Here is a 143,751-nt window from a genome sequence, read left to right as displayed (position 1 = left end):
TTCAGTAATTTGCTGTGACCATTGTATGTACGAATAAAGAGATTATGATTTCTACTAAAACAGTTCACTTGTGCAAAATAATTTTGATGTGCACTTTTTCCACATTGGCAAAAACAAGGGTACTAAAAGTTATGATGGATTATTTTTTTATTGCCTTCTAAAAGCTACATGTAATTGGTTGGATTACTGGTTGTGTAACCTCACACAAATAATGATATACCTCTTAAATACTTTCAAAAGTACGCAGAAATGTATACTTAGAAATTAAAATATTTTCTACACAAATATGCTAATTTGATAACAGAAAACATTAAATAAATGTAAATAGTTCATTTGTTTTCCTAATGTTAGATGTAACACCGAAAGACTATAAAACTACCAAACGCATCCGCGCGGGGAGCACAAATCTACTGCATTGTTATATACGTCATAGTTTGGTGACGTATTTTAAAGTTAACGGTCACCTCATACAGTGAGTATTCTACATGTGAGATATTAAGTTTGTTTGTTTGTTTGTTTGTTGGGGTTTAACGTCCGAGCAGCAATATTTCAGCTATATTCAAGACAATGACCATGAAATGGATGATAAAATGAACATGAAATGATAAAAAAAGGATAGATCACAAGGATAATAGGGTCGACAAATTTTGATTGCCACTAGAAAAAGGGGGGATGGGTAAGGTCGGGCAATTTAGCCTCCTGTGGCGGAGCGCAAAGGTTCCTACTCCTATCGAATACCACAGCAGGGTTCTTTAACGTGCGAGGAACGTGGCATCTTTCCCAACACGGTGCACCACTATGGTTTGCGGTCAGGTTTTTCGTATTATAGCCTGACAACCCCAGCATGTAACATGCCAGGGGTACCCCATTCCACCACCTGGGGCACACATCCCAGTTGCTCTGTGGGCAGAGCGCCTAGCCCCCGGCTAGGTTTCTGAGCACTATTTAGTCGCCTTTTACGACAAGCTTAGCGCTGCTGCAGGGCTATTCTTTTGACACCCGGACCTGCACGGGGCGTGAGATATTAAGAGAAATATTCGACAGAAACTTTGCCACACGTTGTAGCCAGAATATCCTTGACCGTTCTATTGTACGCCAGTACATTCATTCATACACCAGGTCTAGAAACGTTCACAATCCCCAACACTTTTCTGACACTTAGTGTTTAACTCGCAGGCAAAAACCTCAAAACACACAATATCCAATCTTAATCGTTGATAAAATATTTTGTCTTTATCTGCAAGACGTATTAAATCCAATGTTTGTTGTAGGAGGTGGGTGTAGAAAGTAATAGCAGTAACAAGACTTATAAGTTACTACAATGTACCACACCTTCTAGAGAAGAGATAGTTGCCAACCATAAATCCGTTCTATCTCCTTTTGGTATCTCTACAAAAGACGATGATTGTGATCTTCCGTTTATGTATTGTATTCCAAAATTCCTCAAGAATTAATGCATACAACGCTTCATACAATGTAGCTGGATCTGCAAATCGTTATGTTGTATCCATTTGCACCACAGGAACCAATTTATTCATCTTACGCGTGTCCTGGTTTTCCTCTTTCGTCTACTCCGATCATGACATTTTATGAGCAACTCGGTGTTTTTAGAAAAGCAGTGGATGTTTATCCTATACCGATACACTTGGTCCATGTTCCCGGTTTTTAGTCAAATCCAGGTTGTTCATTTACTATTGTTTTTATGTGGCGTGTAATTTTTCTTTGTCATGTCGTGTCATTATTTCCTTGATTTCTCTTAAAATTATAGATATGAAAAGAAAACGGACGGAACTCTATGCGCACCAATTCCTGTTCTGAGTGCTGTTTGATTATTTTGTTTTCGTTGCAATAGAACGTGTAGATTTGCGTTTTTGTCTGTATAATTTTGTTTTTAGTTTCTAGTACATGTACATTCAAACTGAGTGATTTTTCATAACAATTTTCCGGAGTATCCTATCGAAATTGTCCAACACAGGAACGCAAAACACACACACACACAAAAGGGATATTTTATGTATGCATCACCCGCTTGATGAGTTACATGTATAATAGTAAGGTAGCAGAGGTTTAGAAAGGCTTCAAATAACGAAGTATAATGCACCGAAATATAATACAGCTATACCTGGTATCATTTTTTAGGAAAAGCATTTTACTTTCAAATTAGAATTGTCGTAAAAACGTACTGTGGTCACAATTTCTAAAATGTTGTGTTTTGTGAGGGCATCCTGTTTTCCTTAAAAAAATACAGGCTGTTAAAAAGTCAATTATGAAAACATGAACAAATTTTGTCAATGATCTACGTGTCTTTATATGAAGCTGTAATTTTGAATTAAATATTGTCATGCAGAAAATATTGACGTAGTTTTGCAGACTGTATTTTTTTTTGCTAATTTTAAGCCAACTTTCATCAACTGTATGAAACTCGTTCATGTTTATCGACCACAGTGGGTTTAAATGTATAGATTTTGTAACCAGGTACATTCTGAATAAATTCTCAATTTTGTGTAATGATAAGAACTATTTTTAATTAGTAAAGTTAATGCAAGACTCAGTTTTTTATACAGATACAAAAAAAAAATGTTTGTCAGAAAAATCGAGACAAAAACGTTATCTATAGCTTAAATACAGTGTCATTTCGACTACTCCTGTTCATCATGGTTTTCTGGTTTAAACAAAACTTTGAAATATAAACTTCAAGTAGCACAAAATAAGACAATTCGTTTTATAAAAAAACTTAGACTTTCGATCAAGAATAAAATTTCCAGTGTTTCAAGATTATCAGTTTGAAAAATTGAAGTTTTTAAAAAAGTTTAAAACAATCAATGATATTTATAAACTGATTTTTACTTTATGAATGATTTTTTATAGTTTAATTCGCCTACCCTTGTTGAATTTATAATATACGCTCGTCATAGTAAGTTTTTGTTATTTTTGTATTATTTGAAATATACCCTTCACTATCGAAATCTCAAGATGTATCTGGAGAGGGGGATGAAGCTCACCAATGTCCATCGCATCATCGGATTCAGCCAATCTCCATGGCTCAAGAAATACATCGATCTGAATACCAATCTTCGCGCCCGGGCCAAGACCAACTCCGATAAGGACTTCTTCAAGCTCATGAATAATTCGGTCTTCGGCAAGACCATGGAGATTATCCGGAAGCGCGGCGACGTCAGGCTGGTCACCACCGAGAAGCAGACCCTGAAGCTAGTGGCCAAGCCCAACTTCGATCGTCGCGTCGTCTTCACAGAGAATCTAGCAGCCGTTCATATGAAGAAGACCAAGCTGAAGTTCGATAAGCCCGTCTACCTGGGAGCGTGCATATTGGACATCTCGAAGCTCCTTATGTACGACTTCCACTACGGATTCGTGAAGGAGATGTACGGTGATCGTGCCCGACTACTTTTCACCGACACCGATAGCGTGGCCTATGAGATCCAGACCGCCGACTTCTACAAGGATATCGCACCGCACGCGCAGGAAAAATTCGATACGTCCAACTACCCGGCGGAGCATCCCTCCGACATCCCCACCGGCGTGAATAAGAAGGTCATCGGGATGTTCAAGGACGAATGCGGCGGTAAGATCATGACCGAATTCGTGGGGCTCCGGGCGAAGCTATACGCCTTCAAGATGGATGACGGTCAGACCACCAAGAAGGCGAAGGGAGTCACCAAGAGCGTCATCAAGCGTAGCATCGCCTTCGGGGATTACAAGCGATGCCTTGAGACTCAGCAGGAGATCCACCGACCGATGAGCATCCTTCGCAGCCATCTCCATCAGATCTACGCCGAGGAGATCAAGATCGCTCTCTCAGCCAAGGACGATAAGCGCCACATCCTCCCCGACGACATCAGCACCCACGCCCACGGACACTATCGAATCACTCACGGGTGAGGACGCCCATCCCATACTAAGCAGACTCTGACAGATGCGGATGCCCATATCTAGATAAATGAGCAGCATACGAGAGCACGGTATCCTTCTCACCCACAAGCCCCTCTCCAACGTAGAGCTGGAAGAAGCTGCCACGGCCCTAGGCATCCCTCGATTCAGAGGAATATTCATGCGCGATGCCCTACCACCCAACCCCCATCAAACCGAGTGCGGCATCCTGAATCACGACGATCGTCATGGTCAGGGCACGCACTGGACATGCTCGCATAAGCGCGGAGGATTCAAAGTCTATTTCGACCCTTACGGCCTGCCTCCACCGGACGAGATGGTCGACTATCTGCGGTCGGAAATTCGATATAATACCGATGAGCTCCAGCAGCGCGGCGACGTGGTCTGCGGACACTTTTGCCTGCACGTCCTGAAGCTCTTATCGGAAGGTCGGACGCTTGAGGAGATCGTCTTCGGACTATAGATAAATGGATAAGTTTGGATCTCACTCGAGAAAGCGCATGCCCGTCTGGCGGATGCTTCAGGGTCTCAATATGAACGATAATCGGATCACTAGCCTCGGTTTGCCCCGAGACAGCTGGGACGCCGTGACGAAGCGATGGGTCAGTCAACAATTGAAAGACAGCATGAAAGACATTGATGAGCTAGATTCGGAGATTAAGCAGATGCAAAAGGAGAATGACGCATCGATCAAAGACCTGACCAAAAAGCTGATGGCCGAAGTCGATAAGTCAGACAGCGGCAAGGTGAATTCGGATCTAGACATGCAAAAGTATCACCTGCTAAATCTCCCACTCCCCCAGACTGATAACGAGCCCATCACAAAAGCACTTTACGACAACTTGAAAGAGGATCTAGACGCATTAAGGCTCTTCGTCGAACTGAAGCATGCGTAAATCAAGACTTTCTGGTCTCCTTTGATCGAGACCGGAAAGCCTGCTGGGGATCATTGCAAGTCGGACTCCTTGATCCAGGAATTGAATTCTTTGGGGTAGCCTCTCCACTTGACGTAGATTTCCTTCGTCCCTCCTCGCGTCCGCCGGCGCAAGACTTTCTCGATGCGATAGATATCCTGGTCGGTGTGCTGGAGCTCGGGCTCATAAAAGGATCCCTTGATTTCCTCACCCTCATAGTCTTTGAGACGATAGGTGGGCGGCTGCGTCGCTAGGGTCTGGGCGATGGTGAAGACTTCGTCCAGCGCGGAGTATATCCCTTCTCGAAGATGCCCTTCTTCCTGGTGATCCGGACCTTATCGCCGACGTTGAATCGCTTAGGCTGCATGGGTGGGAGGTCTCCGTAGAGATTCCAGAAGACCTTGGACTCGTGCTCTTTCTGGCTGGCGGTGGTTGGTGTCATCTTGATGGATCGATGCTTGGTGGTAATATACTGGCGGACAAGATCGTCCAGGGCGGGAAGGTAGGCCCGCGTGGAATTGGCCGAGAAGTATTTGAACATCTTTTCCTTCATGGTACGATTCCAGCGCTCCACCACGCTTTATTTCTCGTCATTCTCTGTGGAGTAGAGATCGACGTCGTGCTTCCGGAGCAGATCCTTCACCTCACGATTGTAAAATTCCGTGCCCTTATCGGTCCATAGCTTCTCAGACGTGCGATCCTTGAAGACGGTCCGGAAGGCATCTCGCACCGTGGCGCCTCTCTTATCCTTGAGCGGCACCAACCAGCCGTACTTGGAAAAGACGTCGATGATACTCAAGAGGTATTTGAAGCCTCGGTTATCGCGGGAGAAGGCGCTCATATCCACGAGATCGGCAGCCCAGGTCTCATCCACCCCACCTACCACCACGCGACGCTTCTGAAATTTGCGTCGGACTGGCTTATGCAGCTCTTCGGCTAGTTCGTCCGACCATTTTTTTTCACGCCCAGCCCAAATCGTGCTTTGGTGCCGATGATTGGTCTTACGATGCCACGCTCGAGGCGCTCGCGTGCGGTGGGATTGGGGATCGCATCAAGGGAGGCTAGCATCGTCTTATCGCAGATCGAATTGCGTGCGGTCGTATCCTTATGCTTGGCATAGCATAGATAGGCAGCCTGATCCACTCGATTGATGGGCATTGACCAAGGTTTGGGAGTACCATCTGCATTCAAGCTCTTTTTGAGGTTGGTCCCGGGGCCGGTGAAATTATGCCCAGGAAGATGCATCTCGACGGGCGTCCGATTGATCATCTTATTCATGAGTCCGGCGCCGGAAGCAGCCACGAACTGCGACTTTCTGGTTCCACAGACGGCACAGGTCCCAATCCTCCCCCGCCGCCCATTGATGGTTATTACCTCACCCACGTCTTTCGTCTCCGTCTTTCTCTTGCACATCAAGCAATACATTCCCATTTTATATAGATAAATGGAAGTTGAAGACCTTACCTACGATGAGCCCACCGCGAGTCGTCGGCATAACCACTTTCTCCTCCCGCAGCGATCCATCCGAGGTCTGATCATCGGAAAGTCGGACTGCGGCAAGACGACGCTGCTGAATAACCTCCTCCTGCGCGATGGATGGCTCGACTACGATCGTCTCTACGTCTTCGGAAAATTGCTCCACAAGCCCATCTACCAGCTACTGCGGCAGGCGCTAGGAAAGGGGTTTATATCCGCGACCTTCTCTCCATCAAGGATCGCTGCCCCCACTCTTTGGTCGACGTGGTGCAGATGATAAAGCCGCCGACCAAGCCTAGCGGTATCAAACCTTTCTTCTTCGAGCAGGCCAGCGACGTGCCCGATCCTCGAGAGCTCGATCCCACCAGCAAGAATCTCATGGTCTTTGACGACTTGATGCTAAGCAAGCAGAGCAAGTGCGAAGACTACTACGTGCGCGGTCGCCATAATAACGTGGACTGCTTCTTCCTCTACCTACTGCGGCAATCGATCCGGGAGAATGCCAACTTCATCTGTCTCTTTGAGCAGGATGCCAAAAATCGCGATCATATCCGCCGGGACCATTGCGGCGATCTCACCCGGCTCAATTCGATGCCCTATGCGATCACTGCTGGGCCAAGCCTCACGGATTTATGACCATCGATCTCACAAGCCCCAAGACGGCTGAGAAATATCGATGCAATCTAGACGATTTCTATCGAGCCTAAGAAAAAGAATGGATCACTTGCAGGAATTTTTCCTGGAGAGTCAACGGGACTTGAATCGGGAGAATGCCCCCAAGCCCCAACGACCACCCCCTGAATGCAAGCACCGGTGGGAGCGCGTGCTTAATAATGACGATATCCCGGGGTATTGCTGCAGAAGATATGGAGCTGAAAGGTACGCTCGCCGCATCGATGATCAGGATTTCGAAGGAAGGACCTATAATTCTCACTCCCACCGCAAACCTAAGCAGCCGCCCGGGCCCCCGTGCACGTATCCCTCCATATCGGGCAGTGATAAGTGCAAGAGGCATTCGAAGCTTTTCCCCGAGGTATGCTATCGGTGCGGCGCTAAAGATTGCCCGCGGTAAGGTCTTGCACCGTATCCACGAGATTATATACGTACGCAAATTTGCCACCCTCTGGTCGGGCGTAAAAGTGAGGATTGTGGGAGAGTTCGATCTCCGCAAAGCCCAGAGGAGGATCGGCCACGAAACTTTCTGCTCCTCCAAATACATGGAAAGTGCGTAGGATCCGCCATCACTTCGGGAATCCACGGTTTTTGCATCCCGCTGAGGCAGGAGGCATAAAGCATGGGAGAATGATTGATCCAACGCTATGGGGCGTTCGATCAAACGCTATGGGGCGATGGTGAAGCTATAAATAAATGACGTTTATCAAGATCACCGATCCCAAGCAGCGTGAGGCGCTTGCTAGGGACTTGCAGGAGACCAAGCGTAGCATCCAGGCTAGCGATATGCAGCGTCGCCTAGAAAAGATCGGACTCAGCCGCGACCTCTCAAAGATATTCAAGCCCGTGGTCGAGACGCAAAGGGAGACTGCCTCCCAGATCACCAAAAAGATCGAAGATATCCCACTTGCTCTGCCCGCCCCGATGCCTGCCCTTCCCCCTCCTTTCCCTGCTGCCGGGGACGACGACGACCCACTGCCCATCGAGCAAGCATTGAGTACCAGCCTCGGTCCGCAAGCGACGCACTATCTCCAGCTCAGTATGACCACAGGCCGACCATACTTTCGGATTGTGAGTAGAAGACGGCTTCATCATGATCGAGAGTCTGCCCGTCACCTTCGACGGAGACGATATCTTCGTCGATGGCGAGCGCTATAAGGGCACCCCCGGCCTGTGGGAGCTTATGGTCCTGAAGCACCCTGAAGATTTCGACGTGGAAGACCTGAATACCTATGGTGATATCCTTCGAGCGTCGGGTGCCATGTATCAAGGAAACTCCGTCCTATCGAGGACCCCAAAGGCCATTAGAAGTCGCAAATGGAAGGAGATCGTATCCTACCTTTATAAGCAAGATAAGTATGGCAGCGGGGTGCCGACCGTCTCCCTCCCCAAATGCTTCGACCAATTGCTGGATCGTCTCGATCTTTGCGCTGCCACCTACCAGGCTGGAAATAATGGGGTGCGCAACGAAATCGTGGCCATCCTCGACGCCATGAGGAAGTCCGGTCATATCAGCAGGGATGAGTACGAGAAGCTGCATCGGAAGCTCCTCTAAATAAATTTACGATGTCTTAAGTAGTGAATCACGATTATGTCCGGAGATATGCCGTCGGCGGACGAGGCCTTTTCGATACCATCGCCAATCTTGCCGGACGGGTGCTTACCTCCTCCACCGCCAAGACGTTGGGTAGCAAGGCATTGAGTGCCGCTTCCAATGCAGCCCTGAAAGGTGTGGAGAAAGGTGCGGTCAAGGCCGTTGACCACGTCGTCCATCGAGTGACTCGCAAGAAAAATGCTCCCCAAGCACCATCCTCCAAGGTCAAGAGGACCTCACAGCAGCAGGTCCGTCTCAATAATCTCATCTCGGGTGGGGGCAGCGTCCAGCGCTATAGATAAATATATGATGGCCGATATGCTCACTATCACCGAAGGATTGACTTTCGACGAAAGTCTCCAGGAATATCAGGTTTACGAATACGAACCTCAAGCCGGGGCGCAGCTGAATAATGCCGGTGCAGAGATACGCATCAATATCGAGACTCAAGATCTCTTCCTCCACCCGCCGAAAGCTATCTCTTGATCGAAAGCCGACTTCAGAAGAACGATGGCACCGCAATGCCGACGGTGATCTGGTATCGCTCGTCCATAACGGCGCCATGTATCTATTCCGTAGCATCAGCTACCGACTTTCCGGGCAGCAGATCGAGCACCTCAACGATCCCGGCGTTGCCACCACCATGCTGGGTATGCTGAAGTACCCCGACGACTTCTCCAAATCCCAAGGCCTCAACCAGCTATGGTTCAAAGATTCCACCACCAATGCCGAGGCAGAAAACGTCGGATTCGCAGTACGCCACGGATATATCATCACCAAGCCAGCCAATAAGGGATCCTTCTCCTTCTCCATCCCGCTCAAGCACGTCTTTGGCTTTGCCGAGGACTACGATAAGATCGTCTATGGATTCAAGCACTAACTTCCCCTGGTGCGCGATTCGGATGCAAATGCCATCCTCCGAGCTGCCGCCGTCAACGACGTGGCCAAGGTAATCCTGAGCAAGGTCTCCTGGTTCGTCCCCCACGTCATCCCCTCCGACGAAAAGAAGCTGCGGCACTATAAGACCATCCAGAGCAAGACCAAGATCGATTGCGGATTTCGCATGAGGCAGTGAGACTCCATCGCCGTGCCCCAAACCTCGCAATTCCACTGGCGTCTGGCCGCTAAAAGCGGACGTGAGAAACCGCGATGGATCATCGTCGCCTTCCAGACCGATAGGGGTAATAACCAGCTGAATAATGCCGCCGTCTTCGACCACTGTCGATTGCGAAATATCCACGGGACCCTCAATGCGGAGCGATATCCCGCCGTGGATTTCAATGCCGGCTTCACCCAGTGCAGGGTCGCCAGGGTCTATAAGGAGGCCGCCGAATTCCGCAAGAAGTTCTACAGCGTGGAAAGTCTGCCGAGCAATGGTGGTATCAATCCCTCCGACTTCATCGATCTCTATCCCCTATTTGTCATCGACGTCAGCCATCAGTCCAAGCGGTTGAAAGAGTCGACGGTGGATATCCAGATCCGAGCCGATTTCGAGCGCAACGTCCCTGCCGATACCCAAGCCTTCGCCCTGGTCATCTCCGATCGAATCCTCCAAATTCGAATCCGACGGTCAGAAGATGAGCGTCGTCTTCTGGGGAGGGATAGATAAATGGACGCTTCACTTTTGTGGAAAATCGCCACCAATACCGAACCCAAGCATGGGTTTTCCTTCATCGTCTCTGGGAACGATAGCCAGATCTTTACCCGCTTCAATCCACCCCTCCAATTGCGCGAGGAGAAATCTTACGAGATGGCCCTAGTGAATCTGGAGACCTACTACTCCATCCCCAATATTCATGCAGGTAATAATTCCTTCCGCTACTCTCCCGATGACGGGGCTAACTGGTTTTTCAACGATGAGATCCAGCGGCAACTGCGGCTGCATAGGCACAAGGCTAAGGTCCTTCTCGATGCCAATCGTGCGACGCTGAGAGCAACCCTCACCCTCGCCAGAAATTATCGAGTGGATTTCGACGTGCCCAATAGCATCAGTACGGTGCTTGGATTCGAGCGCCGGACGTATACCTACGACCGAAGCACCAATGGCTACGCGGAGGGTGAGAATATCGTCAATATCATCAGCATCAATAGCATCCTGGTGAATAGCGATATCATCCACGGAAGCTACGTCAACGGCACGCAGAAGTCCACCATCTATAGCTTCTTTCCCTCTGTCGATCCGGGTATGAAGATCATCCAGACCCCCAAGAATCTCGTCTACTTACCCGTGACCCTGAAGACCATCGACCGCATGCAGACGTATCTGACCGATCAAGACGGCCGCCCCATCGATCTGCGAGGAGAGAATCTCACCATCCGCTTCCATCTGCGCGAGGTATAAATAAATGGATTATCAAGAGTATGGTCTCAACTTGACGAAAGGTCAGGCGGAGAAGATCCAGCGTGCGGCAAAGAAGGGTTGCCCCGTGAGCGTCCGATTGCTGCATGCAAACCTATCCGGTGAGCATAAGATGCTCCTCACTCACCGCCAGATCCAGCGCATCACCAAGCTCTTGCAGAGTGGGAAGGGTGGTATGGTCTTGGAGATGAGTTCGAAGCAAGTGAGGCATAATATGTAGAAAGAAGGTGGATTCCTCCCCATGCTAGCAGGTCTTGCCTCTGCTGCGCTACCCATGCTGGCCAAAACCGTGCTTCCTGCTTAGGGCGTGGGTGCATTGAGCGGTTTGGGTAGTGCAGCCATCCAGAAGGCTGTGGGATCCGGATTATATCTCAAGAAGGGTGGGAAAGTATGCTGCGTGAAATCGCGTGGTCGTGGTCTGTATTTGAGTCCAGGCACTTTGCCCAATACATACGGTGATGGGCTATACTTGAAGAGCGGACGTCAGATCTACGATGGAAGTGGACTGATCCTTGGTCCCAATAGCCCCTTCAAAAGCATCCCCATTTTGGGCATGCTCCTCTAGATATAGATAAATGGACGATGTAGACTTGGGGAAGCAATCCTACCGAGAAGCTAGAATCGAGTCGATCGAGAAAGAGCTTGAATCCGAAAAGCATAAGTATGCTCGACTGTCGAGGAACTATAAACGAGTGGAAAAAGTCTTTTGCTCTGGATACCTGTGCAGTACTCAACGTAGTTTGCACCACTGGCACACTCAGCACCGGCGCAACGCGGATAGGCGCCGTGGCATGCATTCCGTTGAGCTCACTAGCCGTCGTGAATTCCATCACGATGGTGGGGTTGACGGTGCTAGCCAAGCGCATCCGCCAAAAGCGTAAAAAGCATGAAGATACCGTGCGCATCGTCAGATCCTACCAATCCAAGATCGAAAATGCAGTGAGCAAAGGCCTGGAGGATGATGATATCGATAAATCTGAATTTGCAGGGGTTGTGAAATGTCTTAGCTTCTACTACGACGAAAAGCAGCAGCTGCGAAAACCTTCCACGGCCACCACTTTTAGTGAAGACCTTACTGCGCATGCGCCATAGGGAGGATTCTTCCAACGCGCTCCTCGCTCGGCTACGCCTCGCTCCCCACGCTTATTCCAGAATCCTCCAGATCAAAGTTCCAAGTGACCAAAAAAAAAAAAATTTCCCAATCCAGTAATTTGGATTGGGAAAATTCGAACCCCATACCCATAGCCCTCGATTATTTTTTTATTACTTCCTCACCAGATCATAGGAGAGGTACTGCTGCTGAGATTTTTTGCTCACCTTGAATCCAGTGCTCCGAACGAAAGCTCCTTGCAAGACCTTTCTCTTTGTTGAGCGTGGGGCAGGCCCATATCCTGGTGGTCTCTCCGTCTCGATCCTTCAGGGTGAGGATTCTACTTTTGCCGAATTTTCCATCCACTTCTATCACCTCCAAGATCTTATAGATCACACCGGTGGGTAAGTCCTTCCATTTGAGTGCTTCCTGATTTTGATCCTGCAGCTTCTCCTGGAAGGCGTCTTCGCTGATGAAGTCATCCCCATCTGTGTGAATGTTAACGAATCCATTGTGTACGAAAGTCATAATTCTCGTATTTACCCTATGCTCAATAGGAATGCCGTCCGTTTACATCCGGCCGTCGGGGTTGGGGGTCCTATGCAGGATTTCTCCTTGAAAAGTGGGGGAAACGGCCTTTTGAAACTACTCACATATCATAATTTATACATATGTTTACCTTTGCTGACAAAACTTTTTGCGAGTTCTTACACTGGTTGCACAGGAATGAAGTGCAAAATGCAGCTAGAAAATGCACATTTGACCTAAACCGAGGTAATACGTCATTTTGTTACCTGATGAAATTATTGATCAATCTACTTGCATATAAAAATCATGTAAGCCCTTTTTATCATGTGAACGCGAGACGAAATTTGTAGTTTTTGCAGCATGACCCATATCGTATACAGTGTTACATTATCAAAACTAGGCCTTAGTCTTGTATTTTAATTAGATATTTCCCTTGATCAACAAACCACCCGAAAATCCTTTAATTTTGAAATTTGTATTGAAATGATAATACATGACGTATTTTTTCATAGTCACGTTAATTACAGATCGGTTCACAAATCTTTATCTGTGTTCAGTCATCCTTCAGACGATAACAAATTTTCAGTATTTGTTTAGTGATTACCCCAAAAAGGATATATTCGGTTTATCGATATTTGCTATTTTAGTTTGGAAACCTTAATAGACAGACGAACAAAAAGTGATCCACAAACCACTCATGATACTATTTCTATTGCGCTGGATTTTTTTGACATCTTCTACCGGTGCACCCGGTCCATTTTTAGCTCACCGAGCTCCTCTGACACTACTTGACCAATTGAAACCAAACTTTGTATGAATGTTCCTTGGTGTATCCTGCATAGGGTTGATGTGGGGATTTTTGATCCGTCGAAAAACATGACCACCGTTACTAAAAATAGAACATAGTGGTCAGGTAGTAGTTTTTTTTCGCATGTATCTCCAAAACCATAAAGTTTAACAAATTTGGTCGTGGGATTAAATTGTTCAGCATGATGAGATCTATCAATGATCAAATTTTGTTTTAATCCGTTAAGCCATGTTGGAGTTATTGCCCTTTTTCAAGGTTTTTTTTTTTTTGCTATTTTTAATGTTACTTCTTTCAAACATCTTATCCTCTGACACTACTAGACCAAATGGAACGAAACTTTGTACAAATGTTCCTTGCATAGAACTGATGTGAGGATTTTGATCCGTTAAAAACATAGCCACCGTTACTAAAAATAGAAACTTGTGGTCAGACAGTAGTTTATCGTATATTTCTGAATCAAAAGACCAGAACTCGAATCTATATGCAGCTTTTATTGATGCATAAAAGTCATTTGATTTTATGTAACATTACTCTCTACTTCATAAGATATATGCATCTGGCGTGACAGAAAAGGACTGGTTGATTATTTAAAATTGGTATCAGATGTCTCAAGACCATTTATGAAAGAATGGGGGGTTAGACAGGGTGGTATCCCGTCTCCTCCCCTGTACAAGATGTTCATAAATTCTCATAAAAACTGGTATGAAGAAAAAGACTTCAAATTGACTCTATTCATGTGTGCAGATGACGTTGTACACTATCTTATAGTTATGAACTTTGGCAATGTACGTCGTCAAAACAAAGTTGAGAAGGACTTGGCAAACATACAGTTAATTATAATAGAAAATTACTCCAATTGTTGGCTTATTTATGTAAAAAAAATATTCTAGAAAAGTATGGCTTTAACTCAGTAAATGCCTTACTGGATAATTTGCCCCGTAAGAATGTTTAGAAATCTCTAGTAAAGAGAATAAATGATGTATTTTGGCTTAAAAAACTGGACGAGATGGCAATTGGAAAGTCTTCAATGAAATTTCTGAGTGTTAAATCAATGGCAGTTAGATCAACACATAAAGTATGGCGTTAAAGATACGCATGCTCAAGGAAAAAGGATACGCATTTTACTCGGAGCCTAAAATTTTTTTTAGTGAGAATGACATTTTTCATGAACTATTTTTTACTCAACAACCTCCAGGGATGTAAGTTTACTCAACAACCTCCAGGGATGTAAGTTTACTCAACAACCTCAAGGGATGTAAGTTTAGAATCGCTAGGTAAGCTGCGGAAAAAAATCATCAGTTATGAGTTAGAATTTAAATTTGAATTTAAAGATCCGAATTGTATGAAGTGAACACATCTCATTAGTAAAAAAAAACCTAAATACGTCATTCCATGGTGGCCATATTTTATGTTTGTAAACAATCAACGTTGTCAAAACTTAGCTGAAAAATGAATCCCAATGGTTCAAATACAGAAAACATAGATCCAATTCGTTTTCGAATGGAAAATAAATCATCTCCTCCTGAAAGACCTGATTGTAAAAAACAAAACACTATGTCGTCTCCCTCCCACTACATCATCCATGATAGTACTGACGACCTCCAATTATACCAACCCACATATACACCTCCTAGTATGAGCCATCCACATATGCAGCCGTCAACATTTATGCTACACCCAGCAGACTTAGCTGCTATTTCACAACAAATTAAAATGCAATCAAAGACGAACTTACCCAATATACTAAATTATTGGTCAAGGAGGAAATTCATGAATGCCTAAACGAAACGATTCAGCCCCTTCAAAACCAATTAGACACTCTTCGAACAGAAAATGCTCAACTCAAAGCGGACATTGACTCGTTAGAGCAATATGGAAGGGGCGAACTTACACGCGTGAACGGTGTTACAGAGTCAGTAGACGAAAATACTACCGAGATAGTCAAAACAATTGTCAAGTCAATCGTTCGAAATCTAAAGGAGGGAGAAATAATCAGATCTCACCGAACAAGAAAACACAAAACCAAAGACGAATAATTATTCGATTAAAAGACAAAACTACCAAACAGAAAATACTTAAGGCCAGTAAAGACCTGAAAGATGGTGAGCACTACACCCATATCCTCATAAATGGAGATCTGACCAAGACGCGTAATAGCATAGCGTACAGAGCTCGCTAGCTCAAGACAAAAAGTTTCTATCTCAGACATGGACAATAGACGGGAAAATTTTCATTAAGTTTCGAAGTGGGAAAATTGTCACAATAACAACTAAAATATGAGTTTCACAGTGTCGGAATGCTGTGAATGAAAATTATGTTTGATACTGGGACCAGTTTTCTAAGGGTAGGAGTAGTATTTTTAAATTTTTTGGAAAATTCTTTCTTGAAAATTAGTTTTGGTGGTTTATTAACGTAGAAAATTAAATTTAGTCACGCAATAACTTGTAGAGTCGAATTTATGCAAATTTTCACGGGAGTCTAAATTCCCATGTTTTTGGAATTTAAAAAATATATTCTGACTACAAAAATCGCCACAAGTCATCAACATCCCAGGTGTATCAATTGTGATAATATTGAACGTAAATAACAAAGCTATTTTTTACTATAGAATAAACAGGATTGACTACCCAAGTATATTTCGTTCAGCATTTTTCTAATTGGCGTTGTGACGTCTATTTTGCCTTTTACGGACTGATTTGAAGTTTACACCGGATCGAAAAGTTCCGGGGTCACACGTCATCATGAAATTTTTGTCCACATCACGTAAAGAAGAAACCACTGCACGTAAGGAAAAGAAAATGCACATAAAGTATTTAGAGATCGACATAACGTAAAGATGAAACGACCTCACGTCATAAGAAAACCACTGCACGTAAAGATGAATCCACATAACGTAAATATATGTTGACATAACGTAATCATTAAACGAAAGAAGGTAAAGACAAAATTACAGAACGTGAAGACGAAATGACAGAACGTAAAGACGAAATGGTAGAACATAAAGACAAAACGACTTAGTGTAAAGATATTCCTACACAACGTAAATACAAAATGACCACATGCAATTATAAAACCACAGCAAGTAATATAAAATTAACAACAGGTAAACAAATGTGTATCTCATCAGACAGTTTAGGCGTTCCATAGTAGTACATGTACATGATGTGTCTTATTTCCTAAGCATGCTTGTTGTATGTTTAAATTTATAAATTGTCAGTATTGATAAGGAGACGAATTAATAAAAGCTTAGTGCTTGTTACCGAATCCTGTTTGTCAAACTTTGATTGATCTATTTTGTACATATGTTTGCTATTAACAAATAAAATATGTTTAAACTAAAACATACTAACGTATGGCCAGCTGTAGATATGACCCTATTAAAAAGGCTAATATCAAATCAAGACTCCTGTTTGGAGTGTGTATACTGCAATCAAACAGTTGTAAATATACCCAGTAGAAAGTCCTATTTGCTTGTTATGTGAGCAGAACGATAAAGATATTGAACATTTTTTTCTACTCTGTAGTAAGATCTCTTTGCGATCTATTACTCAAGATAGTGACAGTGTTCTGGAAAGATTGATATTTAATGAAAATAAAAGATGGTTCAACTTTTGATGGATGTAACACATCCTTCGCTTCCGATTCTATTAGTCTGACATTGGTAAAATATCGAAGCTGTTTCTAGAGCACTTGTATTCGCCTTACATAAAGAGAGCTGCACTCTTTTGAAGTTGACATTTTTAGACACTACAGAACACAAATGTCAGTCAATGAGCAGGAAAGTCATAAACAAAATAAGTTAAAGTAACAGTCAAATAGTTTACAATATTACTATAAGCCCCTAAAATTTCATATACGAATATACGTTCATACAGTTTTGTTTTGATAAATGCCATCAGAGTTGTGCACACAGCCTTCTACATTTTGTTGGTGTTACATGTATTACGGTTACAACCAGTAGGATACTTTAACTATAATGCAACAGAACAACTGCATCCTACCTATTTTCTTATCACAACTATTTTTACTATGATTTATGTTTTAGATTTTAGTTACAAGCAAAGACCATATCTCAATGCAGTAAGTGCGCAATTTTTTTTTATCTCTTTTAGTATTGTTGAATTATCTGGTTCTAATTCTATAGATTTCGTCTCACGATTCTTCTTGATATTTTTTAGATTTTTAAATCAAGAGTTTGGTTTTATAATTTTTACTAAATGCAAATATTCATTTCATGTATATCATATTAATTTTACCACATATACGAAAAATACGAAAAGCTGTTCTAAACTGTCATACCCATGGACTGTTCTGTGTGACGCAATTTAGAACAGGATATTAGCCATTAATAATGGAAACTGTGCTACTAATGTAAATTAGTAAATCCGATTATGAAGAAAAAGTCTTGATTTCAAGATTTACATTGAATTTCCAATTATATAGAGCTCGGTGTGATCATCATCCCACAATCACTCGATCATTGTACATATTCATTTTCCAATCATTGTTAACATGTATATATATATATATTTTTTTACATTCTGTCATAGACCTGTAATTGAATTAAATTATTCATTTATAAAATTAAAGGTCTATGTTTATTTTCTAAGTGTAAAAACGATAACCGATAACTTTCACACGTTTGCTCATTCTCACGAAGTTTAAGATTGACAAAGTACTCTTTGAGTGAAAGCTACTTTCTAATAACATAAGGGTCACAAATCATTCTATAAAATGTTAAAATTGACAATTTAGCATTAAATGGGGGACTGATACCTTAATATTTGTCAAAATTCTTCAAAATGCCATTTTTAGCAACGAATATGAGAGCGAGCCCGTCCAATTTACCTTTATGGTCTTATATGTAGAAAATGTAGAAATTATAAACATTAGTTTCATATTATTGACTGTGACACCTGTATTTAAGTAAAAAAAAAAAAAAAAATCTGCAAAATATTTGAGTGCGAGCAGTTTTATTTTTCATAATGATCTGAAACTATTGACTAAAATGCTAATTTTTTTCAATATAATTATCATGTGGGTGACTGCAACACATATATTTCAGTCAAAATTCTTTATAAATGTCATATTCTTGCAAAATGTATGAGTGCGCACACTTTTAATTTACATGAAGGTCTCGAATTATTTACTAAAATGCTAATTTTTCAATATAATTATCATGTGGGTGACTGCGACACATACATTTCAGTTAAAATTCTCCAAAAATGTCATATTTTTGCAAATATATGAGTGCGCACACTTTAAATTTCTATGAGGGTATAAATTTAATGACTAAAATGCTAAAGTTTTCAATATAACTATTAATACCTGCGACATATATTTCAGTCAAAAATGTCATTCTGTCAAAATGTATGAGTGTGAACACTGTTAAGTTTCATAAAGGCCTAAAATTTCTGTATAAGATGTTTAAAATTGTCAATTTAGAAACTCTGTACCATACTGGTATCTGCAACAACAACAACAAAAAAACAGTCCGAATTCCTGAAAGTCAGGGGCGTATAACAGGTACGGCAGGCAATAAGTTTTGTTGGTACTGCATGTCATACATAAAAGTCAGTTAAAAAATTGAAAACAAAATCAAGATAAAACATAGTAATGCTTCCTTCCCGTTGTACGAATCGGAATTCGGGTGCTACGACTTTTTTTCGGAATAGCGTACATGTTCTGTATGTAATTCAGATAGAGAACTATTCTCAGGCAAGTGATTGTCAGAATCTGTCAGGAACTCTTCTAATCTACATGTCTTTTCTACCTAGAACAGTTCCTGACAGAAGAGTGTCAGGACCCATGACAGAGCTTCTCCAGAGCCCTGACAGACCATGACAAGGTGTGTCGCGGGTCAGAACAGTTTCTGACAGTTTAGAACTGTTCTATGACAGCGAATACTGACAAGTCGAAGAGAGGTTAGAAGTGATCGCAACTGTATATATAATTGATAGACGCCATTATAACGCTGTGAATGCTAACCCTTGTAGTGGAGTGCTGCTATGATCCTCTGTAATATATGGTGGTGGGTGGGATTCATAGATTGTCATTCTGTATCATTATTCGGACTTATCTATTATTTGGACAGAACCGATTTATACTGGATCCACACCCTTTACAATCACATTTATTTTACTTGCACTTACATAAAGTTGCTTAAGTACAGTTGCCACACAAATTTTGATGTGTGCTCCAGATAGTGGAGGAAATACTAAAGAAAAGAAGAATGAACGAAAATGAGTTCATATTCCCACTTCATTTTAAGTTTTATTATGTTATGTCTTGTAATTTGTCCTATGTAATTGTAATTGTATATATATGTGTGTCTTATGACTGTGATATATATATGATATTTTATCTAAAAATATCTATCTATCTATCTATCTATCTATCTATTCAAGGGACATTTATAAGACTCGGACCAAATCTGAGTACGATACGTTTTAATTTCGGATTATAATAGTCAATATGCATAGTCTTTCAAACTTTCGACATCTAGTGCTAAGACTAGTAGATTTGAGAAATGATTTCAAAGTAAATAGAGATTGTTACAAAATCTTAGTCAATAAAACATTTAGACATATAAAGAGTGGATTGGATCGGCTAAAGCTGGTTGGTTTAGCTAAAGAAGAAGTTATGAGTGCATGTTCCAAAACATATGAAAAGGAGTAAATATGCTTAACAAATGGAAATGGTTGTTTCTTATCTATGATAAGGCACACTGAAAGATTGCCATTGCATTAATTGTATACATCCGATAATACATTTTGGCCTTGACCCACAATATTTCCCTTATATTCACAAAACAATGAATTCATAAATAGCGTATCAAGTCTTATGGGGACCTTCAATTAATTCGAAATATCTGACTCCAACGTTCGATTGGATTAAGAAGAAAACTGATATTATTCTTATGATTCTGTGTTTATCCGTTTCTCTGGCGCCTCCTTTTTGCTATCAAAGGAGATTCATGTAACAGGGATTCCATATATATTAATATTAGGACTAAAGTGATACCATGTACTGCAAATTTTTATTTGTGATTATAACTGTGTAACCATATTACCGCAATTCCGAATCTTATCTCATCATAAATTCTATAAACAAAGGAACAAGGTAACTTGGCAATTCCAGAATACTCTGCCGCTTATGCATACATGCACCAAATGGAACTTGTATTTAAACTAATCCAGAAATGACACTTTCAAAACTGCTATTTAAATAGGGAAAAGGAAGTAAGTTATACTAAAATAATATATTTTTTCTTAAAAATCATTATTGACCTTTGAGCTTTGAGCTTGAAATAAGCTTTCCATCGATATATATATAATTTAGCCGTATTATATTCCAGTGCATTAAATTCTTCATAAATCAATATCCTGCTAACCTTATATAAGTCATCATTTACAGACTGCAGAAAACATAATGGTTTTTTTTTATGTCTTCCAATGAATTTGACTCTTGACTGTTGATACAGATAAAGTTTTATAATTTTTTTTAGATATTTTAAAAATTCTACTAACGGATTGGGATGGCTTTGAGTTTGATATGAGGACAACGTAACATACATGTAGGATTAAAGAAGACTGTTTCTTTAAAAAAAGTTTTGTAGGGAAGAATAAATAAAGATTGATATGCAAGAAACTTTAAGTGGGTGATATATGTATAGTTAGGGTAAATAGATACGTGTAGAAAAAAGAAAAAAAAATGCTGTGAGTTAGCTCAAAAAAGATAATACGTCCGCTTTAAATGGAGTTAAAACAATAACCCATCAGTTGAATTATCTTCCTTTGGATTTCTCCTATAATAAGTTAATTCATGCACATTTCAAGATTACACTGAAAATTTCACAAATTTAGCAGGAGTTGCGCAGACATGTGGACAGACGGAACAAACGAACAGACAGATAGAAAGAGGGTGATTTCTAAACACCCCAAAACGTATTTCGAGAGGGATATATAGAGAGGCCTGGAAAGGATAATATAGTACTGTGGATAGCTAGGAAAATAACATCTTGTAATATTTAAATGTAAAAGTAAATAGAAGAGTCAAATAAAATGTACGTGTAAAAACAATGTCATATAGACTTACCAACGAACTTTTCACAAATCAAGCATAGTTCGGAACTCAATCTGAAATTTTCCACTTGATATAATAACTTTTGCTATTTTGCTATTTTAACACTTAGGCGTGTCAGTATCTGTCCATTTAACGAGTTTTGAAACCTGATACAAAATCAATTTTTAACATCATCAAAAAGCAATCTTCCTTGAATATAAAATTTGAAAAAAGAAATGCATGAATATGTAGTTCTATGGGGTAGTTGTATACAGGATTTGTAATACATTGTGCAAGAATGGATACACTTGCAAATAGTTTTTGAAGTTGTCAAAAAGAATATCAGGCCAATATTGAAACCGTATTTGTTTCAACTCTGACTACCTACATGTATCCACTGAAAATGATTCCTACCCAAAAGTTTTTATTGTCCTTTCCTCTTTTAATTATTTTTTTTCTTGTACTTTATTTCTCCTCATGTACGTTTGAAGAAAAAAAACTTGGAGCCTACCTACCCAACCAATTCTGTGATGTAGGGTCAGGAAAGGGGAAACAAATAATTATATGTTTAGGCCTCGCGTGATTCTACAAGAAAATGGACCAGTTGCATTTAAAATGGTATAAACTGTAAGAAACACTAAATAGTCTTGTTTGTTCAGTCTCAATTTGATAGAAAATAAAACTTCTGGTCTCTTTCAACACGTCTGTTTTATCCATGAAATAATTTTCAGTAATGAACTGATTCTAAATGCTAAAACTGTAAGGCATTCTGGGATAGCTACATTGTATTGTTCATGTTACTGATTGGCCAGGGCGTACATTTATATAACGACGGCGCAACATGGAATACGAGGGCGGAAGTTGAACTTCCGAATTTGTCCATTCTATTAGAGAGAAATGCATGTTTTGTTTGATTATAAAGAAAAAAACAACAGCAAAATTTTCATTTAACAAGCATTTCGAACCAGCATTTTTCGTGCAACATATGAATCAAGAATTTAACATTTTTTGATTGATGCAGAATAGTAATGAATCTAATGGTATTAATTTTCATTTTCATAAATTTCAAGACAAAACTGTGTATAAATCAATTCAAGCGGTCAGGTATTTAAGTAAAATTCTATTCCTTCACTCTTGTGAGGCTGACTTTATAGCTGATCTGATCTGAAAGAAAGAACATCGGTTAGCTAGATCCTTTAAACTCAGTTTTCGCTATGTAGTTGACGTATTATCTTTAAACAATCCCGATTTTGGGGATTTGATACATCGCATCTACCCCATAGAACTTGAGATCAAGGATACTACAGCCATTGTGAAGTCAGCCTCATATCTTGATCTACACTTAAAATCGAAGGTAATGGGAAACTATTGACCAAACTTTACGACAAACGTGACGACTTTTCATTCAGAAATGTCGACTTTCCTTTCATCTGTGGTAACATCCCTTCAGCACCTGCGTATTGGATTTTCATATCACAACTCGTACGTTATGCCAAAGCTTACAAAAACTACGCAGACTTTTTGTATCGCGCAAGAATTCTAACAAGTAGGCTTCTGGAACAGGGTTATATTGCTACAAGATTGAAGTCATCACTACAAAAGCTTTACGGTCGTCATCATGAACTCGTGGATCGTTACGGTGTATCAATCTGAGCCGTGAAACCATTGGCCAAACTGAACCATATCTGGTATTTTAGGGTCACTTAGACAATATATCTAAATAAATAACCGAATATAAAGTCAAATACACTTTAAAAGAATTAATATACAGATTATGTATCAGATTTACTATCCAATTCTATTCTTTCCATTTTGTAGAAGAGATACTAGGCTTTTAATTTAACCAAATAACAAGAAAAGGGGGTAATTTTCAGCGATTGGCTTATATAAAAACCTCAATTTTGCCAAAAATTCATAATTCAATTTTCATACAAAACTGATATTATATGGACTGTTCATATGTGAATCAATAAATGTTCAGAAGAATTCACCGTGTGTTTTTTTTTAATGTTTTAATGATAGTAAGGTAAGGCATTGAAATATTTTTTTTTGTTAATTATTCATTATGGTTAAAATCATGTTAATATTCAATAAGGTTACCAAGTATTAAATTATGATGACTAAAATTCATGAAAGAACATTGCCAGGCACAGCTTGAGTCAACTACTATTGCAAATTAATGTCACACAAATATTTATACTTCTGCACGAAGGGTCAAAGTTATATTCTAGATCTAGTTCAATGCTGGATACAGTCATATGCTGAACAAAGCAATAAAACGAAAACAGAAAGCTTAAAGTCTTATAAGGAATAAAAGAAAATGTATATTTTGTTTAACTCTAAAAGGTTAAGGAGTTATAAAAACTGGCAGTGTTATTGGTTAGCCGTACTCTCTCGTAACAGAGATCATTTCAAATTTCAATTTTAATATTATATCAAAAGGAATCTTGGTTTGTCGTAAAAGGTATCATTTCAAACGTTTTCCCACCTTACAAAATATATTCCTCAATGTACCCATTTGAAACATTTAATCAATACTTCAAAAGAGCAGAGTTACTGGGGCTGGCATCTTTGTTCTAGATGTTGAGGTCTCACTAACCACTTCTAACGTTTCCATTACTTTACATGTTAAAAAAGTAATTTTCAAAGTTTCACTGTGAATTCCCAGGACAAAGGACATCTTAAAATTGCATACCGTTGCGAAGCTTGGAAAATAAGGCTTCCAAAATCATTATGCTAATGGTACGATGATTATAGAAATTCTTCACAAAATTTACTTCTGCTGACAGCATGGAGGCAAATTACTCACACGTGGAAACAATATTCATACACTTTTGTAGTTAATTACATATATGATTTTAAAGTACACATTCTCAGCTTTATTTTGACTACTTTTAATTATAATACACATAAATAATGCACTAACAATGCCTAAGTTCTAAGTTCTAAGTTCAGTGTGTTTTTGGTACTACATAGGGGGTGGCCATTTGACACGAAAGTGGTTAGTGAGACCTGAACCCTTTCTTGGAGTTATTTCCCTTTAACATCAGTATCACTTTGAAGCTTGCATATTAGGAGTCATTCAAACGCTCTAGTGACTTAAATCCTTTCAATTTGGATTACCTCCCTCACCCCAGGTCTACTACCTTAAACGAACGCTCCTATCGTGCGTTTGAACGCACTTTAACGAACGCTCCCAGCGTGCGTTTAATCACATGATAAACGAACGCTCCTAGCGTGCGTTTAAACGCACGATAGACGAACGACGAAAAATAATAATATTGACGTATAATTAAGACAGAATAAATAGAAAGTAAAATTAATGAAATTATACAAAATAAAAATTGCAAAAAATAGAAATAGCAGTTAAATCAAGGAAATAATCAAAGTACAAAAATAAACGAACGCAAAACGATGTGTAAACGCACGATAAACGATGCACGAACGCTAAAATGGGAAACGTGAATGCCTCAAGGAGTGTATGAGCAACGCGGCGGGTATTTCTAGAAAAGCAAAGGACGCTTTCCCTACCGATGCACCTGGTCCATGCTCCCAGTTTTTAGTGGAGTCCGAGTTGCTCATTTGTTTTTGTTACTTTGTATGTATGATTTTAGTTACTTTATGTTCTTTGTTGTGTATGTCTGTTCTCCATGTCTGGTCTTTGTCCCTGGATTACATTCTTTTAATTACCGCTGTAACCTTGGTTTCCTTGATTACGCTTTGATTTTTGCTAGCACCATGGTTCCCTTGATTATTCTTTCAACATAAATTTTAAAATTTTGTGTACAGCGGATTGATATTTGTGTTGTTTTTTGACGTTCCAAGAGCGAAACTACAGAATTAATTTCACAGTGTGATCATGAATTATCGAAATGTTTAACACATGGAACTTTCGGTAATTCACTGCTATCTATATAATAAACCAGATTATTTCCAATGTACATGTAAATAATTTTAATGCGTTCAGCAAAAATACAAAATGCTTGAATAAGGTATGTAAGTCTCGTCGTGTGACCCCGTGATTTTACGAGAATGGGTCCTAGTCTACCATTCAAAAGCATGGAAATCTGTCATTTAGAGAGCGTTGAGTTCAGTTTTAAGGACAAAACATTTTTTGAGTAATAAATACCGATAAAAAATGACAAATATCTATTTCTACTTGATAAAGGTATTAAGAAAAAACATAGAATAGAAGATTTTGTATTGTTATACAGCGTTTCGAGTACCCGGAAGTAAACAATAAAATGCAGATCGGTCATCGGTTTTCAATACGTTCTACGACGGAAATTCCGGTTTAGATAATGAAACTAGAACGAGACTAACATACCCTATTTGTATGAATTAAAATAAAATCCATGCCACACCAAAAATATTAATGGTATTCATACATTTTTATTTTCTTTACAGTACCATATACGGGTAGGCTTTTTTTGTGGTATACAACGAATGAAAACGGCAAACAGGTTTACATTAGAATATTCAACATTCCAGTCTGATTCTAAAACCATGGTTGCTAAGTTGTAAACATCTTGTCTACATGTATATCTTTTGGCCGAGTGTACTTTATTACATTATTTTCAGATGAAAACTTCATATATTATATAATATCAATTAGGCTTCAGGAACAGGGTTATGTTGCTACATCACTACAGAAGTTTTATGGTCTCATTATGAACTCGTAGATCGTTACGGTGTATCCATCTGTACCATGAAAACTGATTTATTCAACGTGTAATAGTTTACCTTTCCGCTTTCGTCTACCTGGACTTGAGTTTTAATGAGCAACTCGGCGAATGATTCTAGAAAAGCTGAGGACGCTTACCCTAACGGTGCAACTGGTCCATGCTCCTAGTTTTTAGTGGAGTCCGAGTTGCTCATTTACTTTGGTTACTTTGTATGTATTGTTTTGGTTATTTGATGTTCATTGTTGTGTGTGTCTGTTTACATGTCTGGTCTTTTTTCTCTGGATTACTTTCTTTTGATTTCCGCTAGAATCGTGGTTCCCTTGATTACTTTCTGGCCTTTATTTCATGCATGTCGATTAACTATTAAATTAGTGCGTAAAGGGTATTGCCGGCCCCAACTGGGGTTACTTAGATGTGTCAATTACCTGCGGAAGAATATGCTGAACACTGAAGTTGGTAAACTGTGTACCCAAATTAATATTTTATAACTAACTTATTTGTGGGTGCGACTTTTTTTTCTGGTGGGTTGTCATTTAATTTTTCATTTTTTTAGTAAGAGCAGTTTTGCTTACGTAATTGAAAAAATAACAACATTTGTTGTTCACATTATGTATTATGCTCTTTCAAGTTCCGGGTGCAAGACATGTACATGACATCCGTCGTCGATCTATATAGAAAAATACAATACACGGATTTCATACGTTTACGTTTGATAGTAATTGTGTATGTTTTGTCTATCGTCTGAATGATGTGAATGCAAGATAAAATGAAATAAACTAAGCATTCCGCATATTTGTATTTAATGAATTACTCCTAGTTATACACATGTTGTAACATCAACCATCACTGTCTTTTCAATCATACGTTCATTTATTTAAATGGACCAGACAGGTATTACCGTGCCGAGTTCCTACTCAGCAGTTATGCTTTCTATTTTTAGTTATACAGTAATCCCAAAATTATCACGGGGAAATAATTCAATACCCAAATACAGGTATTTTTATCTCGTGATCATCGTCACATGTTTGTGACATTACACATAAAAACGAGGAAGTATTTCAAGTATTTTAATAAACTTATCATAACTTTCAAGGTAAGAAAAGTACTTAAACACAGAGTACACATATATCCTAAGACTATAATATAGGTAACAAACAACAAAGCTATGATACAGGGACACATTTTTATTTCCTTATGCCTGTAAACAAAAAAACTACACGTAGTACATCATGTACATGTAACAGTGAGACATTTTCTTTCGTAATGCACTCTTTAATATATTTAATAGCGATTGGTAACATAACATTCATTTACAGACAATTTTAATTGTAAATCTAATCGAGATTTCGGAAGATCACGTTGAAATATTATTATTTATTTAAAATGTGAAATAACGCTCGGTTATTGAAAAGTCCTTTCACTGCTATATGTACGTGTGCTGGTGGTTAGTATTGTATTGATGGACAATTTTATGTTCAATAGTATTTTTGTTATCTATTTATAATACTAGTAAGTCTACATGTAATCATATTGCTGTAGAAATTCTTTGGTTTTATTTAAGAAATGGAAAATAAACAAGAAGCAAAGCAACAAATCTATCCGGAAGTTTCATACGGACCGGGACATCAACCATCCTCAGGGTTGAACTATGGGTCAACAATGCCACAACCAGTCCCACACCCGATGTACCAACATCAACAACCACCAAATTACTACCAGCAGACGACAACTGCTGTTGTCATGCAACAACCACAAACACAGACAAATTCACTAATGGTTACAGGCTTTGAAGGGCACAGAGACTGGCAGACGGGTGTTTGTGATTGTTTTAATGAGCCTGGAATATGTAAGTCATTATATGCAATAATATTATTTCTGAATTATTTCAATGTAGGGATACATTGTACGTTTTAGACAATCTACTTTTATGCTTTTATGCTTTTTATGTTTAAATTAATATGTAGCAGTAATTGTGTGCACTATACACACAATCGTGAATTACATGTATAAACAGAAGGCTCAATAGTAAACAAAAATATGCTAGTATGTATGTGTTACTAGGTGGTAATTGAAAAACATGTTTTAATTAATTTGAAACTGTTTTTGCATCATGCCAAAAGTTAAAGTAAGATTAGGGATTATTTTTTATGACATCTGAGTTAAGTTATTTGTATGTTTCAGGTCTGTTGACATGTCTGTGTTATCCTGCCTCTATATGCTATCTTGGATCGAGAATGGGTGAACACTTTTGTACTGGAGGATGTGTTCCGGCTAGTGATATAGCTTTGAGATATAAATTGCGGACTGTGGGAGGAATTCGAGTAAGTTGCATTGGTTAACATTGGACATGCAGTTTTGAAAAATAAAGATAATGAACATATTCTACAACGCCAAGGTCACATTCTTGTCTTTTTGTGGCAAATGTTTAATACATGTAACATTCACAATTTAAGAAAAAAAAAATAAACCGCGTATTGTTAGCATGATTGTCGAGACAAAGTTCACCAGAAGTCATTAAGAGATACTTGTTACTGTCAAGTATGATATACTTTAGTATTCTTTGAATGACTTATTGAAATATTTCAAAAATGTATTTGTAATTTCGATGCACAAAGAAGTGGATAACAATGCAGGCAAAGCATGTACGCACAAACTATGATATATAAATACGTATACCAATCTGAAATTATGGAGTTAAATCTGTACTGAGTGACCTTCAAATGGAGAAGAAAGTCATGGTACGTAGTCTTTATGTACAGGTCGTAATTTTACATAGAATACACTATATACACAGCCTTCCTTCAATACATATTTGATGTATTAACTATATATATTTTTTAGGGTACCCTATGTAATGATTGCCTCACAGTATTATTCTGTGGTATGTGTTCTGCGTGTCAGGCCCATAGAGAACTGACAGCTATGGGTGTCCCGTGAAAGAAAAGACAATCCTGAAGAAAATGATAATTAACGTTTTAACCAGATAACTACTAGTAGGCGTTTATAATGCTATTTCAGTGTTGAAGAATATTGTACATGTGTAGCATTTCCAGCGTTTAAAACAATGTATATGACATCAACATGCTTTGACATATTTTTGATTTTATTCCAATATTCAGCGATTAATGAACTTCTCTTGGGGATACTTTATTTTTTTTCAAAAAAGTTCCTGGTTGTGACAGTTTCTTGACTTCAATTTATTGACACTTTGATATTCCTTCTCTTTCTTGTTATAAGTGAAACTCATACTGCGCGTATAACGTCTGTGTTGCCGAAATACTTTAAATGGACCGATATTCATCTGTTTGAAATACGAACCAAGATGTTGTTTTTTTTTCTATTTGACTTTATCTAATCCTTTTGTAGAATATTTTGTACATATTCATTAAATCTTGATTCTACTTTTACGCTTCGCCTTTTTATATGTAATTTGCTGTAATATCACAATTCATGGATTGAATTGTGCAGTGTATATATCAATATCCTTGTCTACAGTTATTACAAGTGTAAAGTTTCAGAGGTGGATCCAAACACTTTAAAAAGGAGGGATGCCAACCGGAGTTCCTCAGAAAAAAGGGGGACGCTAGGACATTATCATTTTTTGTCAATTTTTCACATGAAAATGAAAAATTTTCCAATAAAAAGTAGGGGTGCTAACCCCTACATACCTGGACCACTGAGTTGTAGGTAGACTGTATCATGTCTTGGTAGATGGTCTCTTCCCCAGTGATACATACTACAGTGATACAAATGTTTTTTTCTTTATTTATTTTGTTGGTTATGAATGAGATAAGATATAGATTACTTGTACATAAATGTTTGAATATTGTAACTTTACTTCTTTCATGTATAAAGATGATTTATCTATTTGTATTATTTATTTATTGTTTTTGTGAAGAAATATATCAAGTTTTCCACTTACTTCATTCTTTCTTTCTTATTCGAAATTTTATAGAATACTTTCTTAGTACCATACATCCTTATGAACATGAAAAGTGTGACACATTTGCAACAACTAATCAGTCGTGTACCAGTACAGTGTTCAAGAAATGTACAGGACTGTGTCACTACCGGTACACTTCTGGCACACTTACGGCTCAGAGTTTGACAAAGAGCCAGTGGTATGAGAGTAAAATATCCTTTCCAACACATTCTTTCTTTTTGTGCCAGAAAGGGACAAGAAAATGCATGTGACCTTAAGAGCCAATCAAATGTAATCTAGAGTTGCAAAATTAAAATGTGTTTAGTTGGGATTAGGACATGTTCTCTTGCAATGAAAACTAATGGAAAGATCTTAACTTAAGACCATTCTAGGAACACTTTTCAGACAAGTTATTTTTTCATATTTTAAATATAGTACTGCAAGGATATTGCTAACGGACTGAAATACATGCAGGCCCAAGGAAAATGTGCATGTAGTTTCAGAAATTGATAAAATATTATATATTTAACGTTTGTATCCAAATTTTTAGAATGCATTGTTTTTTTTTTTATTTTTGTTTTTGTTTTTATTTTTATACTTGAAGAATGAAACAAGGGTCAATGGAAAGTTATATAAAATGTACATTGAAATAATTCACGCACTGTAATTTACATGTAAAATGTACATGTACGTGTAATTCTATTTGTTGCATGATATGTACCAGAAAAGTTTCAGAACTTCATTGTATGGAAGAATAGTGTAAAAAATTACCAATTTGTGCAATAATCGTGCCACAAAACTGCAGCAAGCAGTTTGTCGGAAAGTTAATTTTTCTTTGCAAAAACGCATTTGCCGCAAAATTGCCGCAACTCTGTGCAAGAGGCTTGACTTTTCTTCTTAATTTTTTTTGTAAGGACATGCATACAAGGAAATCAGTCAATAACATGTAGGAATGATTATATAGCAACAATGACGCTTACACGAAGTACCTCAAACATCTTAAAACAAAACAGTGGATCCTATCCCATAAACAAGTACGGGAAGTGCAGCAAATTCGGGTTTAATTTGTAAACCTTTTCGTATTCGAAATTTAATTCCAGAATAATGGTGCTGTATTTTCATTGTATAAAAAAAATGCAATTATGAAGCTTAATTATTTCTCTAGTCTGACACTTAAGCTTTATAAAATGTATGATGTGATATTAATTCACTCATCTTAACCAAGAAATACTCTGGAAGGATAATTGACATTTTAAAGACATTCGTTAATCTTACCACAACATCAAATGCAAACACCTCAGCTGTGACAATGGTAAATACAAGAGTCATGTACAGTACATGTACACGTAGCAACTGCGGTACATTCATTTATATATTTTTTTACATATAATTATACATTAATTAAATAAATTTTAACCATTTACATGTACCAGTAATACCATTTTATTAGCTTTTGCCACAATTTACGAGTATGACTTTCGAAGGCTTTGTTGTAGTTTATAAAACAGCAATATATATAAGCGTGTACGTTTCATACAAAATGTATGTGTACATGTTACATCAGTGAGTTTAGGGCAAAAATAGAATTCGTGGTACTAAGCCTACAACCAAACTGGGCATCTGGAAAATATCTTGTTTTCCTCACTCCACTTTATTGAGGATGAGATTGGATTGTACTTTGACATCCGAATTCTAATTTCGCTTTGCTCGTTTTTGCCCCTGATATTTATTATGATTTCTGGTACGGGAGGTAACCCTTGTAGTGTACATTACTGGATAAGTGGGCATTGGGTTGATATGTAAGATTCGGATTTCAGATAAATCACCCAATCTTATCTTTTTAAATTATGATATTTCTTATAAAATAAGACACGAGGTTCGTTGATTAGGTATAACATTATATATATCTTTTAGATCTATAAATCACTAACTAAACTGAAAACGATAGTTTACAGTCCAATATATGAAATTTCTTCATTACTTTTAAATTTGAGAACTATTGCATAATACTTTTCAACCAGTTTAATGTTTTATTAGTCACCTTTTGATATTTTATTATTGAGTTTGCCATATACATAGGGTAACTGTTAATCGGAAGTATTTCAAGATGTTACCTATATATATTTTTCTATATGTACAGGATCTGAATGTTATTAAAGGTGAGTGCAACCGTTAATTTTATATACAAAATACAAAAATTTTCGATAAAATGAAGTTCTTCTTTTAGTGAGCTCAACAGTCTTTCCTTCTGATCACTGATGCCCATTTCGGGTTGATTTGAAAAAAAATAATGAGACATGATATCCGTTGCATCCTTGCAGTTACAACTCTTCCTTATATCTACGTAAGTTAGATAACAAAAACCTTAATTTATTCTGATATAAAGAGAAAAATCTGAAACAGCTCGCATAACTTCAGCACATAATCGGCTGACAGTTTCGGTGAAGTATATATAAGAAAAGGGACTCTTTGAAATACACTAGTTAAAGCCATAACAAGCACAGACTTGTACAGGGAAAATAATAAAAATAATAACAAATATTAACGAAACACAACAAACTTGTGAAGACTGACTTTGTGCTGTAAAAAATCTAAATATTTTCTGATTATACCTCAAGCGACGCAAATTGTCGCAAAATTATTAACAAATGCTTCTATGATGTTTTATATAAAAAACATAATTCAAACACTAATTCAAACAAACAAACTCACAAACAAACAAGTAAACATACAAAACAAAAGAAATTATTCGTAGTCAAGATACTGAATATGGAAGCCGATACGTGCCATGTGATAAAGAATATTATGTCGTAATCATTTGATAACTATATCCATGTCGTTACTGATAATGCGATAAAATGTCGCAATTTACTCGTTATCATATGTTTTTGATAAGTTTTTACGATACTAGAATAGTAAAGTTTATCCCATGTTTTTGAAATCACGCTCTTTTTTAAGACAGTAAAAAAATGTGCTTGCAGTCTGACTGTACGAAAAATTTATAACAGCATTCGCGAATATTGCCACAATATTGAAAAAAAACAATTATATTTTAAACACCAATAAAAACATTGATTTTTATTACAATCTGAGTACTAGAAAAATAAACAGCTGCGCTACGAACGCACGATACGCCCGTCATCTTTTGACAATGGGTTGTACAGGATGTCATGCTAAATATATCCTGATTCATCCCATATTCCCGTTCAATAGGAAGTTTATACAAGAAACCGACAAAAACTGCTAACAACATGTTTTATATGATAACCAATTGAAGCAATATTCTTATTAAGGGAGCAAAGATTTTTGCAACTAAAATTTTGCATGGCAATACATCAATTGAAAATTTCAAATTTCCATAAAACAGAAAGTTGATAAAAGAGAGGAACACAAATTGTTACATGGTTCTGTGTTCATGGTATAATGTTTCTCTGAAATAATTTCCCCATATTGGTTCTTTTTAAGGGCCATACCATCAATAAATGCATGGGAGGGTTAGAAGGCATTTATTTGTGATTCAACCACTCATACATATTTTTAAGGATTATTGCATCTCCTGAATTCCCCTCATAAGGTGCAAAATGTGAAAAACACCCTTTTTTGCCAAAAGAATAAAAATAATAATAAAGAACTGAATAAAAATTTCAATAACTCAAAAATAAAATATTGAATCATTACCAAAAAGTATACAGATCTTCAGATTAATATAACTTTCAAGTGTGTAATTTTTTAAGCAATAATTATAAATAGTTTTTTGAGATACGGCGCGACACGTGTAGAAAAAGAACCACACAGCCCTATTTTAGTTACTAAGTCAAGTAACTCAAAGAGTTGTAATCTGATTTTCACCAAAAACTGTACAGACCGTTTGATCTTCGTATGAAACAACAGTGTAAAATTTCAAGAAATTTGGATGAGTCGTTTTCAAGTTACGGTGCGACATGTTTACGACTGACGGACGAACAGATGGACGCCAGAGATTTGCACACCATAATACGTCCCGTCAAAAATTTGACGTATGAAAATTAAATAAAACTTACACAATTTATTTACGACCTTATAGATGCAAAATGTTCGGCAAAGCGGAAGAAGGACTTTTATTTACTTCTAATGTATTGTTCATGAGCTATGTAGTTTCTTTTTACTTAGTCTCTTATAGTTTTCTATAGGATGCATATTTCATCCTTCTTGGACGTCCGTCTGCCATTCACATTTCCGTCAATTCACTCGATTTATATATGCTGCTTTTAATAACATCAGCTTTCCGTTGTAGTTTCAGGTAGGAAGTATAATCGTATTTCTGATATTATCAGGTAGAAAGTATAATCGTATTTCTGAATCGCTTAATTACATTTTGTATGCATTCACGATATTTGTGTTCATAGGGTCATCGCCTCTGTTATCTTTGTGTCCCATCCCATTTTGCATTTCATTTTCATTTCATGTACAGTTCATTAATTCATACATATCGCCCGGATATAGCTGAAATACTGCTCCTTCGGCGTTAAATACCATTCAATTAATCAATCAATTACTCAATGTGTTAATAGTGTCCAAATCAAAATTACCAGAATTCATAACGTCCATTACACTTTACAGTGCTGTAAGGGGTTATGATTAGTCATGAGATACAAAATGTGTACGACTATAATAGGTAAATACTAAGGTGTGCCACTAAATTACCCTTTTTTCAGAATTTCATATGACATCGTTTTCCTACGTAAGTTATCATCTTATCAATCATAGTTTTCTTATTGATAAGTGTCAAATCTGATCCTTGATGTGTGATTTTACCACACGAAATTGATGTCGGTCAAAAATTATAATAATTCTTAAGATTTGTACCTGTTGGAAAACAATCAACCTTTTAAAAGATCAGTAGCGTTTTAATCACCCAAAATTATAACATTCCTTTTAAAATTTGTCAATGACAATCTGAATTAAAACTTAAAAAGATAAGTAGCTGTCTAATATATGAAATGTCTGTATTACTTTTAAATTTGAAGGATATTGCATTGAATATTTCAATCAGTTACTGTATAATGTTTTATTAATCGCCTTTTCTATCTTATTATTAAGTTATAAATGTGATTGTTCTGCTCCAGTTTGGTGGTCTTCATTTACAATAAAGTGTTAGTGTTGGTACTTGTATACAGTAACTGTTACCTACAAAATTTAGTTGCTAATTATAATTTATGATATGATGGATATGGATAAGTATTTCGATATGGTTGTCGCTCGTCATTTCTAGAGGAACTGATCCTTTCAAAATTCGATAAAATGAAAGAAAAACTTCTTTATGTGAGTTGGTCAGTCTTCTTCTAAATTTAGATTTTCAATAACTAATGCCCAAATATAGAACCACGTTTCTCTTTTATCTGACTACTTGAAAAGACATGATGTCAGATGCATTCTTCCAAATAAACAAGTCAACAGCTTTCCCTTGTATCTACGGACCTGTGATAACACACAGCTCAATTTGTTCTACTAAAAAGGAGAGAAAAGCAGCTTACTCTACTTCAGCAGGGGCGGATTCAGGCGTGGGCGTGGCGGGTGTGCGCCCCTTAAACTTCCAAAACATGGGTTGTGAGGGGTATATTAGGGCGGTTTTAGGTTGAAACTGTAATTTCTCGGTAATTTTACCACAAAAGATATCTACATTGCACCCACTCTAGAAGAATTTTTCAAAAAATTAACCCTAAAACAATCTTAATTATGCGCCCCCAATCTAAAATCCTGGATCCGCCTCTGTTCAGTACATAATATGTTGACAGTTTCGGTAAATAAAACAATTCTATAATATAAAATCTTCAAGAGTAATAACTAGAAGTAACACGTGCGAAACAGGCACAAACTGGGGAAAAATACGAAACATAACGAAACTCCCTTGTCTCTGACTCTTTGACGGAAAAAAAAATAAAATACCTTTTTATTTTGTTTCAAACATCAAATAGACCTATAACGGACATATTATCAATCTACGCAAAAAAGCGCAGAAGAGGTATTTTTTAAAGCATTCCAAATATAACAGCGCATCTAAAATTGTTAATTTTAACAAACATACTAACAGGCGTAGAAAACTAAACAAAATTATTCATAGTCAAGATTGGTTACGGTAGCCAATACGTGCCATACTATAACGTATATTTCGTCTTTTTATTTTAACGACCGGGTCAGTTTTATATACGAATCAGTGCGCCCGAATATTTCCCTGTGGTACAGTTATCGCATTCCTGCGAAAGACCGGCAGTGCAATGACTTTTTCATATTTCCCGATCAATGCGAGACATTTTACAGTTCCAACTTGATATTTCTCACTTCGAAGTTGGGGGTGAGTAATGTCAAATAGGGACTGAGTAATGTCAAGTTGGAACAGCGAAGGGTCGGAAGTGAGAAATATCAACTTGGAATTGAGAAATGTCAAGTTGGAACTGCAAAATGTTAACTTGAAAGTGAGAAATGTCAAATTGAAAGTACGAAATGTAAAGTTGGAGCTGCAAAAAATCAACTTGGAAGTAAGAAATGTCAAGTTGGAGCTGAAAAATGTATCGCATCAATCGGGAAATGTGAAAGGAGTCATGAAACTACCGGTCTTTCGTAGATTCCGTATTAGATAAATGTGGACAATGAATACTTTGGACTTTCAGTACAATTCTGAATACTAGAAAAAAAAATCATATTAAATGCTGATACAATTTATTCACGCCGTTTCAGATATAAATTGTTTTGTTCCGAAGACCTTAAGATGGACTAGCAGCATTTGTTATGGTAGTGCAATATTACAGGGGTTAATTTGTGTAGGTAGAAATAACCTTTAAACCCAAAGAAGTTCAATTATTTTCATCAAACGCTTCACAAAATTAAGACAGGCTCAGGTTTTGTGTACGAAACAGTGCGCCTGAATGTTACTGTGTCGTGCCCTTCTAATGGCAGTTATCGGATTCCGTATTGGGTAAAGACAGGCGATAAATACCACGAGTGCAATCTGAATAATACCATACAATAATAATTATTCAATGCCTGTTTAATTTAAACAAACAAAATTTGTTCAGCGAACCAGAAGGACTTATTTTTGTTATGGTAGTTAAACACTTACTATAATATGTTATTTACTGTCAAGTATCAATTTAAGTTAAGATATTAAATACAAACAGTTAAGTTGATGTTTTGTTTTAATTGTAAGATATCTTTTGAAAATCGACGACCGAACTATTTTATAAGTTTTCGTTCATTGTATGTTAAAGATCTTGCAAATCATAATCGTTTTTCTCGGAACGAATTTAGCCCCTACGAAGTAAGTACTCTTTATTATAAAGATTTCTCTAATTCATTTCGACACTTAAAAAAGAAGGAAAAATAATTTAATTTGATTTTTAGGGCGATGCTTTTTAAGAAAAATAATGCATAAAATAAAAAAAAAATACTATTCATATGAAGGAGATAAAATAGTAAACATTTTGTTTTCATGCTCATTTTGTATCGGTGAAAAATACATGAATATACATGTACGTCAATGGGAAAGATAACGGTTCTAATGTGTAAATCTTACCCTGGAGGTATTACTTCGAGAGAATTTACAACCTGATTATTTGCACGACGTACAGCTCCATGAAACCACTGGTCAGAAAGCACGCACTTATGAAAGAAATGCTTTCATACAATATAACGAAAATAGATGTGGTGTTAATGTTAAGAGACAACAACCTCGCCTGGATGAAAATGTCAACTCAAGGCTTCCCATTGGGCTATACAATACAAGTATGCAAAAGACACCTTGAGTTTAAACATGATAAAATTGGTTAAAAAAAAGCCAAGTACGTGACGCGATCAATTAATAGAATAAATGGCTTAAATACAAATGTACTCGTTTGTAGATTATTTAAGATTCAAATTTCAATGCATGAAAAACTAAGCGTAATTAACAATGTGACAGATATGACAAATATTTCAGCCATGCGTGTTTATTAGTGAAACTGAAACAAACAAACAAAAAATACGAAACTAACAAAATGTGTACTGTCTCGAACTTGCATTTGCCTAGAGACTAAGGACTTGTCGTAGGCTTCTACCTCATGTACAAAAGCAACTGTATTTAATGAAAATTTTCTAACCCCGCAGACAATGATAAAAAACAAGGAAAGTAACAGTAATTTTTTTTTATCCGGATATCCATGTTACACGTATTAGAAAAGCAGTTGTATTATTATTAATGCCCACACCAAACGCTAAATTGATTCAAATATCTTTGCATCACGTTTTCAGGTAATGAACTAAGGCGCTGTCGGTACAAATTTAAACAGTCGAAACAAACTTCAAAATTTTTGAAAAAGGAATTGCTTCGTAATTTTATGCTATTTTCTGAATGAGAATATACGTACTTTTGTTTTCTCGCTTTCAGATATGCGATTCCAGTTAATTCTAATTGACTCTACGCTGGAAATGAAACTTTGAGAACAATGCATGGAATACTATAATTGCTCACCCAAACACAGATTAAGTTGCAAAAATATATACCAGTCCACATAAAATTCAGTCACTGCTAGTAAAAAAGTGATTCATGGTGAAGAAAAAAAAAAAAAAAACACCAAACAAATGATGCTTTTTCAGTCTACATATGCCATACTTTCACAAAAAAATAATTGTTTCTGTATACAGACCTGCACTTTTGAGAAAATCATACATTTATCTCCCACTAAAACCAACCAAATTAAACAAAATTAAGAACGATAACTCTTACAAAATGCCAATTTCATGTACAATCTATATAAATTTTATCTCAAAAGCACAACAATCAAATGAAAAACTGAGACTTTTTATGTGATCAGCATCTGTTTCTGAACAAGAAATAAAGTTGAAATCGTTGGGTTTTTGATATGCATGAATCACCTTCAGATCTGTCTGATTTTTATGAAGACTTGTACTTAAGTTAACAGTGTCTCATAAGGGCATATATGGGTGGGATTGTGTCCTTAGGCTAGTTAACTATGTGTTTTATTGATTGTACATAATGTGTTTCATTCTTTGTAGACCGATATGTGACACTGTAACAATGTATATATTATTTCATATTATTTATACTAAAAATGTTTTTTAACCGTAATTTTCGATCATAATTATCTAGATAAATTTTTAAATCTATCTCATAGGAAAATGTGTATCAAACGTTTGAAAAAAAAACGTTTTAAACCTTTACTTTACTATCTATAGATGAGCAGAGTTCACGATCAACCTCCACCACAAGAGATGAACAGAATGGAGGGCAGCAGCAACAACAATCAAACGTTATTATTGTTAACCAACAACAAGTACAACGTCCACAATTACTAGTAGGTCTAGAGGGAACGAGAGACTGGACGACTGGCCTTTTTGATTTTACTGCTGACGGACAAAGCTGTGAGTAGCGGAAATCGTAAATAGCTCAAGCAAATATATGCACTGAATTCGATTATTGGGTGTTGAATATGACATACAGTCTCATATTTTATAAAATGACATTCAGAAGACAATAATGAAGATGTGATGAAGTTATCTGATCCGCACAATAAAAACTTCTGTGTGTGAAGAAATTAGGACACTCAGACGAAACAATAAAGATACATTCTGGTTAAAAATTCATATTTTATTCCAGCTTCACCTGTCTATTCCAATATAATTGAAATATAAAAAATGATCCCCTGAACTATGACCAGAATTGAAAAATTTCGCGTAACACAATGAACGTTTTAATGCAACAGATAGATATTTAAATGAAGAAAGATCTCATGATTTCGAAAATTAATTAAATATAATTTTCATATTGTTTTAAGGCTTATATGTGTGGTGTTGCTTTTGTTGTGCATTCGGTAGTATGTCTGTGCGAATGGGAGAACATTGGTGTGCGCAATGTATAGTTCCGGGAGTTGACGTTAACACGAGGACAAAACTTCGGACCATGGCTGGAATTCGGGTAAAATAAATTTAGATATGAATTTTATTTACTAGTATATGATTGTTATCTTGTTTACATGTCCGTTAACGACGGACATCACTTTCCGTTTACGACGGACAGGACATAGTAGTATTTCCCGACTGTCCACATGATGTGCGATAACTGTTCAATGTTTGTTTTGATGAAAGGAATCTCCTGTTTGGTGTTTGTCTTGAGATTGAATTCAAATTCCGCCCTTAAAATATGGACGGGCTTATAAATTGATAAGAAATACTATTAAATACATTAGCAAAGCTGTTTCATTACATCCAATGTTTACACAATGTAGTAGTGGTAAATAATAGCAGTAATAAGACCTATTCTGCTACACTTACCGCTCTCTTTAAATCTGTAATATCGATAATTTATCGACCCCGTTATCATTGTGACCATCCCATTTTTCATTTCATTATCATTTCATGTTCATTGTATCATCCACTTCATGTTCATTGCCTGAATATAGCTGAAATATTGCTGCTCGGGCGTTAAACCCCAACAAACAAACAGAATCTGCAAAATGTTCAACTAAACCACTTTCACTTTTAACGTTTAACTTTTATACCCACAGCTGTCAGAAAGGGTCTCCAGTCCCACCATGACACTTGTCACTCCCGTAGTGGTATCAATTCAATGTGGACCCTGGGAAATTCAGAAGATTTTCTGGAAACTCTCAATTCAAGATTTTTATCAGAATACCATAGCATTAACACCTATGATTTATCAACTCTTTATATTTCTATTCCCCATACTCAGTCAAAAACAGTATACATCGTTGTCAAAAAAGAAGGTACACCTAAATACAGATATGTAGTAATTGGTAGATTATTCATGCTTTGTTAAAAAAACGATTCCAAAATCATCTTCCAAATATACTAAAGAAGATGTTTTCAAAATGCTAGAATTGACAACATATTTGTCCAGTGTTATGGACGTGTTTTTATATAAACGGTCGGCATTCCAATGGGAACAAATTGTGCTTCTGTACTTGTTGACCTATTCTTGCGCTATTTAGAGGCTGACTTTATAGTTGATCTCATCCAAAAGAAGGGACATCGTTTATCAAGATCCTTTGATCTCAGTTTTTGCTATATGGTTAAACAATCCTAGTTTCGGGAATCCAAAGAACTTGAGATAAAGTATACTACAGACACTGTAAAGTCAAACATCTTGATTTACACTTAGAGGTCGATGGTAAAAGAAAACTATTGACTAAACTATATGACAAACGCGATGGATTTTCATTCCGTATTGTCAATATTTCTTTCATCTGTCGCAACATCCCATTTGCACCTGCGTATAGAGATATCATATCACAACCCATACGTTATTCCAGAGCTTGCCGTAACTACGCAGACTCTTTGTACCGCGCTAGACTTCTGGAACAGGGTAATGTTACTACAAGATAGAAGTCTTCACTACAGGTGTTTTATGGACTTCATTATGAACTCGTGTGTATCCATCTGCACCATTAACATTTAAAGTGTCAACGAGTAACTCGGCGGGTGTTTCTAGAAAAGCATAGACTTACCCTTTCGCTGCATCTATTCCATGATTCCAGATTTTGATACAGTTCGAATTGCTCATGTACGTTTGTTGCTTTGTACTTATTATTTTTGTTATTTTATGTTTTTGTTGTATGTGTCTGGTTTCCATGTCTGGTATTTGTCCCTGTTAACATTCGTTTGATTTCCGCTAGAATCTTGGTTCCCTTGATTACTCTTTGTTACCAAACATTGTTTTGTATCATTCACAGGGGAATATGATAAATGACTGTGCAGTTCTGTATTGTTGTGGACCATGTGCCACCTGCCAGGAAATGAGAGAACTGAATTACTTGGGACTCTGATTAAATAGATCATCGCCATACAGTTATAGTTAAAAGTGGGTTTTATGTGTGAGACTTGGTTTCTATAGACATATATATAAGGTTTAAGACAACATAGTCACTCACATATTGTACGTATATATTTTTTTCTTCACTGCAAGTTAAATGTCACAGATCTTGAGTTTCCTTTTCCTTTTTATGATATACAAACAAAACACACCAATCATACTAATATTGCAAACTTTGATAAACTGTACACGTGATTCCAAAATTAGTTGTATACAAGAAATACTCAAAATCGAAACTATCGAATCATGATGCCATTACCAAGTGGATCTGCTATGTGAAATGCAATGAATGAAGCCTCAGTGTTTAAGGGAATTTGAAATTTATAACACAGTAAATTTTGATATATAATATAATTTGAGGTCAGACATGTCTGACTACTTGGTTGTTGAATAATCGCGGACCTTTGATTCACCAGCAGTGGCATCGACCCAGTGGTTATTAACTTAAAACACCAATCGATCTAGTATTTCAAATTTCGATACGCTATACACGTGTTAAATTATGATTACTAGGTATTGTTATTTATATATTTATTTTTATAACAATACAATTAATCTCAGTGATTTACATATCAAAAATATACACAAATTATACATATGTTGCGGCCGAAATCGGAATATGGCCCATTCCGGAATGGGACGCGTCCTGAATCGGAATAACGCGAGATTCAACGTTATTCCGATTCAGGTCGTCCGATTCCGGAATGGGACGATATCGTTTATAGATATTTCAGTGCATATTTCGAGATATATTCATTCATTTACTTATGTTACTTTATGTTCTTTTTTGTGTTTTTCTTTTTTCCATGTCTGGTTTTTGTCCCTTGATTACATTCTTTTGATTTCCGATAGAATTTTGGTCCCCTTAATTACTTTTAAACTATACATTACATTATTACCATATATTTTATTTTATATTGTTTAACTTTGTTGCTATAGAAATATTTCTATTTGAATTTATTTCTTTAATAATTTAATTTTTATGTATACAACAGAAAAAAAAGTTCAGCATTTATAATTTATATTGGACAAGGGAGCTGAAAAAGAATTGTAGTCACATTTCTGTTCTTTTTTTTTCGGCTACGTGTTTAGCATGATGGAACATTTTATTCCTAATTGACTCTATCACATATCATGATGCCAATGATATGCAAAACACTTAGTTATGTTTGATATATTTAAATATTTTGGCAATATTGTATTACAGATAATTTATATTTTCTATTAGTTCCACCATTTTCATCAGAATTAGAGGAAATGAGTTATTATTTGTTCGTGGGTTGATTGAACTGAACAAGAATAAAGAACCATGAAAAGTCCTAAAGATTATTTTTCCCTTTTTCTTCGGGTGTAATTCATTGTTACAATCACTATGAAATCTATCTGGCAAGGTTTAATAATAAAGTTCTTTTTACACTATTATTCGTACAAAAGTTTTTACTTTTTCCTATTTAGCTGTATTTGTATATATTTTTTAATTGGGTGTTAATACTTCGTTATAGGGATCAAACTGCACTAAGATATTTACCTTGTATTTTTAAATTGAAGGTGTGTACTAAATAATAAAAAAAAATATTTGTTTAAATATGTTCTATAGATGTAAGACATTTGTACTGAATATAATGTAATAAATTCAATTTTAAGATTAGAAGTAAATTCATAAATCAAGGTATAAAGACTATACATGGAAAACAAACACACACAAAAAGCTTATACTAATCAAAATAAAAGGTACAAAGATGAGCAAATCGCGTGAATACTCAAAATTGGGAGCATGGACTAGATGCACTTGCAGCGTAAGCATGCTTTGCTTTTAATGAAGTTGTGCGAATTTACACAGAAAGTAAATGGAATAAAAAAATAATGTTTTATTACCAAATTAAAGGACCAAATAATGTATGTAAAAATATTTGGGACTGATAACTCTAGGTAGGAGGAAAGCATGTTAAACGCAATTTCTCTTTCACTGAAATAAAGGAAGGTTAGAAACAAATACATTTGAGAATCAACATAAATGAATGACTTTTATAAGTTCTATAAGTATGTGAACGGTAAAAACACCGAAAACATTAGTGTAATCAAAATACCGAAGTACTGAGTCAATGGAAGCCTTCATAATTTACTCTGTTAACTTTTCAAATTATAGAAAAAAGATTGTATAACATCAAAATAGGGAAAGCAATTTTTTAAACCCCCTTTTGGAAGGATAGGTATACACTTTTACCCTTGTATGTCTCTCCGTTATTATTTTGTTCGATATGTTTCTATATTAGCGCCGTGCAGGTCCGGGTGTTAAAAGAATAGGCTTGCAGCAGTGCTCAACTTGTCGTAAAAGGCGATTAAATAGTGCTCAGAAACCTAGCCGGGGGCTAGGCGCTCTGCCCACAGGGTAGCTGGGATGTGTGCCCCAGGCGGTGGAATGGGGTACCCCTGGCGTGTTACATGCTGGGGTTGTCGGGCTATAATACGAAAAACCTGACCGCAAACCATAGTGGTGTACTGTGTTGGGAAAGATGCCACGTTCCTCGCACGTTAAAGAACCCCTACTGTGGTATTCTGCCGGAGTAGGAACCATAGGGCTCCGCCACATGAGGCTAAATTGCCCGACCCTACCCACCTCTCCCTATTTCCAGTGGAAATCAAAATTTCTCGACCCCATTATCCTTGTGTCCCATCCAATTTTTCATTTAATTATCATTTCATGTTCATTTTATCATCCACTTCATGTTCATTGCCTGAATAGAGCTGAAATATTGCTGCTCGGGCGTTAAACCCCAACAAACAAACAAACAAGCTATATTAGTCAGATTTCGCATTTTTAACGGTAGATTACATTTGTTTCTTTTTTTTTCTGAATTTTCCCATCATGCTTTTTGCCTTGTTATGACAGCGGTTTTTCTTCCTAATTATTTTTTTAAGCAAGAGTTAATCCAAGGTGGGTCTTTCTTGTTTATACTAATGATACGGTTTGGTATGACCTCGTCACAGACAGATATAATTTTATCCGTAATATTTGAAGTAGACTAATCTATTTGTTCATTTACAAATAGGGAGTCCCAGTCTACTATAGCGAAACGATCTTTCAGTAGGTTATAATCTGCTTGTTCATATAGGTAGATTTTTCTTTTAAAGGGTTTTTGTGGGTTAGATTTTGGGAGATTTAATATTCCAAGAATGGGTAAATGGAAGCGAACTTGATGTGGACCTACATCAGTGATCAACAGGTTGATTGGATTGTTTAGCATGATAAAGTCAATAAGGGATGATGAGTGTTCAGTAAAATGGGTAGGTTCACTGATTAACTGCTGAAGGCTAAACATTTGAAGAAGATCTTTAATTTTACTGTTTGGAGAATTATATAGTTGATTAATAAATAAAATTACCTGTTACAATAATGTCTTTATCAGTATTCAGGGCTAATTCTAAAGACTCGGAGACTTCTTCCCATATATTATCGTTACTATTTGGTGGACCATAAAATGTACCGTATAAAACGATTTTCTTTTTTAAGTCTAACCATAAGCATTCTAATTGACCAACGCAGTCGGGACGCCAGATACAGTCGATGTTGGATCTTACATGCACAACAACACCCCCACCCAAACGAACTAGTCTATCTTTGCGGAATAGTTGGTATCCTGTTATCGATATTTCATTATCAGATACAGTTTGTTTTAACCAGCTTTCCGTAAATGAGAGGATATTGAAGTCGATATAATCAATTGATATTTGCTCAAGTTTTGGTTTAATGCTTTGCACGTTCAAGTAAAGAAATGATACCGAATTCTTCAGGATTTGCGAATAACTTAGGTTTAAGCTGGAGGAAGCGGTGTAGCTTGTATTTAATGGTTCTGTGCTACAACTGCATGTAGACAAGGGCCCAGGATTAGGTTCAACGCCTGCAATTATCAATAAAATGCAAGCAATCGTGTAAGAGAAAATTTCAGTTTTTATTGGGAAGTCTGGAACAGACTAAGTATAACTTACATATATATAAGATATATTTTTCCTCTTTATCTCGGTACTTGCTCCTGTATTTTGTTCCCGATTTAGCTCATGATCAAAAAGGACTATGCTTAAAAGAAGTATCAGCGGGGCAGGGGCTAAATGAATTTGATATTGAACAATGAGAGACATTTCTTAGAATTCCTTATACGCAATAATGAGTAAAACAGTCCGATTCTCTCTCTCTCTCTCTGTAGCTATATCATCTGTCATCATGACCATTTAAGACAAGATTTAACAAAACAAGATTTTATTGATAGCCTCAGACACAGTAGGTGTACAAGTGGACAACAAAAAACAAATACAAACATGTACATACATGTAAATAAGACAAATACACCGACAAAATACACAGAACAGTCAATATCATTAAATATGTGAATACATGCAGATTCACATTTATATTTTAACACATTCATTTTCATATGATATTAGCAATTTTTCGTAAAAAAGCACACACTCTTTTGTATAATTAACAATTACAGGTAGACAATAACCCACCAAATTTACTCATATTCGGTTGTTTTGAGTAGTAATCTGAGATGTAACGAGATCTTAGATACTTAACCGTTGGATTATTTATGTGAAATTCATCTCCCACCCTTTTTTACAAAGATTACATATTCTTTGACTCCGTGGGACTCCAGACCACCCTCCACTTTCTATTGGTAGTTTTAAGTTAGGCCATCTTAATTTTGACAAATGAATACGTTCTGCTGGGGACAATCTGAGAAGATATGGTTCAATTCTGAATTTATGTTTAAAAGTGGAATAGAATTCACCACGAGATATGTTGTCCATTGTAAAAAACCAAGATTGATAGAATCGATCACATAATGTCTGTTTAACTGCGACCTTAAGCCAGTTAATATTTACTTTAACATGTTCATTCCATAAGTAACTAAAACCCGTATCATCCAAGATAGATTTAACATGATAGTTATTACACCTAAATTTAGTTGGATTATTGTCATGCAATTTTAACATAAGCCGAAGCATTATATTTGACAGTTTTTGTTTTTCTTGCATAGTTCTTGCCTAAAAGCTAACCATTCTTACTTTAACAAATATTTCAAGTGGACTTTTACCCAACTCTACATAAACCATAAAATTTGGAGTGCTGCTTCTCCGCTTAAGTATATTTTTACAAAATTTCAATGTTTTGCTTATTTTCAAAACACCAGACTTCAGAGGAATATAACAGTATTGGTGATATCAAAAGTATCAAATAACTTTAGCTGTAAATCTATCGGCAGTGGAATGTTTCTTAGTTTCCTATAGAGAGCAAAAAGAGCTTTTTTGGGCTTGATCTATTAGACGCTTTCTTGCAATAGTGAAACTGCCGTTGTAATTGAAAACCGTGCCTAGATATGTACATGTATACGACTCTAATATTTCTATATTTTTGTTATATATTTGGAATTGAAAATGTTGTTTGTACTTTATTTTACTGAAGACAATAACTTTTGTCTTTTCAGTATTAACTTGTAACTTCCATTCTTTACAGGAATTAGCAAACACATCCAATGCTTTTTGCATAGCTTCCTTTGTTTTAGACATTATTATTGTATCATCTGCATAAAGCATTACAAATATTTTGACATATACATCAAACATTTCTAAGCATGAAATTAATATCAAATCTAGATTTTGTACTTCATTGTCTTGCAAAAAGATTTCTAGATCATGCAATGAAATTGAGAAGTTTTCTCCTTGTCTTACACCAACTTCACAGTTAAAAATGCAGAGAGTTTACCTTGACGCCTAATACAAGCCTTAATATTCTGATTCATATTGAAAATAACTGAAAATATTTTCCGTTACATTGGATTTTTGAACTTTTAGCCACAGACCATCTCTCCAAACTGTGTCAAATGGTTTTTTAAAGTCAACAAATGTGCAAAATAGTTGTACCCTTTGAAAAAAAAAATATATAGCTAAAAGGGAGTGCAACACAAAAATGTTGTCAACATTAGAATAACCCTTTCGAAATCCAGTCTGTGATTCAGATAAGAGCTCAATCTCATCAGAAGACTTAGTAAGTCTTTCATTCAAAATGGATGAAAAGGTTTTCCCTAAGCATGAATTTAGTGTAATTCCTCTATTGTTATTTGGATCTTATAAATAGGTACGATAATTTCTTGTGACCAAAGTTCTGGTACAATACCTGTAACAAGTACTACATTAAAAATCTTAAAGTATACAGGCATTAGCTCCAAAACAGTGTTTTTAAGATATTCATTAAGAACTCCAAAGGCTTTGCCATTTTTTAGATTTCTAATATTTTTATTTCTTACTTTTCGTCCTCAGTGATTGGATCATTAAGTAATTCGTAAGTTGTTAACAAAATTTTCAAAATTCTTGAACTCTACTTCAGCGTCCATTTTGGTATCAGTCTTGTATTACATATTCCTGAGCGGGTGTACGCAAATGTCTATCATTCAAAAGTACAGGGTAAATAGCAAGCAATGACACAAAAAAACTTGTTTTTGAGGAAAAACAGTATTTTCATGAAAATGCTCCAGTAAAGGTGTCTATTTTATGAGCTCAAAATAAAAGTAAAACTAGAAAAGGTCTATTTTTAGTTTGTCCAGTCCTGGTGTACCAACGTTTGTGCCTTTTTTTCTAAAATGGACCTAGAAATTTTTTTTGACATTTCCTCAGTTGAAAAACATGGTCAAAAGTTGAAACTCCTTGTCTATTTTTTTTTTTAAATTCATGAAAATTTAAGGTAAACTATAGAAGTCTAGGAGGCAAAGAATACAAGACTGAGACCTTTTGCTGCGTCTGTCATACTCAAATGAATACCGCCAAGAAACTTGAACTACCGTTATTAATCCAATAAACGAGAGGGTCCCATTCCGGAATCGGACGACCTGAAACGGAATAGCGTGGAATCGCGCGTTATTCCAATTAAGGACGCGTCCCATTCCGGAATGGGAAAATTCCGATTTCGACAGTAACACATACATTACAGAAACTATTTAAAAATAAAGATAAAGAAAGACTAAAACAAATATAAAAAGAGAAATCGATTAAATAAAATAAAATTTTAAAAGACAAAAATTAAGACCCTATAATCTTCCCTAATAATAAAATTTGAACAATAATAGCCGCAGCTATGAAAGTTATAAAAATTTACTAAAAGTACATAAGAATATATCACTGTAGATCAGAGTTATGGGTCAAATAAAAGCATAACACGACTATTATCCAAGCACATCGTAATTCTAAAATACCGTAGAAATTAGTTAATCAAATAAAAACAGTCAATCACAGATATGATTGACTGTATGTAATCTACGAAAGCAACTTTAAACAAATGTTTTGAGTCCTTTTTTAAATGTACACAGTAATTTGTCATTTCGTAAACCTGCTGGAAGGCTATTCTAAAGAGTCCCTGCGGCAACATCGAACCTCCTTTCGCTATATGTATTAGTCATTGCACTGGTCGGCATTTAAATTGAGGCAGCACTTGGCGATCCAATGTAGAGTCACGAGTATTGAAGTAATGTGCTCAAACGTCTTTGTACGTGTAACGAGTCTAGCAGCAGTGTGCAGTTCACACCGTGCATTTAAAGCATTCCCATAATCCAGCCCCGACATTATTAGAGAACTTACAAAAGTTTTACAATCGCCTTCGGTTATATGTGATCTAATCTGTCCTATGTTCCGAATCTGATGAAAAAAAGGAATTTGTTACCGCGGAAGCCTGCTTCTCCATACTAAAAGTTTGGTCGAGAATAATGGTTACCCCAAATATTTAGTACCCAAGACGATTCGTTGAGTATAAGTCCATCAATTCTAAGCTGTAACATGGTGAGATTTTTAACTATGTATTTCGTGACAGAAATTATCAATTATGTCTTGTCCTTGTTCAACTCGACATGTTCGTACACATCCAGGTTTCACGGAGTAACCTCTCATCAGCAGCGTTAGAATCAAATGCATAGCAAGATGTACTCAAAATCAAAATTGTCGAAATAGGAAGACAAATCAATCACTGAGAGTTTCTACCATTAAACATGTTATAATAGTACTTAATTTTTTGATAAATAAAATATGATAAAGTCTGACATCTTGGTAGGTGAATAATCGCGGGGACCTTAGATCCACTTGCAGTGTCATTGACCCAGTGGTTATTATGACTACACATGTCTGTATTAACTTAAGATAGCTAGTTGAAGTTCAAATTATATCGTTGTTACATAATTCGGCTTTTTACAATATCTCACTAAATTCAAAAAGTCGAAGAACATCAAAACACAAACAGTAGATATTATAACAACACATCCAAGGTATCCCATTTTAAGAGATGATGGTCGCTCATCTGGCATCGACGTCCGTTTTCTAATGAAGGTTGATGTTTTTGATTTATCTAGCTTTAAGGAGTTGACGAGTTCCTGAAGACTCTCCGTCAGTGCAAGTGTATTTGTCGTATTTTCACATACACAATAACATGTAGGCATACCTAGTAATACATGTATTAAAAAAAATACAAGTAGATTGATTTCATTTAGTTGGAATTGCGTTTCCTGAAAAACGTATAATTTAAAAATATATATTACTAGCATCTACAATATGAAATAATTTAAAGTTATATAAAACACACACACACACACATACACACACACAGAAGACGCAGGTGCATATGCAATCTAATAGATTTTTTTTTCAAATTTGCAGACAAAACTAGAAATAATCTTGCAAATGAATATCATTTAAGGGCATTAAAAGTAACCCTCTGTGGTGCCGACGTCTTCGTGTAGCTTAACAGTTGTTCCACCACTTACTTTTCTCTTTCTTTTACCCTTAAAGATATACTTGATCATGCAATATTTAAAAAAAGCGAAACCACTTTTCCGACTTTTTCATTCAAATCTTGTTTTGTTATTTTACTTTGCCGAACTAGATGAAGAAAAACAGTACATCTACCTTTTGAAACCACAGACTGTGGGGAATAAGCAGTTGAATGGCTTAGTGTTGAATTTGGTGACTTCGATGCCATAGTCGTTACTTTCAATATATCATCCTGTGTATTATATGCTGTTATGGTGTTCGTATTTTCAGAATCTAAATACGTCGTTCTGGAGGGCTGTGTTGAAGTAACAATGTGTGGCCCAGTATATGTGTTTTTTGATGCTTCTTTCTCCTCCGATGGAGTACTAGTGAACTTTGTCATTGTAAATGAGTCCTTTATAGGGTTCTGTGTCGTAGGGTTGTCTTTGATGATTGAACAATGCTGATTACACCCAGAATAGACTTTGTATTTAGTTTTGTTCTTAGGATGTTCACAAGTATACTTCGGGATACTAAAGGACTTGTGAACCACGTTTACTTCAAAGATAAAGAAAAATACGCACTATTTAATGGCCATGCAATCATTGGGGCATTCATTTAAATAAATTATCAGCGCATTTGTAAAATACTTTGTAAATAATTGCCATCTTGATAAATATGAATTTAGCATGATTATACTGTCAATGCATTTTGGTTGCTTAAATACAAAGATTGCAGTATATTTTATAAGAATAGGTAACTACATGTATTCTCATCTCATCTTTCCATGAGATATCTCATCTGATATCAAAATATACTATCTACACATTCGGGTTTGCCATAAGCTTCATCACGGCATTGACAAACAAGTAGGTTTTTCAATATATGTGAAGTTCCTCTTGACAACAATTTGGGGTATTGTCTCTTAGTTCAAACGTTTTTTTAAGATGCATCCGCAAAAAAATACAGGGACAAGTGTATATTGCTTATATATTACAGTCATCATGTCAAAAGATTAACCGTCGTTAATAAGAACTGGCTGACCGGTCAAGAGTGTCTTACTAAACTAATTGAACCCCACCCATAGTGTTTTTTTTTTTTTTTGTCTTGGTGTCATTATATTAAATTTATGTTTGATTATCAGGAATTGTTATTGGTGTTAACCATAGAATTATTACTACCTGCATGGTGTATCTGTTACGCATCATATCGATATTCCCCGTTTCAAATATAACCAAGGACGTCCATTTGATATCATTCATTTGGGTTTAAGTTTGTTTTGTGAACTTTTGTAGCTCTTCAGTGTTTTCTTCTTTGTTTGTACCTATGTGTTTTATGTTAATCTTTTCCATGTATGTTCTGGTTGTTACTCTATCAATGTGAATGATTGGGTTTTGAATTTTATTTTGTGCTTTACTTTTTTCATATTATGGTGTAATTAACAAACTAAGAGATACCATACCTTGGAATGGGCATCTTCTGACGTATGTGTCGTAGTAATTATTCGTATAATAATTATTGTCATTAAAATACGGATCATCGTATATATCATACAGAACACACGTCCCGTCGTATTTATAGAAGTAGAAGCCCCAGCAAATGTTGTGTGGAGGACCAGCGCGTTCATTACATGCCTTTTACATTCATCAACAGTCGTTGGACCAATTCTATTAGCATCTTGTCTTTCCGCAGACCCAATTACGTTTTCATATTTTACATAGTATGTGTTGTTACTGCATATTACTGCAATAAATTATTCCAATGTTCCAAATGGGCCAAATGCAAAATAAAAAAAAAAGAGATTTAATTATCTGAAGTAAATTCAATGCTTAACTGTTTTACAATTTTTGTTTTTAACTGAATTGAGTTCCAATACACCAAATTTACCTGATTGTTAAGATTAGTTCATGAGACCACTGATATGTGTGTGATGAAACAGATTCTTAACATAAGAATACCAAAAACAATCAATTGCTTCTTAGATGGAACAATTGACGGCTTCGTGTTACTCACTTGTAAATCGTAGAAAGGATGGTCATTTTAACACATAAAGACAACATAATTTTCTTTCCTATCTTTTCTCGTAAAAAAACTTATAAACGTTTAAATTATACCTTACCATATCAGTGCCAACGATAAAAAATAGTATTACTTCAAGTAACTTTGTTTTTAATACTGATAAAAAATTTCTTGTAATATTACCATTGTTATTAGTATTAGATAGGCAATCAGGCTGTATGAATACACTTACCATTATCATTCGACTCGCATATGAACGGTTTTTCGTCGTCGTCACAGGCGGTCCACCACCAATCTGAACCAAGGTAATCTACATTGAAATATGCACACCGATTGTTGTCATCAAAGTTCCCATACAAAAAGAAGTGCCCTACAGTAGCGACACTGCAGTTTATCTCGTTGATAGAGTTATCTGCCCACAAAAAATTGTAATCGGGATCGGGTGAATGTAGACCAATCCATACTTGTAAGTCGTACATGCTTCTGAAATTAACAACGGTCAAACATGTAATAATCATAATTTTGCTCTTCAGGATTCAAAATATATTTGGATTTTAACCAGGATTGCGAAGGTTTTACAATCTGCAATCAGTTTTTATTTGGAACAGAACTTGCGTTGATTGAAAACTTAGAAGAACAACCTTACAGGAAACATTAAGTGAAAAAATTCAATTCCACGTATGAAAAGTCTGTTATTGTTTATTTATTCCTATGATGATAATCTAATAATCAACTTACAGTACAATAAAAAAAAAACATATTATTATATATTGTAGACGTACACTTTCCTTTCACATTGCATTTTTGTGGTCTGTGAAACTTAACTCATTTATCGAATAATTTCTAATGTATACTCATATGTATCCTAGAAATATCAGCTTACTTTATTCAGTCATCCGAACATTGTGTAAAATAATATTTTAAATAATATAAAGGCAAACTAAAGACTTACAATTCGTACTCCTTGTCATTCAACACCATGTCCAGTATATAGTGTTTAGCTGTTCTTGAAATAGTGATAAGTCTTTCGTGACGACTCCGACAAAATGCATTTGCATCGTTCCATGTCATTCGATGAGTATATAAGGTCGCGTCTCCATAAGCTCTATCAAATAAATCTGCAAAAAGTATTATTTGAGAAAATTTGAAAATGTAATTCTAGAAGTTCCAAAAATGCTTGAATTTATTTTTGTTTTGTGTTACATTTATAGACAGCACAAACTGTCGTGTTATCATCAACCACTCAATGGTGTTATAAAAAACGTACATGAAAATATAAATGGCAAAATGATGTAACGCATAATAGCGATGTCGACGGCTAGGGTTCTAATTAGAAGACTAATTATATTGAAGACGCGATATCTTGATTTCATGTAAGCTAAGTGTAAATATTTACTATTCAGGAAATAAAGGTTATTTCTATCATGACGAATGCCAACTCTGCTGGAAATTTGCCAAAAATGTACCACGAAATACTATAATACGGGATTTTGTTTTCATAAAATGTATAGATTATGCTTTTATACAAACACGAAATTTGAAAACAGGCTTGGAATTTTGTATATCGATAAAAAGGTGAGGAAAATGGAAAATATCCAATAGCGGATGAATATACGTTGTAGTAAAACAAACACACAAGGAAAACATGATTGATTGATTGATTGATTGTTGGGGTTTAACGCCCGGGCAGCAATATTTCAGCTATATTCAGGCGATGAACATGAAGTGGATGATAAAATAAAAATGAAATGATGATGATGAAATGAAAAATGGGATGGGACACAAAGACAATGAGGTCGAAAAATTTTGATTTCTACTGGAAATAGGGAGAGGTGGGTAGGATCACGCAATTTAGCCTCCCGTGGCGGAGCTCTATGGTTCCTACTCCGGGAGAATACCACTGCAGGGTTTTTTAACGTGTGAGAAACGCGACATCTTTCCCAACACGGTGCACCATTATGGTTTGCGGTCAGGTTTTCCGTATTATAGCCTGACAACCCCAGCATATAAACGCCAGGGGTAACCCATTTTAGCACCTGGGGGACACAACCTAGTTGCCCTGTGGGCAGAGCGCCCTAGCCCCCGGCTAGGGTTCTGAGCACTATTTAGTCGCCCTTTACGACAAGTTTAGCACTGCTGCAGGCCTATTCTTTTGACACCCTGACCTGCACGGGGCACAAGGAAAACAAACAATATATATAATAAAAGTTAAAAGAAAAGTAATAGGTACATGCCTGCTTGTTTATTTCTTTACAAACTTTGATCCAACATGTCATCAATACAGTTAGACGTATTATTTGTTTAGAGAGTAAGTACAGTTTTATTGATTAATTAATAGTTCTATATAAATATACCAAGAATTGGAATTATAAGAATATCATCTGTTAAAGTACAACGTCCCTAATTATCGTAGAAAATTGAAATTGGTCATTATTAGTTCGTTTGTTTATTTATCTTAAGGAATTTTGTTGAACAATCGACTTTGTATTAAATACAAACACTGAAAAACCTTATGTCTTAAAATTAAGTAGGTATTAACAGTTACAATCGATACCGAGATGACGTTAAACATAAATATAAGGAAAATGATTTGATACAAAACACATAAACAAATCCAAAACCAAAACAAGAGGCAAGCTGAACTTACCTACACAACAATATTAAGCGAAAGAAACGATCTTTACTATTGTTTTTGTTTTTCTATTATTCCCCCCGTGCAGGTCTGGGTGTCAAAAGAATAGGCCTGCAGCAGCGTTAAGCTTGTCGTAGAAGGCGACTAAATAGTGCTCAGAACCCTAGCCGCCCCGTGCAGGTCCGGGTGTTAAAAGAATAGGCCTGCAACAGTGCTCAACTTGTCGTAAAAGGCGATTAAATAGTGCTCAGAACCCTAACCGGGGGCTAGGACGCTCTGCCCACAGAGCAACTGGGATGTGTGCCTCAGATGGTGGAATGGGGTACCCCTGGCGTTTTGCATGCTGGGGTTGTCAGGCTATAATACGGAAAACCTGACCGCAAACCATAGTGGTGCAACGTGTTGGGAAAGATGCCACGTTCCTTGCACGTTAAATAACCCTACTGTGGTATTCTCCCGGCGTAGGAACCATAGGGCTCCGCCACAAGAGGTTAAATTGCCCGACCCTACCCACCTCTCCCTATTTCCAGTGGCAATCAAAATTTGTACAACCATACTTGTACATACATGAGTTTTTCGTTTGTAGCTTTTTGTCTCTTCTACTATTTCATTTTTGAATTTAGCATTTTGTTAATTTGAAAGTTCACAAATACAATAGTAGGAAGAAAAACAATGCATCATCCAGTGGTTAATTGACTGCCAATTGGACAGCAATATTGCCTAAAACGTCGAAGATGTTTTGAGGCTCTGGCAAAGGCATTATCAATATCAAGAATATAAAATAACTGTACGGTAATGTTCCAGTCATTATCATTTGGTAATGTCCTTCTTGACATTTTAACGCACATTAAAATAAATAACATATGTCAATGGTAACAGTAAATTTCTTAGGCGACACTAACATAAAGTGCACCGCTAATGCATGCAATGTGACGAACCCGTAAATATTGATACCATATTAAATAGCATTATCCCGGATCATATTAGGTCCGTCCACATTGACTAAACCAACCCAAATAAGTTCATACGTGTACTAGCTGACTCATTTCATTACGGACGATATCAAGTCAATTCTCGATAGCGCTCTTGACAAAGATACAAACAGACACTTCTAGATAGCCAACCCGACAAGGATATTATCAGACATGTCTTAGGTAGCTGTTAAAACGAGAAACACAAGCCGGTCTTTGCTACATGTACCTCAACAAAGAAGAAACATGATACAATACTAGTCCCATGTAGCTAGCTCAATAAAACAGATGTTCATAAAGGTCTGAAAAATTCCCAACGATGTTAGGAATGTCAAGTTTGCGATGCAAATTTTTGGTCGTTCCCTCTGCGGGACTCGAACTCGTACCGCTGTGACATCTATTGCAACACCGCCTGCACAAAGTACAGCTCCCTAGACCACTCGGCCAGCTAGGCAATATGAAAATATAGCTTTCGCTGGCCAGATCATTCCTCCTCGTTGGATTAATCTAGGGCTGAATCTTAGTACACAATGTGTTGTAGTACGGGACAGTTCATCTAGGTGTTATCATGTAGGATGGAGTGATGCATGTCACAACAAATCAGCCCCGTGCAGGTCCGGGTGTTAATAGAATAGGCCTGCAGCAGCGTTAAGCTTGTCGTAAAAGGTGACTAAAAAGTGCTCAGAACCCTAGCCGGGGGCTAGGGCGCTCTGCCAACAGAGAAACTGGGATGTGTGCCCCAGGTGGTGGAATGGGGTACCCCTGGCGTGTTAAATGCTGGGGTTGTCAGGCTATAATACAGAAAACCTGACCGCAACCCATAGTGGTGCACCGTGTTGGGAAAGATGCCAAGTTCCTTGCACGTTCAAGAACCCTACTGTGGTATTCTCCCGGAGTAGGAACCATAGGGCTCCGCCACAGGAGGCTAAATTGCCCTTCCGTACCCACCTCTCCCTATTTACAGTGGCAATCAAAATTTGTCGACCCCATTGTCCTTGTGTCCCATCCCTTTTTCATTTCATCATCATTTCATGTTCATTTTATCATCAATTTCATGTTCATCGTCTGAATATAGCTGAAATATTGCTGCTCGGACGTTAAACCCCAACAAACAAACAAACAAACACAACAAATCAATATTCTACAAACGTCTCAAAATGTGGCGACTCTATTCGCTACACTGCTCCATCGGACCAAATTGATACAGGGAAGATAACGTTAACGTTTAGACAGATCTGCGAAACGTTTATATATTTATTAGGCCCATTAGCTGGCTCTATAAAACGAATCATGGTAAAATATCAGACCCGTCTCTGCTGGCTCATCTTATATGAAACAAAAAGAATATCAGACCAATATTAGCCATCAAACCTAACAATGATCATGTCGGGTTCGTTCTAGCTGGCTCATCTAACACGAAATTTACGTGTTAAAATATCAGACTGTTTCTATTCATCTCACATATAACGAATAATGCCAGGTCCATCTAAGCTAGAAAACATTACAAGAATAATGTCAGGTACGTCCTAGCGTGCTAATATAACACGGATATATCCGATTCACGTTATTGGTAAAACAAAAAAAAAAAAAAAAAAAAACAAAATAAGCTCTCTGTTAACTGAATAAAAGCAATATACAATTATACAGTCAAACCATTATTCAGCAATAACCTGCCGTAAAAGACTTTGGTTTAAATTAGGTGTCTTCTATGTAAAATTAACAGGTATAAAAACACTGTCTCCCTTATTTGATAAGGATTTTGCTCTCCCCTAGAAGTTATTTATGACAGGTTTCACTGTAGTCGGTAATTTTGACTGATTCTTATCTTTTTTTAAAAGACTGTCTTATATTGCCTCTTTACACGAATTGCCTCGCGCGCCAACTACAGTTTTTTTTCAAGTAACGCTTTACTAAGGAGTAGTGATTTTTATGTTTAATCTAAATTTTTAAAGTAAGAATGTATTTTACGATAATTTTGTATACTTTCCATTTTGGAATTCCCCGAAATACTGCTGCTCGGGCGTTACGCCCCAATAATCAAGCGATCATGGAATTCCCAAAGTAAATCTGCTTTATTTTCTTGTTTCAAAGATGATAGTTTATCGATTCTAAGTACATATTGTCAGTTTCGGTTTGCAGTAAGTCAGTTGGTAATGCATGATTTGTATTGGCGGATTCAACATTTTTGGGCATGTCCGTATTCGAATGATATTTTCTTGTGACAGGTGTCAAGTTTAAAAAACATATTCGATATCAAACTTATTGTAACGCCACCGATATCGATTCGATTAAGATGCATTAATACGACGGAATCTTCAATTACGTTGCTTCCGGAACCTGACCGCAAACCATAGTGGTGCACCGTGTTGGGAAAGATGTCACGTTTCTCGCACGTTAAAGAACCCTGCTGTGGTATTCGATAGGAGTAGGAATCTTTGCGCTCCGCCACAGGAGGCTAAATTGCCCGACCCAGCCCATCCCTCCCCTTTTCTAGTGGCAATCAAAATTTGTCGACCCTATTATCCTTGTGTCCCATCTTTGTTTTTCATTTCATCATCATTTCATGTTCATTTTATCATCCTTTTCATGTTCATCGTTTGAATATAGCTGAAATATTGTTGCTCGGACGTTAAACCCCAAAAAACAAACAAACAAACATTGCTTTCGGCGGAATTGATGAAACCTTTCCACTTCGTACAAAAAACTGTAAAATGCACCACAGGAAGGAAACCTAATACAGTAATTGTGCATGAGACAGAGATCATTCCTGTGCCGTTAAAGATAAACATAAGTCATGTAGCGAGATATTTGACTCTATTTTTTAGTATTCAAAACGCATAAATCCACCCGACAGGTTCCCCTCTCTATAGATGAACAATTCTGATCGCCAGGAAGTTTTATTCACAAGCATCTTGGTGTTTATTTCTCTATTGACGGATCTTGGCATGACCATATTAAGTATATTGTTAAAAAAGCTTACACTAGTGTGATAGAGTGTAAATATTCAGAATTTGTGTTAATTTTATGATATTGACTTTAGTTTAAAATAAATTAATTAATATATTTATATGAAACTTTTGTCTTTATTTAACACAGATTAATTACGGATTGTAATTGATTATGAATGTGTATTTTGCATAGACGGACTTTGACAGTTGACAGTTTTCGTCTTGATTATTGTTCACTCTTTACTATTTCATTGGTCATATCTCTTTCGGTGGTTTATCCCTTTTTGGCGGTTTATTCCTTTTAAAGTCCAGGTAGTTGCGGATTTATGTTCAAGCCGAACACACGTATCTGATTTCTTCTGTTACTTTAATTTGCAGTTTGATATTTTCTTATTCATGTTGGAGGAATTCTACAGTTAATTCAAGTCAGTTTATTACTTCATCTTTACATTTTCGGTCATTATTCTACTCGGTTGTATTATTGATTTACATCGTTTCACGCACGGGTAACTTTCCCTTTATCATGTTATCGTAGTCAGAATGTGTATTCGGCGAATGGTGTGTGAATTGTATAAACTTTTAAAAGTAAATGTAATTTTTTAACGGGCATAATATTTAAGGTAAGAGTTATTGATTTATGCCTGAATTTAATAATTTGATTTAAATAAACGTAATGAATGACGAGCGACTGAGCGAGATGAGTCCGAGAGTAAATGAGTAAATTTTTACATTTGATAAAATACTTTTGAGTTACATTTTTCTATTAAACTTATCTAAGGCAGATATGAATTTCTGTGTATACAAGTCTGTGCAAAGTAACTATACTTTAATATTTGTTGTACAGGTATTATGACAGTTTTGGCAATCTACCTTATGATGTAATGAGGCATAACCTTTTTACCTCATATAAGGTATGGTAAATCGTTCATTTTGTATTTGCTTATTTTACATTTGCTTAGTATTTTGCTTTGATTTGCTTTTGATTTGCTTAGCCTAATTTTGATTAGTTAGATGCTTTTGCTATTTGTTTTGCTAATTCAGTTTTCTATAATATGCTTATTTTTATATAATATTGAAGAATGAGAGTAACTATTTTCATTTTGATCTTTTGGCAAGTGTTATACTGTTTCTAAGGACACAGAAAAGTAACTTTTGATCAGATAATATTTAAGTATTCAATTTATTAATTTTATGAATCTGTGACGCAATTACAGTTCAAGTAGTAATTTTTGAATGACAAACGTTTTGTAAATCTATGAGAATGATTTATTTCATGTTTAGAAAATCAGAAACTTATATATATATATATTCTTGTTACTAATTGTGATATTTTGTTACAGGGTTTATCTATAAGTGCTTCATAATAAACTATCCAGAACCTTACATCATTATGTCGACTATTTAATGCCTACGATAGTGCGATTACACTAGGATCAATTTTCTTTGGCGTGTCCGATTGATTCTCGATCGATTTGCAGTCGTAAAAATGTATATTTCGTATATTAAACCAATTCTCAAATATGGAAATGTTGTATGGGACAATGGCCTTCAAATTGTAGTTCACAAGATCGAAGGAGTCCACATAGAAGCGATGCGTATCGTAACTGGTAGCACGAAATAACATCACTAAAAAAATTATTGTGAAACCGGATGGGAAAAACTCGTCAATAGATAGAAAAACCATAACATTGCATAAGGCAAAGAACGTTGTTAACACCCTTGTACCAAATGCGTGGTCAGACTTCCACAGCCATTTTACGCGTTCGTCACACAACTTATCCGAAATACATGTACGTACAAGGACGTCTTAAATTTAAATCGCGTATTAATGTATCTAATAATATCACACGACCATCGTACTCTAACATCGTTAGTAGTCTTGATCAGATCTTGCATGCAATCAGCAGGATGCGCATAATCAACGGCTCTCTCAACAAGCATTTGTACAGGCGTAACGTTATACATGCAGCAATCATTTCTTACTCGAATACAACAAGTTCTCAGAAATCCGCCTTTACATTAATGTTCTTCCAAAAGGATTTCATGTTCTTATAACCAAACAAAATATTGCATTATTCTTAAAGATGCAATCTTATATTTTAAAAAGTAAACGATTTGTATAATAACACTAGTATTGTTTGTTTTTATTTCTAATGCATTACATCATATTCCTTCTTTTTTCTTTTACCTACATACCTATCTTTTCACATACTATTTTTCTATTTCACTATTACATATGTATAAAGCTAATGTATAAGAGCCTGCTGATTCAATATGCTTATATATATATATGTCACATCAATAAATGTATGAAAGCAGTTTATGTGACCCAACTACCCATATATATTTTCAAGGATTAATGCACCTCCTGAATTCCCTTAATCAAGTACGAAATGTGAGGGGAAAAAACCTCTTAAAAACAACTCAATATCTCACAAATAAAAAAATGATAATCACTTAAGTATACCGATCTTGTGATTAATATAACTTATAAGTGTGTAAAGTTTTCAGCAATAATCATAAATCGTTTTTGAGATACGGCGCTACATGTGAACCCACCCTCAAATTTTGTTACAAGGTCAAGTCACTCGAAATGTTTAATCTAATTTTCACCAAAACACATACAGACCGTTTGGCCATCATAAGAAACAACCATATTAAGTTTCTAGAAATTACGGTTATGTTAAAAAAAAAACACACACCCCTATTTTAGTTACAAAGTCTAGTCACTCGAATAGTTATAATCTGATTTTCGCCAAAAAAAAAAAAATACGAACCGTTTGACCATCATAAGAAACAGCAGTTACTATGTAAAGTTTCGAGAAAAATTGGACTGGTAGTTTTCAAGTTACGGTGCGACATGTTGACGACGGAGGCCGGACATTTGAATACCACAACACGTCCCGTCAACATTTTGACGGGTGATTAATTATCAAATAATACAAACACAATTTATGCACGACCTTGTAGATTCGAAATGTTCGATAAAGCGGAAGGAGGACTATAGTTTACGAGGGTTAACTATAAGTATAACATCTGCCTGTGTAGAGAGAAACTAATGTGCTTAATGTTTGAATTTCAGGTATACGACACGGTTTTAATACGATATTTAACGAAGTGGTTAAACATTTGACAACTACAATGTACGTCTCCGTCATACAATAAATGTTCATTTAGAATCTTGTCGTGTCCACATGCTTTTCTTTGCTTTAATATTTTGATAACATTCTTCACGTCCTCTTCTGTAATCGCAGCTCATGGTAAATATTTATTTTCAGATATACAGAGCTTCAATATTTCTGCCTACTTGCAGTTAACATGTTTTCCTATGTGTTTCATAACCACGGTTGTTCGTTTTGTAAAATTTTGTAAAAATAGTCCCTAAATGCGTATGTAATTCTTTCGGAATTATTACGAACTTCGTTCCATACGCACCCAAATGTCTCCACCTCTACCTCGTTTAAATCGTAATTACACTTTTTACGTCAGCTTTCCCTTACAGTTTCATGTAGGAATTATAACCGCACTTTGGAATCGCTTAATTAGACATACACAATATTTGTGTTTTTGGTGTCGTCGACCCTGTTGTCTTTGTGTTGCATCCTATTCTGCATTTCATTTTCATTTCATGTACATTAATTCATACATTTGTTCATCGCCCAGATAAAGCTGAAATACTGCTGCTGGGGGTTAAACACCGTTCAATTATCAATCAATCAAGGCATTTATAGTGTCCAAATGGAAATAACTAGAATTCATAATGTGTATCACATTTTTAATTCTTTATTGGAGAAATAATCAGTCATAAGATATACGACACTATACTAGCCAAATTCTCAGTTGTGTCACTAAATTACCCTTTTCCAAAATTTCATATGATCTCAGTTTCCTATGTAAGTTATCACATTATCAGTCATATTTTTTTTTCATTGATAAGTGTGAATCCTGATTCTTCATGTGTGCTTTCACTACATGGATTGATGTCGGTCAAAAATGATTATGTTCGGTTACAAGTAGCATTTTAAGAATCAATATTTGTAAGAATCATGCAAGTTCTGTAATATGATACACCCCACAAAGGCTACGCTTTTTTATTTTTGTTATTGAGTTGCTTTAACCTCGAAAAGACTCTTGGTTCTGTCCTCTATCAGACGCAGGTTCTGTCCTCTAGCATAATGCAGGATCTGTCCTCCAACAGACTGTAGAATATGTCCCCTATGACGAAATGTATAATTATTCATTCGTATCTGTGTGCTCTCAGAAGATAATCCACATTGAAAATCCAACAATTTATGTTGGAATTTAGTGTCATTTACAGAGCGAACTCCCTTAATTTTGAATTCTACAGTACATTTTGTATTATTTTAATCTCCTTAGATATGAAAAGTCACATGTTAATTTCTATATACTATAACATTTTTAACAAAATATAAGAAATAAAAATATGTAGGTTTTCCATATATGAATCACATTTTGCATGAATCTACTCCCTGTCCCATGCAGGTCCAGGTGTCAAAAGAATAGGTGGGAGGAACTTGGCATCTTTCCCAACATGGTGCACCACTATGGTTTGCGGTCAAGTTTTCCGTATTATAGCCTGACAACCCCAGCATTTAACATGCCAGGGGTACCCCCATTCCACCACTTGGGGCACACAACCCAGTTGCTTTGTGGGCAGAGCGTCCTAGCTCCGGCTAGGGTTCTTAGCACTATTTAGTCGCCTTTTACGACAGGCTTAGCGCTGCTGCAGACCTATTCTTTTGACCCCCAGACCTGCATGGGGCAATGTGAACAATGAATGCATTGGGATTTCAGTACAATTCTGAATACTAAAAAATAACATTAAATGCTGAAACAATTTATTCAAGCCCTTTTAGATACAAAGTGTTTTGTTCGGTAAACCTTAAGATGGACTGTTTTTGTTGTGGCAGTGCAATTTTAACCAGGGTTAATCTATGTAGAAATAACCTTTATACCCAAAGAAGTTCAATTATCTTCATTTAAAGTTTTACAAAATTAAGACAGGCTCAGATTTTGTGAACGAATGAGTGCGCATGAATGTTCACAGTGTCGTGCTCCGTCGCATGTAAAGGCGAACGATAAATACCACGAATACTATCTAAATAATACCATAGAATTATAATTATTCAATGTCTGTAAAATTTAAACAGAATAGCTATGTTCAGCGGACCAGAGGGAGCATTTATTTTGTTATGATAGTTTAATACTTACTATAAAAGGTTATTTAATGTCAAGTGTAAATTTTATTTTGGGTTCTGATAAAAATTAATTAAGTTAATGTTTTGTTTTTATTGTATGATAGCATCTGAAAATCGACGACCGTAGTATTCTATGTATAATTTTTCGTCCGTTGTAGGTTAATTAATTATAATCGCCTTGCACGTAACTTATTTCCTAATTAATAGACTTAAAATATTGTTCTTCGAAAATCTTATATTAATGCAATTTCCTATTCCTCTTAACTGTAAGGACTTAGCCTCTAAAAAGTAAGTACACTTTATTGTAAGGCTTTCAAATTAATTTTGACACTTGGAAAAAGAAGGGGAAACAATAATCTTTTTTGAGTTTCAGGGCGATATCATTTAAAAAAACGTCAAAATGGAAATGCATAAAATAAAGAAAAATACTATTCCTATTAAGGGGATAAAATAGTAAACATTTTGTTTTCATGCGCATTTATGTCGGTGAAAAAAAAACACATACAAATACAAGTACGTTAATGGGAAAAACGAATAACGAATCTAATCCTGGCGGTAATAAATAGATAGAAATTTACAATCTGTGTATTTGCACAACGTACAGAACCATAAAACCATTAGTTAGAAAGTAGGCACTTATGAAAGAGTACAAGTATGCAAAATTAATTACTTGAAAATAATAGGTTCCTACGAACGCTTATTCGGCCCTTGCAGTTTACTTTTTACAATTTGTTTTAACAGATTTGTAATTTGATATATAACAAGTTACCAATTTAACATACATGTAAACAGTTACTAAAAGGTTATATATGTATCAATAACAAATTATTAAAAGTAAATTGTATGGCCTTATAAGCTTTACATACATGATCACAGTGGTACTCACTGAAAATATGGTCTACTGTACTTTACATATTACCTATCTAATTCAACTAATCAGCTTTTAAAACTAAGTATTAGTTCACTTGTGTTATACTGCCGTGGAAAAAGTGCACATAAAATCTGAACAAGCGAGCCATTATTTGGACAGAGAATTAAATTTTCTTTATTTCTACAAAAACCGTTATTGTAACTTACTGAATTTAATATTTTTATTAGTTCTGCATGAACACCCCCTTTTTGTAAGGTTATTCACATTCTGTTTTTAGCTTAGTGTTTATTAGGAGCCGTTGTCGCACTGCAAGGTAGCAAATCTCACATGGTATTTTCGGAGCTATTAGTGTAAACAAGCATCTTATCATGTAGTTGCATAGGTAAATGCAAGAACGTGAAGGAAAACGTCTATTCAGATCAACATTGTATTGCGAAAAAGCCGTCAAGTTCCGTCAAGCACTTATGACTTTACATGTTTACAATAAAGCGCGGTACATACTGTACGTCGTCTATGTGCGGTACTGTGGCGTTCTCGACATTGTGGGGGCCGCTTAAGTAAATTATCACAAGAAATAAAGAAAATTAAAAAAAAAAATCAAGAATAAATGAATGTTCATGAATAATAAAGCGCGGAATTAACTGTCTCTGCGCAATTTTAAATTTCACTTTGAAAGTTCTTAATAAAACGTTTCATTATTTCGCATTGGTCCATCTTTTAATCTTATCAATAGCCACAGATTTTGCGCGAACAGGATTTTTTGAATAGTCCATTTCACAATTATCGACATCTAAGTTTCTATTTGATGTCACCTCTGACGGATACAGTTTCGTGATAGGACGTGTCGTCAGTCCATTTTTGGTACGTATAACTGCTGATCTCGCTATTCTGTCTCCTTCTGGGTTGAGCTTGTCCACCACGGCTAGTGTCCATTTGGTCGTCGGAGTATCGTCATAAACTTGTACAACATCACCAGCTTTTATAGTTTGTTCGTTTTTCCCTGTGTTCTGGTGATATTCTCGTAGAGATGTCAAATATTCGTGTTTCCATTGTTGTATGTTTGATTTTAATTTTGATAGTTTGTTCACAGATTCATGAGTCATGATATGCGATGAGTTTGTAAAGTTTCTATTCTCCGGGTAGGGAAGGGAAGTTATTCTTCGCCCGTAAAGTAAGTGAGCTGGAGTAAGTGGTTCTTCGTCTAATGGATCCCATGAAACGTATGTGAGTGGTCGGTCATTTAGTACAATCTCAACTTCGGTAACAATTGTCGTTGGTAGTTCTAAGCTGATAAGTAAGTGTCCTATCGTTTTCATTATGCAACGTTTTGTAAGACCTATCAGCCTCTCCCACCAGCCGCCATAACATGGGGCTCCTTTAGGTATAAATTTCCATGTTGTTCCGTAATTGTTGAGTTGGTCTACAAGTAATGGCGATCGTGTAAGTTCTTTGATCTGTTTTGCGGCGGCTGAAAATGTTGTGACATTGTCAAAAATCAGTTTTAGGCAGTGATTTTCTACGGAACGCCAAGATAAAACATGTTTTCGGTTAAACCAGTCATCACTTCCAAGTGAACGGCACGTGTGCTGGCACAGGTGAATAGACAAATATATACCTTTTTGATTCTTGTTTCTTGTCCATTCTTGTTTTTAACATTTAACGCACCTGTGAAATCCACACCTGTTACAGTAAATGGCGGTTCTTCTCTCAGTCTATCTTTCTGAAGTGGGGGAGGATTGGGTGTCAAATAGGGTCGGCTTATAATTTTCCTGCAGTTCACGCATTTTGACACTTTTAACAGCTTGTCGTATCGCAGGTATCCAATAACTTTGACGAAGTAATGTTACAGTACTCAATAATCTTGAATGAAGATGAGAAACATGTGCGTCCATGACAATGAGTTGTGTAAGCTTGTCTTTTCCTTGAAGTAACAATGGCAATTTTGCAGACTCGTCTAATTGTGCATTATGGATGCGTCCTTCACATCGAATCGAGTTGTCCTTTTCAATGTATAGCTTAAATTGTTTTATAAGATTGGCCCTTTTGTTCCCATCATTTTGTAGATCTCTAATAACATCGGGAAAATGTTTGGTTTGAGAATCTGTTATCCGATCTACTGATGCGCTTTGAATTTCATTTGTTTTCAACGTTGCAGTTTGTTTCTCGATTGATCTACAATTCTTAATGAATCTTTTAATATAGGCAGTTACTCTCAACAGCTTTTTAAACGAATTAAATCTGTTGATATCAATGGTCTTAGAGAGTCCTTGCTTATCCGTGTTATCCGTCGTCATTGTACATGCGTATGTATTGATAACTTCTGACTCGTTAACAGTTGACAATATGAGGTTTTCATCTTCCCTCCATTTTGGCCATTTGTCTTCATCAATTAGCCAACTACGACCGTCCATCCATAGTCAGCTCTCTTTGTATTTTTTTGCTGAAATTCCTCTCGATAACAAATTGGCCGGATTATCATCAGTTGGGCAGTAATTCCATACACATTTGTTTGAAAGTTCCTTGATCTCTCGAATATGATTCGCTACAAATGGTTTCAAGTTCTTTGACGAATTTAATCAATTTAAAACAATTTGGCTGTCGCTCCATAACACGGCACGTGTAAATCCTGTATTCTTCGTGACGTGGTCTAACAATCTACTTCTGATAACGGCAGCCATCAATTCTAATCTGGGTATTGTAAGTTCTTTTAGCGGCGCAACTCTGTTTTTGCCATTACTTTGTCCCATTAATACGACATAAGCATATGCTCCATAAGCTTTTCTACTAGCATCTGTAAATACATGTATGACAGTATCTTCATTTTCATCTGAACTTTCGTCGAAATAATGACGAGGTATAGTTGTTTTCGTAACCTCGTGAACATCCTGCGCAATTTTAATCGACTCTGAGATTAAATTTTTTGGTAATATCTGGTCCCAGTTCAAATTTTCCTCCCACAGCTTTTGCATGAATATCTTGCCTCGGACAGTTACTGGACTTAAAATTCCAAGCGGATCGTATATCGTAGACGCTTGTCTTAAAACTTCCCGTTTTGTGAAAAGTTCCCCATTGATTTCTAGAATTTCTGACGTAGCGAATCCTAATGTATCGTTTAACGTAACCCCAATGTCTTGATATGACGATCATTATCTAATTCATTTTCCACGGTAGCTAGTGTTTGTAGTATTTGCTATTTGAAGCCCACGAGCGTAAGTTGTATGCACCATCCGAAAATACATGTAATTGTCGAGCAGTTGTATAGTAGTTTGATCATTCTTCTTCAAATTTGAAATTGGATATTGTCTACATACAAATCCTTTGTCAATTTTTCTGTGATTTCACATAGATTTTCTTTCATGTGTTCAATAGTACAGCGCTAAGTATAAAAGGTGAACATGTGGCACTTGAACATGTAAGTTGTTAAATCACTGTTAGGGTCTGTTGGATTACTAGGCCAGAAAAAAAATCTTGTCACGTCCCTATCCTCTTTCACCAGTTCAATGTTTAGAAATGCCTTCTCTATATCTGTATTTACCGCGTACTTGTTCAAACGAGTCATCAAAATTGCAGTTATGTCATTCAATGTCAGAGGTACATTTTGTAAGCAATTATTCAGGCTAGCACTTGTTTGTTCTGTCTACAGCTACAATCATATACAATTCTGATTGGCGTGGTCACGGAATCTTTCGTCACCGGATGGTGAAGTATATAATGTAACTTCGTATTTTGAACGACTTCATCGGTTGTTACTTTTTCAATAAAACCTCGCTTCTCTTGCTCTTCTATGATTTCTGTGTACTTGTGCAGCAACTGTGGTTCTTTACTTAAACGCCTAACTACATTCCCAGTTCTTTACATAGCAACTGTCTTATTTACCGGTAATGCCAGTCTAATATGTCTCCTTCAAATAAGAGTAAATTCAGTTTTGGAAGTTTGTGATAGTCACAGCGTGCTCTGTATTTTTACGTAGACTGAAGATTTGGAACTTGCATGGTGGATTAGTGAAGTAACTAGAGGTTGAAGCTACAGTAGGTTGTACACTTTGGTGCATAAAGATATGAGCATTTGGACTCAAAGAAGTAGCTTCATGAGTTGCGGTTTGACTAGCGTCTGCTAAATTTTGAATTTGACGAAGTTTAAAGTCTAAATTTTACATATACTCATCCGAGTCTTGTATTTGGTCTGCTATTTATTCTTATTTTGTCTGTTCCAAAATGTTCTCGTTGAGGTCTGCAAGAATTCCCTTTTTTCTGTTTGACAGCTTGCAGTAGGGTTGAAATCTCAACAACATCCGCCTCGAACGGCTCCGTGGTCTGTCGTATATCGTCAAATTCTGAAAATTCCCCTTTTTTTAGTTAATAACCCCCCCCCCCATAAGAAAAACCCTAAGTGCCTGAATTGATCAGATATATTGGTAACATCAATATCTTAATTATGAATACCTAAAATATGAGTTTTACGGTGTCGGTATGCTGTGAATGAGAATTCTGTTTGATACTGAGACCAGTTTTCTAGGGGTAAGGGTAATATTTTTAACATTGTTTTTAAAATCCCTTCTTGGAAATTAGTTTTTCTTGGTTTATTCATGTAGATACCAAATGTGAGACGTTTTAGTTAAGCAATAACTTGTAGAGTCGAATTTATGTGATTTTTGACCGATTGATTGATTGTAGGGGTTTAACACCTGTGCAGCAGTATTTCAGCTATATTCAGACGATAAACATAAAAGGCATGATAAAATGAACATAGAATTATGATGAAAAAATGGAAAAGGGATCGGACACAAGGATAATAGGGTCGATAAAGTTTGATTGCCACAAGATAAAAGGGGGGCATGGGTAAGGTCGGGCAATTTAGCCTCTGTAGCGGAGCGCAAAGGTTCCTCTACTTCTATCGAATACCACAGCAGGGTTCTTTAACGTGCGAGAAACATGGCATCTTCCCCAACACGGTGCACCACTATGGTTTGCGGTCAGGTTTTCCGTATTATAGCCTGTTGCCCCAGCACGTAACACGCCAGGGGTACCCCATTCCGCCACATTGGGCACACATCACAGTTACCCTGTGGGCAGAGCGCCTAGCCCCCGGCCAGGTTTCTGAGCACTATTTAGTCGCCTTTTACGACAAGCTTAGCGATGCTGCAGGCCTATTCTTTTAACACCCGGACCTTCATGGGGCTTTTTTGACCGAAAAATTGAAAATCCCATTTTTCGCATTTTTTGATAATTTTTGACTATGAAAATCGCCAAAACTCATCAAAGGAACCTCAGAAGTATGTTTGTTTGTTGGGCTTAACGTCCGAGCAGCAATATTTCAGCTATATTGAGACGATGAACATGAAATTGATGATAAAATGAACATGAAATGATGATGAAATGAAAAACGGATGTGAAACAAGGACAATGGGTTCGACAAATTTTTATTGCCACTGGAAATAGGGAGAGGTGGGTAGGGTCGGGCAATTTAGCCTCCTGTGGCGGAGCCCTATGGTTACTATTCCGGGAGAATACCACAGTAGGGTTCTTTAACGTGCGAGGAACGTGGCATCTTTCCCAACACGGTGCACAACTATGGTTTGAGGTTTTCCATATTATAGCCTGACAACCCCAGCATGTAACACGCCAGGGGTACCCAATTCAACCACCTGGGGCACACATCCCAGTTGCTCTGCGGGCAAAGCGCCCTAGCCCCCGGATAGGTTTCTGAGCACTATTTAGTCGCCTTTTACGACAAGCTGAGCGCTGCTGCATGCCTATTCTTTTAACACCCGGACCTGTCAGGGAACCCCAGATGTATGAATTGTGAATTGTGATAATACTAAATAGAAAATACCAAATAAGCCACTTTTTACTGAAGCATTAATACTCTAGGAGTTTTGACATTGAAAAATATGTCAATGTAGCGATTTGTCGGCGGGGTAAGGGTATATTTTTCGCATTTTACCGCAAAACCCTAAGTGTTACCGCAACGTTCTTGGTACTATGAGACAATGGGCTACATTATAGTACATACATATGTCAGTTTAATATGTTTAGTAGAAAACAGAAGTTCCTCTTATCAAAAAAACTTAAAAATAGATTTTTGCCTCAAGAGGGATAAAAAGTAGCCAAAGATACAAAAATCTTGTTTAATTTTTTGGCGACAAAAAGATTCGTAAATGGGAGGTATAAGGGTACCTGAAAATCAGATTTTGGTTGATGAGTAGTGGGGTGCATGGGGGGTTATCTCTTCCCACGTAGTATATGCGTGAGGTCTCCTTGTTACCGTAAATTTGACAATTATACACTTTTAAATTTTGGAATGATTCAAGTTCACTCAGCATGCTTCAAGCACATGTCCAAAAAGCACAATTTGTGATGTAACTCTTTTTGGGGATTCTGCGTGAAGAAGAGTCACATTGAACGCGAAAAAGCATCATCCTTGAAGAGTATTGACAAGTTTGATTTATTATCTAAACGTCAAATATTGATTATAGTATACATGTATTTTTAACCAAGTAGCAAAACACCGCCTCCACTGATTATGAATGACGTCATTTACGTTTACTTTCACTTCCGGGTTTGGGGTATTCCATAATTTTCCAAGCTAGGTTTAAGTAATATGTTGATATTGATATTGTTTAATGTAAATACTGACTCCTAGAATGATAGCACTTTCGATATTTATTCCGATATGTCAAACCTTTAGAAGTTAGGGGCCATGGACTATTTCTAGTGACGTATCTCACTAATTCAGATAGCAATAGCGTCAAAGGAAACGCTAGCCGATTAATAAGCCGAGTTTTATAGAAATAGAACGAGTTCATAGAAGAGAACCACAGGGATCTTTGCACAATTATGAAATAATATTAGGGACATATGAGCCAAGGTTCGTTTGTTTGAATTCGTGTAACAATTATCATGTGCCAGCGGATGAATAATTTTGAAGGTCTAAATACGGAGCAAGTTCGCCGAACATGGCAGATTGCATTTGGCTGCAGTGCTGACATCATCACTTGGAAAATAATGAAAGAGCCATCGAAAGGAATTAATGCTGTAAGAAACCATCAATAATGCAATTTCCCACCACACCAGTACTGTCGTTTGACGGTCATTGCGTTTTACAATATTATACGATATTTTCCGCCAATATAAGAGCACCATCTCAGGAATCTAATGGGAACCTGACCATGCTCCGAATTTTTAGAGGAGTCCAAGTTGCACATTTGCTTTTGTTGCTTTGTGTGTGTGATCGTAGTTACTTTGTGTTCTTTGTTGTGTATATCCGTTTTCCATGTCTGGACTTTGTCCCTTGGTTGCATTCTTTTGGTTACGGCTACAAACTTGGTTCCCTTGATTACTCTTTGAAATGAATGAATTACAAGCATTATTTATGGTGGATAATAAACAAAAACGGATACATGGTTGACATTATTTAGGATCGTTTGATGTGGAAAAGGAACAAGGAACTATTAACTTCAGTTGGTGAATTCCAGTGCTGAAAACTAATTAGTATTACAATAGGACTAGGTTGAGGACAACACAAGATGCACATTTTAAATACAAAGAAACTGCTATCACTAGGGGGCAATATCATTCTGTTATATATCCTGCTGAATAGAAAACGCATTTATTGTAATAAGTTTATCGTTCATTTTTAATTGGTATGTTCTACCTGCATATGTCTACAGTATACATGATTATTGCAATTATTAGGTGTTGAATATGACCTACAGTCACAGAAACGCAAAATATAATATTTTAAATCGTGGGCCAATTTATCCAACGGACCTCTCGCCATACCTGTTACATTATCATCTTTCAAATTTCATAAATAGATGAAAATTACCTATTTCCTTAATTATCAGGATGGGAAGGCGTGAAGGTTGATGAGTTCTTTCTTTCTTAATACAACTTCCGTTCATTGTATTTTTTGTTTATGTTACTGATGCATGGAATACTATAATTGCTCACCAAAACACCGATTAAGTTGCAGAAATATATACACTGTACAATGTATTTACCGCTAGTTCTATTTGTATTAAGTTTACAGTGTCTCATAAACTATGTATGGCTGGAAGTTTGTCCTTTTTAACTACGTATTTTATTGATTGTACATAATGTGTTTTATTCTATGTAGACAAATACAAGACACGTTAATAAATATATAGGAAAATATGTATCACATACTTGAAAAACGTTTAAAACATTTTACTTAACTATGTATAGATGAGCACATTTCACGATCAACCCCCAGCACAAGAGATGAACAGAATGGAGGGTCAACAACAACAATCAAACGTTATTATTGTTAACCAACAACAAGTACAACGTCCACAATTACTAGTAGGTCCAGAGGGAACGAGAGACTGGACGACTGGCCTTTTTGATTTTACTGCTGATGGAGACAGCTGTGAGTAGCGGAAATCGTAACTATTTCGAGCACATCTAAGCACTGAATGCGATTATTGGGTGTTGAATATGACCTACAGTCTCATATTTGACAATAGGGCAAGGCAGAAGACAATAATGAAGATTAAGTTATCTGATCCGCACAATAAAAACCTCTGTGTGTGAAGAAATTATGATACTCAGAAGAAACAAAAAAGATATATTCAGGCTAAAAATCTATTTTCTATTTCAGCTCCACCTCTCTGTTCCTTTAAATAGAAATTTAAAAGTTGATCCCCTGAACATATACCCGAGTTGTCAAAATTTTGAATAACACAATAAACGTTTTAATGCGACAGATAGATTCGTAAATGAAAAAAGATCTTATGATTTCGAAAATAAATTAAATATAATTTTCATATTGTTTTAAGGCTTATATGTGTGGTGTTGCTTTTGTTGTGCATTCGGCAGTATGTCTGTGCGAATGGGAGAACATTGGTGTGCGCAATGTATAGTTCCGGGAGTTGACGTTAACATAAGGACAAAACTTCGGACCATGGCTGGAATTCGGGTAAAATAAATTTAGATATGAATTTTATTTACTAGTATATGATTGTTATCTTGTTTACATGTCCGTTAACGACGGACATCACTTTCCGTTTACGACGGATAGGACATAGTAGTATTTCCCGACTGTCCACATGATGTGCGATAACTGTTCAATGTTTGTTTTGATGAAAGGAATCTCCTGCTTGGTTTTTGTCTAGAGATTGAATTCAAATTCCGCCCTTAAAAATATGAACGGGCTTATAAATTGATAAGAAATACTATTAAATAGATTAGCAAAGCTGTTTCATTACATCCAATGTTTATTTTCAGAGGTAGTCATAGTAAATAATAGCAGTAATAAGACCTATTCTGCTACACTTACCGCTCTCTTTAAATCTGTACTATCCTCCTTTGGTCACGAATATTGTGAACTAGCGTTTACGTACTGGATTCCTAAACTCCATTAAGAACCTATACAAACAACGCTACATAGCAAAGACCAGTGCAGGTCCGGGTGTCAACAGAATAGGCCTGCAGCAGCGCTAAGCTTGTCGTAAAAGGCGACTAAATAGTGCGCAGAACCCTAGCTGGGTTGTGTGGCCCATGTGGTCGAATGGGGTACCCCTGGCTCTTACACGCTGGGGTTGTCAGGCTATAATACGGAAAACCTGACCGCAAACCATAGTGGTGCACCGTGTTGGGAAAGATGCCACGTTCCTCGCACGTTAAAGATCCCTACTGTGGTACTCTCCCGGAGTAAGAACCATAGGGCTCCGCCACAAGAGGCTAAATTGCCCTACCGTACCCACCTCTCCCTCTTTCCAGTGGCAATCAAAATTTGTCGACCCCGTTATCCTTGCGACCCATCCCATTTTTCATTTCATCGTCATTTCATGTTCATTTTATCATCCACTTCATGTTCATCCCCTGTATATAGCTGAAATATTGCTGCTCGGGCGTTAAACCCCAACAAACAAACAGAATCTGCAAAATGTTCAACTAAACAACTTTCTTAACGTTTAACTTTTATACCCACAGCTGTCAAAAAGGGTCTCCAGTCCCACCATGACACTTGTCACTACCGTAGTGGTATTAAATTAATGTGGATCCTGAAAAATTCAGCAGATTTTCTGGAAACGCTCAATTCGAGATTTTTATCAGAATACCATAGCATTAACAAATATGATTTTTCAACTCTTTATATTTCTATTCCCCATACTCAGTCAAAAACAATTCATCGTTGTCAAAAAAGAAGGTACACCTAAATACAGATATGTAGTAATTGGTAGATTATTCATGCTTTGTTAAAAAACGATTCCAAAATCATCTTCCAAACATACTAAAGAAATGCTAGTATTGACAACATATTTGTCCAGTGTGATGGACGCGTTTTTACATAAATGGTCGGCATTCCAATGGGAACAAATTGTGCTTCTCTACTTGTTGACCTATCCTTGCGCTATTTAGAGGCTGACTTTATAGTTGATCTCATCCAAAAGAAGGGACATCGTTTAGCAAGATCCTTTGATCTCAGTTTTTGCTATATGGTTAAACAATCCTAGTTTCGGGAATCCAAAGAACTTGAGATAAAGTATACTACAGACACTGTAAAGTCAAACATATCTTGATTTACACTTAGAGGTCGATGGTAAAGGAAAACTATTTATCAAACTATATGACAAACGCGATGGATTTTCATTCCGTATTGACAATACTTCTTTCATCTGTCGCAACATCCCATTTGCATCTGCGTATAGAGATATCATATCACAACACATACGTTATTCCAGAGCCTGCCGCAGACTCTTTGTACCGCGCTAAACGTCTGGAACAGGGTAATGTTGCTACAAGATAGAAGTCCTCACTACAGGTGTTTTATGGACTTCATTATGAACTCGTGTGTATCCATCTGCACCATAACTCGGCGGGTGTTTCTTGGAAAGCATAGACTTACCCTTCCGCTGCACCTAGTCCATGATTCCAGATTTTAATGCAGTTCGAATTGCTCATTTACTTTTGTTGCTTTGTACTTATTATTTTTGTTATTTTATGTTTTTATTGTATGTGTCTGTTTTCCGTGTCTGGTATTTGTCCCTGTTAACATTCGTTTGATTTCCGCTAGAATCTTGGTTCCCTTGATTACTCTTTGTTACCAAACATTGTATCATTCACAGGGGAGACTGAAACAAGTTTAAAAAGAGAAATCGATTAAATAAATCAGAATTTCAAAAAAACAAAACTTAAGACACTAAAGTCTTCCCTAATACTACAATTTGAACAATAGCCTCTGCTATAAAAGTAACAAAAATTTACTAAAAGTACATAAGAATATGTCACTGTAGATCAGAGTCAAATAAAGTCATAACGCGGCTATTATCCAAGTACATCGAAATTCTAAAATAAACTACTGTAGAAAAAAAATCAAATAAAACAGTCAATCACAGATATGTTTGACTGTATGTAATCTACGACAACAACTTTAAACAAATATGTTTAGAGTCCTTTTTTAAATGTACAGTGATTTTTCATTTCGTAGATCTGCTGGAAGGATATTCTAAAAGTCCCCGCGGCAACATCGAACCTCCTTTCATCATATGTTTATGTCCGTGCATTTTCAGGCATTTCAGAAAATTAGGGCAGCATTTTCCGATCGCAGAGATCTTGCCGGCTTAAAAAAATGAATGAGATCTTCAAGATAAGAGGGGCTATAAATGCATATAATAACAGTTTATACTAGCTTCGAAATTGGAAAGGTAACCAGTGTAGAGTCACGAGAGTGTTGGAGTAATGTGCTCAAACGTCTTTGTACGTGTAACGAGTCTAGCAGCAGTGTTCTGTATACGCTGCAGTTTGGATTGTATCGAGGCTTTCACACCATACATTAAAGCATTCCCATAATCCAGCCGCGACGTAACAAGAGAAGCGTCTTCGGTTATGTGATATAATCTGTCCTATGTTTCGAATCTGAGGAAAACTGTATTTTGTTACTGCGGAGGCCTGCTTCTTCATTCTACAGGTTTGGTCGAGAATAATCCCAAGAATTGGTATCCAAAACGATTCATTTAGTGTAAGTCCATCAAATCTAAGCTGTAACTTGGTGAGATTTTTAACTTTGTATTTCGGAGCAATTCTGTTTTTTCTTGGTTCAACTTTAATGTTGGTGCACATCCAGGTTTCAAGGAGTAACCTCTCATCCGCAGCGTTAGAATCAAAGACATAGGAAGATCTAAGTCCAAAAAAACTAAGTGTATACAAAATGTACTTAAAACCAAAACTATCGAAATATGGGGACAAATTAATCACTAAGAGGTTCTACCATGTGCAATACAAGGACCGAAGCCTAAGTTATTGTAGGGATTTTAAAACTTGTTATATTAGTACTTAATTTTTTGATAAATAAAATATGATATGATGAAGTCTGACATCTTGGTAGGTGAATATTCGCGGGGGCCTTAGATCCACTCTTATGGTCATTGACCCAGTGGTTATTATGACTACACATGTCTGTATTAACTTGATATAGCTAGTTTAAGTTCAAATTATATCGTTGTTACATAATTCGGCTTTTTACAATATCTCACTGAATTAAAGTCGAGGAACATCAAAACACAAACAGTAGATATTATAGGAACACCCAAAAGACGTAGGTGCATACACAATTCAATGGATGTTTTTTTTTCCACTTTTTATCCTTAAACATAGATTTGATCGTTCTATATTTTAAAAAAATAAATTGAGAAACCAATTTTCCGACTTTTTCATTGGAAACTTGGTTTGTTATTTTACTTTGCCGAACTAGATGAAGAAATAATACATCTACTTTTTGGGACCACAGGCTGTGGGGAAGTTTAGTAGTTGAATGGCTCAGTGTTGAAATTGGTGATTCCGATGCCATAGTCGTTACTTTCAATATATCACCCTGTGTATAATACGTTGTTATGGCATTCGTGTTTTCAGAATTTAAATACGTCGTTCTAGAGGGCCGTGTTTTTTAAAGTTGAAGTAATAATGTGTTGCCCAATACACATGGTTTTTTATGCTTCTTTCTCTTCCGATGGAGTACTAGTGACCTTTGTCATGGTACATGAGTCCTTTATAGGGTTCTGTGTCGTATGATTGTCTTCCCCCATAATACGGAAAACCTGACCGCAAACCATAGTGGTGCACATGTTGGGAAAGATGCCACGTTCCTCGCACGTTAAAGAACCCTACTGTGGTATTCTCCCGGTGTAGGAACCATAGGGCTCCGCCATAGGAGGCTAAATTGTCCAACCCACCTCTCCCTATTTACAGTGGCAATCAAAATTTGTCGACCCCATTATCTTTGTGTCCCATCCCATTTTTCATTTCATCATCAATTCATGTTCATTGTATCATCAATTTCATATCCATCGCCTGAATATAGCTGAAATATTGCTGCTCGGGCGTTAACCCCAACACTCAATCATAGGGTTGTCTTTGGAGATTGAATAATGCTGATTACACACAGAAAAGACTGTATTCATCTTTATTCTTAGCATTTTCACACCTATACGTCAGGATACTAAAGGACTGTTGAACAACGCTCACTTCGAAGATAAAGAAAAATATGCACTTTTAAATGGCATGCATTTAAATAAAGTAACGGCACATTTGTAAAATACATTGTAAAGAATTGCCATCTTGATAAATCTGAATTCAACATGACTATACTGTCAATGCATTGTGGTTACTTAAATAGAAAGATTGCAGTATAAGTATATTTTATAAATAAAAAAATCTGAATTGGTATGTAACTACATGTATTCTCATCTCATCTATCCTCAAATACCTGACATCAAAAGACAATATCGACACATTCGGGTTTGCCTCTTATCTTAAGTTTCATCTCGGCATTGACAAACAAGGAGGTTTTTCAATATATGTGAAGTCCCTGTTACCAACAATCCGGGATATTTTCTCCTAATTCAGATGCTCTTTAAGATGCATCCACAAAAAGTACAGGGACAAGTGTATGTTGCTCATATATTAAAGTCATCATTTCAGAAGTTAAACCGTCGTTAACTAGAGCTGACTGACCGGTCAAGAGTGTCTTACTAAACTAATTAAACCGCAGATAAATTATTTTGAGAACGAGATTTTTTTTAAAAATATAAACACTTTAAGCAAATATAGCTTATGCTTCCATATAAACACGAAATTTTAAAACAGGCTTGGTGAAAATGAAAAATATGCAATAGGTGATGGATATAGTATAACAAAGATATAAGGAAAAGAAAAAAAATATGTAAAATAAAAGTTAAAAGAAAGGTAAAAGGAACATATCTTCTTGTTTATTTTTTTACAAACTTTGATCCAACATGTTATCAAGACGTAATATTTGTTTAGAGAGTAAATAATTAATCGTTCTATATAAATGTACCAGAATTGGATTTAACATCTGTTTAAGTACAACGTCCCTAATTATCGTAGAAAATTGGAACTGGTCATTATCATGTCGTTTGTTTATTTATCTTAAGGAATTTTATTGAACAATCGACTTTGAAACACTGAAAAACCTTATGTCACACATGAACAGTTACAGTCGATACAGACATGACGTTAAAGATAAATATTTGGAAAGTGTTGTGATAATAAAAAAAAAAGCTAAAACAAATCCAAAACCAAAAACAGGAGGCAAGCAAAAACTTACCTACGTAACAACATTAAATGAAAGAAAAAATCATCATTATTGTTTTTTTTTTTTTCTCTTTTATTTTCTGATTTTCTATTACAAAATGTTTTTTTTTTGTCTGGCATTCTTGGAGAATGTTTAAGGAATTCGTTTTGCATCCTGCTCAGTTTACTTAAACTGAACTCTGAATGAAAAAAAACATGTTCAAATAAGATATGTGATACAGTGATTTATACGAGTGTTAAATCGGACCATTCACTCGGAGAACAAATAAAATTACTCTGGTTGTGAGTGAATTTTATTTGTCCATTCGCCAGAGAATATTCTCGGATTCTTTTTTCAGTATTAGCCTATCTTTGTACCTAAATAGGTCAAAAAGTCAAGATTGTTCGAGCGTTTATGTCATCTTGGGACATCAGATATGAAAATAAAAAAGGTAAAATCGCGTAGCCCTATGTCGCTGCTCTATTATAGTACCAAGAAAATTGGGATGATTCTTACAGTCAATGACTCATTTGTAAAGTATTTACCCCAAACCGACGACAAAGCGCTTAAGTTGACATATTTTTCAATATCGAAAGGACTTAAGTATTTATGCCACAGTACAGAATGTATTTATTTATTTATTTTTTTTGATTTTCTATTTAATACTATCCCAGTTGATATTTCTGTGGAGATGTTCATAGTCAGAAAAATTCCTGTTAATTCGACCCCTCGAGATATTGCACGACGAAACGGCACAAATTTGGTATCATTCTATAGATGAAATTATGACAAGCTTTTTTTTTAAAAAAATTTTCCTAGAAAAAAAATTACCCTTAGCCCTAGAAAACAGGTCTTAATATGAAACAAAATGCTCATTTACAATAAAACAACACTGTATTTTTTTTTGTATTCATAATAAAGAAATTGATTCATCCATGTTTCGAGCATCTTCTCAAATTTGGCGCTTAGTGTTCGTTTTGGGTTTACAAATATCAGGTAATTTAAGACACGGAATATTCAGAATTTCAAAATTTCTTTTATTCCACCCATTTTAGTCATTTTGTTAAAATACTGAATAATTCAGACTAGTTTCTATGAGATTCAGTTCCTTTATATAATGTCTTATTTTCACACTGTATAAATATTTGAATTCTTGAAGTCCATTTAGGTAAATAAGTGCCACCCTACCCTAGAAGAAGTACCTCAACATGAACCAAAGTTTTATTGGAGATAATTGGCGGGTACTGTTAGCAGTTTTTCTTTAATAATTGTTATTCTAGTTATACTGCAGGATTAATGACAAACACCGACAAATCGGTATTTCGCGAGTAAACACATCCAATTCCAGACGTCTCGTTTTTATTTGCGAAACCAACTTATAAAACAGGTATTTTTTTTTGTATATTTTATAACTATTTAGAAACCGAAAATCGTCCATAGCCAAACAAATTCGGGTTTGCTTCAAATTTCTTCATAGGACTTTTAAAATAAATAATGCCAAATTCGGGGTCGGTTTGAAAGATGAATTGTTTTGAAAGACCATTCTCCAATAGTGTGTTTTACAACTCGCAAGTATACAATAAATAGATGGAACTGTCTCAAAAATTTCTAATTTTCTATTTCTTTTTAGGACAGTCGTTAGGTGAGTAAAATGCGTAATATTTAAACTTTATACAAGTATATACGCATTTTAAGATTAAAATTGATTTTTTAATGCACATGTTTTACCAATAATAACAGCTCATTTCTCTCAGATATAAAAGAAATATAAATAAAAAATAAATAAAAAGCAAATTTCTAAAACGACACTAACAAACAGTGCACCACTACTGAACGCAATGCTACGAACAAGTAAGAAGATAGGACCCGTGCAGGTCCGGGTGTCAAAAGAATAGACCTGCAGCAGCGCTAAGCTTGTCGTAAAAGGCGCTCTGCCCACAGAACAACTGGGTTGTGTGCCCCATGTGGTGGAATGGGGTACCCCTGCCGTGTTACATGCTGGGGTTGTCAGGCTATAATACGGAAAACATGACCGCAAACCATAGTGGTGCACCGTGTTGGGAAAGATGCAACGTTCCTTTCACGTTCAAAAAAACTCTACTGTTGTATTCTTTTGTAAAAATACGACAATACATCAATAAATTCTTTACCTCTGTATTACCACATTCCCGTATCTTTATATTACCTCATTCCTTTATTTTTTGTATTGCCACATTTCTTTATTTTTGTATTACCACAGTTATGTATTTTGGTATTGCTATATCTAAATAGTTGTGGGCCTTGAAATATTGCGTTTTACTTCGGCCTGTTACTTATGAAATAATGAAAATAAAAATGTACTTCATTTTCAAAAGTTACTTAAAATTACACAAATATTCCTGTAAAACAAGTCGCATGCATGTATTAGGTAACTTTAAAGTTATACAATGGACTTAAAAACTGCCATATGAGGGGTAGTACCCCAAACATGAGGGGGGTTCCCTAACTTGAGGTCTTGTAACCTCTGACAATCGGTATAGTGGAGATTTCCCCGATTTAATCCTTTTATGTGAGAGATTTTGTGTGACAATTTTTTTCCTCCCCAAAACATATCAAAAAAATCTTGTAAAATGTTTATTGTTCTTGTTATGCAACATTTACATTAAACCACTGTGGTAGATCAAAACTGGTTGTTTTCCTGATTTAAAAACTCTGTAACTTGTTTCATAATTAAATAATCATGTTGCACCATATGAAGCCTACGTGTATACCTATCTTTTAATTGCACACATGTGACACTTGTGTCAACAGATCCTCGAACCGCGATAAGACAAAAGAAGCTGCCCACGCTATCTTTAATTGAGGGAAAATCGTCCCTTGAATGAACTACAAATGAAGTCCGATACTTAATGTATTTGCAAATCAGTCCAAACGAAAAATTACGTTATAAGTATATATATATCATCGTGGATTTATCCCAGGGAATCCGATTCACTTAAATAAACAGACGACAACAGGGTTGTGGCACAATCGACATAAACCGTCATTTTTTTTAAAAGAATTATTAAATATAGAAATACTAATTTCAAGCTCCTAGTCTATTATTACATGTAAACATATTTTTAATTAATGATCTCAAATTTGGTTGCACCGTTGAGGTGAGATTATCACTGAAATACATGAAGTTCTATTTTCATATTTATTCCAATGAGACATCTCTAAAAATTGCATTATTGTTTTTTCGCCTATTCCGCTTTATTTTTCACTCGATATGATATAAACACAAATTCTTTATACATATGTATACATAGCCAACGGCACTTATCGAAAACAGATAGTACTTCGATTATAAATGTATTACTCGGTGCGTGATCTATCTGCTGCATAATTTAAACCCCAGGGCGCAAATTAATTGTGAGTGTGAATTGAATGATACGCGTACGATATATGTGATGTAAAGGAAATTAGCCTCCGTACCAAACATCACACAATGGAAATAATTAATCGTTAAGGTAATTTATATTTATAGTTGAGCTGTCTAATCTTTTAATAGAAATATTCGCGTAAATTTTATACATGTAAAAGTGAAGTAAGGGAAGAGCCTTAAATCTCCATTCAGATCGGAATTTTATCATTTCTTTTAAATTCTTTGTCACAAGTGTAACTGCATATGTATAAGGTTTAAATTTTATTCATATTTCTCGTCTTCGGTTCACTTGGTCAGTACTAAAAATATATAAAATTACTTTGATACCAAAAATGAACTATAAATACATGTACAAGTATACCGCTAGTATATTACATATTAAATATTTCCACTCAGTATCTGTGTAATGTCACTAAGGACGCAATATACACGCGTGTCACTTATCAACTGTCAGCTAACTACCATGTGTCTAAATACATGTATTTTATGTTAAATTCTGAAAACTTAATTAGGGAATAATAAAGCCCCTGATTAAGGTTTTTATAATATTGGGACTAACCAAAGAAAGTATCGCCCTAAATTTAGCGATAAAACATACGTGTATATTATAAAGATTACTATGTAGAAAAACAGTAATACAAATGTACACATTGACAATTCATTATACAGGTATATGTACAAAAACGAAGTCCCTTTTAATTTGATACAGGTCAATAACTATACAAATGTAAGAAAAGACATCTTTCACCTCTATATCCCCGCGTTACTGGCCCATCTCTAACACCAATAGACACATGTTCGTTTAAAATAAAATCGATCTAAGTATTACACCGAAACTGCCGTCTAAAAAAAGAATAGCTTATAAACCATAGAAACAACCTACTTACATCTCAGATGATTATGATGATTGTGTTTTGTTAACAAATTCAACATTCAATTTTATAATGCATAGCTAAACTAAAAGAAGTCAATAATTACATATTTTTATAACATGTATATTGTTTAACTGATACAAATTTGCTGCATGCCACTTGTCAGCTTTTTACTAGATAACAAGTGAGATAGTTCATAAATCTTTTGTATATTATGTCAGACATGTACATGTAACCACAGAGGCTTATTAGTGTCAACTAATTAAACTGTTTATTATTATATTTTTTGCTTTTCATGCGAAATTATTCATCTACAACATTAACACGGAACATCCGCTACAGATTTTGAATACATATCCCGTAATACTTATACAAACCAGACACATTGTTTTCGGTGCAAGCGAGAGTGTGAACTTCTTTTATTTGGCTGTACGACTAGTTTAAAGCAGGGTCTGTTTGATTGGTAAAGTCGTTCCCGTCCTTTCTGTCAAAAGACGTTCAGGCTATAATACGGAAAACCTGACCGCTAACCATAGTGGTGCACCGTGTTGGGAAAGATGTCACGTTTCTCGCACGTTAAAAACACTGCTGTGGTATTCGATAGGAGAAGGAACCTTTGCGCTCCGCCACAGGAGGCTAACTTGCCCGACCCTACCTACCTCTCCCTATTTCCAGTGGCAATCAAAATTTGTCGACCCCATTATCCTTGTGTCCCATCCCATTTTTCATTTCATCATCATTTCATGTTCATACGAAAAACCAGACCGCACACCATAGTGGCGCACCGTGTTTGGAAAGATGCCACGTTCCTTGCACGTTAAAGAACCCTGCTGTGGTAATCGATAAGAGTAGGAACCTTTGCCTCCGCCACAAGAGGCTAAATTGCCCGACCCTGCCTATCAATCCCTTTTATCTTGTGGCAATCGAAATTTGTCGTCCCTATTATCCTTGTGCCCCATCCTTTTTTTCATTTCATCATTTCATGTTCATTTTGTCATCCATTTCATGTTCATCGTCTGTATATAGCTGAAACATTGCTGCTCGGACGTTAAACCCCAACAATCAATCTATCAATCGCTTGAATATAGCTGAAATATTGCTGCTCGGGCGTTAAACCAGTTTAACCCCAGCAAACGAACTAACCCAACAATCATTCAATCAATCATTGAACTTTACTGTCTTTACAAGAGATATTCCCCAACTCCAAGCTTCAAAACCATCGACAGCAGGGTAAACCTTACTTATGGTTGATATCTCGAGTATAGAATATTACCGAACTTCAACTGTTTTCAACTGAGACTGACAAGAAATTTGACTTTATTTGTTTTGTTTTGTTTGTTTGTTGGGGTTTAACGTCCGAGCAGCACTATTTCAGCTATATTCAGCAATTTAGCCTCCTGTGACGGAGCGCAACGGTTCCTACTCCTATCGAATACCACAGCAGGGTTCTTTAACGTGCGAGGAACGTGGCAACTTTCCCAACACGGTGCACCACTATGGTTTGCGGTCAGGTTTTCCGTATTATAGCCTGACAACCCAAGCGTGTAACATGCCAGGAGTACCCCATTCCACCACCTGAGGCACATATCCCAGTTGCCCTGTGGGCAGAGCGACTAGCCCCCGGCTAGGTTTCTGAGCACTATTTTGTCGCCTTTTATGACAAGCTTAGCGCTGCTGCAGGCCTATTCTATCAACATCCGGACCTGCACGGGGCTTTATTTGTGAATAAATATTCTCTGCAATTGGATTCAATTTTGATTTCAAGAACTGTTTGCAAAGTTAACAGAAGGAAGCATTTACCGGCCATAATTCATGTGTACCGTATATAAATGTACAATGAAATTGGATATATTAGTGAAATACAAGTAGTTATGTGTTCAATTGAAAGTAGATTTGAAAAAAAGTTTTGTGCTAAATTGTGTTTTATCTGCATTCCAATGACTGGATGGAGGTGTTAAAGGAATCATATTTACTATAGGACAGGTACATTAATCAGTGTGGTTAACATAACTTTCTATAATTGTGCTAACACTTAACATTGTTGTGGATACATAATTATTTTGAAAATAAAATGTTAAGGAAAAAAAACAATTCATTTCATAAATATTTTGCTTTGTTTACAGTACATGTTCAAAATGTGTTCAGTCATAAAATTAGACCATACCTTTCCTTTTGCATCCTTATTCTGAACAAAAGTTGGAAACTCGGAAAATGTGAAGAAGTATGATCATTCCTGTTAATCATACATGTGTTAACTATGAATTATAAAACAGACCTTGGAGTATGTTCATAGCCGTATTATATAAGGGAAAAGTCAATGAATTATTGCATGAACATACATGTACATTTATAAACACTTACCCCTAGCATCTTTAAACAAATATTCATGTAGTGATGTACAGACTTTTAATAAAGCTAATCATGTCCCCTTTAGAGTAACTTTTGTATACATGTATTCCTTGAATGATGATACTTCATTTGGTACTATGGTGAAGCGTATTTGTGTGTGTGTGGGGAGGGGGGATATGCATGTCAAATACACTATCAAATTGCATTTTGAATTAACATTTTTTTTGTTTATGGAGCAAAAACTCCATACAATGTTGTCTCTTCTTAGTTGGCAAATTGTTCATCAACTTCAATTATCTATGATGATACCTCATGATCCTTATAAAACAAATGCTTAAGAGAGTTCAAATTGTACATGTACACTCATGCAATGTCTTAAACATATCACATTTACTCCAAATGCTAAGCCGTTACATACTAAGTTATCTTAAAAACTTTCTGTATTCATTTATGCAGATTTCGAAGAAAAACACATATAACAAATTTTCAATGAAAGGAAATATTGCCTAGAAATTGTTGGGTATGGAATATTTTCTAAGATAACATATACTATATACTTGTAAAAAGGGGGGATAACCATGCTTTGTTCAGCAAAAAATGATGACATCTTTAACACAAGTTACTAACTTTCTTGCTTATATTATAGACAACTACAATATGCAATGAAAAATGTTTTTATTTTTCAAATAAAACGAAACTCAAAGCGTAGTCGGCTATCGCAACTAAATATGTTATTCACACGTATCCGTCTCATGCCAATGTATCTGCAGTCGCCAGTGCGCTTGTTTCAATATCGCCGCTATATGAAAAATTATATGGTTTAAAAAATGTAAAAGTACAGTGGCATGCGCTCTGTCGATTTAGTTGATTTATACTTCGTTTTAAAGAGCATGTTTCATTTTACCTGAAAACTCCTGCAAGTAGTTATTTATCGGTAGCGTTTTGTATTAAATATTCGTTGAAAAGAAACGCAAAAATATGTCATCTCGAGCAAGTTACAAGCATTTTTTTAATTTTCATCTATCTTTTTAGACTACCCGCAGCACTTTTTGAAAAACATACATATTTATTGACCTACCATTTAAATTTGAATGTAGTTTTTTGTCAATTTCCCACTGCTTTTTAGACATTTATTTGGTCTGACCACGGCTTGATAAACCAATCACGTGACTCATTTTTATTGAATATTTTGACATTTTGTTGATCTTTTTGTGTTTGGGAAGTTTTATTTTATACACTAGTATACTTAAGATATAAACACTGACGAAATTGCACTTATTAAGGCGAGTTTAAAAGTAGCTTGTTTTCGTTGTTGAAAATATGACAATTTATGACATTTTTCCTTAACACACTCGCGTGAATCCAAGCGTATGCAAATTCACTCCTCCTGTATAAATTATGTTCATCATATACATGTATGTCTTCTGCTGTTGAGAATTTCTTTTTCTCGTCCCTACCCCTAAGAATTTTTTATCATTGCATGCCCTTGTATGAAATTATAAATGATTTATACCAGGAAAGCGAAACATTGCACGTGGACTTGGATACGATGTCTTTACCAAGTTGGTCGAACCCTTTCATGGAAAATATCATCATGTAGTGGTTAACGATGGTTTTACAAGCCCAGTTTTATGCCGTGATCTGTTTGATAACCAAACCTACTTGACGGGAACAGTGAGGAACACCAGAAGGAACATGCCAAAAAGCTTCAAAAACATGAAACTACAGACAGTTGAACGAATTGCGAGACAGCCCGGTAAAATAATGGCTCTAAAGTACGGAGACAGGTAGACAGTGTGCTTTTTGTCTTCCATAAAACCTCCAAGGTAATACTAGTGTGTAATACTTGCATAAAGTGAACTTGTCTGAAACAAATAATTAAGTCACGAAATATAGACTTTCTTCCTTATTATACATTGCATTGTATATATGTCTTTAAGTGTAATTTCCAAATAACAAATATTTAATCATAATATTTAATCATACTTCTTTCAGTTTGGAAGCCCCGTGCAGATCCGGGTGTCAAAAGAATAGGCCTGCAGCAGCGCTAAGCTTGTCGTAAAGGGCGACTAAATAGTGCTCAGGAACCTAGCCGGGGGCTAGGCGCTCTGCGCACAGAGCAACTGGGATGTGCGCCCCAGGTGGTGGAATGGGGTACCCCTGACATGGTGGGGTTGTCAGGCTGTAATACGGAAAACCTGACCGCTAACCATAGTGGTGCACCGTGTTGGGAATGATGCCACGTTCCTCGCACGTTAAAGAACCCTGCTGTGGTATTCGATAGAAGGAACCTTTGCGCTCCGCCAGAGGAGGCTAACTTGCCCGACCTTGCCCATCCCCACTTTTTCTAGTAGCAATCAAAATTTGTCGACCCTTTTGTCCTTGTGTCCCATCCTTTTTTCGTTTCATCATCATATCATATTCATTTTATCATCCATTTCATGTTCATCGTCTGAATGTAGCTGAAATATTGCTGCTCGGACGTTAAATCTCAACAAACAAACATCAGTTTGGGAAATCATACGAATTCAAGAGGCGTTGAATATGATGTTCCAAAAGCAGTTGTCATGTATAACAAATTAATGGAAGGTGTTGATCTGGCGGACGAGATGCTGACAACTTATGACCCAAATGTGAAGTCTATAAAATTCTGATGAACGTACGTCTTAGAATCACTGATGAATTTACCGAAATAGTTTTAGTGGGAAAACATATTGTTTTGTCTATGTCCGTCTGTCTGTCTGTTGGTCACAACTTTGTAATCACAACTCCTCGGAATCTCATGAACTTTTGTAGGTAGTTAGGACATGATAAAGATGTGGATATTACCAGGATTGTATCATTAACTGAATTTCGTAGGAGATATACCACTTTGAACATAGGAGACATACGTTTTTGTATGCAAACAAACAAATTTTAATGGAATCACTTTTTTGTAAAATAAAAAATATAGAAAGGTCCATTCTAAGACATCGCCCTATTTTACACAGTCATCATATACCGGTAGAACTTCGAAATATTTAGAGCTTTTATATCAGGACTAATTTTACTACTAGTATCAGTTAATATAAACTAAAGGAATATACGTGTACATCATTTGTATTTCAAAATGAATACTTAAGTATCAAATTTCAGTGAATAGCTACATCGTGTTTCTACAAAATCGAGGGCTTGTGAGCAAAATGTCAAGGTTGGACTATACAAGTCGACTATAAATACAGGGGCTAATTGGAGATTATGCATGTGAGAAGGGACTGGCAGGCCAAGTATTCATCCTGCTCCCCAGAGACTGACAGAACGCCATTTTATTCATCTAATTCCAAGTTAGTTTTAATATTTTATTTATTTTTCAGTTCGAACGAAATCTATGATGCTTTTGATAAATAAATTTGGAAAGATCGTCGATAACTTTGTTAGTGACTGGATTAGATTCATTCAAATATCAAACTGTCAAAGTGAATATTTTCCATTTTGTTTTCAGTATGAACACGCACACGTCATTCGTTTTTTTTTTAATATTTTATACATCATAATTGTGTCTGTAAATAAAATCGGCTTCCATGCAGTCCTTTATTTAGTCATGACTATAACATCTTCAGACAATTTGCATATAGCTCAAAACGGTAAATAGTTTACCAAAACAAATATCTTCGAGGATCTTTAAACCATGGCAAAATATATGAATTAACTCTCATGATACATTGCGCGGACCTAAAGGTACATTAAAATAACGTAAATGGTTTTGGAATTATACATGTACAATGTATTTAGAGGCGCTGAGCATAATTCCTTGATAGTTTTTGGTATACTTACTGGAATGAAAAGCTGTATGAGGTGAAATAAAATTTAATTGTAAATCTTATAGTAGTCAAAACATTTTACTTTTATTTTGCCGTTCACAAAAATTCTCTCTATATTTTTTTCTTTTTTAGATATAAAACGTAAAGTATGCAGAATTTGTATTGCAAGAGTGAGAACATGGTGTCCTGATAATTCGTGTAACGTTGGGTTATGCGTTGCAGCTTGCTTCCAATCATTTCATACAAGTGTAACAGAAATATGATTGTACTATGTAAATGTACATGCAGCATTAAATTAAGAACGGACCATTATTTGTAGAGAAAGAAAAGATAGCAAAATATGTCATTTTACACAATCATCATTGAAATTCGCGTGGACAGATTAATGTATTTAGTGTTCAAAATTTATATAAACTAAATATTTTTCATAGGAGAAATGTCAATAAATTAGTATAAAATGCTAAATTAGACTCAATTTACTATAATGGTTGATTGGCATAAGATTCACAATGGTTAAAACATCATTAGTGTATCATCATTAAACGTTGTGGGGCTATTAAAATCATTACAACGCACGAACAAACGCGTTATAAAGAGCGCACCGACTACAATCAACTGAGATGTTTTTCAACTGGGATGTGTGCCCAGGTGATGGAATTGGGTACCCCTGACGTGTTACATGCTGGGGTTGTCAGGCTACAATACGGAAAACCTGACTGCAAACCATAGGGTGCAACGTGTTGGGAAAGATGCCACGTTCCTCGCACGTTGAAGAACGTTGCTGTGGTATTCGATACGAGTAGGAACCTTTACGCTCCACCACAGGAGGCTAAATTGCCCGACCCTGCCCATCCCTCCTGTTTCTAGTGGCAATAACAATTTGTCGACCCTATTATCCTTGTGTCCCATCCCTCCTTTCATTTCATCATCATTTCATGTTCATCGCCTGAATATAGCTGAAATATTGCTGCCTGGGCGTTAAACCCCAACAATCCATCTATCAATCCGACGTTTTTCACGATTTTTATGACGTTGAAAATAAACATCGCGCATAACAATTGATAAATTTGAAAACGTCGCATCAAAATGGTTAAGTAATAACCCTGATCAGTGACTAACGCGAGTTGTAGGTACATGTAACGAACATGAATTTCCACCTTCATTTGAGATATTTATAAATGAGATGTGAGACTTATAATACAGTGTATTTTCTTTCTTGACAAGACAAAACTTTCAAGTTGGTTTGTTTTTTTTCAATTAAATTTCACAAGAATATTATTTCGATTATAATTTTTAATCACTACAAATTAACAACAAAATCTCCGCGGGACAAATTTGCTATTCCAGATACGGCAAATTTGACATGCTTACAGAAAAGTGTAGTAGGATATTTTTTTTGCTGATCATGTAGTACTTTAGTAGCCTAAGCATACATGGCATGCAAAGAGATGAAAGAAAAAGTTATTGAGGATTTAAGTCAGATTTCCCACGGGAAAATATAGAGTTCCTATGGGAAAATCACACATTTCCCATGGGAATTCTAAATTCATAATAAAAATCCATTTTTTCTATAATTTCAAAATTACAAATAACATTTGATTTCTATAGATAAATTTGTTTTAACCAAGGGAGGTAATTTTGATGAAATATTACAAATCTTTTTTAAAATATCACAACTTAATTGTATCTTTAATACTTGTACTGTTTAAAAAAAATCAATTAAACCATATGAGTTTTGAAAAAAATAACAATTACAAGAACATTTTACAGGAAATTGAAACATGATTGATTGATTGTTGGGGTTTAACGTCCGGGTAGCAATATTTCAGCTATATTCAGACGATGAACATGAAATTGACTATAAAATGAACATGAAATGAAGATGAAATGAAAAAGGGATGGGACACAAGGACAATGGGGTCGACAAATTTTGATTGCCACTGGAAATAGGGAGAGGTGGGTAGGGTCGGGCAATTTAGTTTCCTGTGGCGGAACCCTATGGTTCCTACTCCGGAAGATTACCACAGTAGGGTTCTTTAACGTGCGAGGAACGTGGCATCATTCCCAACACGGTGCACCACTATGGTTTGCGATCAGGTTTTCCGTATTATAGCCTGACAACCGCAGCATGTAACACGCCAGGGGTACCCCATTCCACCACCTGGGGCACACATCCCAGTTGCTCTGTGGGCAAAGCGCCCTAGCCCCCGGATAGGTTTCTGAGCACTATTTAGTCGCCTTTTACGACAAGCTTAGCGCTGCTGCAGGCCTATTCTTTTAACACCCGGAACTGCACGGGGCACTATTATTATGGCAACAGTGGCTGCATATTCTCTGGCTTCAGCTTTATAATACATCATATTTTTAGTCTTTTTCATTTCATTATTTATTATGTGGAAAACATAGGAAACTACTTTAAATCCATGTTATACACACCTAAAGAAGAAAAAAAAGGAGACAAATTTGAAAATACCAATACATGTGTAACATTATAGTAAACATAAAGCATATTTTTAAGAGGAAAAAAAGATGTATATAAAAAAACACATATACATTATATACTGAATATGTCAAAATCTGTATCACATATGGTATCAACCCTCAACCTCTGTCACCCCTTTGTCCGGTGACCCTTGGGATGATATAGGAGACTCTGGTTGATAATGCATACCATACATATTTTGACATGTCATTTTTATTATATTCAGCATTTATATTTTAAGATTTTTATTTGTGTGATATATCTACCAGTCCATGTAATAATGTATTGACCATCTCAATTTTAAAATTAAGAATGTGACTACATTGGGAAAGTATGATATAACAATTAGTTCATGATACTTGAGTCAATTTGCAGTATATGGACCTATTGGTTGCCAAAAAATCTCAGCTGCACATGGTACAGATTAATTTGGGGGCTATCATATAGTTTGTATATGGCTCTCAGCATCATCAACTATTTGCTAAACTGTGTACATGTTTAAACGTAACAATATCAGGCATAGGTCAAATGACAGGCATGTCTCGCATACACCTCCTGAAATGGGGGGGAAACGTTTTCTTTTCTCACTTCAATCTGCATTTAGTTCTATAAACGCCCCCTTCTCCCCCTTCTAAAATCCTAGATCCATCCCTGAATATATTACTATTTTCTTACAAGTATACTGTAAATTAAAAACTCATCATGTTGTTTTATCATTAAAAAAAACATGACAGACTTAAAACAGAAATAATAAAGACTTGCATTATATTTGTTATCAGGTCAGCAAAATTAGCACAATTTTTAATGGAGATTTGTTACATATTGGAGGAAATCAGGGTTTCAATTTTACCATATATACTCAAAAGCTACTGTTCAAGTGCTTCCATACACAAATGATCATGTGCAGATTTTTTATAGAAATAAATTATTTCAGAGATGTGCTTTTTATCATTCAGTACACAAAAAATAACCTCATTTTTTGCCAAGCAATATTTCAGGGTTAAAGTGCATCAGAAAATTAAGATTAAAACAACAAAAGCCTGGATCAATGTTCTATTAACATCACACATAACTGAAGAAACATTTTCCAGAGAGAAGGGCAAAAAATCAAAGTTTGAGTTAAGTTAAAGTTGGATTTTTATTCAATTTTGGGTTGTTTTTCCAAACTTGAAAGTTAATCTGATGCTTAACCCTACACCTTTCCTTGGGCATGTTTACTTTCGAGGCTAGATACACCAGCAAAAGCAGATCCAAAGGTAGACCCCAGGTGTGCCATCCCATGCCATGCAGCCCCCTTGTGCTTGTAAAGTTTTGGCTATTATATAATAAGTATTACAATAACTAGAGCAGTGGCAGATCCATTTTGGGTGGAGGAAAACCCCCTATAATTTGGGAAGAATTTCTTGAAAATCCCCCCCCCATTTTCAAATTTAATTCATATCTCCTACTCCACCACCTGATGAATGCCCTACCCTTCTTAGGCAAGTCATCCCCACCCCCTACTCGCAATATCTGTATCTCCCTCTTCCCAGTAATACCCAGAAGGAAGGTAAGTTCAAACATGCAATGAAATGGCTGGTGTCATAACTTTGCCCAATATAGAAAGAATAGGCTGGGATCAAGCTTATACAAAAATAGTTCAATGACAATTATGTTCACCATTAATTGCATGCCTGGAGCCGGGATATCGGTTGCAAGGGAGTGAAACGGATAGACAAATTATAAATCCTTCAGTCGGACCAAGCATGCAGTGTACATAATTGCAAGGCGGATCGAGACATTTTGAAAAGGATGAGGTTCTGGCTATTATTTGACTGTTTAGCACGAAATCAAAAATCACCACAGGAGTTTTCAGCCCAGAACCCTTTTTTGAGTTGTGCCACTGAAGTGTCTGGATTAAATTAATTACAGTCCTATCGACCAAGTTGGCAGCTCTATCATTTGGATTTTATTAGCATTCACACAAAATAGCTTTCATTTTTATTATACTTTTAGAATATGTACAACTTACGTTCCTATTGTGGTATTCATATAACCATAGGGCTCCACCACAGGAGTCTAACTTGCCCGACTCTACCCACCTGTCCCTATACAAACAAAACTTAGATTTCTTAAAGAAATGTCTTTAAGTAAATATGAATGATTGAAATATTCAATTAAAGGAGAAATAAATTTTGCTCTCAAATATCGAAGAAAATATGTTTAAAATGGGTGATTTAGGTATCCCGTTTCGTGAAAGGGAGGTAACACCATCTAAAAACTACAAGAATAAAAGACTGCAATTTCTGATGAATTCATGGATTTTTCTCTGTGCTATATCTTAATTATTATTTCTATTCTTATTTATCATATATTTATGGTTAATTTTCATTTTTTGTTATCATAATTATTATCTAATACAGTGAGTGTATATTAGTGTAATATAAAGTCACTGTTTAATGTTAAAATAGAGTTTATATATATGTTAAGTTTTTACCGAAAATTTCGGCTGTAACAAAATAATAATATATATTTTTTGCTGAAATTTAATAATTGTACACTTTTATTTTGTTGTTTGAAGAGTTGAAAGTTCCATTTTTAACAAACAATCAAAAAACCCTGCTGTGGTATTCGATAGGAGTAGGAACCTTTGTGCTCCGCCACAGAAGGCTGAATTGCCCGACCCTACCCATCCTTCCCTTTTGATTTGTGGCAATCAAAATTTGTAGATCCTGTCATCCTTGTGTCCCATCCAATTTTTCATTTCATGTTCATTTTATCATCCATATAGCTGAAATATTTCTGCTCGGACGTTCAACCCCAGCAATCAATCAAACAATTATTGCCTGAATATAGCTGAACTATACCTGCTCGGGCGTTAAACCCCAACAACCAATACAATATGCAACATGAAATGATATTGGGGGCTAGCTAGGCGACTGAATATAGTGCAATGTTTAGAAATGTTTGATATGATTGATCCTTAGAAAATTATATTGGCAACCAGTGTCAGCCACTTAGAAATATTTAATTGAAAATCTGATAAATGACCCGAAACGTGTTCGGTATTATATCAGTTTTTTTTAATAACTACCATATCATGTTCTCTAATTGTTAGGCCCTGCTATAAAAGAGTTGAGCTATCAGTTTCAATCCTTGTTATCTAAATCAGTTATTTAAGACTTGAATAAAACTGATACAAAACAAATAGGACCTTGAGTAAAGCCTTTTCTTTAAGGTGTCCGTGTCTTCTCTATCCAGGGTCTTTATCACTTGGATCAAATTCCTCTATTTTCAGCTTCGAGAAATTGATATATGACCAAGTATAGAAGTCATTGACGAATACATGCTTGAAGATTTTCATCATAACTTTCACGTGTTATATTGGATGCTACAGAAACCCCTTCCCAAAGTCTGTCACATATTGATGCATTAAGTGTAACATGGTCAACTACAAACATAAACAATAAAAACTGGAATTGGCTCTGTATCATCATTGACTCCTATGGATGCTCAGCAAAAGATAGGTAGACAATTGAGAAACCAAGCTTTCTGGAAGTAGATGCTCACATTTAAAAAAAAACAGTATAATGGCTGACCGTGGACTCATGGTTCAAGATGTATTGGCAGCACAAGATATGTATGTTAATACATTAACAATGCTCTAGGGAAAGAGTCAATAGGGTGTGTCTCGTCACGTGACTCCATGATTTCATGATAATGGGTCATGGAGATTCTTCATTTACACATCAGTGGGTTAAACATTCAAAGCAAATTAGCTTTTTGTGTAAAAATACTGGTAAAAATGACTAATATCTAGTTCTACATGATAAAAAATGTTAAGAAAAGCATAACATCAGAAAATTTTGAATTGTGATGCAACCTCTCGATTTCCCGGAAGTAAACAATGAAATGCAGCTCAGCCTTCAAATTTTGATACGTATTACATTAGAAATTCTGGAAGAGAAACTGAAACTAAAACGAGACTTACAAATCCTATTGGAACCAAGAGAAGTCTTCAGAAACATGAGTGTTGCTTCTTAGGAAATATACCCCTTGAGGGTTCGGGTGTCAAAGGAATAGGCGCGGACCAGCACTAAGCCTCGGATACGTGACTGGGGGCTAGGGCGATCTGCCAACAGAGCAACTGGGATGTGTTCCCCAGGTGGTGAAATACGGTAAATCAGGCATGTTACATACTGGGGTCGTATGACCATAAAGTAGAAAGCCTGACCGCAAAACATAATGGTGCAGCGTATTGGGAAAGATGCTACGTTCTTCGCACGTTAAAGAACACTTCTGTGGTATTCTATCGAAGTAGGAACCATAGGGCTCTGCTACAGGGGGCTAAATAGCCAGACCCTACCTAACTCTCCCTATTTCCAGTGTCAATCAAAATTCGTCGACCCCATTATTCTAGTATCCCGTCCAATTTTTCATTTCATCATCATCATTTCATGTTCATTTTATCATCCATTTCATGTTCATTGCCTGAATATAGCTGAAATACTGCTGCTAGGGCGTTAAACCCCAAACTATCAATCAATTAATTGAAATTTTAAAAAGATGAAAGAGGGAAAAAATTGCATTTTTATTAGAGAAGAGGCAAAAAAGATAAGGATGTAGGGATATTGCACCCGGGAATCATCCCTCTATGCAGTGAAAACAGCGGACCCCTCGTTGTCTGATATAAGTACATGTAATAAACTGCCAATCTTTGTCATTCAAGTGGTTTTCTGAACTAAGGTATTAAAATGCCTGAAGGCTACATGTGGTCTGAAATACTTCTCATAAAATAAAGACAACCTTGGTATTAATGCCTACAGGCACAATTGTTCGTTGAGCTTATTAACATCTGAAAACAATAACAATAATTTCTCTTTACAATAAAAAGCTGCTATTGGCTTTCTTTCAATTTTATTTCGCCAGCACTTTGTACAGAAAAGGGAATTGTTTTTCTGGTTCCACCTCCTAATGTTCGCCAATCAGATATTCCCCATATATGACGTTACATGCTGGGGTTGGCAGGCTATAATACGGAAAACCAGACCGCAAACCATAGTGGTGCACCGTGTTGGGAAAGATGTTACGTTCCTCGCACGTTAAAGAACCCTGCTGTGGTATTCGATAGGAGTAGGAACCTTCGTGCTCCGCCACAGGAGGCAAAATTGCCCGACCCTACCCATCCCTCTCTTTTCCTAGTGGAAGTAAAAATTTGTCGACCCTATTATCGTTGTGTCCCATCTCTTTTTTTTCATTTCATCATCATTTCATGTTCATTATATCACCAATTTCATGTTCAACGCCTGAATATAGCTGAAATACTGCTGCTCGGGCGTTAAACCCCAACAATCATTCAATTAACCCCATATATGACAACATGAGGAGAGGCTCCTAAAAAGGAAATTATGGTGATATGAACAGACCTGCAGGCCTACATTTAATATACTTTTTCCATTCGAGTTTTTAAACGGCTTTCGATTCAAATTGGTTTCCATGGAGAATTGTCTTTGATGTAAAGCTGCTTTGGAGTACACTATTACATAGCGTTTCGTTGTTTTCTTCCAGTGATCTTACGTATTTCACCAATCGCCATTTACGTTGATAGAACCATTGGAGCATTTACTCTGCTTTTGTGAGGCAAACAAGTCCTAGAAGAAGTCAAAATATCATTTGCGACTACCGCATCATCCACCGACACTGTTGTTATTTGAACTAATTTCACATTTAATACTTAACCTGGCAAATGTACAAAATATATTTACTAATGGAAATGTCAGTTTCTGTCAATATGAAGCAATGGCTTAAAATGGAGAACCATTGGATCATGGAATGATGAGAATTCAGGGAGCATCTAGTTAACGAATATCACCTACTTGAAGAAGATAACGGTCTGAGAAAGTGAAAAGAATAAAACAAATTCTGGGTGCAACTATTCTGGTATAACCTATACTTCAATTGAATATGACAATTCAGTTGTCCCATGCGGGTCCGGGTGTGAAAAGAATAGGCCCTGCACAGCACTAAGCTTGTAAAAGGCGTCTAAAAAGTGCTCAGAACCCTGGGAGGGGGCTAGGGCGCTCTGCCCACAGTGCATGATTAATTGGGGTTTAACGCCCGAGCAGCAATATTTCAGCTATATTCAGGCCATAAACATGAAATGGATGATAAAATGAACATGAATGGCCTAGTAACGACCATTAAACTTCTGTAGAGATGACTTATCGTGTAGCAAGCATGCGGAAAATTTTTACTATCCGATTTTGATCGAATTTTAAGTATCATGACTATCGGAGCATTGTACAGTCATGTTCGGGTAGTTCCGATTAAATGATATACACGTCTCTGAAACGTTTTGTCTAGGCGATGTCTTTGGATTTTTTGAAGCACCCTTTCACAAGCTTAGGTAGTTTCACTTGTAACTGTTAAAGAGACTAGCGTACATTTAACTACCGTACTCATCTTCTACAACGGGGTCTCTCTTCAAGGAAATTGGGAACTCTGATACATAAATACTGCTAAACAACTATTGAAACAAAGAGTGCGTATATTGCTGCTCGGACGTTAAACCCCAACAAACATAAACAAACAAAACAAATCATCTTCAGATGTACATCGATAATTACAGAGAGAACACCACGCATGACATTGATCTCCGCAAAGATGGTAACGCATGAAGTGTGTAAGAACACGAGGATATGGACCGACGAATGGATTTGGATCGTTCTGACACTTCATACAAATATAGCTTATCCTATTATCTGCATCTCCTCTTTTGTAAAAATGTGACATCTACAATTAAAATGCAATATCAACAAAGCATGAAATTACAGTTAACAGAAAATATCAGTAAAAAGAGAATAAGTTGCCTATACGGGTTTATCGTAAATGACCAATGTAGTTGTTGTAAGGTGTAATGTAAACAGAAAGAAAAGGAAAGAAAAAATAGGGCAGGTAAAATTTATGGAATTTTTGACAACACTAAGCATTAAAAGCACACTTATACCATAGACAAAGAAATGGAATACCTTTCAGAGTGCAACATGTAGGAACAAAAACGATGTATATAGTACTCTACTTAAGGGCATCAGATGAAAACTGCATTCACAGAAGCAACTACGTACGTAAGAATTTAAAGCTGACAATAATGATAAAATCCTGCGGAGATCCAACAGCTCTGGTAAGTATGGCTACACCATTCAAGCTTGATATAGCTATAATATTTGTTTGCGAATAAGTATTCGACACTGTATAAGTACTTGTCCAGAATTTAAGTGGTGTCCATTTGGTCAGATTTTATGAACGGTTTAAAAAGCCTGTAAATCGATCCGGTGGCTATTTTTGCTCCTAAATGTTATATGTCACAAATCCTAAAGCTTTCTCTTTTTCTTGTAGTGATATTACACTTTAGATTTTAGTGAGGCATAATATATATTCGTTAATGATGAATTATTGTATGTACACTTCAACGTCTACCTCGACAAAGGCTACTTTATAATATTATAATACGACCACATTTTTTTGCTGTAGTATAGAAATTAAAAGACGTTTTTATGATCACGAAGAAGGGCTGCGGTTATCGTGTCATAAATGTAAATAAAAAATATGTTAGATGAGACTTTATATCGACAGTCTCTACCAGTCACCTTGACGAGAAATAAGTAATTTTTAAATTTTAGTGAGTTGTTGATGTTGGAAGAAGTTAAAGCAATTTTTCACATTTTTTTTTACAATTTTTTTACATTTTGTCATTATATTACAAGATATGAGACATATGAAGACCCACAGTCAGCCTTTCGGCATTTTGTTTCAACTGACTGTCGCCCCGCGCAGGTCCGGGTTCTCAAAAGAATAGGCCTGCAGCAGCGCTAAGCTTGTAAAAGGCAACTAAATAGTGCTCAGAAACCTAGCCGGGGGCTAGGCGCTCTGCCCACAGAGCAACTATGATGTGTGTCCCAGGTGGAGGAATGGGGTGCCCCTGGCGTGTTACATGCTGGGGTTGTCAGGCTATAATACTGAAAACCTGACCGCAAACCATAGTGGTGCACCGTGTTGGGAAAGATGCCACGTTCCTCGCACATTAAAGAACCCTGCTGTGGTATTCGAAAGGAGTAGGGACCGTTGCGCTCCGCCACAGGAGGCTAAATTGCCCGACCTTACCCATCCCCCCTTTTTCCAGTGGCAATCAAAATTTGTCGACCCTATTATCCTTGTGTCCCATCCTTTTTTTTTTCATTTCATATTCATTTTATCATCCATTTTATGTTCATTGTCTGAATATAGCTGAAATATTGCTGCTCGGACGTTAAACCCCAACAAACAAACAAACATAACTGAGTATGTGGAATAGAAGTATACAACGTTGAAAAATCATAGGTTTTAATGCTATTATATTCAGATAATTGTCTTGACCTGATTTTCTCCAAAAGACCTTTCGAATTTTTCAGGATCCGCATTGAATTAATACCACTACGGGAGTAACAAAGAGTAAGCAAGGGAACCAATGTTATAGCGGTAGTGAAAAGAATGTAATCCAGGGACAAAGACCAGACATGGAAAACAGACATACACAACAAAGAACATAAAGTAACTAAAATCATACATACAAAGTAACAAAAGCAAATGAGCAACTACAAGTGTTGTGGTAGGACTGCAGACCCTCTTTGACAGTTGTGAGTATAGAAGTTAAAAGTTTTGAAAGAGGTTTTGTGGTACATTTTGCAAACTCTGATTTGTTTTTAAAGAATCTCAATCCTCACTGATATTTCACTTTTAGCGTTGCCTGTACTTCGAAATATGGAAATCAGAACAATCACTTAAGCGGTCCAGATTGAAGTGTAAATTTGCGTATTAACACAAGTCACTTAACCTTGCCAAGTCAACTTTCGATGAAAAAAACATAAACAATTCGCTTCCTTTATAAAGATATTTATTATGTCATTCAACACATTTTCATCTTCCTTATGTGTAATTTGACATGTGAAAAGTTCCTGTTATCTTCAACAATTCCATAAAGATTACATATCTTTCATCGGTTATATGTTGTACCATTCAAGCTGACTGACTAGGGGTCTTATAAATGTTCTCGACTATCCTGTCGGGTCTCGCAGGGATGACAAAATGATTCATGCTGCCAAAGAGTGGAGTTATTTATGTACAGCCAGCGACAAACTTGATTGAACGTCCAATGCAACTACTCGAAAATGAGCAATCCCTTTATTAGTTTACCATACCATATAAGGAAATATACTAGGTTTGTTACTTTGTTAGGTGAGTAATCCGTGGTTACCGCTAGAAATTTTCAAGGCGTTATCACATTTTTTAACGGTCAAGAATGTTTCGAACTGCGGCCTATTTTAAAGCTATCTCAATGCCGTGGTAATTTCCAGACCTAATTTCCTGGCTGGGATTTTCAAAAATCAGCTATGTTCAAAGACAGGCATATTGTTATAAGCTCGTGTTGATTGGCTAAAAATTGGTTTGATGTATAATTATGGCTTTGTACAATAGAATGCATGTCAAAGTTAAATTGGTGTTCTTATTTATGGCTTGATTAAGTTGAGGAATAAGTGCAGACATTTGTTTTTCGATTGATGTTTTCCAATTAAGTTAGGAGGCCACATGATCATGATAGAATGCCAAACTTATATGTACTTAAAAAAAGCCGTATTTAGGGATATTAAAAAAGGTACTTGACTTGGTTTATAATTGAGAGTGACAATCGAAATAGGAACTGTACATTGTGTATAATTTCATGCTAATATTTATATCAGATCGACTAACTTGGTGAAAACAATATAACAAGATTCTGAAAATAGTAAGTTAATGTCGAATTTGTGCCAAAAGTGTTCTTAGCCAGTTGTTTTTTTCAAGCAAAAGTAATTTTCATGCTATTTTGCGAGTAAATACGCTTTGTTTTAGTGGCCACTCTACTTTCGATTTGATAATTTCCAAAAACAATCTACAAAATATGAACGCTTTGATTGACAGTGTAAACAGTTAGAATAATACAATTGTAAAGTTTTCAGCAGCTACAAACCACTAAAATAATTCAAGATATTTCCGGGTTTAAAATATGAATCCTTAGACAAACTGTGTTCTACGTAACTATTTAACACTAGACATTAATTAAAAATGACTTAACTGATCGATAATTTAACATTATCTATTTTCAATCAAGACATGTGTAAGCAAATCCATAAACTCACTACATAAGAGTAGTATAAGCATACAGTAGTAACTTAAATGTTCCATTTTCATTTGTGTTCTTCATGTGTCGTTTCTTATTCTTCCATGATAAAAAAATGAACACACTCAAATACTAGAAAAATACTAATTTATCACATTATATATGATAAAATATGAACAGGTATGGAAATCTGAGTGATTTATTTCACTACCATAGGTTTGGGATCAGATAGTTTTTATCAAATTTTGAAATTTTCCAGTATGTTTTATTTTTCTATTATCGGAATATTTATTTATGTTCTTCGTTATCATAAGGCTTAGAAATAGATTATGGCAATTGTATTTTTAGAAACATAAGATAATGTGAGATCAAAGGTAAGATTTATCAAACTAAATTGAAAATACTGGCCCCGTATTCTAATATCTAAATACTATTTGCCTATTGTCGTACATTCTCAGGAATGTTAGTTTCTCTTCAATCTGGAGATAACTTTTCAATGTTGTAAAATTTTATTCACACATTTATCGCTTATTACTTACTGGTATTAAAATCTAAATCAATTTTATTTTTTTAAAACAGTTTTTTTTTTATTTTAAGGTTTCATCGTTACTTGATTTTGTAAATACCTATAAGTAGATATTTAGTATCCCAGTTATGTTATTCATATACCGCATTTACCCAGTGAACCATTAGGTTTAAAACAAGTCCTATTACCGGTTTAGTGTTAAAGCCATTATTGTGCGACAATCACATAAAAAAGTCAATTGATTTCTTAAACTGTGTAAGGAAAACCTTAATTTAATACTTACATTCTTCTGATTACCGCTATAACCTTGGTTCCCTTGATTACTCTTAATCAAATTTCATTTCATATTTTTGAGTTATTAGGGACAGTAATAGTCATCTGTTGTATTACTTTTTGTGCCCGGCCGCCAACAATGGCTTTTTTGTGCTTTTCAGTTTTGGTATAAACGATATTTTTTTTGTCATGCTGTTCTATTAAGTGTTCTCTTTGTTCGGTTTTTGTCTGTCTGTTTGTTTTTTTTTTTTTGTATTTCTACATAGTATTTATTTTTATTAACGAGAGTATAAACTACTTCATGAAGTTCTAATTTTCAGAAAATTTGTTGTTGCTGTACAATTTTGTCATTGCTTAAAACAAAGAGAAGCCTGAATCTGAAAGCAGCAAATGAATGGGGATAATTCTAAAGATGTTTTAAACCTGTTTTATTAAGCAGAAATAAAATTCATAATATTTTTGATGAGTAAAAACTCGTTGTATAAACGCTTATTTTACTTTTAAATTAATACTTTCTGAAAAATGGACATCATTGTACAATCGCCGTAATATATAGTGATTAATATTAGAACAGTTGTAAAGTAATCAGCTACAAACGACGGAAATATTTCAAGCTATTTCCGAGTTACAATTATTAATCTTTACAAAATAAAGTTGTTCTACCACACTAGTTATTGACAGAATACAATTGAAAATTAGCTAACATTCCTTTTTTAGGACAACTAAACACTTCATACATTTTGCTAGTACTCTCCCTGAAAAGTGATCCAGATTATTTGTGTTATTATATCGTTGTTATAAGCCTTATAATACATTTTGGAAATGTTCAATCCTTAATTTAGGTAAAGGTCGGTTTATCAAGCGGAACTGAAAATACTGGCCCCTTTATTATAATATCTTAATCTTATTTGTCAAATATCTGTACGTTTATTGTCGTTTATTCACAGGAATGTTAGTTTCTTTTCAATCAGGAAATTATTTTTCACGATTGTAAAAAATTAAGGTATCACCTTTACTTTAGTTTGTAAATGTATATAAACAGTTTTTTATTTTATCACAGTTTTGTTTTTTTCTACTTCATGGGGGGTTGTATTTGTAGGAAGTATTTATTTTTGTTACCGATAACATAAACAACTTCATTAAGTTTTAATTTTGGAAAATTGGTTGTTGCTGTCTATTCATAGTGTTCATTTTTAGGAATAAGTTATGTCTTCCAATTAAGCTTGAAATATTCATTGTTGTAAAATTTTGTTCTTTAAAAAAAACAAAACAAAGAGAAGCTTGATGCGGTAAGGGAATAAGGATTGTGCTACAATGTGTTCTTAGCCAGTTTTATTAAGCAGAAATAATATTCATAATATTTTTGATGAGTAAAAACGATTTGTATACAGGGTCAATCTACTTTCAAATTGATAATTTCTGGAACAATTTACATCATTGCATAATCGCTATAATATAGAGTAATAAACATTAGAACAGTTAAAAAGTAATCAGCTACAAACGACGGAAATATTTAGAGTTATTTCCAATCATTTATCCTTAGAAATAACGTTGTTCTACTACACTAGTTATTGACAGAAAACAATTGAAAATTAGCTAACATTCACCTTTTTAAAACAACTAAAAATCCAACATCTTGCCAGTACTCCCCCTTAATGCTCACACTGAATAATAGCTGATATTTGTTGCATGTTTTAATTATATTGGTAATAACAGTGATACAGAAGTTTTTTTTTATAAAGTCGTAACCAGTGTAATACATCTATCGAGACATTGAATTAAAAACCGTCATAAAATAAAACATAAACGTTATGTAAACTTATAGAGAAGTGGCTAAAATTTTGTGTTTCTTATTCCCCGTATATACAGTACATTGTATCCATGATAAGAAGTGAAACATTCAGAGAAAACAAAATCGTAATATGTTATATCACTGTAATAAATAATATAATTTAAATTGGTTATGGAAAATTATGTGTTGTATTAGGTAAAATATATCCCAGGTTTTGGATACAATATTTTATCAGTTGACAAAACATTCTACTATGATCTAATTTTACTATTATTTGCGGTATTTATTTGTGTCCCTTTGTTGTTGTTATGAGGCTTGCAAATATATTATGGAAATTTCCAATATTTAACTTAGATATGAAATATCCCGATAATAAAGATAGATTTATCAAACAATTTTGTAAATATTTGAGACTTAATATAATATATAAATCTCATTATTTTAATGAAAACTTCACACCTTTCAAAAAACATTTTTTGGATATGTTAAAATATAGAAGGTAAAAAAAAAGTCAGGAAAATAAGATTTTTTTTCAATTTGAAAATACGTACAATTTTGCGTAATTATGTATCCACAGTTAATACTAAATGAATTATGTCTTGAGATAAAAAAAAACAAAACAAAACAAACAAACAAAACAAAAACATATAGTACCACTGTTACCTGTAATTGTCTATAGATTAATTCTTAATGATCTGCATGATACTGACCAAGCGGTATGTTCAATTTGCCGTCTATGCTTAAGTTGAATAAGTTGATCAAGTCTTTGAAAACGAGTCCTTCTTTTTTGTATTTGTGGTTTTGTCCTGCTCTTAAATGTATTTGTAGATTGATTTTGCCCAGAGTAGGTCTGGTACTCATTTTGATTCAAGCAGTTCTTGTATTCGATCATTACACTACTTTCGTGTACACTAACACAATGGACAAGGCAACGTCGAAAATGAAATTTTAATTTTATATAGCCATGATATTTGATATGAGAATAATACATGGTAAAATCCATATCATATGTCATAGCATCCTGATATACCAATAACAGCCAGAGGATCTGTGGCCAGAGGGCTGAAATTGGTCGAGGGAGATACGGCTTGGATACGGATTTTGCTATGTATTACACGCTTTATCATATAGTTGAACAGGAAAGTATTAGTATGATGTATTTATCTATATAATTTTGTTATCTCTTGTTTTATTGTTGGTGACATAATCATCGCTTTGGAATGTGTTTCGATCAAGTAATTTTGACTTAAAATTTAATGTGATATATTTTCCAATTTAACCTAATCGGAAAATTCCCGAGAAATGTCGAGAATACTTACTTTATAGAATTCCGAGAAGGGGTGCGATAAAGACGTGCTATAATGATAGGTATGTGATTAAGGTTGTTACGTCACAATGCCTGATGCTGATGAAAGAGCAACTGCTTTATCATATATTCAAAACAGCTGCATTTAGTACCAAGTACATGATAAACATTTATACAGAGTAAAAAGACTTAACTTGATTACTTTATTTATTGTGTTACTTAATCACTAAAAGTACTGTTTTATTTACTTTTACAATAGGAAATATTTCGTGTATTATAAACCCTCTGCATCATCACCTACTTACATGTACATGAAACTCAAACTGTGTTTATTTTTGGGTTTTTTATTAGTGAAGTTTCTACATTGAATCCAACCCTTGTTAGCATGCATGCTTTTATGCAATTAGAGGTTTAGTAACCACCAGAAAATCGTGGACAAACGGTTACACAATTTAAACCATATACAATTTAAACATTACCGTGCAAACATTTATTGACGCCTAGTACTATAATATGGTAGTATCGCTGTCATACTAATAAGGACATTATCAACATGGAAATACGTACAACTTTTAACCCATCAAATACCTTTTCACTGCTGCAGTAGATTCGACAATGACATCAAAAGGTTATAAGTTCTGAATCCAACTCCGCGGAAATCAGACTGAAAAAAAGCTTTATGGATATACTATGAAATTGTATACAAATCATCAAACTACATAAGTAGTATACGCAGCAGTATAATACAAAAACATACAGTATAAAATTAGGCTATAAAAAAGGATGAATATTTCCAATTTACAAAAAAAAAAAAAATAATAATAAAATACAATATATTTCTCACAATAATTGAAATATTTGTTCAGCTTTATATTTCACAAGAAAGTAATTTGCCTATGTAAAGAATCGCCTGCACAGTATGCATTTTCTTCAATTCTTCAAGGTATCACAAAGATTCAGGATGGTTCATCAGCCAATATCGTCTTTCTGTCAAATAGTAATAACATACATTTATCGGTTTTCGTGGATAAATTAAATTTAAAATATCAAAATACATACAATATTATTCTTGATGACAATATCCGTTTTAGATATATATTTAACCAAGTGTTAGAATTCTCATCCATACTCCTTTTTATGTAATAAAAAACGTTTAATAACTTCCATCTCATCCATGTTTCAAATGATGCACCTTTATTATACTTATATGTTACAAGATAGTGGCAAGATACGCGGTCGGCAAAACACATATGTGTCTATTGTTTATGCGTATAAACTAGTGAATTGCACTGATCAATCGCGTGCTCCTTGAAAGAAATACTGACTCGCCACTTTCTTTACATTTGGGCATCAACTTTATTGATATATATGATGTATACATATCTTACTGATTTGCCTAAATCTCTTTTCTTTAGTTTTCCATTCGATTTCTTTTGTTAAAAATAACGAACAAAACAAACACGTTCCCATGCTAAAACATATATTGGTCACAATTTAAGGGATGGAGGACTGGTCGTATTCCTGGGGCACCTTTGCTTGGATCTGCACATGTTTCGTAACGATTTATTACTTATATTTGTATTAATATGTGTAAGATGTGGTCTTACATGAGCTTTATGAAGCTAAGCGTTATGTATAATGTAAATGTTACTGACAGCGCGTATATTTCATCACCATTAAACACATTGTCCGTAAGTAATTACGTTGCAGTCACCGTTTAATCATAATGGGAGATATTTTGAATGAGGCTGACTTAAAGTCGCAGATAGTCACCTTTAAGGTACCTTCGTGATATAACTCTTGCTTAACTTTAGAAAATGTGGTCACGGCAGAAATATGAAAGTGAAGTCTTAACTTTTTTCTTAACATATATGTTAAATTTGTACCATTATTTTTTTCAATGTTTCATATAACTTAATAAAATTGCAAATGTATAACAAATGTAACATGTTCAAACTTTTCCTATTTAAATTAAACATAAAAAAGAACAGAAATTTCGAAATGTAACATAAAAAAGAACAGAAATGTCGAAATGTAAGTGGTTATTCACAAATTACCCTTTTACCTTAAAGCACAAAAGACCAGTTAAACTACACGTACTTGCAAGAGGACATTTCATCGATTGAACAATCTCATTAAGAGGCAAGCTACTTTAGTAGGAGAGCCGGAATCGAAAGATGGCAAGAGTCAGGCTGATATCCCTATTAATGAATACAAAGACGATGAGGAGCATAACGACAAGACAAAGAAAATGTTGAAGAGAAGAAACTACCAGTTAACTAGAAAAGCTCACGAAGTTGTTGCGCAAAGTGGTGAAAAGGGGGAAATTGAAGATGATTTAGTTTTTGGCAATGTAATATAAATGATTGTAACGGAAACAGTTACTGATCACATAACAAGTATTAGTGTTTCATTTGGTTTTTGCACTTTAAGATAAAAATTACAAAAAAAGTTGTGTATGAAATTCACAAAATGGACTTCAGGTCATATTGCGCTATATTGACTAAATACAAAAGGGTTTTTGTCACATATGGAAAATAAATTAACAAGTATATAGAATAGGCGCAGATAGAAAATATGCTATACATACGGCGTGTAAGTTCAAAAGGGCTTCAAAATGTACAAACTTACAGATAATTTCAGTTTGTAAGAAAAGATGAATAGCGTCATCAGAACATTGGTTGAACCTGATACAAGAACCGGTAGACCCAATGCCTGGCGACATCAACACATCGTCTATCTTTTTATCGTTAATTTTAATTCATCTAAGTTATGCCTTGTGTGATTCATAAAAAGGATTACCAGACCAGATAAAACAGTAAAATTGAATCGATTGCAAGTGTGGAATCAACTGATTTTTTTAATTACAGAAGCACATTAAAGTTTAGACATGAGTCGAAGCAGGCTTTTATCTAAAAATAACCGCCAAAATGTTTAATTTCCAATTGGAAATGCTTTGTTTTTAATTTACGTAAGAAGTTGTAGTTGTTGTTATAAATACTCTCATAAAACTAAGGAAAACCTTGACAACTATGCATAAGAAGATAAAAAAAGTAATTTCATCCTTTTGAAAAGAATTTCTAAATGCAATATAATGTTAAAATGTCATAAAATGTACCCAGTAATATGAGTTTTAGAGTACAAAATTAATTTACAGTTAAGATTTGCTTCTATGTTGTGATGATGCACCTAAATAGCTCTCAAGTTACGCAGAAATAATAATCTAAAGCAGCATATCAGTGCAGGTATCGAATATATGACTAGTAATGTAGTCCATAAATCATTTGCTGTTACTTATCTATGTTTTTGGCTTAATACAGATAATATCACGACCAGGAGATTTTTTTAATAGTTGATTGTGACATCCAGACATATCCAGTCAGTCTTTTATCTTCATGCTACACTAAGAAAAAAAAACAGATTTCAATTCAACCTACAAGGCATATAAAAACAATAAAACATAATCGTCAGTTTAATGTGGTTAGAATGAAAGAAGCATTTAGTTAAATGATCAAATGTTCAATTACTTTTTAATGCGAACAATGTTGATTGCTTAAAAACTGTTTTGGGACATATTTTAGAAGTATTAAGGTTGTCTACAGTTACAGACAATAATATGCTCTTACTAATACGATTTTGTCTTCAATTTTATGTAATGGTTTAGAAATTTTGACAAAAGTTAAAAATACTCTTGTTCTGACCTGCGCAAGGACAAGGTTCGTTCAATTGCACATCATCAATTGCAATATCGCCCGTATACCCGTCTCCTGTTACAGCTTCAAATACGATCTAAAATGACAATAAGGATAAAAACATCTATAAAAACCTAAAAAAAATATTTTGCGCAAACTCACAAAAAGAATACCTCCACTTCAAATTAAGTTAAATAATATCCTGTAAGTTTAAGCATCTCCCTTTGGAGTCGCCCAACAGTGACCATATCTTTTTAAGCACATTTGCATTTAATGCAGGACCTTTATGTTAATAAGATATGATCAGAATCCTTTCAGCGGTAAATGGGTAGTTACCCTTATGAAGTTTTTAGAAGTAAAATACTCAAGATTATCTTCATTTGGAGTGTTTCGAACGAAACTATATTCTTTCATGCTCATCTACATTTAACGCATGGCCTTCATAAAAAGACCATCACGATCCTTAGAGCGGTTTAGGAGGAGTTGCGCTTACCAGGATACCTAAAGTGTCCCCGGCAGTAATTACATTCCTTGATGCACATCTACATACAATGCCCAAATTCCAATTAAATTTCCATAAAAATCCCTTGAGTGAGCGGTTTAGAAAGAGTTGTGCTTTCAAGAAATGCGGACAGACGAACGGACAGACAAACGGGGTGGTTCTTATATACTCAAAACATTATTTGCATGAGTTATAGTTTAAAGGCTCTAAGATTCTAGGGTTGATATAAATTCTTAATATAATTTAAGGCTTAAACTGTTTAATGAAACGATACAGATCATGACAGTTTTTATCCAGGCCCCGCGGTTGGCTTATAATGATCACTCTGTCCGTCCGTGCGTCCGTCAATTTGTTAAACACTCATGCCCGGGTTGAAGCTTTTTGAACTTTCCATGTGGGCTTTTGATATTTTGCCTTTGGGTAGGTGACCTAAACCGATGTGTCGCGTATCATAGATCGTGGCCTATGACCTTGAAGTTTGACCTTAAGGTGAAAGTCCTGTTTTTTGGTGACAAACTCCCGTCCGGAGTATATTTTAGATTCCATACTTCTTTCTCAAACAGGTAAATATTTGTATCGAATACGAGTGTTGCATTAAAACCTAAAAAATGGAGTTTGTAAGCTTTTAATAAATTCATTTCATATATATATGGCTGAATTGCCATTGCGGGGTCAGCACAGATTAATTCCATCTAAATGATTTCTAGTTATACATTTTGTACTTCATAATCTGTAGTTGTTTAGACTACCATAAACATTTCGCTTTGAGAACAGAAGGAAGCAAGAACAAAACCGAATAGAAATACAAGCAAAAACAAACACGTTGACTAAAAATACCACAATGATACACAAAATATCAAAAGTGATGCGCTGAAATACACGCAGAGGCATATGTTAACCATCTTTTGAGTATATAATTTGTTTTCCAAACTTTTCATACATGTACCATGTTTAAGATATTTGAAAATCATTGTAACTAATGTGTCGAACGGATTTTGTGGAAGAATAATCACGGGAACCAAGGCTATAGCGGTTATCAAAAGAATGTAATCCAGGGACAAAAACCAGACATGAAAAACAGACATACACAACAAAGAACATAAAGCAACTAAAATCATACATACAAAGTAACAAAAGCAAATGAGCAACTCGGACTCCACTAAAAACTGGGAGCATGGACCAGGTGCACCGGTAGGGTAAGCAACACCCGCCGAGTTGCTCATAAAAAGTCAAGTCAGGGGTAGACAAACGAGGAAAGGAAAACCATGACCCGTTGAATAAATCAGTTTTCATGGTGCAGATGGATACACCATAACGATCCACGAGTTTATGATGACGACCATAAGACTTCTTTAGTGATGACTTCGATCTTGTAGCAACATAATCCTGTTCCAGAAGCCTATTTGTTAGAGTTCTAGGGCGATACCAAAAAGTCTGCGTAGTTTCGGCAAGCTCTGGCATAACGTTTGAGTTGTGATATGTACACTCCATACGCAGGTGCCAAAGGGATGTTGCCACAGATGAAAGAAAAATTGACAATTTTGAATGAAAAGTCATCACGTTTGTCGTAAAGTTTGGTCAATAGTTTTCCTTTACCCTCGATTTCTAAGTGTAGGTCAAGATGTGAGGCCGACTTCACAGTGTCTGTAGTATCCTTTATCTCAAGTTCTTTTGGGTAGATGCGATGTATCAAACCCCCGAAATTAGGATTGTTTAAAGATAATACGTCATCTATATAGCGGAAACTGAGATTGAAGGATCTAGCCAAAAGATCTTCTTTCTTCCTGATAAAGATGCAAATAATAGTTTCCAAAAAAATGTATAGATATTGCCATACAATTTATTATCCAGTTATGTTTACATTTAAAGATGCATACGTTTGTTGCTGAGGAAGCTTTGAATGAAACACACTTTTTGTGCCAAGACTGTCCTTGATTTCCAGTTATTGTTGTCAGATTATCACCCAGCTGCTCTATTCCAGTAGTATTGTGTCCGGAATAAATGTTGAGGGAGCCAACGGTCACACCATTCATATGGTACCAAAACGACATACACTGTCCTTTATTAGGAGTGAAAGAGGGCGTCCACAATCTATACAGAAAAGATGTTTTCCCGTGGAACTATGAGTAACAACAATAAGAAATTACACACTAAAATATGTTTTGTGGTAATTTGACGTCAGGCGAACTTAAGGAACGATATTTATATCGGAAGCAGTCTCACGAATACCGAAAGATTTTAGTATTTGCTATGTTTTCTTGCAGACTGTTAATGTTTATCATTCTCTTTTTGAGAAAAATAGAAGGGGGCACTTTATATTTTCGGGTATTAAATATCATCTCCAAAGCGGAAATAAAAATATATAGATCTTATCCAAAATGCAAACGTTTCCTTTTCAACTTTAACGAATAAGGAAAAACTCTATATGTACAAGTAGTATTTGGGACCCATAATGCTGTTTGTAAATCTCTCGATCAAAGAAAGGTTAGTGTATTTTTAAGATTTTTTTTTCAAAAATATATACAAAATATATATATATATATATATATATATATAAATATATAAATATAAACAAATATTAATGTCGATACAGAAAGTATAAATAACACAGGAAAATTCAGGATTTTAATGATGCAATATAATGGATTTTATATAAAAGTTTATTACAGGAGGAATACTTATAAAAGAAACTAAAGTTTTTATTAAAAAAATTAAATGAAGTAGCTATACCTAGCCTTTTCTCCTGAATGCAACGCATTTGATGTTTCCAAATACATATAATGGCCATTTTGGGCATTAAAAGTGTGGTCAGCGTTCGGCCCTGTATTCAACGAATTAGTTCTTCCAGAATGTCGGATCCAGTCATGTGTCTCATTACTTTCTTGTTTATATCCACATATTGTTTCATTTTCGAAGTCACAGTTGACTGGAGAAGATATAACCGTTGCTGGAGTGGATACTGGTGCTGGTGTAGCTTTTAAAAAGAACATCAACAAATGTTAGACTTCTGTTGTTTGGATACATTTTTTGTACATCAAACATATTCGTATGCTAATTGCCATATTTATGTTGCATTTTCTAATATTAGTATTCGAAGTATTTAAAATGATATTTATTCGGACAGTCTTATACAGCTGAAAAATGATACCAATGATTTGTCTACTCAGTTTGTAAATTTAAAAGAAATACCAATAGTACCTCTATAAATTTAAACATGTTAATGTATCTCTTCATCTTAAAATCATGAGTAAGAGACTGACTTGTGTTTCGATGTGTTATACATAAATAAAAGTGTAATTGGAGTTTTGAACCATGAATTAATCACAGGTAGTTCATGAAAATGTAATTAACCTGTTGTTGAAGTTGATTGTAAAGTTGGTAAAGATGTTACAATAGGTGGCAAAGATGATGGACTTGCACTATCAGTTGTTACGAATGCTGAAGACCCCAGGACAGCTGTTGCCATCGTTGTTGTTGTTGGTGTATCGGGGATCGTTTGTACGCATGGACATGCATCCATTATATTAACGTCGTCAATAGCAACATCTCCTGTGTAACCATCTCCTGCTAGTGCCTCAAACATTATCTTGATGACAAACACAGGAAATTTAACTTTCGTTGTATATTAATGATTTTCTTTTAATTTGAAAGAATATAAGTAAACTAACGTGTCGTCTACGTTTTAAGCATCAGAGGTATAGTGTTCACATTCCAATTCCGCATTTTTTTTTATTAGTGTGAACACGATGTTGTATACATGTAATGAAGTCCAAATTTACCATACGGATATCCAAACTAGCGTGAAAAATTGATCTTGTTACAATTTGATAAAGAACCATGGGGTATTGTTACTTGAATTGAGGTCTGAAAGGACATATTTGTAATTTAACAAATAAAGCATTCTTTTAAAACAAAAGTAAGGGATGACGCAACAATTTGTATGTGTATTTTGAAGTGAATGGGGTCGTTATGCTAATGCCTATTTTAGTCAATGTCAAGAAAATGATGTAGCATGTTACATTATATGCAGATAGTTATAAATCCAACAAGAATGTGAAAGTATTTTTACACTTAAGAAAGTAGACCTAGGCTAAGGAACAAATTTCTTGAAATCAATGATACGTTTATTTCAAATCTAAGTTTACCAAAGGCTATCAAACGTTCATTTTAAACAGAATAAAATCGGTCTAAATTACTTTGATGCTTACATGAAGGCTGCTGTAAAATGCTGTATACAAACGTTCAAATGATTTGTAAGAAATTTGTCCCTTTTCCTAGGTAAATTATTCGTTGTTAATATATCACAGACGAATTGCAGTTTTTGGTTAACGGACTTACTCGAACGTTCTGTGATGTTTTAAGTGGAATTACTCCTTCATGCCATGTATTGTTGCGATTACCAGATAATGACCACGCGGGTTGGCTGAGGGTTGAGTTATCTTCCATATAAACAGTAAGAGTGCCTATACCTACACCATACATATTATACCAGAATGATAGGCAGTGTCCGTCAGACGAGGTAAATGTTGGTGACCAAAGCCTGTAAAACGGAATGTACGGTTTTTGGTTTGTCAATGTTTATTTATGGGTTTTTAACCCGTTTTAAGATAATTTATAAATAACACCATTCAATAGGGATAATAAAGTAAGAGCTCACAAATTATTACTATGGTTAATCGCAAATTTTGTTTGGGTTCAAACGAGTAAAAGAGTGACAAGAACTTATATTAGTGGAACGGATGGACGTGAAACGGGTTTTCTAAAGTGCTAAAGATATGTGAAGCATGAACTAATTAGCGCGTGGGATCGCAACCAACATTTATTTATGTATATATATTTTTTTTTAAAAATACGCCCATTTATGTGCATTTTAAGAATCAATCCACATTATTTCACGCTAAGTTTTAGTCAGTAAACTTTGTTTTTCAACGAATATGATTTACGATGTAATTCAAATAGGTCAATGCATATATATATAGTCACATATATATATATATATATTCATTGAATCCATGAAAGTCAGACATTTGTTAAGTACCATCATGATAATTACAATATTTCCTCTATATTATCCTTGTTGCATCTGTCAATAAAATGTTAATTACAAATTCTCCGTGAAAGTAATATTACGCAGGGTGAAAAATGTATATTGCGGATTGATATTGATGAAAACAGACTATACCTTGCATTATCTCCTTTTCGGAGAGCAAGCGAGGTCTCAAGATACATGTAATATCCGGACGATGAAGTGTGGTCAGCTGATGGTCCGGTATTTAGCGATGATGTCCTACCGCTATGCCAGGACCAATCAAGTTTGTCATGAATATCTTGTTGATATCCACATATGTCTTTATCATCAAAGTCACAATTTATCACTGATTTTACTCTGGCTGCACTACTTGAACAATTCCCATTAGGAACAACTGTATTAAATTAATTTAAATATCAGTTTATGTTTGTTTTTTTTTTAATTTGATTAGTACTGTTTTTATTATTATTACTTGGATTGCTTTTTCCATAGTTTATTTTGGTGGGAATGATATCTTATTTGCCTTTTAAATGTGTCAAATGTTTTAGTTATATATTTTCTTTCCTTTTCGTGTATCTGAAATTAATAGTCAGTTCCTATATATTTAAAGAATATAGTACTTACATCCAATGGGTGGTTTACATTTTTGTTGAATGTAACCGATTTAAAAGTAACTATATGTTTGCAATAGCGAATCTACATTATTACAAGCTTTATTGATTTTCGTTTCTGTATACTGTACAATGATAAAGCTCTTTCATATATCAAACTAACGTAAGTTGGATTCTTACAATTACCATTTATTTGAGGTAGAGTGGTAGTGATAAATCCAGGTAAAACCGCAGTTACCGATTCGGATTTGGTGTTACACAGATTTCCCGAGCAACATCTATTTACGGGATCTGCTCTCTTACCGAATATTGACTGAATGTTTGAGTTACACATCTGAATGTTGATATTAAAAATTGATAATAAATAATGATGTTGCGTGTCTTTTTTTCTTTATTCTATCATATCGATTTGTGTAAATGAAGTTGAACGATTCGATAAGTAATCATATTTAAACAAAAATTTACATGATACATTGTCTTACCACAGTCAAATTAAATCTCATAACAAAAGTTCAGACATAATCTGGTTACATGTGTATTCACAATGTCACAATAAATGTTTATTTTGTCACCGTTATATTCGGCTTCCTTGCATAGGTCGCCTAAACTGGATAAAATAAGATTCTTATTGGCGCTTTTCCGTGTTTTTATTATGATGGTTGTGCGACTTTCGATCACCTTACAGATAATGTATTATTTCATAAATTGGTTATCATTTTTTTTTCTGCTTGAGGCCGGTTGCTTAAAGTATTTTATAGCTTTTCTGCATAGGTTGGTGAATATTAGTGCATATGTTTATTTTTTTAATTACACTACACGAACCTCCAACAAATGTGTGTAAAAAATTGCTGACACATGAATTTGATCACCATATAGAAGTTCCAATAAATACTTAGTGAGGCTTTAAACGGACATTACTGTATAAGACAGATTGTTGAAGTGTTTTATTTAACAATTAAGCACAATGAATTTGATATTTCATCAATTCAGTTAAAATTGCAATGAATTTACAGTCCATATGCTTGATGTGTATAAAATGTATGTCTATTAGAGGTTGTTTTTAATTGGATTTTTTCTACATAAAGACTTTTTTCCAGAATTTTCTGCATTTCTTACTTAAGATTTTAAGGATTGACCTGAGGATGAAAGAAACGTTGATGCAATTAGTTACTTCACTAAAAAGTCAATGAAAGTTGAAAAATGAAGTTTGATTCAATGAATAGAACAAATAAAATGTACATCTAATCCTTCTCATTTTTTAAAACTTTACTGGTCTGAATGTTCTTAACATGTTATGACACCATTACACAAGTAAGTTGCCAGACAAATAGAAAGGACAGTTCAGAGTTCAGAGGCCCCGTGCAGGTCCGGGTGTCAAAAGAATAGTCCTGCAGCAGCGCTAATCTTGTCGTAAATGGCGACTACATAGTGCTCAGAACCCTAGCCGTGGCCTAGGGAGCTCTGCCCAAAGAGCAACTTGGTTGTGTGCCCCAGGTGGTGGAATGGGGTATCCCTGGCGTGTTACATGCTGGTGTTGTCAGGCTATAATACGAAAAACCTGACCGCAAGCCATAGTGGTGCACCGTGCTGGGAAAGATGCCCCGTTCCTCGCACGTTAAACCCTGCTGTGGTATTCGATAGGATTAGAAACCTTTGCGGGAGGCTAATTTGCCGGACCCTACCCGCCTCTCCTTATTTCCAGTGGCAATCAAAATTTGTCGATTCCATTATCTTTGTGTCCCATCCCATTTTTCATCATCATCATTTCATGTTGATTTTATCATCCACTTCATATTCATCGCCTGAATATAGCTGAAATAGTGCTTCTGGGGCGTTAAACCCCAACAATCAATCAATCAATCAATCAGAGTTCAGGAATATTATGTCAATTGGGAGGGAAACATTTGGGGAGAATAAAAAATCGTGCTTTACCTGTTTAATTCTATAATTTTGTCTGAAATGGACATAAAGTACATTTGTAACGCAGCTGCAATACTGTGTTTTCAAACGTACGCAAATTAGTAGAATTCGCTGTACATGTATGTTGTTTTTTTCGTGATCGATTTTACATGCCGACCAAAAACATTCGAAGACCATGATCATTATATATATTATTGTCTTACATTTTTGGCCATGCAACCAGTCTGAAAGTATTTTTCCGTATTCCTGTATTCCTCTTTAATAAAACAAAGCTGAAGAAAAGCAACCGATACATTTGTAATAAGATTGATATTTTTTTAAAATCTACTATTGTACACGCTATTGCTTGAAATAAATCTTGCTTCCACGTCCAGAAAAAATATATATGTTTTCCAATTCTTCTTTTTAAAGCTAAGGTCTAATTAATGGTAATATTACTTTGTACAATTATCATTTTATAGATGAGTGAGTTTAATTCCAAATAAATATCAAACTATTTACATGTATGCAAATCAGTTAAACATTTCCAATTAAAAAGAACCTACTTCCTCGTCTTTACAGAAAGCTATTCTATGGCACTCTTCGTTGTCCAGTGTTCCAGTGCAGTGATAGCATACGTTAACTTTACTGTTAGTGTCTAAAAGAAGCAATTCATATGTAATGTAAAAAGAAACTTTAATATATGATATTCATTCTTCTGTGAAAAAAATGACAGCCCAGTGCAGGTCCGGGTGCCAAAAGAATAGGCCTGCAGCAGCGCTAAGCTCGTCGTAAAAGGCGACTAAATAATGCTCCGAAACCTAGCAGGGGACTAGGGCGCTCTGCCCACAGAGCAACTGGGATGTGTGCCACAGGTGGTGGAATGCGGTATCCCTGGCGTGTCACATGCTGGGGTTGTCAGGCTATGATACGGAAAACCTGACCGCAAACCATAGTGGTGCACCGTGTTGGGAAAGATGCTACGTTCCTTGTACGTTAAAGAACCCTGCTGTGGTATTCGATAGGATTAGAAACCTTTGCGCTCCGCCACAGGAGGCAAAATTGCCCGACCCTACCCATCTCTCCCTTTTTTTTGTGCTAATCAAAATTTGTTGATCCTATTGTCCTTATGTCCCATCCCTTTTTTCATTTCATCGTCATCATATCATGTTAATTTTATCATCCCTTTCATGTTCATTGCCTGAATATAACTGAAATATTGCTGCTCGGGCGTTAAACCCCAACAATCAATCAATCAATAAATATGACAAAGTTACCTTTGCAAATTATAAAGTTTTTGACAAAAAAGTATATCTGTACACAGTGTGACATCATGTCAAAACAAATTTGTCAAAAACTACCTGTAAACACACAAAAGACATTGTAAGCAGTCATACAGGCCAACGGTTTATAGACCCTACATGTACTAACAGCAACAGTAGTATCAACTTTTCCTTACGATCATAAATCGATGTAAGAATTTATCTTGTGGTATGTGTGTCAAGTGTTTGAAATATTTTGTGTTTTTAGATATATACAGATTAGTGAAAGAAAATATTATCTACATACATGTACATGTAGTACTTATATAATTTCCATTCAACGTTAATTTAGTCATACCTATTTCACCACAACCTTCTGAGTTACATAGGTCACTTGAACAACAGGTATGACAAGTGACGGTGTCGTTGTCAATGGGATCTGAACACTTCTAAAACAAATTAAAGGGTATCAGTATCTGATGTGTACACCAGGTATTCTGGTTAGATATTTAATGGAAAGTTTCCTGTGGATGTTTTTTCCTATATACATGATAACACAATAATAATTCAATATAAATGTAGAATGATTCTTGTCATTTCTTATTTAGTTTTTCTTCAGTTGCTTGTATAATCATGTGATCTATGACCAGATAGTTGTCGATTTCAATTCACTAAAGCCCCTATTCATATTGACACTAACACAGCAAGCAGTAAATTTTGCATTTTACTCGTCACATCAGAAATGTATTGTTTATTGTACTTTTTGCATTGTTTTTGTACGATTTGTTCCGGACGTTTACTTGGTGTTCCCAGCGTACTCATTTTCTTCAAACCAAAACCTACCCGTTACCTTTAACTGATGAAACACTATACCTGTGAACTCATACATCCTAAACTGTAAGTTACGTCACCAAAGTCGTCAACGTTTTGTTCCATTCCACATGTCTGAAAATAAGAAAAAAATCGTTTTAGATATTGTTTTATCTTCTTATATCATTTTTAAATGGAACATATAATAAATTAAACAGTCGAGTAAATCCATTACTATGTAACAACCTCTAGTTACAGAAATGCTACACTTATTTTACATTCAAACTCACGTCCAAATCTATAAGAAGTTCTATAAGATCTTATATGAGCACACTGTGTCTCACCTAAACAGACTTGTTACGGTTTACCGATTATTTACACAAAGGTATAATTCCCTAAGCTTACTTGATCTACTGTGTATACAGGAGTAAAACAATTCTATAAGGGAAAATCTTTTAGGTTTCATGTACGTATTAATCAGTTTTGTTCTATATACACTATATTGTTCTTGTCAATACAAAACCTGAAGAATATCTAGAACTAATGAAACACACGGCTCTGTAGAAACCTACGTCATTTGTACTGCAGCGTTCGACATGTTCACAAAAACGTGGATGTGTTATGTCAGGACAGTTAAGACAAACAAGAGCGCTGCCTGAAATAAAAATTCAAACAAAGCAATTAAGAATTAAAAAAAAATATATAAGTAATATATTTATATACATATAGTTTCAATAGAGGCATGAGAAAACATAATTGTACGAAATTTATATGATAATTTTTTTTTTCATATTTGTGTTGTACTGGAAGCAATTAATGTTATCAAAATCTGTTGTTTGGGATTCTGTCTACGTAAGTTTTGATTCTTGTATCATTGTTAGCCTAAAACAATTTGTAGGAAAAGACAAATATATTTTTGACGAACAACAGAAGGTCCCTTCTCTAATTGTATTGGGGGCTTTACTCTTCTGCTAAGAAAACTATTTTGATTTTACGTTATAACCATAGCTCGTGAATGCAGATATCGCAAATAGCACTCATGAAATAAGTTATTAAGGACAAAGCACATATTTTTATTTAATATTAGGACTCACCAAGAGCAATGGAGAGAAACAACAAGTGAAGGCTTTCTGAAAAGTAGATGTATTGATATAGTAATCAAGGGAACCAAGGTTATAGCGGTAATCGAAAGAATGTAATCCAGGGACAAAGACCAGACATGGAAAACAGACATACACAACAACGTTATTATTATTACAACAATATTATGCATGCCGTGACTGCCTTTTTGAAGAACCAAAAATATGCGAAAGTGATTCTTGTAAGCACGTTTTGGTCCAACAATGCTATTCACTAGCCTTACAGTCAATTTTGTCTGTAATGCTTATGTACATTTATATATCTATGCCAAGTTTGAAATGTTTCACCTGTATCTTTACATTAGTTCATATGGTCATTGACTCATGTTAATGGTTGGAGAAATCAAAGGAACCAAGATTCTAGCGGAAATCAAAAGGACCAATATGAGTTTTTAATGTAATGCGTATTGCACTCTGTCTTAAAATCTTGACAATGCTATTATTATACTTACCTGTGATAAATCCTCTCATTAAAGATGTATGTTATATATTGATAGTACAAAGAAATTGATTATTATGATGACAACACAAAACATGGCGTGACCTGTTCGCTTTTTAAACAAAGGACGTCTTTATATAGCGAAAAAAAAACCTGCTCGCACTTGCGCATTCATTGCAATTATTGATTGTAATCGTTTACTAATGATGAAAGCAACAAAGTCAATGATACTTCTCGAGAAACACCTCTTTTCTATTACTATTTTATACATAAGAAAACATAGAAATATCAAAGTGTTCGACATACTAGTTGTATTTATGACGTATGTAAAATGACTGTTTCAGCCACATCGATTCAGCAAAGCATTAAAAGATTGATTGATTGATTTTTTTGGGTTGGTTTAACACCCGCACAGCAATAGTTCAGATATATCCAGACGATGAACATGTAATAGATGATAAAAAAAACATGAAATGATGATGAAATGAAACCTCCTGTGACGGAGCCCAATGGTTCCTACTCTGATAGAGTACCACAGAAGGGTTCTTAAACGTGCGACGAACGTGGCATTCTCCCAACACGTGGCACCAATCTAGTTTGCGGTCCGATTTTCTTTATTGTGGCCCGACGACCCCAGCATGTAACAAGACAGGGGTACTCTATTGCACCATCTGGGGCACAAAACCCAGTTGCTCTCTCGGCAGAGCGCCCTAGTACCCGGCAAGGGTTCTGAGCACTATTTAGTCGCCTTTTAGACAAGCTTAAGCTGCTGCGGGCCTTTTCTTTTGACAACCGAACGGGACTGAATTAAATGACATGATCACGCTAGCAAGTCAACACTGAAATGCCATTCAAAAAGAAAAAAATGTGTTTCAGAGGACCGTGATTTACTAAAATAGACTAACCATAGCAATAAATAGCGACAATTCCGTCTTGATCGAATGACCTTTATCTACGTCATATTATGTGACGTAATGACAAGATTCTGTTTGTACGTTTATTTTTAAGTTTTAATGCTGGGCTTTATGCTTTTTAACATGGGTAGGCACTATGTTCGTCACCGAGCGCGAGTGAAGTGTCAAGATTTGAAAAATATAGTACTTGTCGTCTAGGAATAATTTCTTTTCTAACATGACAAAAAAGTCATTATAGTCAGTGACGCACTCCAACGAAAACGAAATGTTCCGTCCTTCCAATTACCTTTTCATATTTCTTTTATAATACCGTACAATTATGTTAACTGTAAATTGCATTTACAAAGAGTAATCAAGGGAACAAAGGTTATAGCAGTAATCAAAAGAATGTAACCCAGGGACAATAACCAGGCATGGAAAACAGACCTACACAACAAAGAACATAAAGTAAAGAAAGTTATATATACAAAATAACAAAAGCAAATGAGCAACTTGGACTCCACAGACGACATGTACTATACATCCTAAACGGCACTATATATATTTGTCAAATCTTGACACTTTACTCGCGCTCGGTGACAAACATAGTGCCTACCCATGCTAAAAAGCATAAAGCCCGGCATCAAGGAATTATTTCTAAAAAAAAAAAGATCAAAGAACACACGTATAAAAATACAATTATTTTTAAATTATAATTTGCTAACATGATACTCTTTATATAATACCCATTGCAATACAAATTTACTCACCGATCATTGTAATTGTGTGTACACTTATGGAACGGATGTCCTACTTAACGACTTATTATAGGATCAAGAAAAGTAATACACATCATGCCTTATCAAGATTGTAGTGAATATCGTATGAATTCACACAATAAGAATTCACAACTTTAGTAAATTACATAAGATAGTCTCAAGATCTATCATTGAACATTCTTCATGCAATTAAAGATACTTGGGCATTTTGAAAAAAATATCCATTCGTTACATATCATTGTGACTTATTTCTATTGCAAATAATTCATATGAATTGCACTGTAAAAATCACAGTATACTTAATACACATTGTGATATACACGTAATAATTCAGTCTTGAGCTACAAATCACAAACACTTAACAGTTTCATCAATTTAAACATAGTCCAACTAGTTCTATGCGAGTGTAAACTTGTCGATATATTTATTTGAATAAATAAATAATAACAATGTCTTTAAATAGGTATTTCTAAACATCCAGACTGAGGCAAAAAGAGTAGTTTAATTAAAAATATTTAAATAAAAAACAACAGGAGTATTTACACAATGATTTCTGTCTTTTTTATATCCCCATGTGCTTTAACTTAGCAAAGGGGCGGCACATTTAAACAAATTAGATTGCAAGGTCTTTATTGTAGTCTTATAAGCATAAAAATAAAGATATTCATTAAATTAAACCTTTTCAAAAAGACCATAATTAGTATCGTCATGGTGTGTATTTGCCAACAAAATGTCAAATTAATCATTGACGCCTAATACTTCCTCCTTCTTATAAATAAATTACATTTTCGTCGAATGTCGTAGGGGGTTCCAAGTAACACATATTTTTAAAATCTTAATAAAAACCTTATATACCTGACAAATTGTGAGTGTTAATTATTTTGTTGTAGTTGTGAGCTCGTGAGTAACAGGGTCGAAAATGGGAGAACTGATGACGTGAGATTTATAATATATTTATCAATACGTTATGATAAGTTTTGTATACCAAAGTTATATTTTTCATTTTTATTTTGTTATTCATTTTAATGCTTTTCACCTATATGCATTGCTTTAAGATTTCGTCCTTTTGTCTTGTAGATTGCCGAATACAGATGACTGGGGTTGTTTTGAATGGATTTGTTGTATTTTTCTTGGCCTCATTCTTCTTCCATTCGTATTGATGTTGTGCGTAAGTACAAAATTTATTATTTAAATTAGAGGATTTTCATCTTGTAAAGAACAATAATGTTTTACTGGAAGATGTTTGATTTCCAGAAGTTATATACATTTAATGAGGGAATATATTATGTTGTATCCGGAATAATTGTATGGCTCAACAATATACCTTTAAATAGTGATTTTTTTTTTAAATTTGATATAAATTTACCAATTTGATTCTTTTATTCAAGTCATTATATTGTATTAGTTACAGAATATGAATTTGATTTCTTATCCATATTCAGTACAGTTGTACGTTTGCATTTATCAGCAAAATAACTCAAATATTAGTGGCATACTGTTTTGATGTTTTCTCTGTTTGTTGTTGTTTGTTGTCTTGTTCTTTTAGTTTGTAAATTATTTTATTTTATCATTTTGATATATTTTTTTAATATTCTAAGTGTTAGATGAACATATGCTTTGGTATTTATTTGGTTCTCAAATGTCTTCTGTTCCGGTTGATCGTATAGTTGACTTTTATAAGATAAAAGATAAAAGAATCCTCCTTCTAACGTTATCACAACAATCTCGCATTATAATGCATTTTGATGTATGCTGTGTTTTTAATTGTCCTTTAATAGTTCTTTTTAATTGCTATTTTCGCTTTTTGTTTTAAAAACATCATCTGTTGGATTCAAGTCCTTTGTAAAGTCAACCAATTTAAACATTTTTTCTTTTTCGTTTTAGTATTTTAATGAGGGAATTTTAAGTTATTAAAACAAAAACTTCAGAATTATAAAATTACAGTTAAATTTCAAAATGATTAAGTACTAGTTCACCAGTGAAACATCCAGAGTTGTATTATGGAACGGAAGATTGAACATTTGTTTTTTGAACTTGATGCTTAAATAATCTAGGGGAATTAAAACACAGCAATTGTGTCATTTACATTTTTCTTCTAGTACGAGAAAAAACTGCAATGGGAAGCACTAACATTTAACTCTGATTTCGCCAAGTTGAACATAGTTTTACGAAGCTTATTAAATTCATTGTCGTAGCAATCAAAGACAATATCTTGACCATAACATTAAAACTGAGACTTGCTGTTTTTAGAATGAGTCACTGAATTATCCCTTTTCGTAAGACACTAGTAAATAAAATGATTTTTTTCAGATTCTCATGTGTTGTTTGTCGATGTGTACAGACAACGCAGTTGGTTCTAGTTAGTAAAGTGTACCATTAACAAATGTAAGTATTAATTTTATTTTAACATACACACTTTAGTATATGTTTATCAACACTTTTGCAGTGTTGCATATTTCCATAAAAAAAGAGATTTATTGAATGTTATATTTATTCTGATTGTAATTTAGTTTAAAAGCCGTTAAAAACAAATAAATGAACAAAACCGGTGAATAAATCAATTATTATGAAATGAAGACCCGACCACATCATACACAACACTTAATGTAATTTTACACTTTTAGTTACTTTATATTCTTTATTGTGTATGTCTGTTTTCCATGTCTGGTTTTTGTCCCTGGATTACATTCTTTTGATTACCGCTATAACCTTGGTTCCCTTGATTACTTTTTCTAACAGATGCGTTTTGTTTTAATTTCAGATAACTATCAGCTGTGATATGTTACTTCATCTGTGATCGAATTAAATTTTACTTGTCATAACATTCCTGCCAAGTGAACCTTTAAGTCTATAATATTTGTTTTTAAATCCTCCTTACTATATTATGAAGCCGTTCATTAACTGTAACGCATTGACATGATACACATTTTGTTCGTATTAGTTATTCAGTATGTGTTTGCTTGTATCATTTTTATAATTAATAATTTTAGAACAAAACTGTTTGCAAAATTGTGTTTGGTAAGCACAGAATTAGAATTTAAAAAATCGTCAAATCAGCTTATTTGTGTTAATTAAAAACACAACAATTTTGACCTTTATCATAAATCCGTCGCAAGATGCACTAAAATTATCACCATATTGACCAAATTTACATAGATGTCAGCCTTGTTTCCCATTTGTTTTAATTCAGATATGATGCCTTAACGAGACAATACACTGTATTTACAGGCAGATAAATGTTATATGGTAGACCAATAAAACGATCTAAACTGATGAACTTCCTTTTAACTTTTATAATTATACTACTATTCGTTATAAACAGCTGTTAGTTCTGTGAAACATATCGATTTTAAAACCCTTCCGCTTCAGGGCATTTGATAAATAAATTAAATTTAGAACTTTATCACTTTTTCAAATGATGGCATCCTATAATATTTGGTTAGATCGATGAGATTTTGTTTAAATGGTTTGTTAACATGCACATGACATTTATTCCCACAATGATATATACTTTGCAATGAATCACATACGATGTTATATTTCATAACGTGGGTTGTGTATTAAAATATGCCATTTGTTTTATTTTATTTTAGTATATGTTCCCATCAGACAAGTATACACTTCTATCCGGTATTCCGTAAGGCAAAATAACTTTAAATCCCTGTAGTCCCAAAATGACACATAACCGTGAATGTGGCTACATTAAAATTGCTGTCAGTATCCTTTTTTCAATTATTAGTAAAGTTTTTTTCCCTACATATTTACTTTTAACTGGTGTAATTTGACGTCTAATTTTTAAACACATAAAATATAACAGTCATAAATCTATACCTATTCATCTTTATTTTTGTATCAGAATATTTCATTTCTTGCGATATGGTTTAATCTTCAAATGTGCATAACGGTTTCTATGAAACAAATATTGTATGCGTTGCCAACTGTGAACTGTTATTAAACTCCTTTATCTATGAAGTCTATAGAGTCTATGGATTCGCGGCAATATGTTATTTTGAAACCGGAACAGAAAATACTATGATTTTTACCAAAGGATCTTAATCTTTCTATGTATTTAGTTCTCATGTTGCTGGTAAAAAGTCACTCATCAAAATAAGTATTACTCCTACTGCAATTTGGAAAATGCATATAAATTGGTATTTTGTGTATAAAGCAGAAGGCAGTCACAAATCAAAAGGTCAAATAATCATGTCTCTTCCGATTAAATTATTTCGGACGTGTGTCATTAGGTTAGTATTATATAATAATAAATGTAAAATATTCTAGCACTTTGTAGATTGGCCTGCTGTAGTAATTAAACATTTTGTACTTATGACCTTTGCAAAATAAAAATTATTTAACCTATTTTTGCATAAAACAAATCTTACATTTATAGTATGATATAAAGAGACTAACTTAGTGGCTGAGTGACTGACAATAAATGGTCAAACTCTCGTGTGGTAAGCGAACTTGAAAGTGCTTTTCAACGAGAAGAGTGCCTGATTTAAATGGTCAAATCTTGGTGCTTGTTAACAGGATGAGTGACTGGCTTTGAAAGGTCGAAATCTTGGTGCTTGTTAACAAGATGTGTGACTGACTATGAAAGGTCAAAATCTTGGTGCTTGTTAACAAGATGAGTGACTGACTTTGAAAGGTCGAAATCTTGGTGCCTGTTAACGATGTAAGTGGCATACTTTGAAAAGTCGAAATATTGGCGCTTGTTACAACATCAATCTTTCAACATAATTATTATACGTGTCGAACACTTCTCCTAAAATTACTGGATTAATCATCAACAGAAATCAAAAGAGACAAATTAAGTCTTTAATTTAAAGTGTTTGTGTGTGTGTGTGTGTTTAGATCAAAATGTGATTATTTAATATAAAAATAAAACCACGAACCGTTTGGCAAATATTAAGAACGTAAAAAAACAAGTGTGAAACAAACAATGTTCTACATTATAGGAGCTGTACGCAGAACAGATTGACAGTTACTGCATCAGACATTGCCACCGATAAGATTGTTAAGAACTGGTTTTTATATGCAGCTGCTCGAAAGGGTGGGCGAAAGAAAAGTGTTGAAAAGAAAAGAATCAGAAAGTGAGGGAAACACATTGATTCGATTTACAAATCAACCATTGTGAATTCTAGGAATTTGGACGGATAAATTGTACATCATTTAGTTGCTACATGATACTTTGTACATTTATGAAGAACCTGTTGTTTTTTTAATTATATATATTTTTCATTTATTGCAACTTTTTTTTAATTATTCCTATTGCAAAAAAGTATGACAAAAATGATTCAATATTCATATTGTCTAACCAAATTCGAATCTGTTGAATGGCTGCCCTCAATCATGTGCATTTTAAAATATATAAATTTCAACAGAGTTTTTGTTGATTAAAATTTTCACAAATGATAATAAAAGATAGAAAACAGAATGTCCTTGTTTTAAGTTATTGACTTTTCATTTATTGAAATATCTTCTAGGTTATGTCACTTTGGGTGTTTATTCGTTGGCAAGTTGATGGAATATGGGAAAAAGATGTTGGCCAGTTGTTGGCGATGTGTCATGCATGTTGGTTGATAGACGTTGGGCCAACGTCGCGCCAACCGTTGGGGTTGACGTTGGCCCGATGAGCACAATGTCATTTGGCCAACATCATTTGCCATCGTCGGCCCAACGAGGATGCCAACATAATGCCAACGTTGGCCCAACATCTGTTTGCTCTCTTGGTATGAATTTACTTTAAATTTCACAAACAGTAGGAGAAAACATGAAAAGTTTCGTGAATTGTAACTGTTTCTGAATAATTAATAGACAAAGGAAAATTTGGTGATTTCTTTTATTTATTTTGGCATGCGTTATTCACATCATCACTGATACTTTTAAGGACTACCACTTAAATTTTAAAGAATAGTTAATACTTTGATATACGAACCTTTAAATCTTCCGATACAATTACCTTTACATAGAAAAAAAAAGCAAATACCACCTTTATACTTGTTTTCTTTGTCAAACCACTTGTACAGTATAGTTCGTTCTAGAGTGACGTTTTATTTCAGATGATTTCAACAAAGTACTTCCTTGACTAGAATGGCGACATATAAATTGCGGTGTGTTCATGTTATGATTGCAATACATATGAATTAAAACGAATATCATATAGCATGTTTCTTGAACATTTTTGTATCCATTTCGTCGTATTTATACATAAATGTGTGTGTGTGTGTGTGTGTGTGTGTGTGTGTGTGTGTGTGTGTGCGTGAATGCGTGCGTGCGTGTGTGTGTGTGTGTGTGTTCAGTTACGTCTTAGGATCTCTGATCATAATGCATCCAAGAAGGTTAACGAAAGCAAATGTGGTATGACAAATCCCAGCGATGTTAGAGCTGTCAAATTTTTGAATTTGTCCCACTGCAACATCGATGGCAACACCGCCTTAACTTAGTCCAGCACCCTAGTCTACACGGCCAGTTACGGAGGGAATTATAAAAAATGCTATAAAATAAACATGCTATACAAAATGCTTTAGTAAAACAAGCTCCATCCCTCACTTCAACTATACGTGTATTTTATTGCTAAATTAATATAACCTTAATAAATATAATGATTCTTTAAATATGAAACTCACAGTTGCGAAACGTTTGAAAAAACTAAGATAATATACGGTGTATTTTGGATTACCGCTACTTACTTTTCGCTTTATCAGTAATAATTGTTTTAATGTGTCTTTACGGTGACACCATAATAATAGCTTTTCTGTAGTCTCAAGAAGTATTTGTTTAAACATATTTTAGTCATGTAAATGCGACAGTATGTTCTATTGTCAGCAGTCCGAATCAACTCATCGACAGCATAGTAAAGTCATTCATGCATAGAAAAATAGAGAAACGTATTTCAATCAATCAATTAACCAATCAAATTTTTACTTCTAATTTTAGATGCTTGTAACATTAATTTTATACGTCATCTTTAAAGCATTTCAATTTATTGCTTAGGATTACAAATAATAATACCATAAATTATTCTGTTATTATTATTTAGTCTCATAAAATTTACAACTTTAATACATTTTTTTCACAGTCCATTATATAACACAAATTCGAGCATATGGTACATAGCTTGTTGTCATTTAAATATTCTGCGCAATGTCACTTATCGATAAGGTGAACAAAAATGTTTTATTAAACCACCGGCGGTTTTGTTTTACACATAGGGGAATACAAAGTTAACTGCTTAGCTTTCACTTACTTGTGGGGAACTTTAATATGGGAGAAAATTCTGCGTAAGTACATGTACTGTTGGTATATTGCATATCTGAAACATTTTATCGATTTGTTTCCATCTAAAGGTTATGCGATTATGTGATTTTTGATTTTGATTTATTTTTTCTTGAAATGATATTTCATATTCAATAGTAAATAAATCAGTGACAAATTATTCCACAGCTTTTCCTCTTTGTCGTACATTACAACTGCATTGTATACAAGAACATAATAATTTGTTTAATCTTTAATAATATTTATTTGTATATGTTGTTTGTCGCTTTTGATTTTGTTTTGTTCTTGTTTTTTTTACGCTTTTTTAATTATTATTTCTTTTCCTAGTTTTATTTAATTTTTTATGGAGAGGTGTTGGTCATTAGTAAAAAATAATATCGGGCGCATAAGATTTCTAATGTTTTATTTCTTTTGTCAGATTACCCAACACAGAAAATTGGGGTCCTTTTGAATGGGTCTTTTGTATTATTATTTGCATCATTTTGATAAGTTTTTAATAATCTTATAGATGCCACAAAATGCATAAGTAGAAAAATGTCAAAACATAAATAAATAGAAAGATTCCAAAAAAATACATAAATAGAAGTCTAACTATGCTTGACAATCGGTAATATGGACTTCACTTGTTGTAATTTGTAGACACAATAATGTATTGGACAAATTGGATCTAAAATCCTAATTTATTGTATTGTTTTGATAAATATGTTAATGCTTTTTCCGCAAAGCTTTTATGTTTTTGGTCCGTTCTGGAAAAAGAACAGGAAAATTATACGAGGATGAAGTCAACCAAGTAAAAATAACAAAAACGGAAATAACAGGAACCTAAAAGAATTCTATAAAACACTTCTTAATTATATCCTCGTCCGCTTTCTGAGTGTGCATTAGGTGTGCTGTTGATGCTATGCATGTGGGTATCGAGTTCTGCCTGTCTGTAAATCGTTTTATTTAGACTTAGGCTTAGAATGTTTATGGTGCTCTGCTTGTTTATTCACTAAAACAAAAGAAAAACACTGTCTGAAAATATTTGCTAAATGACTGTGAAGTGTTTTTTAAATTGTCTAACGTCATATATCTTGATTCAATTATTGATGCTATCTGTAATTCCGAACCAAAAGAACATTAACACATCTATATTTTTAACGCAATATTGCTTTCTGATATTTTACGCGATTTCGAGGAAATCACAAACAAGTGTAAAGCAAAAACAATATAAAACAAACGAACAAACAAAAACAAAAACAAAACAAACAAAAAACAAAAACAAAACAAAACAAAAAAAAAAAATAGGCTTACTGATCCTGCAGTTAAGTAAACAGATGGAATAGGTTCGTATTCCTTTTTTTATCCAATTCATACAAATCTTTCTTTTATCCTTGCGAGGAAGCACTGTTGATCATGAAATAGATCACTCGATACATCATGAGTGCTAATAAATGCAAACGATGGTGATTACATATGAATATTTTTTCCAAATGTAAAATAGAAGACTAAACATAATTTAAGAAGACAACCACATTTACTTATGTAACTTTACAGATCATAATGATGTGTATGACACTGTGTACACTCAATTCTGTTAAGCCAGTTGAAGAGACGTAAGTAAAAGCATGTCATTTTTTCCTTTTATTGCTTATCTATGTAATAAAGTATTTCTTTTTTTAACTGTCTTAATATTGATTGGTAAAAACTGTGATGTTCAGCATTTAACAAATTATGTTTAGATACACTAATCGTAAACAGTTTTCCGTTTGAAATTAGTAAATAGTCAAAAACAAATTGTTATTTATGGCAATAATGATATCAAGTTGAATTGTATGTTCTAGGACGACACCATAATGGGCAGCTCATCGTCAGTTAAAGAACAATACGGTAGCAATGGAATTTTCATCATTGTTATAGACAATCAATCACTTGTTACAAAGGTGTATGTAATTATATATTAACAATGCATTTGAAAAAAAATATTATAAAATTTGTCCTTTTGGTTTTCATAATATGCAATAAATATCGATTCGGCCCCATGGATACAGCACGTGTCAGCTAGCTAGCAGAAATTCCCTTTTTAACCACGTTCTGTCGGAATTTTATTCCATATGCTAAAATGTTCTGGAATTACCCAAATTACGTATTTTCCTCTTTTTGTCCATAAACGGCAAGCGACTAAGCATCAAGAACCGCAAAACTACTGAAAGATGTGTATTAATTCCTTCAGCAAAGATTCGAAGTGAAACTTATTTTTTTTTGTTATAATGAAATATTGACAGTACATAAGTAGACCTAGTTGCAAACGATATGATTATCACAGGAATTTAGAATTGTATTCCACACGAAGCATTACAAAGTTTGGTATAAGTGGAAATGCCAATCGATATATAGTTTTCTGCAGCATCGTCTTTAAAGTAATAATTAGATGTAGACTTTTCTTTCAATAGCACTCGATGTCAACGATCATAAATAAATACATGTATATACGAAATTTCCCTGGCAGCGTTAGAAGTGTGCGACTCTTTGCACATAAAACGCAAACAACACTACTGAGTAATTCTGTCAAAAATACTTTAGTTTGAAGCATAGTAAAGCAACGGGTAAGACAATAAATCATCACCGTGTGAGATATAAACGGCAAAGTAATTTTTAAAGAATGTTCCTTTTCACTTTCGATAACTTAGTTGTTTAATGACCTTCATTTGAGTAAATAGACACAAATGAACTTTCAGTGCATCTCTTGAATGAAATACTCATACATGAAAGTGACGTACATATTTTTAATTGGAAAATGGAAATGTTGACAGTGAGTTTTAGGGTTTGAATGATTGTAATTTAAACTGAGCACCAGAAGAAAGTACCGAAAAAATACTTGACCGCTGAACTACTGCACACCATTCTGAAATAATATCATTGTCTATTTCAGCAATTTCTAACGATTTCAAACAGAGTTTGCAATTTTAAAAATATAGTAAATCTTAACTGATTAAATATTCCAAAGACTTTCTGCCTTTCCTCCTTTTAATTTTTGCTTTGTAAGAATATTTAACCAGTAATCTTGGAAGCAACAGGAACCATTACCTTAGTACAGAAAAAATAACGAAAGTGCAAATACTAAAATTGATTTATTGGTTAATGTCAACACACGTACATTTTCCACTGGCGCATTTTGCCTGGCCTGGTGGACATCCAGACTTATTACCAGTTGGACAATCTGCAGTTTTAGCACATGTATCTAGAAAACAGAAGGAATACAAATTAATTAGTTGCTAGTAAATGCATCCTGCAATTTCTTAGTTTATTTTCTTTGTATACTGAAATTGGAGCAGAGATAAATAATGGAAATATAATACGTTAAAAGCAAACGCAATCAAGAGTTCGTGATGAATTTGAAACTTAATTGGTCACAACCAGAAATTTCATAACAGATCTATCTAGAGGGAGTCAGTCTTTGTTTGATTGTTTCTTGGTTTACAACTAAACACATGTAGTTGTACTTCTGTGTAAAAATGTTTAAACGAAATAATCGAGTACTTTCACGCAGTAAAATGAAACTAAGAGTAATCAAGGGAACCAAGATTCTAACGGATATAGGGGAATGTAATCCAAGGATAGCGACCAGACATGGATGACAAACACACAATAAAGAACACAAAATAGACAAATTAAACATACAAAGCAACAAAAGTAAATGAGCAACTCGGACCCAACTAAAAACTGGGAGCATGGCCCAGGTGCACCGGTAGGTTAAGCGTCCTTTGCTTTTCCAGAAACACTCGCCGAGTTTCTCATAAAAAGTCTCGTCCGGGGTAGACAAAAGAGGAAGGGAAAACTATAAAACGTTGAATAAATCAGTTTTCATGGTGCAGATGGATACACCGTAATGATACACAAGTTCATGATGACGACCATAAAACTTCTGTATTGATGACTTCAATATTGTAGTCACTAAAGCAACTAATTTTTCCTTTCCTAAAAAATCGATTTTGAAAATATGGACCACAGAAAGTTTTAACTTACATAATAGGATTTTGTATCAGATGTTTATGAATCTCTTATTGTCTGGCGATGCTTAAATTAATTTTAACTTTAAGTACCGTTTAACGGGTAATTTCCGCGGGTGTCATATTACGGGATAGGAAAATGATCCCCCCAAGATACGGCCTACGAAGAGATAACTGTAAAACATTAAATTTTGCGAGTATTTCAATAATTCCCGAACCCTCGCAAATATAGCGACAAATAGGACCTTCCAATTTTTTTTCTACGTGTGAGTGAGGAACTGTTGTATATCATGAAAGTAACGGTACATGTAATCAATGATTAAGCAGTAATATTTCATGGTTTAGTTTTTTATACACTGTTTTAGATCATTTGCAAACAGGTTTCTTACAGGTGACAGTTTTTTTTCTGAAAATCAGTTTGTTTGCTTGTTTGTTTGTTTGTTGGGGTTTAACGTCCGAGCAGCAATATTTCAGCTATATCCAGACGATGAACATAAAATTGATGATAAAATGAATATGAAATGATGAGGAAATGAAAAAGGGATGGGACACAAGGACAATGGGTTCGACAATTTTTGATTGCCACTGGAAATAGGGAGAGGTGGGCAGGGTCGGGCAATTTAGCATCCTGTGGCGGAGCCCAATAGTTCCTACTTCGGGAAAATACCAAAGCAACGTTCTGTAACGTGCGATGAACGTAGCAACTTTCCCAACACGGTGCACCACTATGGTTTGCGGTCAGGTTTTCCGTATTATAGCCTGACAACCCCAGCATGTAACACGCCAGAGGTACCCCATTCCACCACCCGGGGCACACATACCAGTTGTTCTGTGGGCAGAGCGGCCTAGCCCCTGGCTAAGGTTCTGAGCACTATTTAGTCGCCTTTTACGACAAGCTTAGCGCTGCTGCAGGCCTATTCTTTTAACACCCGGACCTGCACGGGGCTCTTTCATTTAAATATATTTGTAACCACACCCAGCAGACACATCTAATGTTGTGATCTACATTAATTATATTAAAATGTTTCGTAAAATAGTAAACTCTCTCAAGTTGGTTTTCACTGTTTACTTTTCTCATATCATATGCTTACGGTCTGGGCATTGACACTCTTTATTAACACAGAGTTGATGATAGTTATTTGCACATGAGAAGATGCAATCTTTGTTTGACTCACAGCCCATGCATATACCTGAAAAAGTTGAAATGGAGGAATCTGAGTTAATTATATCTTTGACTTATTATAACTAATTGGTTTTCAGTCTTCAGTCTTCCATCCGAATTTGTATTCCTTTATTTCTTATTTTTGTCACTGAAACCATACATTTGTAACACGAGCCTGCAAAACAATGTCATATATATTTGATACAAACAGATAGTAGAAGTATACTTTAAATTTTGGGTCTTAAGCTTATCGAGATCATTTATGGATTACTTCATATAAAACCAGTTCAATTGATATTAAGTAAACACGTATAAGGATACTTATGTATATAAACAGATAATTATATTACCATCGACGAAGGAATTACAAAGATACAACATCAAAATGAGCATGTGCTATGGAATCAAAGGTATTTATCTCTGGGTTGTCCTAATGAATAAGGAAATATTATGTCGGCATCACTCTTACCTGTCAAACAAAGAAATACAATCATATATCCAATGTGTCGATTCATGTCTGCTATATGAGGTTATACAGTTAGTACACGAACTGATAATGTTCCAAATTAATATTACAACTAGGGAAAGATAAGGCTTAGGTCATTCATGTTTGCTGTTCAAGTGAAAATGTTTATGATACATAGGAAATTCAAAAACAGTTATTTTGTTTTGTCTGCATAGTATGGTTTATAGATATCTACAAACATGCATGTATGTACACAAGTACTGTCAGCATTCGACTTGCAAATTGCTCAGTCTGTTGTTTATGGAAATTTACATTGTTAATAAAAAGTAAATATTTCCTTAATTTGACCAATACAGGCAATATACACAAGTACGTATTTTATCAATGAAATCAATACTACAAATAAAACAACACAACCCTTCAATTCATTGATTCATGTCTGGTGTTCAAGTTTTTCTTTGCGAAAATCGTATATTGTGTTCAAAGACCTGCTTTGAGTTGTCTCTCGTAGCAAATATAATTTTGTTTATCATACCAAGAAGTCTATGAAAACAACATTTTTTTCTGTGTTTGGCTATGTTCTGTTTTGTATTGCGTTATGTCTTTTTATCTGTTTTTGTTTCTTTTTTCTTTACTATTTTCATTTCTGGTTGAGGTATTTTTCTTTTTCTTTCCGATATGTATGTAAACATCTTTATTGCATCATTTGAATTTCTCTGTAATCCAAATTACCCGTGATTTTATAAAATAATTTGCAATTAAGAGTAAACTTTCTACCAATTATAAGCTAACAACATATTTGCTTAATATATAAATGAAATATGTTGACTTAAAACGTAGTATAGCCCAGCCTTGACGATGCATTCCTTGAAACATATCGAAATACAGCCAAACAGACTAAGGTAAACTGAGGTAAATCGGGATATGTACATTTAAACTCATATATCACATCTTCAATAAAATGTACAATGATATTCATAACGCATTAAATTGTTCTTCTAAAACAATATTTGAAAATGTGAATTAAATTCTTTTTAACATTATACAACTTTTAAATGCGCAGTCTCATTTCTGATAAGCATATTAGCAAGTATTATGTTCTTTCCTCTTTTTTTTCTGTATTTCTGTCTTCAGCGTAAAGTGAAATGGTGGTTAAACTAAGTTTTTTGGCCAGCTAAATCACACTTCTGTTGCAGTCATAAAAGTTCCGGTATTGTTTTGTGTTGTGAATATAAGATCAAAAATTTGTAACGCAGTAGTCATGTCAGCTTTAAACTAGAGGACTAGAATAGTTTGAGAATAGTCAAGGGAACCAAGATTCAAAGGACAACTGAAAGTAGAATATATTCCGAGAATACCGACTAGAAAGGCAAACAAAAAAGAAAAAAAAACACACACACAAGAAAGAAATAAACCCAAAAAAAAAACACATACAAAAAAAAAAAAAAAAAAAAAAAAAAAGTAAATGATCTATCCACTCCACTGGAAACGGGGCGCTCCTGTTGGATAGGCGTCCTCCGCTTTTTAGAACTACCCACCAGGTTGCTTATTAAATGCCACGTCCGGGTAAGACGTATGTTGGAAGCAAAATAATGACACCATGAACAAATCGGTTCTCATGGTGCAGATAGATAACGATCCAAGAGTTCATGGTGATGACAATTAAACTTTTGTAGTGATGACCTAAATCTTGAACAGACTTAACCCTGTTCCAGAAGTGTAAGAAATCTAGCACGGTGCAAAAAGTCATTGTGGTTTGGTTTATGATATGTAAATATCTACAATTATTTTTTTTCCGTTTAAGGTAATAATCTGGGGAGATCATTGATTAAAAGCCGGGTGACAAGATCATACCTATTCAGCTGACATATGTAAACCACGTATGCAGGAGACGCTGGTATATTGCTGCACGTTTGAGGAAAGTTAATAGTTTGGAAATCAAAATCATATTATAAAGTCTAGTACTAAGGTGACTTCTGGTGGCCAATTCAAAACGTACGTCAAACAAATAAGGCGGAGAAATCCGTTACCGTGTAGTATCTTTAATTTGCGATTCTGGAGTATATATCAACAAGAATAACTCACCAAACATAGGACCATCGATGGATAAAATACCGTCAGTATATCTGTAGTAAATTAACATTAAAAGACCTACCTTCACAATCTGTTCTGTTTTTCGGACGAGTGTGAAACAACTCCAATTTAAGGGAAGAATTAATTGGGAAGGAGAGGGAGAGGTAAATTCTTGAAAATAAATTTCTCAAAATGAGTCAAAATTATTATCGATAAGGAACACTAGAATACCGATTACATCTTCTGCGATTTAGCAGGTTTTTTCTTAAGACCCGTAGTTTGCAAAATATGCATGATTGTAACCATATACAAGAAAATACTAAGAGTGACATTTGTTATAGTTAAAGGCCTTATGACTTAACTATTCCAATCAGGTTTGTCATTTCTTTAATTGCAATGTAATGTATATTTTGAATGTGTGAGATACGGTTTTGCAATATGTCTGTTGTCCCTCTTCCATTGCTGTAAGAATTTTTGTCAAACGAACTGGCACTTCTTTGGTCGAACATTTCATATCACCCGGCAATTTACCTCGGTAGGTATGGAGTTTATCATATACAAATAACTTAAGTATTTTGATTAAGAATCAATGTGAATGTGTTTGTTTGAAAAAGTCATTAAAGACTTTTGGTTTTCTAGGATTTTGTGTATATTAAATGTTGTATTTAAGATAACTTAACACTTTATTAATGCTTAGGTGTTAGAGAAGAAACTCATAGTGATACGATTTTTACACGATGTACTTTGGATTTATTTTTCCATGAACGATGAAATATTGTAAGTAGAAAGATATGTTTGTCACAGACATTTTGTAAGATCCAAGTCTAAATCACCACTCAATACGTGCTACGTGAGTACCAATACGTTAGTAATGATCAGTGACTACAAGAACTCTCAATCTGTAACCAAAGGCAATGATATGCCAACTTCACTTAATCTGTAATACAGCCAGTTTAAAGTTAGTAATGGATCAATTTTAAAGTTTTATATAATTTTTCAATTTATTTAATTTAAGTCCTTTAAGGTTATAGTCCGAATATCATTAGGTTTGAAAATTGCTTTATAACATGATAAAATACCATTTTAATTTCAACTCAGCCAGTAGTAATTCATCACGGTCCATAAGTGACAATTTGTCAGACTAACCAACATTTATTAGCTCAGTTTCTAACTTATTATCACCAGACATCGTACTTGACATGGAATATCAGTCTTTAATTAAATTTGTTTTCCCTCAAGTTCATATATAGATTAAACAAGTTAACTTTTTTACATGGAAATCTCTTTTCGGTAATTTAATTCATACTCTTTTCTTTTTTTTACTACAGAATACAAAAAAACCAGGTAATGTAAAAGCCATGTCGCTTTAAGCACATGTAAACACATATTAAAAATTCTACTTTGACTCAAATTTCATTGCGTCATTAAAGGTTTAAGGTGTTTGTACAATTAAAATGTTTAAAACCAATCGGAATTTCACGTTTATTTTTTAAATATAGGGACGCAGCTGTGCTAAAAAGTAAACGTGTGTATGAGGTAGCCATCCAAATAAATGTTCTTATATGAATACCAATTATGATTTGATTTTTTAGAAGTCTCTGGTTGGTAAACGTAGGTTTTTTTTGTATCAATTGACTCGGTCCTTTGACGTCACGAACATCAAGTGAACCGTTAAGCGTAATTTAAACAACCCTGAACTAAGTAACGGGTTGATGATGGGTATATTATTTGCAGTTCGTGAAGCATGAATTTTCTCAAACTTGATTTTTCGCAGAATATGTAATAAATTTGAAACAATCCAAATATTTTCATTTCAAGTCTTAACTATTATATAATATTGGGCAAAACATGGCGAGTGATAAATTAACATTAACATATGGATTAACTATTATAGATATGGGCATCGCTTAGCTTTGAGATCAGAGCACAACGTCAACTAAATATAATATATTATCGACTCTTATAAAATATTTCATAATTGTAGTTGTACATGTAGAAAACAAACTAATCAGTTGTAGGATCAATTGTAGGCATTGCCTTCTAAAGGTCGTTATTGCATTCTCAGTTAAAGCCCTCCATGCTTCCCTCATGCTTCCAGCAACTTCGGCTATATCATTTTCATAGAATGTTTTACACATAACCATAGACGTGCAAAAAGGTTGAGATCACTTTATGACTATTTTACAAGACAAATTGAAAAGAAAAACAATCTAATAATGAATAAAATGTAATCAAAGAGTAATTAAGGGAAACAAGATTTTGAGCGGAAATTAAAAGAACCTAATCCAGGGACAGAGTTCAACACAAATATACAGTTAAGAGAACTTCAGTGAAAAACTTTTCGATCTCGATTGGTCTAGTATGTATTTATGTAGAGAAGTAAATAGAGCTTAAAGTAAATTTAAGGATATTGGTTCTCCAATTCTTTATGATGTAGCTTCAGGAGAGAAATCAAGGTAAGACAGCAGAAACTTGGATGACCTATAAAACTATAAAAGGAAAGAGACCATCTGCTAGATATGTATAAGAAAAGAAATAACAAACAGTATAACACGGATTTTTGTATGTATAGAAATAGAACTCAAAGGGAAAGCATGACCAAAATCTTGATCAAAAACCCAATAGACGAAAACAGAAATAACCCCAGAAATATCTGGAAACAATGGGGGAATAGTATTTAATAAAAGGGTGAAAAGTTAAGTGGTATTAAATATAGATATTGAGAACTGCCATGACTTCAATGTAGTATCTAACTATCTTAATACATGGCTTTTTTACCAATCGTAGTATCTAAACTACCATTAGCTCCCACGGTGTTCGAATACAGGTATTTATATTTTTTTATATAATGATAATTTATGTAATGGGTTAAAATTTAAGCTACCACTTGTGAGTAAAGATTGTGATCTTCAGCATTTAAAACTTTAAAACAGCTTAATCATAGTAAATCCACTGGTTAAGATGATAAATAGTATACCATCAAAATTTAAACATGTATATATGGTTCAAATGTATAAAAAACAATTACTGTTAATCATTCACATCGCGTTAAGTACCTGATGAGATGAAGACGGCTAGAGTTGGGGCTATTTTGTCAGAAAAATAGCCGCCTTGAAGTCGGAACCTACCGATGATGAATCTATTAGTAAGCTTTTTTAGAAAGATCTGTATAAACACAATTTATGGCAAATATTCAGTGATTTATATATTACAGTCAAACCTCAAAAGCTAGAACTCCAAGGGACCATTGAAATATGTTCCAGTTATCGGGAGTTCGAGAAATTGAAATTCGAATATTTCCGGATGTTTTTCGTTGCCGGTCCGAGTTCGACTTTATCGTTAGAAATTGCTTACTTATTACGAAGTTGTGTTAGTTTGTGGATCCTTTTCATTCGCTTTCGAAAGATTATGTTTATTTGTGGACATTAAAAATGCTGTGTTCGCTTTTGAAAACGTTCAGAGTTCGAGTTCCTTGGTCAATATTTTGTTTTTATCTGATTTTCTTTCATGCTTTCATCATACCGACTTCGGAACATTCTTTAACTTTAATCAGTACTAAGTGGTAAGATCAAAACTACCTAATTAGTGATGACTTAAGTATTACCTGTAATTAACTAAAATGACATTGACTAATGATAGGGTTTCAGGTTTTCACACCTTTTATTATCCAAACTGACAGGATGGCTTTTATTTTTATTGATTATATAGGAAAATTTTGGTACTTTGAATTGTGTTCGAGAAAACCTGGGTGTTCGAGCCATCCGAGTACGAATGAGGGAAGTTCGACTGTAGTTAACAGTCTGGTTTTTTTATACGATACTCTTGTTCTACAGATACTTCTAATGGACTCTATAGTGGAATGATAATGTTAAATTTCTACAAAAAGCATTTGATAGAGTTGACCATATTATTTTATGTCAAAATCTAAACGCTAGGGGTGAAATGCACAAACTTGTTTTAATCTGAATTATGTGACTGACAAAAAAGTCGGTACAAATGGTACTGAATCAATTTCAAAATATAAAGCATGTGCAGTACCACTAGGGAGTACTTTAGGACATCCATAGTTTCAGGGTTATGTAAATGACATTGTTGTTATATGCTGATGATGGTAAAGTCTTATTTTTACACAGGTACCAAGATGTTATATATCAGAAGCTGGGTTAGGAACGAGTCTTGTAGCAATTGCCTTTTTATTAATAAACTTTCACTTCATTTGTGGAAAACAGAAGCTTTTGTGTTTGTGTCAAAACAAACAAATCGTAACTTTTATGTAACTTGTAATAATCACACAATTTAAACTCAAAATTCAATGAAATATGAAGGTCTGAATATAGTTCTCTCTCTTGAAAATTAATTATGAATAGTATAATACAAAAAGTTAATGCAAGATTTAAGTTCCTAAAAAAGACATGCAAAATGTTTACCAAAGCAACAAAGAAAAAAAACAATAGTAACAGCATTAAGTCAATGACATTTGGATTATATCTATTTCTTCATGTCTTATTTGACTTTTTAGTTTATTTTGAAGGAGAGTATCGTTCTGTTACCGTGGATTTTATTACTTTAGTTGTCGAGGCTTTACAGGGCTGACTTGCAGGTAGGTTTACACTTATTGAACCTTTGTATAATCTTTCTAAGAATTTACAATTTTATAAAGGTTATACGATGGTGTATTTTTACGTTTCACTATATCTGTTCCCTTTTTCTTAGGATGCTGGTTTCGGTACAACTACAAGAGTTACAAAATAAGTGTTAGGTTAAAAAAAGCACAGGGGTTTATCTATATGCATGGGATTGTATTGGTTTTGTTAATAATAAAAGTTGTGTTAAACAATTATGGTTGAACCATGTTCACATAATATACAATAAT

The 143,751-nt window shown here is 35.1% G+C and overlaps 4 protein-coding genes and 3 long non-coding RNA genes across 17 annotated transcripts; 4 read left to right on the top strand and 3 right to left on the bottom strand.

The window, feature by feature from the left end:
- Positions 1 to 27,053: 27,053 nt before the first annotated feature.
- On the top strand, positions 27,054 to 30,020 carry LOC148614447 (cornifelin homolog). The gene is made up of 4 exons (XM_088588531.1): positions 27,054 to 27,192; positions 27,661 to 27,945; positions 28,281 to 28,420; positions 28,941 to 30,020. The coding sequence occupies exons 2-4, from the start codon at positions 27,663 to 27,665 to the stop codon at positions 29,034 to 29,036; spliced, it is 519 nt and encodes a 172-aa protein (XP_088444657.1). The 5' UTR covers positions 27,054 to 27,192; positions 27,661 to 27,662; the 3' UTR covers positions 29,037 to 30,020.
- Positions 30,021 to 37,214: 7,194 nt separating this feature from the next.
- Positions 37,215 to 90,773, top strand: LOC148614445 (uncharacterized). Of its 9 annotated transcripts, none has more exons than XR_015923656.1 (6): positions 37,215 to 37,315; positions 38,420 to 39,414; positions 74,126 to 74,265; positions 81,512 to 83,372; positions 89,644 to 89,831; positions 90,441 to 90,773. XR_015923656.1 is itself a non-coding variant. In XM_088588528.1 (4 exons), exons 2-4 carry the CDS (start codon positions 73,533 to 73,535, stop codon positions 76,922 to 76,924), a joined length of 387 nt encoding a protein of 128 aa, XP_088444654.1. In that variant the 5' UTR covers positions 64,613 to 64,742; the 3' UTR covers positions 76,925 to 81,500. The 9 variants fall into 9 exon arrangements, 3 of the variants coding, with proteins under 3 accessions (XP_088444654.1, XP_088444656.1, XP_088444655.1); XR_015923653.1 differs by lacking the exons at positions 37,215 to 37,315; positions 38,420 to 39,414 and adding exons at positions 64,613 to 64,742; positions 73,533 to 73,716; XR_015923658.1 differs by lacking the exons at positions 74,126 to 74,265; positions 81,512 to 83,372; positions 89,644 to 89,831; positions 90,441 to 90,773 and adding exons at positions 39,828 to 39,967; positions 41,742 to 43,681.
- LOC148614446 (uncharacterized) lies at positions 50,825 to 53,152 on the bottom strand. Its single transcript, XR_015923659.1, has 3 exons — positions 52,917 to 53,152; positions 52,128 to 52,408; positions 50,825 to 51,223 (listed from the first exon to the last, which is right to left on the bottom strand). It is a non-coding gene; the product is annotated as an uncharacterized LOC148614446 (long non-coding RNA).
- A 19,413-nt stretch (positions 90,774 to 110,186) lies between the features above and the next one.
- On the bottom strand, positions 110,187 to 123,998 carry LOC148614444 (MAM and LDL-receptor class A domain-containing protein 1-like). Of its 3 annotated transcripts, none has more exons than XM_088588524.1 (15): positions 123,902 to 123,998; positions 121,755 to 121,790; positions 121,233 to 121,315; positions 120,724 to 120,795; positions 120,209 to 120,299; positions 119,155 to 119,246; positions 118,813 to 118,881; positions 116,876 to 117,023; positions 116,232 to 116,472; positions 115,388 to 115,589; positions 114,401 to 114,635; positions 113,780 to 114,023; positions 112,927 to 113,140; positions 110,557 to 110,644; positions 110,187 to 110,258 (listed from the first exon to the last, which is right to left on the bottom strand). In XM_088588524.1, the coding sequence occupies exons 1-15, from the start codon at positions 123,906 to 123,908 to the stop codon at positions 110,254 to 110,256; spliced, it is 1,827 nt and encodes a 608-aa protein (XP_088444650.1). In that variant the 5' UTR covers positions 123,909 to 123,998; the 3' UTR covers positions 110,187 to 110,253. The 3 variants fall into 3 exon arrangements, with proteins under 3 accessions (XP_088444650.1, XP_088444651.1, XP_088444653.1); XM_088588525.1 differs by having other exon boundaries at positions 110,187 to 110,253; XM_088588527.1 differs by having other exon boundaries at positions 120,209 to 120,296.
- A 779-nt stretch (positions 123,999 to 124,777) lies between these two features.
- On the top strand, positions 124,778 to 129,361 carry LOC148614443 (uncharacterized). Its single transcript, XR_015923652.1, has 5 exons — positions 124,778 to 124,846; positions 124,988 to 125,078; positions 126,221 to 126,295; positions 126,672 to 128,585; positions 128,869 to 129,361. It is a non-coding gene; the product is annotated as an uncharacterized LOC148614443 (long non-coding RNA).
- A 1,669-nt stretch (positions 129,362 to 131,030) lies between these two features.
- On the top strand, positions 131,031 to 133,360 carry LOC148614442 (uncharacterized). The gene is made up of 3 exons (XR_015923193.1): positions 131,031 to 131,193; positions 132,725 to 132,783; positions 133,012 to 133,360. It is a non-coding gene; the product is annotated as an uncharacterized LOC148614442 (long non-coding RNA).
- A 919-nt stretch (positions 133,361 to 134,279) lies between these two features.
- LOC148614441 (uncharacterized) lies at positions 134,280 to 136,946 on the bottom strand. Its single transcript, XM_088586179.1, has 3 exons — positions 136,809 to 136,946; positions 136,269 to 136,367; positions 134,280 to 134,408 (listed from the first exon to the last, which is right to left on the bottom strand). Exons 1-3 carry the CDS (start codon positions 136,852 to 136,854, stop codon positions 134,299 to 134,301), a joined length of 255 nt encoding a protein of 84 aa, XP_088442305.1. The 5' UTR covers positions 136,855 to 136,946; the 3' UTR covers positions 134,280 to 134,298.
- Between the last annotated feature and the right edge of the window lie 6,805 nt (positions 136,947 to 143,751).

The sequence above is a fragment of the Perna viridis genome, chromosome 6 (genome assembly GCF_037379345.1).
Source record: "Perna viridis isolate PV_CMFRI_1.1 ecotype Kerala chromosome 6, ASM3737934v1, whole genome shotgun sequence".
NCBI classification, from domain to species: domain Eukaryota; kingdom Metazoa; phylum Mollusca; class Bivalvia; order Mytilida; family Mytilidae; genus Perna; species Perna viridis.
Note: the sequence above shows the minus strand (reverse complement) of the source record. Positions and strands in the feature narration are given on the sequence as shown.

What these genes read in the sequence shown, in the direction of transcription:
- LOC148614447 (XM_088588531.1), top strand. Translation starts at nt 27,663, where the DNA reads ATGGAAAATAAACAAGAAGCAAAGCAACAAATCTATCCGGAAGTTTCA. An exon ending in TTTTAATGAGCCTGGAATAT is followed by an intron (nt 27,946 to 28,280) that starts GTAAGTCATTAT and finishes TGTATGTTTCAG; the next exon opens with GTCTGTTGACATGTCTGTGT. An exon ending in GGACTGTGGGAGGAATTCGA is followed by an intron (nt 28,421 to 28,940) that starts GTAAGTTGCATT and finishes TATATTTTTTAG; the next exon opens with GGTACCCTATGTAATGATTG.
- LOC148614445 (XM_088588528.1), top strand. Translation starts at nt 73,533, where the DNA reads ATGAGCACATTTCACGATCAACCCCCAGCACAAGAGATGAACAGAATG. An exon ending in TACTGCTGATGGAGACAGCT is followed by an intron (nt 73,717 to 74,125) that starts GTGAGTAGCGGA and finishes TATTGTTTTAAG; the next exon opens with GCTTATATGTGTGGTGTTGC. An exon ending in GGACCATGGCTGGAATTCGG is followed by an intron (nt 74,266 to 76,861) that starts GTAAAATAAATT and finishes GTGCATTTTCAG; the next exon opens with GCATTTCAGAAAATTAGGGC.
- LOC148614444 (XM_088588524.1), bottom strand. An exon ending in AGAAGGTTGTGGTGAAATAG is followed by an intron (nt 119,247 to 120,208) that starts GTATGACTAAAT and finishes TGCTTCTTTTAG; the next exon opens with ACACTAACAGTAAAGTTAAC. An exon ending in AAACATCACAGAACGTTCGA is followed by an intron (nt 114,636 to 115,387) that starts GTAAGTCCGTTA and finishes TTTGTCATCAAG; the next exon opens with ATAATGTTTGAGGCACTAGC.
- LOC148614441 (XM_088586179.1), bottom strand. Translation starts at nt 136,854, where the DNA reads ATGAATCGACACATTGGATATATGATTGTATTTCTTTGTTTGACAG. An exon ending in TGTATTTCTTTGTTTGACAG is followed by an intron (nt 136,368 to 136,808) that starts GTAAGAGTGATG and finishes CAACTTTTTCAG; the next exon opens with GTATATGCATGGGCTGTGAG. An exon ending in AGAGTGTCAATGCCCAGACC is followed by an intron (nt 134,409 to 136,268) that starts GTAAGCATATGA and finishes TCTGTTTTCTAG; the next exon opens with ATACATGTGCTAAAACTGCA.